Source organism: Pinus tabuliformis, chromosome 2_1 (assembly GCF_031772625.1).
Source record: "Pinus tabuliformis cultivar Carrire ecotype Pingquan chromosome 2_1, CPIR1, whole genome shotgun sequence".
NCBI classification, from domain to species: Eukaryota; Viridiplantae; Streptophyta; class Pinopsida; order Pinales; family Pinaceae; genus Pinus; species Pinus tabuliformis.
Genome location: NC_142299.1, coordinates 861,904,116 through 862,048,294, shown reverse-complemented (window position 1 = coordinate 862,048,294; position 144,179 = coordinate 861,904,116).

Genomic DNA, 144,179 nt, shown 5'->3' with positions numbered 1-144,179 from the left:
GACCTGGATAGTAACATTCCAAACCTAGTAGGGATATCTGCTACCACTACATCCATTACCAAACTTTTGGCTGGAATGTTGGCTAGTGACACCACCATATAGTTAATGCTCCCCAGACACTTGACTTTATGTGAATCAAAAGAATACAAGTCTCTGTAAGGTTTAGTAACTTGTAGGTTTAGCTGTTTCATCACTGATAATGGCATAAGGTTATGTGACGCTCCTAAATCAAACATACAATTGTGCAAGAGTAAATCATGAAACAATAAGGAGTTGTTGAAGAATCTACCTCCTCCACATGTGAACCAAAAACCACTACTGGTTTATCTTCTTGCAAATTCACAATGTCATTTATATTCACATTCTGAGATGGATTGATAAACTCTGTAATTTCTCTTTGATAAGATGGTGCTTTGACTAAATCTGTGAGGGGCACTTGAATTCTAATTTTTTCTAATTCTTTAGTAAAACTGAACACATGGCCCTGTTTAGTGTTCTTTTCATCTTCATCTTCACTTCTCTTCATGACTGAAATCTCTTGTGGAATGGAAACAAGTTTTTCTAAAGGAATTTTTTCACTTTTGTCTTGGGAAGACTCACCTTGAAGCTTTTGAGTCTTGCTACTTGTATTCTGTTGTTGCTTTTCTTTATTCAATTGTTTTGCAGGATGTGGTTCTTGTTCTTGTGAGTCACCTTTTGTCAGGGAGCTGGAACTTGCTGCTCACCTTCATCTTCTTGACTTCTAAATATTTTCCTTGATCTCAATTCATATTTCTTATGTAGTTCTACCTGCATAAAATCAGAAAACCACTTCCAACATTCATCAATTTCATTATCATCTTAGATGACATCTGTTTCACTATATTCTCCTCCCTCAACACCTAGTTCATCTTCATCTACTACATACAATGTGAAAATATGGTCATCATGATCCTTGGAATGCTTTGGTACTCCATCAGGACCTGCCTCTATATACAGTGGTGCTTGAATCTGATCTTGATCTTTTATCTTCCTCTGTAAAATTTGCAAAGGTTGTCTTCTATATTGAGGATTAAAATTTCTATTTTGATGTACTTGTCTCTGAGAATTCTTACTCTCTAATTCCAATTTAATAAATTTATTAGACAAATTTCTAATTACATTATTCATATCCTCTAATGTTTGTCTTTGAGAGGATTCTATCTTTGCCTTTCCCTTGTCTTGAATAGGTTGTGTCTCTGGTGCTTTGCCTGTAGCCACCAGTTTTCCTTCTATCTCTAATGCATCTGTTCAGATCTGATCAAGGGTTGGGGATCTCCCCTCCCTCAATGTGAATCCAAATTTTGACTCAAAAGCCCCTGCAAAAGTTATTTTTGCACCAGCAGGAGGGGGCTTTATCTCCATTGGAAGACTATTGTACAATTTATTGAACCTTATGATGAATTCAACAACACCTTCATCAGATTTATTCTTGATAGCATTAAACTCTGTGAGTGAATACCCATGGTCTCTATTTTCTCCCCATATTTGGGTGAACAGGCGCTCCATCTCTTCCCATGTTGTAATAGAGTTATTAGGAAGCCCTTTAAACCATTTTCTTGCTTCTCCATCCAAGGATTGGACAAAAATTCTCAGAACAACATCCAGGTGTTCAACATTTAGGTTCTTTGTGAAATTACAAGATACTAATATATGATTCTTTGCTGTTTGTTCATCCTCCCTTATGAAACGAGGAAGAATCTTCAAGTATTCTTGTGGCATTTGATTCAACTATTGTGGCAATTGAATAGGTGCATACCTATTCATAAAAAATGCAGGTGCTGCCATATTTGCTCCTGAATTTACTGACCCTTGATTACCAACAAATGTGGAACCTCTGAGGAGTAAATGGAGTGTGCAAAGGTGGTAATGTAGTTATAGGTTCAGGCTGAATAACTATAGCAGATACTGAAAAAGAAACATACTCTAAAGACGGTTCCTAATAGTTGGGTTCTTGGAATGAATTGGATGTAGAAGGTGACTCTTGGTCAATAAAATATGAATGTGAAATATGTGATGAACTGCTGCCTAGTGTAGACATTGTAGGACTTGGTGTAAGTGGAGTTTTAGGCCTTCCAACCCTCTTGGAAACTATCCTTTCAAGATCTGAAAGGGATTTAACTTTCCGCTAAGAGGTATCTAACCTTGTATGGGGTCTCTTGGGAGCCAGAGTTATTTATTTTGTTCAAAAAAACCAAATATTTCCTCCTCACTGAACAACCAGAGGAAAATATTGAAAACCCAGGGAAAAGTGTTCTTGTCTTCTCTCCCCGGCAATGGCGCCAATTAATGTTGTACCTTAAGAAACCAATTTCTTGGTTGTGTAGAAATTGTGCTTAAGACATTAATGTTTATAATTATTGTCACTTTTTTGTCACTTAATTGTATGTTGTATTCTCAAATGAAGGACCTGAGAGACTTGGTTTATAACCCTCAATACTTAGGTGACATGAAAATATTAGAATGCCATTTGATTGTTGAATATAAATGATGAATGAAGAAAGCTTGAAGAAGTCAGAGACAATATGTTGTTTTACAAAGAATATACTATCTGTGACACTTGGAGAAGTTAAAGATAATATGTTGTCTTACACAGGAACTACTATCTGTAACTTAGAAGAATTGCAAAGGTGGGAACTTCATAGGATTCATAGACAATATGCTATTTTACATAGAATCTACCATCTATGACACCTGGAGAAGTTAAAGATAATATGTTGTCTTACACAGAAACTACTATCTGTAACTTAGGGGAATTGCAGAGGTGGAAAAATCAAGTATAGGAGCGCTCTTTTAAGGGATTTTAACTTCATTTACATAAGAAAATAAAGACTTGCAGCTTCGTTACCATACTTAAAGGAAGAAAACATTTGATGACACATAACATAGAAGTCACAAAATCATACCCAACAATGTATGGAATACTTCTAATTCTTTCATTAATCAAGAGTTATATGAGGAATTTAGTGGCCTAGTATCCAGGTTCTCCAAAGTTCGAACCCCTTTTTTTCTATAATCTATGCCTCTTTATACATCATAGGATAGTTAATAACCACCCAAAATTATCAAACTACCTAACTATCCTCTAACTACTTTGAAGTAAAGATCATTACAAATATTACATTTGAGGGTAAAAACACCTCATTCATTTTAAGGAAGCAAGATAATAAGAAGTAATAGAAATCAGAGAATGATGGGAGATTGTTGCTCACTGTTAGAATCTATAGCTTGAGCTCGTGGTTCTGATGATGTATCTTTGTGTTCCTCTATCATCCATTAATGGGGCATGGTGAGTGACTTGGGAAATTAACAAATGAAAGCGGTGGAAGATGTGGAATGAGAAACGTGGGGCGAAAAGCTTTGGGAGCTCACCATGGGGGTAAAGAATGTACAGGAGCTTCAACGAGGTTGAATCCCCACAGTAATTTCTAGCCACACATTGCATTCAACCACGCTAATGTCACGGTCAACTGTGGGAGTTGAGCTTTAAATTATCTTCGTGCTCATTGCTTCCCCATAGCACACCTCAACGTACTTATCAAGCTATCGCTTGATCGCACCTCTTGAACCTGCATGACGTTTAGACAATGGATCAATTATTATGGAACTCAAAAGAATTAACACTCTGTTTCATACACCTGTCGCGTCCGCCTTTTCAATGCCCCTTTGACTCCCATATGGATCCAATAGGAAATAAAAACTGTCATTTTATGATTTAGTGGGTCTAATTTTAAAGATAGAACTCGATTACTTTCTAACCCGATATCTTTCGGCGTCATACAAACCCGATAAGAAATAAAAACTGCTAGTTAATGATTTATCGGGTCCGATTTTAGAGACAAAACTCGATTGCTTTCCAACCCGATATTTGGCCCAGACTTCAGCGAATTGAACTGTATTTGATACACCATCGTGTCTGATCTCCGAAATAAACCCCATTCTAGTTCACTACGCGATTGCCATCAGATCTATGGCCTGTTGATCGGACGACCCAGATCTTCTCGCGGGTTTATCACTTTCAAAAGCCATTAATAATATAAAATCAACCATTTCTTTCATATTTTTTATTTTTCTTTCCTTTTGTGATAAAACTGAAAATAAAAATGAGATAACAACCATTAAAGCCACATATTAACAAGTAAAAAATAAAGAGAACTTAGCTTACATTACACATAGGCAAAGCTGACCAAGTTCGGGACTTCCACGTACCACCCGACCATAGACATGGCTAAACCAAATCTTTCTTTCAGCCAGTCACCCCTATGCCATATTCCAAGAATTATTGTGTGATCTCATGGATAAACCAATCCAAAAACAACTAAGGGAATATATAGGTTAAACCACCTCCACCCTCACCAAACCGTGATCTCACCAAAACCGGCACCGAGATCACAAAACAAAACCAAGCTTGGAATGCCTCCAAACTCCATCACTATCCTTGAGGAATTTTCTGTCTCCTTGTCTCTCAAGCTTTACCACAATCCATGTCAGATTACTAGTCCCTAAACCATGACACCAGTCTCTCATCCTTTACCACAATCCACACCGGATAACTAGGCCCTAAATTGAGACTCCACCCTCAAGCTTTACCCTATATCCCGCCAAAACTGGTCAAGGGATTCCTAGGCCTTTGGGAATTTTCTAGAGACCATCTCCGCCCCGAATTCCAAAACCATCTGGAAATTCCAAAGCTTAAAACTGAGAAAACAATCCCATTAAACTAGGGCTATTCAGAAAAGGAAAGGCTTGGCTGAAAACCATTGTCATAACCCAGAAAAACCATGCCATTGATAGCAAAAGAACCACACACCAACATGCAAAGCCATGCATGTCAAAACAAGCTAGGAAATCACACATGCAATATGTTACTTGCAAGTATTCTTACTGACGCTGTTTGATCCTGCTCTTCCTTGCTTGATTTTTTCTTTCCTTCCTTTCTTTTGCTAGATTTTCCCTTCCTTGTTCGAAAGCTAAAATTCTCCAAGAAAACTCTTAAGTGTCCAAACTGAATTGATAGTACCAACTGATCCTCATAAGCCTTCTTATCAATTAGGCCTCCATTTTCTTCATTTTCCATTATTTTCCTTCATTTTCCTCCTCACATGCAACCTGTGACCTTTCACCTTCCTTTTCTCCTATTTTCCTTTATTTTCAAAAATAAATGTGCCAAAAATGCATTTTTTCCTTTTTAATGCCTTTGCCAATTTCCTTATCCATAAACACATCGAGTGATGCCCACTAGGATATCTTTTCCCAACATTCAACTTGGAATAAGTGCCCCTTAACCATGGTCTTAGTTTTCCTTTATTAACTTTTATTACATGAGCTTTTAACCAAGGGATGTTCCATTAAGTTAAAAAAAATAGAGACAAAGGGAAAATAAGTAAATAAAATAAAATAAAATGAATTAATTTTGAGTGTCGTTTTAAAATTTTAATGTAAATATTTTGTTTTTCTTCTGCTTTTACTCAAGATGCAACTATTGTTACCTAATTCGCAGCAATCAACTACTAATGTTGTTACTTAAGCTATATTGGTGTTCCCTAATTCACGGTGTTGTTCCCTAAGTCACAATGTCATTACCTAAATCACACTGTTGATACCTAATCTGTAGTTGACAACCACTGTTATTTAAACCAAGATTTTTCGTTGTTCCCTAAGTCACAGTTTTGTTACCTGAGATACAACCATTGTTACTCAAATCATGATTGATGTTACTTTGGATAGATTTTTCTCATTTCTCATCATTTTGCTTCTATAAAATTTGATATCTAGAATTATTTTAATCTTTTCTCTTTGATGTAAATAATTAACTACCTTTGACATCTTTTGGTCCTCTTTAATATAATGATTGTGATATCAGTTATCTTTGTTTGTTTATAAGCTAAATTGTGTTATAAGGGGATACTTTTTGAAAAAGATGATTTCATATTGCCAATTCTCAGCTTCCCTAATTTGTTAAGTTCCTAGTTTTGTAAAATTGATATTGATTGTCTTAGCCTAAAAAGCATTATGACATTATTCGAAGAATTATTTTCAACCTCAATTTTAATAAAGAAACATGTCTATGAATAGTTTCTTTAAGGTTCTTGGTTTTCGATGGGAAAGACTATCCAAGCTGAAACTAGTTATTGGAAAACTTTTTATGCCATCCCTGATTCTTAATGAGTTGATGGGCCACCCCATCTATTAAATAATATTTTATGATTACCAATAATCATAGCAAAAAAATAATAATAACAAATAGTAATTGGAGGATAGAAGGTCTCATCATGAGCCGACCTACCATGATCACAGGACCTAGTGAAGTGACATTACCACTTCTAGTCAGCAAGCCATGGTAATGACCTTTAGTCTTAAGGCCAAAGGACAAGAGGTCTCATCATGAGCCAAATTTTTCACTTTATTAGTTCTCATGAATGACATTGTTACTAGATGGTTACAACACCAGAATAATGGCCTTCTGTAGACATTTAAGAAAATTTAAGAAACCTTGTAGCTATGAATTTCTTTCTAATTGATGGGACACTCACATTTCAATGGGTTCAAAATGAAACCCTGTCGAGGCAATGGATTCCTATTAGGAATAGGGCTATGCCTATGGTATTGAAGTGAATTTAAAACTATGATCTACTTAAATACCTTGCTTTCGGAAAGCAAAGTACTAATAAATTTTCCTGTTGAATATTTAACATTTGCTAAAATTTATAATTTATGAGGAAATATTTACTCAGCTCTTCACCAATGATGGATATGCTTGATGACTATTAATAAATTTTAATATCTATTTTACATCGTAGGAACAAGATTTTTTTGTTTATTTTATATTTGGAATTTTGAAATCATTGTATGTCATTAAATCTGTTATTCCCTTATTCTTCAAATTTTGAACTAATTTTTTTAACAAAGATAGTTGATTTACCTTATCAATTTCTATTTAGGGGTCCTCATTTGAAAAATTATTTCCCCATCACACCCATCAACTCATTAATACATCACATTTTAATGATGTTTCCTCACATCACTTTATTAATTATTATTTTATAATTATTGATGGACATCATTTCCTTGTTTTGTGTGACAACATCATCATGATGAATTACCATAACTTGTAATTATTAGAAATATTACCCGATTGACATCTCGCCCAATAAATAATATAACTTGATGCTGAGGATAATCTTAGTTTCATTAGGGGGCATGGAGCTGTAATAAATGGGTAATCGTCCATTATGTTGTTGCATGTCGAATTATCATTACATGATGTTATTTTGGTACTAATTTCTTTGCCGATCTATATGCTGTAAATTTGATTGTGAATGACGGGTGAATGGTAAGCCTAATTTTATTTTGCAGATTTTACACTTACTCGTTCCTGGATATTTTACGAGGGTGAAACAATGGGAGGACAATCTGTTCAACATGAACCTATCCATTTACACATTATAGATGAAGCATCCAACATATTAAAGCATGTTGGATGGATGGATTATTTTGAAATAAATGAAGGGAATGATAAGGAGATTATGTTAGAATTCATGTAAAGTTTAATTAAATGGATGACCACAATAAAAAAATTACAGATTCAGGTTGATGAGAGAGCCATAGTTGAAGTTACGAGATTCAGAGTAGAGGGAGGGAAATCGTATGAAATGCATACCTATTTACAAAATTCAACCTTCTTATTATTAAATGTTGGTTAAGAATTAGCTAGGAAAGGAAAGGGGTATAATCCCAACTTATTCTCAGAACTGTGGAAGGAATTGGAAGGAGTAATCCAGAAATATATCACATGTGATGGTAGATATGGCATGGTTTGTGGATGCCACCTCAAATTGATGACATACTTAAGGAAAAATGTATCCTTGAATATCCCCTTCTTTTTGAAATATTTTTTACATGAGAATGCATCCAAAATGAAAAAAATCCAAGGAAATTGCCTCAATAGTAAGTCATCATGGGTTAATTAAATTGTTAGTAATAAGAAGTATAAACCAAGTCCAAAAAACTTGGGAAAGTCTGGTAGGAGAGCCCATGCATGAAGAAGAACCTCCACTAGAGAATGTTCAAGAGATTCTTGAAGTTAGTATTGAAAACCTTGAGGCAACCATATCTAATAGTGGAAATTTCAAAACTACGATGAGAAATGAACATTTAGAACATGGGATTAAAGAGAAACATCATGAAGGAAACATCGAGATATCTAAAAATGATGCCTCATTATCTGAAAATGCTTCACAAGAACCTTCACAACCCAAAGCTTCAGCCTCTCAAAATCCTACCAGGACAAAAAAATGAATTACATCTTTCTTGACTTCTTTACCTAAAAAGAGGAGAAGATTGACTAAGTTGAGTAGGTTGCAACAAAGAAAAATTCAATCCTCTTTTGTTCCCCCTGAAGAACTAGTTAATCTCATAAATGAAATTGATTTAACTCAGGAAACCCCTGAGGAAAGGAAACCACAAAAATTTGAAGAATATCCAAATTCTTTGGAAGAAAACTTGAGTCAAGAGATTCATAATAGTGAAGACCCACCAATACTTAATGGAATGAATTTGGACCAAGAACAACCAAATGTAGAGGTGACACAAACAATGGAAGTAGTGCAAAAATTACTAGAATCTATGGATAGAGGAGAAGGGGTGACTATTGGGTTCCAAGAACACACCAATGAATTAATCCAAGAGCTTCCAATTGACCCTCCAACTACTGAAGTTCAAATCTTCTTTGTTGACTCTCTAGCCACCACTATGTTAGAACCATCCCCTGAATCTCTAGCTATCACTTTGATAGAACCATCCTTTGGTTCTGCAACCACTATAGTGCAAGAGTGTTATGTTGATTTCGTAGCTACAATTAAAGAACCCTCATCTCCAGATGAGATAACCACACAATTTTTTGATTATGTTCTGGTTGTTACAACACATGAGTCACAACATGGCCCTTTTGTTGTTGTATTTTTAGAACCTATTACTAATTTAATAGTGGAGAAAACTTGTGATTTTCCTATTCACCCTTTAACAATTTATTCCTTGGCTACTCATGCTCAAGAGACTATTGTTGAATGTCCTGAAATTCAAGTTTCTACTCCTTTTCCAACTATTTTGCCTCGAAAAGATAAAGATGCTATAGTCAAGAAAAGTAGGAAAACTAGTAGACTCTTTGCAAGAATTATTTCTCTAAGAATGGAAAATTTTGTGTTGAAACGAAAGGTGAATAAATTACAGAATTAGTGGCAATAGGTAAACAGTCTCAAAAGAAGGCATGCAAGAAATCCTAGACTTATTAGAAAAGAAATGTTGCTAAATTTTAGACTGTTGAAACTCATACTGGAAAAAACAATTTTAGTGGAAATACAAGCACAAACAGATTTTGTGCACCCATATACACCACTGATTATAGAAGTTGAGATAAAGGTGTTGAAAGAAATCATAGTTGAATACAAACACGAGATAATACCTATGGAGGAACATCAAAAGTTCTTTAAATGATTTCGGGCATGAACACATACAGAGATAGAACCAATAGGGGGTTTGGATGATGCTAGAAAGGAAATCCAAAATTTAAAAGAGAAGATTCATAAATTAGCAAAGGAGAAGGAACATATTTATTCAAAGATCCCATATATCATGGCTTGTAGAGCCCCATCTTGTTGCTAGGCCTTGTTCTTGAAAGAAAAGTACTTGATGCTTAATTCTAAGGCTATATATCATGGTCATTCTTATGAGTTCACTGGTATTTTGGATTTTATAGATATTTTTCACAAACAAGACGAACCTACACAGTTTCTTTTATGTGAAATTTACATGCATAATTTTCTACTCTTAAAATAGAGGAATGAGAATATTGTTCCTTTTGTTGGGGACGTGCAGTTTCAAAAATTTATTTCATTTGCCTTAAACCAAATAAAGGGGAAAAATATTGTAATGCTTATGAAATAAATGAGCGAAACTATGATTTGTGGATAAGGGGAGAGCTAGAAAATGCTTTTGTCACATACCTTAGGCATAATATATTTGCACAGAAGACCCATGTTGTTGAAATACTTAGAAACATTCATGTGGGGATGTTGACTTCATGGCTTGACTATCTTGAAGACATATGAAGATCAGTAGTGAACGGAGGCAATTTAAAATGGACAAGATCATCAAAAGAAGTTAAGAACAGAGAGACATTTGGGTTGCATAATTCCCTGTAAGCCCTCTCCAGGGCCCATGCCTATGTCTTAATCAAGGTGGAAGCATGTATCAATTGGATGGGGTGCAGGTATCAATGCCCCATAATTTGGTTCCCACAATCTTATTATCAGGATGACTATGAACTCTCATAGAGGGGTTTGCATGAAGCTATATGAGAGATCAGAGACATGTATGGATTCAAGTACAGGCGAGAGGAGACATGCGAATCCTACTCTCTAACTATGTTTCATGTTAATTACCTATTTGTTTGAAAAAATATTTTTTTGCATGAGGACATGCAACAGGTAAGAAGGGGGGCAATGTTGAGCCTTGTAATGGCCATGTATTTTCATTAGGGTCTTGAGCTTTGATGTTAATTTCTTTCCTTTTTCCTTATATTTATGTTTCATCACTTAGTGAAGTTTAAGATTTAAATGGATTAATATTGTTTCCATAATATCATCTTAAATAAAGCTATTTTATCTGTAAAATGCATCACTAATGTGTTCGTTGGAGGATTTATTATAAACGAGGGTTATAGAAGCATATCAAAGTGTGATGGAAGTTGATGTTATTCGAAGAAGCGTACATGGCAGATTCAAGTGAGGGCAATTTTAAATTAAGAAGTTAGCTTATGAAAACAATCTCTATTTCTTCACCAAAATATATTGGATCAATTTTAATTAGAAAAGATTGATATGATAATCTTTGATTCTCAGATCGATCCTTATTCCATGTATTTTCCTTATATTTTATATTATAAAAAATGTGAGAATTCGATCCTGCATAGCTAAGAAGAAAAGATGAGAGAATTATTGTAAGTTTGAGAACATAACAATGACTAAGATTGAATTGCAATTATTCAACAATTTAATGTGAAGGCTTTCATTTATGTTTATTTCACTTTACCAATCGTTTTGTTGATTTGGGATTTTCTTAGATAGTCTAGTTCCTGGGGTTCAGGCCTGCTTCTTGGATGAGGCACTGCCCTCTTTGTATCATTAGTTTTGTAGATTTTCTTACCATTTTCTCTTAATTAAATCGAGTGGTATGGTTCTTTAAGCTTTGCTTGTGTTAGAATATTAAAGAGAGTTTGGTTATGCTTGTTATTTCCTACGAGAACGATGTTTATTTAAAGTTGTTTCTTTAGTTACTTTTTGTTGTTTCCTTAGTTACTACTTGTTGTTTCTTTAGTTATGACTGTTATTTCAAATTATTATTTTTTTCCGAAAACATAACTAATTTCGATACACACAAGTTTAGTTCTTGAATGATTTGAGTAGTCTTACTTTTACATTGAATTAATGAAATTTCTTTTCAAATTAGATCCTAGCTTCATGTAAGGTTTGATTATAGTTCTTTTAAGTGCATAATTAATTTGATAGGAATATTATTTAATTCATATGTTGATTTTTTTATCATTATATTAGTGGATAAATCATTTTAAGACTAGTACTAGTTCATAATAGTCTCTTGCATGAATTTTGTCGATTACCTTGAGATAAAAGGACGAGTCCTCAGGTTGTTATTAATGTTGATACTTGATTTTCATTTTAAAATAATTTAGGAATCCAACAGTAAGCTATTAGAAACAAGAACTATATGAGGCTTCAAAGAGAAAATCCAATGAAGCCATGCCCATGAATATTGGGACTCACAAAAATCCAAATATTTATATATTGGAGCCCAATGTTTGAATGAAGAAAAATGAAATTCATGGATTTATTACATGAATTGAAATATGTATTTGCATGTTCATACGATGATCTGCATGGATTCAACCCAAATGTGATCCAACATGTAATCCCTATCAAAGAAGTTACATGACCTACATGACCTATAAATCTTGCACTTCAAGCAACAACATGAAAGGATGTAGATAAGTTGCTTATTGTCCACAATATCTTTCCTATCAAATATTAAGAATGTGTATATAGCCTTGTTCCACTACAGAAGAAAAAAGGTGACATAAGACTCTTTATAGATTTACATTCGTTAAATAAAGCAAATGCTAAGATAAATTTTCACTTCCCAACATGGAATTAATTTTGCAGCAAGTGGCAGGATCTTAAATGATGTCACTTCTCGATAATTTTTTGGGATACAATTAGATACAAATGAAGAGAGTTGAAAAATATAAAACAACATTTAGTACTTAATCGGGAACCTTTTCTTATGAACACATGCCTTTTTTCTTTGTAAATGTAGGTGCTACATTTCAAAGAGTGCAAATAGTTTTTGACAATATCACTAGTAAAATTATTCAAATTTATTTACATAATTTAACCATATATTTTTAAAAATGGCATGATCATTTTGGTCATCTTGACCAAGTGTTTATTTTTTTTTTTAAATATAGTATATCTCTTAATCCTATGAAATAAAACTTTAGAGTCAATATAGGAAAATACCTAAACACATCGTATCCAATTATGATATTAGTATTAATCTATAATGTCTAATCGCCATTTAGAATCTCCCAACCTCTACATCATAAAAGGATATTCAATCAATCATAGGTAAGATAATTTTGGTTTGGAGATTCATACTAGATTTTTTTATAATCGTTAAACCCATTCATAATTTGTTAAAGCAAAAATAGACATTTTTTCAGGGAATGACATCACTCAAAATATTTTTTAGATATTAATAATTCAATAAATTGAGCACTTGTCCTAGAAATACTGTAATTTTCTAAAGATTTTACTATTTACACAAATGCCACTACAAAATCCATATCCATTATCCTTCTTCAAAAACATGATAAAAAAATTGAACATCCTGTAGCTTACACGAGACAAAATTTTTCATATAATGAATAATACTCTTTAATTGAAAATATTACTTTTGCTCTTGTAAAATCTATAGAAAAATTTAAATATTTCATACTCAGCGAGCACAAGGAGGTAAATGTCGCTTTACTTACAGTCAAGCTTTTGGTTTCAAAATTAAATTTTCAAGAAAACTAACCCATTTTATTATTAAAATCTGAGAACATGATTTCATGATTATTACTTTGAATACTATCAAGGGGAAAGATCTAGCATTGCACCTATCTCAACATCTTGAGCCAAAGTTTTCTTCTAATAACGATGACACTACCTTATCTACTTTGTTCTTTATTGATTATGAAAATATTTTTTATCAGGACACACATGGTATTGAAACATAATTTGATATTTACAATTTGAAATGTCCCCATCATCTTGAGCACCATGAGAAAAGGAGAATTTTCATGGAAGCCTCCGAATATTCGATACTTAATACTAGTCTTTTTTGAAGATCGACTAACAAATTGTTACGAAGATGCGTCAATGACATAGTAGCCCAAAGTACCTTAAAGGGGATCCATTGACATAAAGATTTGGATATACATATTAGGTAGCACTTCACTTCCAAATCCACTTTATAAAAGTATTTGAGAGCTAGTACAAATATGTAATATCATGTGATGAATCCCCGAAATCATCTAGGTGTGAAGAATTCTCTGTTATTCCATTACAACTTGTAATCCCATATTTTCATTTTTATAAATGGGGATTGAACTTTATTGGCCCAATTAATCCCCCTTCTTCAATAGGTCATATTATCATATTAAACACAACTCAATACTTTACTAAGTGGACTAAAGCCATCCTGTAGGAGGATAAATATGGTTCATTAATTTATTCTTTGGAATCTAACAAACTTTCAAGATTTTTCCCATCAATAAAATTAATTTATGATATTGGACCATGATTTATATTACGTAAGTTGACCCAACTCTATAATAAATACAAAGTAAATATTTTTACTTTGTAAACATATTATCCTAAGGAAATGGACATGTTGAATGCACAAACACAAACATGATTAAGATCCTAAAAAATATTATCAATGGTAAACCTAGCAAGTGGCACAATTTGTTGAGTTTCTCCATATAGGTATATTGTAAAACTACAAAATCTAGCACAAGTTTTACTCTATTCCAATTAGTTTACAGTCAAATGTTCCTATTCTAATAAAACTAGAACTTGCTTATTTAAGACTGACATTTTAGATAGAAGAATTAAACTCCTCTAGTGTAGCACAAAGAGTTCATGTTTTATTAGCTCTGGAGGAACATAAAAAAAATTCTCAAAAAAAAATTAAATGCAAACAACAAACTATTAAGAATTATTCTCATAAAAAATTAAAAAACAAATATTTTTTATGTTACTCAAAAGGTATTATTATGGGAATTATCTCACACAAATAAAGGCAAATATTCAAAATTTCAAAAGTTGTGGTTAGGGCCATACATAGTTGCATCTATTGTTAGCAATAATTCTTATTTGTTAAAGGATAATGAAAGTATATTATTTTCCTATACCACAAATAGTTTTCAATTCAATCATTATGATGGGCCTCTAAATTAGGTACAAATTAAGTCTCATCTAACCTTTCGTAGGAAGGTTTGGAGATAATTGCATATTATGTAGCTAATATTATTTATATTTGTAGAATATTATGCAAATTATGAAGATTTGGAGGAGGATATAATATAGGGATTTGCTCCTACTACAAGAGGACCAATATTGGATAATAAATGAACAAAATATCATGAAAGTATTGACAAATTCTGGAGCTCCAATGATTGAAAAAAAATCTAGGAATGTGTTCCCTGTCATTTAATACAAATTCCTGGTGTTGGGAACTAGATCCACTATTTTAGGGGTTTTGGAGGGGAAAAATTCCTTCTTTCAAGGATAGTGCTTGCCCATAAATTTGTATAAGTTCCAATTCTAATTTTCCTCTAGAGGCATGTATTTCTTAGTCTTCTTGTGGAGAAAACATGTTCTTTAGTAGCTCCACTTTCATTTTTAGCACGGATATACTTGGATTGATTCACATAATAAATTTTGGTGCCATTTTTAGCTTATAAAGCTGGGTTTAATTCATAAGGCTCTTATTTTCCTTGGGCTTGGCCATCCTAGGAGCCTCAAAGCCCTCTTGTATAACTTCTTTATGTCCTTTGAATGTCTTTTTCACTTGCATCTCTTATTTTCTACATTTACTATTCATAGTTCTTTTGTTGTAGGTTTCGTTATTTAAATTATTTAAGTGAGTTTTTTTTCATGTTATTTATAGATTCACAAGAATTATTCATCATTAAAACAACTTTGAAAATTCATATTCATCATTGAACTACTTGGATTGGTTTACTAGTTCACAAATCTAGAATTTATGGAAGTCCTGTGTAGCAAAATAGTAGTAATTTTCTGCTATTTTTTAGAACATATTAATGATTTTCAATTGAGTTTATTACAATTATATTGGGTCATAAAAAAATTCAAGTTAACAAAAAAAATTACCCCATATAGTTTTCACTTAATTAGGTTAGACATTTGGTGGGTTAACTAGCTCACTAGTTCTTGAATTTCCAGTCTTTAGAGTAGTAATTTTCTTCTATTTTTGAGCACGTGTTAAAAGGGGTATTTTTGAGTGATTCCACTTATAATGGAGTCCTAATACATCATACATAATAATAATAAAAATTCATCCCATTTTCATTTGATTTACTTGGGCATTTGACAAGTTATCTCCTCTTGTAGCAAAACATGGCCTCGTGTAGCACCTTCTGTAGCACTTCGTTAGCACATGTAAACTTGACCATATTTGCTCAAAAATCTTGGTTTTTGTCACTTAGGCTTGAATAATTACCCCTAGGATCTGAATCCATGATTGAGGAAGACCAAAGGCTATTCTAGGCCCACATTTCCTTCACTGCAAGTACAAATCTGCAATCAAAATTAGAAGGCGGATTTCCACATTTGAATAACAATGAATGTTTTCTTATGAAATGTGCATGGATTTTATTACTAAAGCTAATTTTCCTTGAACAAAGTAATAAAAAGGGTGATTCAACAATGCAAAGTATATTAAACTTGATTCTTGAATTCATCCTTCCTTAAGATTTCAGTTACAAGCATTATTGTTGGAAAAATCAAATTTATTTTTTCAAAACAACATTCCACATTCTCCAATTAGAGTATTAATTTACATTATACAAGTAAACTAATGATTCCATTTTTTCAATTAGGTTAGTATTTGATTTCATGATATTTCACTTCATTGCATCAGATCAACGAAAGGATACATTCCATGTTGCACCTACAATGTGGACACCTCTTAAGCTTGTACGAACCTCGGGTTAATAATTTAAGTTGGTAGCCTTTGGAGTTGTAGCATTCTTGTTGCAATAATGGGGCTCATCACTTTTTGGTGCCATTTCCAAGGAGGTGTGAAAGCATGCATTATTTTCTTCCCTAGTTGATTCATTTATTTTACTTTCTGCAAAAAAACACAAAAATTGAATTAGGTATCTTTCATTTCAAAAACAAAAACTTGCATTGCATTAGTATTTTCATTCAAAAAGCATAAAAACAAAAAAATCTTCAATACCACACCCCCCCACTTGATCACATGTTGCAATAAGAGCCACTTCACTATCCAATTTTGCAGGTAGAAGAAGAGGAGGTGACAGAGAAGGTAGAATAAATGGAGGGAGATGATGAAAATGAAGAAGATCCTCTTGGATTTCCCATTCAAGATATTGATATTAATGTTCATATGAATAACATCCCTCCATATTTCCTTCCCAACTTCCACGGTATGAGGTCAGAGGGTCCAAAAACCTTTCTATTTGAATTTGAAATCCGTTGTAGATCTTATGGTTACTTACTAAACACTCAAATGTTGAGATTGTTTCTAGAAACCTTAAATGATGGAGCTCTTAAATGGTTCATGAGTTTAGGGACTATTTCAATAATATCATGGAATGATATGAAAAATATATTTCTAAAAAAATATAAAGATCATGATATTAAAGAAGAAATATTTAGAATGAATAAAAAAGAAGATGAAAGCCTTAAAGATCTAGTAGAGAGGTTCATGTGTAATGTGAAGAGGGAAAAAATTACATCATTTAGGATCTGACACACTAAAAAACCTCTTAATTAGAACAACTAGAGATTAGTGGATTGATCTCATTTATCTCATGATTAGAGGTGATGTATACCAATTTAAAGAAATTTGTGAAACATGTGAGTGTATATCAAGAGGAAGGGAAAGAGTAAGTAAATCAACGTCAAGATTGGTAAGTCAAGTTGAACTTGGAAATTTGATTGATAAATTTAAAACAGAAATTCTTAAAAATCTAAGTGAACAAGTAGAAATGTTAAGAATGCAAGATGAGAAAAAATAATATGTTGATATTTTTGTTTTCCACGCAAAATCACATGCTAATAAATATTTCCCATTATTACCAAGGTTGAAGGAAGCTTACCAAGAGGACAATGGAGCAAGTAAACCACAAAAGAAGTTATGTTATGTAGCTCCTAGAAGACCATGGCCACCTAGTCAACCTAATATGATGCAAGAACCTAATTCACAATTTCAAGCTTATCATCATCCATATCAAAGTAATTGGAACACACGTTTCCTTGGAAACCTTGGCCACATCAACCCCAAAAAAAATCTTAGCAACAAGGTTGGAAATGAACTTATGGGAGCAATCCACAGTATCCTCAATATACTCCATACCCAACTCCATGTTATCCCTACCATCCACCTCCACCACAACCACAACCTACACCACATCCATCTCAAAGATCCATTCCCACTCAACTACCTGTACCACCATTTCCAAACCCACACAAAAAAGTAGCTCAACCTGCTTATAATGATGAGGTAAAAAACTTCCAAACATCTCCTCTTGATCTAAATGGTATTCATCTTAGCTCGGGAGCAATATTTCAAAAAGGATATTCTCTTGACATCATTGAAGGACAACATTCAGGAAAGTAAGATTCAAATGAGAAGACCAAAGAATGATGGGATGCACTTGATGAAGATCAAACATAAAAATTAGAGATTGAGAAATTTCCCTGCTGTTTACCATGACATCCTCCATGTGTTCAAGAGAAAAACCAACAAAAAGAGGAATATTTGAATGTCATGGTAGAAGAAGACATGAAGAATGATCCAGATGAGCAAGTGAACCAAGGGCATCAAAACTATATTGAAGTTTGGTTCTAGAAAATCAACAAGATGGAGCATCACTCTCTTCTTGAATAATTTTTGATATCATCAAATTCAAAGCATTTGGTCTCTAATATTCAGGTACATGTCAAAGCATATGTTTTGAGCCTACACATGAGTTTATCTATCATCTTGTTATGCACATGGCTCCATTGGAAGTATTCCTACACTTGAAAGATATTTTGTTTTTTCAAGTAGAGTAGGATAGAAAAAAGAAATAAAAAAATAAGAGGAAAAGAATAAAATCTCAAGTGAATACCTCTTTTGAGGAACCTGAGATTGGCTCATTGATTTAAAATCTCCATGAGGTGGTTAATTGATTGGAAAAAAAAGACAAGAAAAGATCCTAGGTGAAAGCCTCCTTTGAGGCACCTAGGTAGACCTACTAGTTGAAAACCTCATTGAGGCAGTGAGTAGGCCTAAGAAAAAAGATAAAATTATTGAAAAATGTAAAGAAAAAAATTGTTTTCTTTATGTATCTCTCTTTGATGAATGCAGGGGCTCTCCAACCTCTGCAAACAACAAAAACAAGTTAGCTACCAAAAGAAAAGTTGATCGAAAACCTAGTCAAAGAAAGTCAAACATGGGATTTATCCTCCTTTTCATAGATGCTCTAACAGGACCAAGGCCATGTCAATCCATCACCCTCTTCCATTTCCAACATCCACCCCTCATTTCCAAGCCTTTCTCATTCATTTTCCTGCTATCCTAAAATGCTACAGGAGGGTTTTGTTTTGCAACAAGAGGCCAAAATACACAAAAAATAAAATTGTTTTTACCATATCTCGAAAATCACGCATCGACTGGCCGAGTTATTTCAAAGGGAGATGCATATGGATGATAGTAACATGCTCAAGTAATTTAAGCAAATTCCAACGCACATTTTTCAAGAAATCGGCCTCCATCACCTACAACCATTTTGAATTTTTCTCAAGATTCGTGGATCCATTGGCCAATATTTTGTATGGGAATGTGCATAAGGATGATCGAAAGAAGATTAAAAAAAAAAAATTTAAGTCAATCCAGTCTATCATGTGATAGATATCGATAAAAAAATTCTAGTACAGGAGATTGTCCTGAATTGCTATAAGAGCAACCATAATTGCTACAGGAGGGTCCAAAATTGCTACAGTAGTTTGATCGATATAGAGAGGGGTTAGATCCTATGTTTTCGTTGGGGGAATGAAGAAATAAGTCTACTACACCTCCATCATCCATCTTCCACACCATTTAGTCACTTCTCCATCCAAAAACTCATCTTTGTCCATGAAAAAGCCCCATTTTCACCCCTTCTTTCATTACTTTAACCACAACCAAGGTTTTTGATCCTTGTCCATAGATTGATCATGAATTATCATTTTCTTTGGAAGCATTATTTAAAGGATATTGTTTTTATAGAAGGGTTTTTGTGACTTCTACAGGAAGAAATGCATTCATGTAGAAGCCTGCAATTACCTTACAAGACCATAATTGAGAGCACTAGAATGAAGAACCAATCATCATGAAGACATTGGATAGTCATTTCCTTAATTTTTGGGTAGCTACAGGACCTATTTAGATTGCTACAATATCATTTTTCATCTCCAACAACAACACTTGATCCACCATAAAAAAAAAAAAAAAAACAAAACAAAACAAAAAAACAAAAAAAAAAAAAAAAAAAAAAAACAAAACAAAACAAAAAAAAACAAAACAAAACAAAACAAAACAAAAAACAAAACAAAACAAAACAAAACAAAAAACAAAAAAACAAACAAAAAAACAAACAAAAACAAACAAAAAAACAAAAAACAAAAAAAACAAAAAAACAAAAAAAAAACACCATGTTGACAAGCCTCTATCAGTCAAGTACATGTCCAAAAATATTTACAGAACAGAGCCAGTGCACAGAGCAATGAGCATGGGAATATAACATCATAAGGAGGCATCAAATTAACCATTATTCCATAATAAACATACAATGGAAATGATCTCTCAAAAGTTGTTGAAGAACAATCTCACTCATATCCAGATCTACCATGCAAACATCAAACGATCAACACATCAGAAAGAAACCTCTGACAATAGGAATTAATGATGAATTAGGCCACCATGCAACACCTAAAACATAATCTTTGGCTCAAGTATGAAATTCTCTAAAACTTTCCTATGAACTTATTTTAGCTTGAAAAACATTGCAAGTGTATGAAGGAAAAGGTTTTTCTTTTTATAGCCAAAATGAGTAGAAGAGAAAAATAATGGCTAGAAGAAAGACTTGAGCAAGATTAAGTGCTTTCACTACCACGAGTTCAAGCACTATGCAAAAAAATGTCCGCACAAAAATTCTACGAAGAATCCTTTAGGAGGAGTAGTAGGTGAAGCACTAGCTTCACCATTCGAATTAGACTTCACCCTAATAGCATGCTTGGCCAACACTATTATGGGGAGAGTGTTGTACCTTGATTTCAGTGCCTCATTCCATATAATGGGGTGCAAGGAGTTTTTCATTATCCTAGAGGATAAGGATCTCCAAATGCATATCGAAATAGGGGATGATGGGAGGTACAGTGCTACGTGAATTGGTACTATCACATTTGAGAGGGAGAAAACCTCTCCTCTTCACCTCAAAGATGTTATGTTTGCACCTAGGCTAAGAAAAGAACATGATCTCTATAGTATTTTTGGAGGATCGTGGCTTGATGAATTTTTTAGTAAAGGGAAAGCCTTTTTGAGACACATAGCTACTGGGCAAGTGAAGCAGATTGGGGTTCGAGTGAAGAACCTATACAAACTAGAGGTTGGAGATTGTGTCACATTGAGTAGCAAGGCTGATAAAGTGTTGAGTATAGATGTTGGTGAACTCTGGCACAGGATATTGAGTCATCTACACCATGGTTCCTTAAATATCATGCAGCAAATTACAATCGGTGTCCCTAAAGGCTCCCTTGACTAGCAGGATGTCTACAAGGGCTGCACATTATGGAAATATGCTAAATCCAGTTTCCATGCTCATGAGAGCAGAGAAAATGAAATTTTGGAGTGAGTCCAGTCTAATGTTTGTGGACCCTTTTCTACATCTTCCACAGAAAGACAAGTAATATGTTATTTTTATTGATAATTTCTCTAGAAAGTGTTGGATGTTATTCATGCAGAAGAAGGATGAATTTTTCTCCAAGTTTGTTGAATTCAAGGCACTGGTGGAGAAGGAGACTGGGAATAAGGTGAAGGCTCTTAGGAGTCAAAATGGAGGTGAATTTTTTCACAAGACTTCAAATATTTATGTGTGAAAGAAGGCATTCAAAGAGAGATGACAGCACCCCATAACCCATAGAAGAACGGGGTTGCTGAGAGGAAGAACAAGAGCATAGTGGGAGAAGCAAGGGCCATGTTTCATGATTAGGGGCTACCACTGTATATATGGGTAGAAGCATGCAATTCCATAGTCTACTTGCAGAACAAGAGTCCTCATAGGATTCTTGGCATGATCACCCTAGAGGAATATTTATCTGGGAGAAAGCTTGATGTGTCTCATTTTAGAATTTTTAGAGCTTCAGTTTATTCCCATGTTTCCAAGGATTCTAGGAAGAAAATTGAGCCTACAATAGAGTTAGGAGTTTTTGTAGGATACACTAAAACTCCATATAATTACCAGTGTATCTTCATTCACTGAGGATGACAGTTGTGAGGAGAGATGTCAAGTTTGATGAGGATAAGGCTATGAGATGTTCTCTGGAATGAGAGCTACGAATCCCACTAGAGTAGGAGCCTATAGTTCCAAAGGAGGAGGCTCAGGATGAGCTTCAGGAAGTTGTGGAACACGAACATGTAGAGGAGAATACATGAGGTAGAGTCGAGGTACCCACTCAACCAAAATCTTCTAAAGAGGGAAGAAAGAGAACCAGAGAAGTTGATAGATTTTTTGCAATATGCACGAGAGAATGTGGGAGCCCCATAGATCACAACATAGGTAGAGGAGGCCACCTGATAGGTACACTGGGTACATGGCTCTCATGATAGAGCACATTGAGACAAAGACTTCTTCATTTAAAGATGTAGTTTCTCAAACTATTTGAGTTGATCCCATGGTAGAAGAATACAAACCATCATGAAGAACATTGTATGGGAGGTGGTACCGACGCCATAAGGAAAATCAATTGTTGGTTTGATATGGATCTACAAATTGAAGCATGCAGCTGACGGGATAATCGAGAATCACAAGACCAGATTTGTTGCCAAAGGATTCTCTCAGGTAGAGGGAGTGGACTATGAGGAAACTTTTGCACTAGTTGCAAGGTATTCCTCAATCTTATCCATTCTAGCATTAGATGTGTATATGGGGTGAAAAATCCACTAGATGGATGTGAATAACACCTTTCTCAATGATGTTGTTGAGGAGAAAATTTACATAGAGTATCCAGAAGGATTTGAGACATATGATCAAGAGTCGCATGTGTGTAGACTCAAGAGAGAATTGTATGGTCTCAAACACGTGCCCCAAACATGGTACACTTAGATCGACAATTATCTCAAAGGATTGGGCTTCACCAAAAGTGAAGCAGATGTAGACCTATATCACATTGTGGTAGATGGTAAGTTTCTTATTCTTGTTTTGTATGCCGATGATTTAATATTGATAAGTGATGAGCAGATGATCCACTCTTGTAATGAGGATCTTGCAAGGGAATTTGAGATGAAATACATAGGCCTCATGCATTACTTCCTCGGGTTGGAATTATGGTAAAGTGATGGGGAATTGTTTGTGTCTCAAGGTAATTATGCTACCAAGATCTTTCATAGATTTCAAATGGAGAATTGTAAGCTCATGGACACACCTCTAGCTACAAACTAGAGGAAGGAGTATTCTTCCTTGGGTGAGGAAGTTGATGCTACCATTTACAAGCAACTTGTGGGTTCACTAATGTATCTTGTGAAAAAATGACCTGACATGTTCTATACAGTCAACCAACTTAGCCAAGTTATGGTGAGGCCTACCAAATTATATTGGAAGGTAGTAAAGCATGTGTTATGGTACCTCATAGGCACTACCAAGTATGGATTATGGTACAAATGGACAGAGGGAGTGAATTTGCAAGGATTCATCGATGTATATTGGGTAGGGAGTTCATTCAGTAGGAAAATTAATTTAGGTGCTATATTCAATGTTGGGTCCACAACTATTTCCTGGTATAGTAGGAAGCAAAGGTTTGTGGCACTCAGCTCAGTAGAGGATGAATACATGGTTGCAAGTCAAGAAGTATGTGAAGCAATCTCGATGAGGAAAATAATTATGGGACTATTCAATCAGGAGATGGATCTAATAGTGATATATTGTGATAATCATAGTTTCATTAAGCTCTATGAGAATCTAGTATTTCATGATAGGTCCAGGCACATTTATATCTAGTATCATCATTTTCGGGATTGTGTGAAGAGGAGAATTATGTTGCTACAATACATTCCAACTAAGGCACAAGATGCTAATATCTTGAAAAAGTAATTGTAAATAGGTAAATTCGAATTCCATAGGTGCAGGATAGCGCTAGTGGAAAATCCATTTCATTCTAAGAGGGGGTGTTGAAAAAACATAGCAAAAAAGGCTCAATTTGAATTTAGCCTTATTCAAATTGAGTAAATTGAATTTCCACATCAGCAAGACAACTTAAAGGCAGTTAACTAGTGTGACATGGCTTGTGTCACTCATTTTACTCAGTAAATTTGAGTTAGAGGACTTGGATTTCAGTTAATCATGTGTGATTGCTAAATTTTAGTAATCGAGTTAAGTTATTTTCAGTTGTATTTAGTTGACTAACCTCTAACTAATGGTTGGAGTTAGTTGAAGATCAGTTGTGTAGTGGGACAACAGTCTAACTCAGAGATAAGTTAGTTAATTGTTCAATCAACCCAAAATAGCTAGTTCATGTAGATAATTTGAGTTCCTCAGCTGAAGTGGAGATGACAAGGCAATGTAACAAGTAGTTGTAAACTAGCTTGAGTGTACAGGTGTTGCATGCAATAAGATGATCAATCCTTAGGAATTTTTAAATAAATTGGAGGAAAATTCCTAAATAATAGGGGCTAATTTCCTCAAGAATTATGCAAGGAAATAAGAACTTTGGTGAGCTAATATTTGGCTAAGTGTTGGCCAGAGATGGTCATTAAGCAGGAGAACAATTATTCTTTTGTAGGTTGAGCTCAGAGTTGGAGCTAGAAATTGCAATAGTTTCTCAACTCAACCGATTAATGCAAAGAGGCTTGAGGGTTTTTTTCTAGGTGGGTTTCCCTAGAAATCATTGTGTATTTGTGGTTTTGATTATTGCATGTGTATGTATGTTATTCTAAATTGTGAATTTCATTCTGCAGATCAATAGAGTATAATTGTGTCTCGTGATTTTTAGTTAGAATTCTTGAACATTTGCAATTTCTATCAAATTTCAACAAAATATTATTACAAGCCCTATATAGTGGTTTGGGAAGACCCTCCATAGCACTAGCTACACAAAGAAAATAAATTTCTAGGAAGGCATCTAATTTCTCCTTTTTGAGCATATTTTTCTTCATATTTTTTCACTTTATTGACTCTTAGCCTCATGTCCTTTGAATATGGTTGGTTTATGTTAGGCCTCAGAGCTTTATTGCATGTGATTTTTGCACAAAAAGTTTAATATAAAGGCTTATAACTTACAACAACAACAAAAAACCCATCTATGAAAGAGTAAGACTCCTCTCCATTGACATTTTCCAAAAATTCCTCTGTAAAGGGTGTGGGGAATGGGTCATGTACATAGACATCATTCAATTTCCTCAAATCTACTTAGGTTCAATCTCACATATTGTAGGTTTTCACCCTATACAGAAATTACTTGCAAACGAATTCTTAAAAATAGAAAATAAACAATGGAAAGAGCATAAAATATAAAACAAATATACACAAATATTTTCCTCTAGATCCCAAAACTGGGACTACCAGATTGATTTTTCATCATTATTCATTTCAATGTTATAATACATATAGAACCCAATCCATTAATCCTTGATTAAAACATAACTGTAGTTCCCTTGACTAGATCTACAAGATACCATGGGCACAAAACCATCATGCCCAAAACCATGTGCAAAACCCATGCACAAAACCATAGGTAGGTCTGCCAACCTAATATAGGGTCCAAAAATAAAAATCTCGGGGTGCTACCCCAGACCCCGTAGAGGGGGGCTACTACCCCCTTAATCTCCTCGACAGGGGGGGCTGCCATCCCCGCTGCGCCCGACTAAGTGAAGGGGGAACTTGTCGCCCCCCTCTAACCCCTCATCTTCGTGCATGGGCCTAGTCATGGAAAGAATATAACACACACCCAATACCTATCTTATTTATTTGTACAACCATTAGACTAACCCACTTCGACTCTTTGACGGGCTCTATTATACCATCTTTCAACATCTTATTGATCTATTCCCTGCGATTTTGTTTATATATCGAGTTCAGGTGGTAGGGTCTCTGCTGCACTAGCTTAGAATCTCCCTTAACTCACTAATTATGCTTGTCATCTCTGAAAAAGTGTTAGGGGATAAATACTAGTATTCACACAGTGAGTCCAAGATCTTTTTTAAATTTAACTCAACCCAATTGTCTCCAATTATTGTGACCTTGAGAATGTTCTTTGTTCTAATATTCACTTTGTGTATTTTGATTGGTTTAGTGTAGTTTGGAAAATGAATTCCAACTATGGCCCAATTACTTTGCATTCCCCTTTGGAATCTAGAATATGTCGATCTCTAGGATCTTCATCCTCATCGGTCTCTTATGCCGCAACGTAACAATATGTCAGCTTCCTTGTAGTATGACAATGCCAGTGAAATGTGTAGATTGATGCCTCCTTCGGTGTAGTACCTGGTCCCAATGAAAATACTTTTTCCTTTACAATACTCAATGCCTCATTTATTAATGGATCATTAAAATAAAAGTGAAAAATAAATAGAAATTTCTTTGTCATTGCTACCCAATCTATGATACCTCGTGTCAAAATTCTAGCTTCTTATACTAGTTTTGGGGCATAATGTCTAAGATATGTAAAACTTGGTGTACCCACGCCCTCTCTTAAATATCCTCCTCTCTCCATTCTACATTGGACTTATCCAAGTGAGTGGTGGGATATTCCTTACCAATGTGCCTTTCTTCGTAATCCCCAGCATCCAATCCAAACTGAATCTGCAATAGGTTCCTGCACTACTACCAAGTTCTATTTTCCCATTATATGTTTACCACTAGCTTACTAGAGTATCTTTGAGAGAACTATATAGTGTTGGAAGCCTAATGTGATTTGGCACATGTATTTCAAATTATTTAACAAAATTAAAAACATGTGTGAGTCCAACAAACTAGGGAGGTTCCCAAAATTCTAAGCCAATCCACCACACTGAACTAGTTATATGGGCATATCTCCTTATTGAAACCTCATGAAGGCATCGTTGCCAATTCACCAACACCTCATCTAAGTTTAATGAATAAGAACTAATACTAGGAAAACTCACTGTGTTATACAACCAGCTCATAGACTAGAGAAAATATAGATTAACGACTTGAAAAATAGCCTCTTCGAGGGGGAAAACTCATTTACTTCACATAAATGAACAACTCTTGGAAGATAAAAATGACAAGACCTCATTTCTATATATAGGAGTCTAAGGGGTTACAATATAATTAGAGCATACATAACAATAATAATGTAAGGGCACAACAATAACAATAGTAGGCTTCTATGGGGCATAATAATAACAATATGGGGACTACATGGGCATAAAAATAGCAATAATGGGGCTACATTAACAATAAAAATAAGAGGCTACACTAGTATTATTGTTTCTGGGAAAACTAGTGTCCATTCAGAGCTGCTAGTCCCACTAAGACGGGTAGCTATCTTAGAAACAAATGATACAAAGTAACTTGTGTTTTCCTTTATGAGAGATAGATGAGAGAGAAGCAGAGAGTACCAACCTTAGTCTTTCGCTTGGCTCCTTGATTGTTTCCTCTCTCCTTTGATAGAGCTTCACCACTCCTTTCTCACTTGTCCCGCTTCAAAGAACACCTATAGAGTCAAAGCAGCAAAATACCACCAAAGCATAGAAATCTATAACTATAAACAATGTAGAATCAGATGTACATTAACCATACAAAGGCATACACAAATACAAGATTCAAAAATATACAAGTATATGGAGGAAAACTCAAATAGATTTATTGATAGAAGTAGTAGAAGAGAGGATTACAACCCAACTATCTGATCCAACATCATCCTCCCAGCATGAAAGCCCTCTTCACCTCATGAAAAGCTAGATCACCCAACAAGACAATGTCTCAAAGAGAAACCAACAGAACTTCCTTACAAATTACAAAATTCCAGCCTCTGGATCTCTAGGATGAGGGATCCATATATAGATGTTTGCAGGGGAGTGAGTCAACTTCTGGGAATTTGATTAGTGTCATTTCACTGATAGTTCTTGGTTCCACTTGGAGATTTCATGATATCTTACTCATCCTTGGGCGAATTCAGAGAGGCAAGTGTCATATGAGTAGTTTCTAGAAGATTCTCTGGGTTTCCACCTAGCAAACTGCCTCTTCCATTTGTCTGCTCTTGCTCATCACACCCTACAGAAGGGATTTTTAGTATGCATTGCACCCTTTGTGTGTATCAAGTGAGATGCATCGTACCCTTAGCATGGAGCAATCTGTATGGTCCAGTTTTGACCAAATCTGAGCAGTTTTTTAGGGAGAACTTCTGGGAAATGATATAATCAGTTGACCTTGATCCTTTAGGGTATGAAACAATACTTTTACTAGTTTGAGATCCCTTGGTTTATTGACATATGTGATTGGGGTTGCAGTGCCCAAATATGTCTATAACAGTTGCCCCCTAAAGCATGAGGTCGTAAATCTTCTGATATCGGGTGAAATGCTTTACCATGAGGATCCGAGGTTTCTCGAACTAGAAGGTGACCTGTATTAAGATACAATACAATACATTATCTTCATAATATTTTCATGATATAGCTAAGGCAGGCATTCCCATGCTCAGCTTTATAAATTCATTTTCATGTACATAGGACAGACAATCATCTGTGTGGTAGACTAATGATTCTGGTAGAGCCATCATCCTTTAGCTTGGATGATTATCTGTGTAGCTATGATGTACATTTGATGTCTTTATTTTCCTGAATATATCGCAACCTGGATGGATGAAACTAGATCTAGGGTCTTCAAACTCGTTCAATCTTTGCCCGAAGTACAGGTCGATCCATGCAAAAATATGTTCTGGTGTCTATCATAAGCTTGGCCTAAATCCCTGAACTTAGCTGCAAACTGTGGGTGAAAACCAAGCTCAGTCTCATCCCTGGACCATTGCACTGTCTCTCATTGGCAGTCTGGATGCATCGCACCTCTCGTGTGTTGCAAATGAGATGCATCCCTGTTTCCCTTAAGGACAGGTGCGATGATTGAATGACACTGTTTCTGCCTCCAAATTTTGGTTTTTTTCTTCATTGTTTTTAGCTCTATTCAGTAGTTTTTCTATCTATGATCAGTATATCACTATTGAAACCTTCTTCCTTCACATTATTCAGCCTCCATTGATAAGGAATTGTGATTTTTTTTTTTTTTTTTTATGTATTTTTCATCATTTACAATCCTCCTTTGCAAACAGAAGCTTAATCGAACTGTCGTCTTTTGATTCGAAAGTGTCACAACTATCATCTTCAATCAAGAAAAAGAGTGTCATAAAGTCTTCCTCTTTTAGATAGTCGATTACACTTTTGCCATTGTATTTGATTTGAATTATCAATTCTTTGAAGTGTCAAAAATAGTTTTCATTTCGAAAGAGAAAGTGTCGTCTTAATCTTCCTTTCATTTTTGAAAAGAAATTGTTAGTACTGTCGCTTTGAAAGAAAATAGTACTTAGTTTTCTTTTTGTCATTCTCACATTAAAGGAACTGAAAAACAAATACATGCATGTGCATTTGCATTTATACTACATGCGGAATTTGATTTAGGAAAAGTGCATTTAGTGTGTGCTCTCTGCTCTATGTTGAAAGAATCATATTTTCCTTTCCTTAGTAGCTAGGATTTTCATTGCTAAAAGAAAATAAACGACTGTTTATCATTTTAGATTGCATATTTAGGAATTGTATATCTACATCACGCGGCGAACCTTAAAGGCAAACTTCTTAAGAAAGATCAACTGTAAAATAAACCTCAATGAACATAAAAATGCTTTAGAACCTAACGCACAACATCTAGAAGTCTAGGCTAGAGACGTATTCCGAGTCGTAAAGCCTGGTAACTATCGTTTTCATCGTAGGTTGGGTGATTCCTCCTCTTTGATACGACAAGTGCCAGTACGGACTTGTGCTCCCATGTACTGTCAAGTATATATTGGGAGACCACAATAGGCTGATATCCTTTATCCTTAGGAAGCTGTGTCTGCGGCCCTATCGATCGCAATGCACTGAACATAGCATTCATGAAGATTGACTGCCATACGTAAAGTCCTTGGTAATTTCTCTATAATTTACCACTGAGGTGTATATTGCAGTTTTGTGATTGGTTTGGTAATCCCTCTGTCTAGATTTCCAGAGTAGTCACTTTCATTCCTTTTCAGACTCCTTAAAATAAAAGGTCCATCTGAGCACTTGTCACTTCAGGCTCATTAAAAATCGAAGGCGACTAGAGTCATATTTAGCTTTTTCTCAACTCTTTAAAATTGAAAAAGCAAGTTGTGTCAAAGCGTCATAAAATTCATTTAATTCAGAATAACATTACTATTCCCTCGTTGGTCTTAGGTTGAGAAATGGAGTCCACCAATCAAGGATTTCCTCTTGGGGGGAATCCTAGTGCTTTCTCCTCTTGGGGAGATGTTGATGCTCCACACATGGCTACATTGTCCCTTCCAGGACTCACAATTGGCTTGCTAGTATCGCTATTCTCAACCTCTGTTGTTCAAAACACTGTAAATCCTCAGCAATCAAATCAGCAACCAGATTATACTGAAGTTTCTCCCCCACCTTCCACTTCATTTGTTTCTCCCTCTCCTTCTTTTTCTTCGCTTGGTGAAACTAGTAACACTAAAAACCAAGTAACCAAGAAGAAGAAGAAAGGGAAGGAGAATAAGAAGAAGAAGCCAACGGTAAAAGGGGGCAACCATGTGTCATCTGGTGAAAATCCACACATTGCACCATCCAAACCCAAATCTCCATGTGTCATTTGCAAAGGAGACCACTATCATCGAGATTTCCCCTGCATCCCGTAGATCTTGAGAGACTAGTCTCGCCGCTTGCTGTTAAAATTGGCAACCAGGGCAAAACTTCATGTGGGTCATCTTATTCATGGCTAATAATATTTTTATTAGATTCCTCTCGTCGAGAGGTGTAGGATTGATATAAAGATCATCCAATTCCGATAAGTATTCATGGAGATATGAATTTATTTTGATTATGGAATTATTATCAAGCAGACCTACAACTCATGTAGGCTCAGAAGCCCAACAGTCGCACTATTCACCCACCAACGTTGTGTATAAATATAAGAGGACTTTTCATCATTTGGACTCACTCATCTCATCACATCTCTCTCTCTCTACTGCGCAGATATGAGTCTCTTCTCTACTGCGCTGAAATGGGTCTCTCTCTCTCACCTAGTTTGAAGCCGGAAACTGCTGAAACTGAAGCTGCAACTGCAGAAGTAAAGATTGACTTGCGTGGCCTAGAAGATATCCTCTTTGGAACTATGCTGTAGGTTCATCTGAACCTCCTTTGAAATCTGCAACTTTTGGTGGTGGAATGAAGTCAATCCGACGAACGGTTTGCAAGATATCGACTGCCCTAGTTTGAAGCCGGAAACTACTGAAACTGAAGCTGCAACTGCAGAAGTAAAGATTGACTTGCATGGCCTAGAATATCTCCTCATCTAAACTGCACTGTAGGTTCATCTGAACCTCCTCTAGAAGCCGAAACTTTTGGTGGTTGAATGAAGTCAATCCGACTGTCGGTTTGTGAGATATGGTCTGCCCTAGATTGATAATGAAGCTGCTAATGTTGATGCTACTGATCTAGGGTTTTCTACTGCTGATATGAATCAGATTTATTGTACTATTTCTCTCTGCTAAACTATTGAAGATAAAAGAAGATTTGATCAAAGGGTTTCCCCACACATTGTGGGGTTTGTCCCTGGCTAACCGCCACATCTTGTGTCTCTTGTCTTGGCTTGTTTTCTGTCGATCGTTTAATGTTCTATCTGCACTTTACTTTATGTACATGTGATTGCTAATCGGTGGAATATAATAAGAAAAAGAAGTAAACTGTTATAAGCATAGAACATACCATAACTTAACATGGTATCGGAGCTGAGGTGAAGACAAAGCCCAAGCAAGAGCAAGAGCAATCACCGAAGAGAAGATTGGCGAGGCTATCCTAAAAGAACTATGGGGTTCACAACACTCTGCCAAAGGCAAGCTTCGTGAAAATGCTGACTATCACGGATGGAAAATGTCCATCGATCTAACCCTAGATGATCAAGGAGTGTTGGACCATGTAAGAGGCAATATTGTTGAGCCTCCATCAAATGCATCCGCTGCTGCCTGGAACAAATGGAAAAATGGAGAAGTCAAAACAAAGAAGATCATCCGGGACTCTATCGACAAGCACTTGGTGGCCTACATCTTTGAACTGGACACCTTCAAGGAAATCTACAATAGATTGGTGAGTTTATTTTAAAGTTAAGATGCAAATCAATTTTTGTTTCTTAGAAATAAGCTGAGGGAAATCAAGAAGGGTAAAGATGAGAGTATGCAAGCATACCGAAGTCATGAACGATCTCCTATCTATTGGGGAGGCTATTACTAATAGTGAAATGGCACTCACGACTTTTGGAGGATTACCATCCGAATGGTACGTGTTCAGAACTACTCTTTTGAACAATAATGTAATTCCTGGTTTCGAGGAATTAATGGATAGATGCATTCAAGAAGAAACAAAGGTAGAAGAGCAAGAAATGGCCTTGCCTAAAGATCCTCCTGCTGCCTTTTCTTCTCATGCTAAGAAAAGAAATAATTCCGAGACTAAATCAAAAGGAAAGGCTGGACCTAAGGGTGGAAGAAAAGGACGTTGTTACATCTGCGATAAAGCAGGTCACTATGCAAGGGAGTGCCCTGATAGAAAGGACTCACACCGGGACGATGATCAAAATCCCTCTGATGGCAATCAAAGGAATGACAAATTCAATAGCAAAGGTAAAAGGAGAGCTGGGAATCAAGGAAGAGGACAAGCATTCAAGAAGGCTAGAAATTCTAGGATGTACTAAATGCACCTGACCTCCAAAAGAACCTGGTGTCCATCTCAGCAATGGAAGACAAAGGCTACAAGGTAACCTTCAGCGATGGCAAGGTACGTATATGGAAAAATAATGTTCAAGATGCCTTTACTCTTGGGTTTCGTGTTGATTCATTATATCAGGTCGATGGAAGTCTGCTAGGTGTCAAGTCTTATGACACATCTCTTTAGTCTAAACTTTGGCATCGGAGGTTTGCCCACCTTCATTACAAAGCTCTACTCTATGTAAGACAGATGGTAACAGGGATGCCCGAATTCCAAGTAGAGAAAGAAGGTGTATGTCTGGATGTGCTGAAGGAAAGCTCAAAAGGGGACCATTCCCCTCAAGTCAAAGCAAGACCTCCAATATATTACAGTTGGTTCACTCAGGCATATCTGAGGCTGGCATTAAGAGGGAGACTACTACACCACATACTGTCATACTCCTAAGTAGAATGGTGTGGCGGAAAGGAAGAACCCTACGATTGTGGACGTTGTCTCTATGGGTAGATGATGTAACAATGCCTGATGTGGAGGAACCCATGGATCCTATTTATCCACCTGAGCCTCCCTCTTCTAGGAAGAGGCCTTCATGGCTTAGGGGGATACTTGATGATGCTGAAGGACAGGCTGCACCCCGAGGAACCTTCCGTGAAAATAAGAAACCTAACAGGTATCAGGAATACCTGACCATCATGAGCACGATTATACAAAATGAGCCTTCATCATTCTTAGATGCCATCAAGCATCAAATATGGAAGGATGCTATGACCTAAGAACATGAGTTTATTATGAAAAAAGATGTCTGGGAAGTAGTTCCCAGACCCCCGGACGAGAAAGTTGTCACTTCTAAATGGATTTACAAGATAAAGCATGCAGCAGATGGAAGTACGGAAAAGTATAAGGCTCGTTTTGTTGCTCGTGGTTTCTCCCAGAAGGAAGGTATAGACTATGATGAGATATTTGCACCTGTTGCCAGATATACGACCATCCGCTCGATCATAACCCTTGCCGCTTCACAAGGATGGAACCTACATCAGATGGATGTCAAGACCGCATTCTTGCACGGTTCGATCAAAGAAGAGGTCTATGTGGAGCAACCCGAAGGATTTGAGATTTATGATTGAAAATCTCATGTATGCAGGTTGAAGAAGGCTCTCTATGGGCTGAAGCAAGCATCCCGAGCATGGTATGAGAGGATCGATAACTACTTGATGAAGCTGGGATTCACTAGGAGTGAAGCCGATCCTAACCTTTACTTTAAGGTTGAAGATGACAAGCCTCTCATACTGGTGTTGTATGTGGATGACCTCTTTCTAACAGGTGCAAAGCCTCTCATTCAAAATGTAAGAGGGAGTTGGCTTCTGAATTTCAAATGAAGGACCAAGGACTTGAAGTGTGGCAGAAGCCAAGGGAAATTTTCCTATCTCAAGGAAAATATGTGGTGAAGATTTTGGAAAGATTTGGTACGGTGGACTGCAAGCCTATGACTACCTCGAGGATCTTAACTTTCAGAAGTTATATGGTAGTGATGTCGGACCAGATTTGGGAAATGCCTCTGAGTCTCAAAACTCATTCGCATTGATGTTCTTGGTGAACCTCCGTCCAAACATATGTTTTGCAGTTAGCATTATGAGCTCATATTTGGTTGAGCCTCACTAGATTGGTATCAAGTGTCTTCTGAGATGTCTTCAGGACACAATCTCTCATGGATTGAGATACACTGCCGGAAATATGAAACTGCCTGATTATTTGAATGCTGAATAGGCAGGTAGTGTGGAGGATCACTGGAGCACTTTTTAGTGCTTCTTCTCTTTGGATTTTGCTTCGATATAATGGATGAGCAGGAAGCAGAAGTCGATTGCCATAAGCACCGCCGAGACCGGATACATATCTACGAGTATGATCTCGTATGAAGCTACCTGGTTGGGGAAGCTCTTCAGTGAGATGTTTGAACACATACCACTATGATTCTCTGTAACAACCAGAGGTGGGATTGATTATTGAGGAATCCCGTATTCGTCGATTGCTCTAGCAGATAGACATCATCTGGGACATGGTAAGACGATGAGCAAGGAGGCTCCATTGCATTAAAATGATGTACAGGTCGATACACGTTGTCAAAGCCCCGAGGAAAGATCTAATCTGTGATTTTCCCAAACGACTTGGAGTCATCAAGAAACCCTTGTACAAGGGTCCTGAATATTGCATACATTGAGCTCTGGGAGCTCTGAGGGCTTGCGGTTCTGACTGGAGAAACATACAACCACAGGGTGACTCACCCTCCCCTGGTGGTGCACACTGGAACAAGATGATACGCTCTCTTGTGGGACAAGATGATTCGCTCTCTTGTGGAACAGGATGATTCGCTCTCCTGTGTAGCAGGATGATTAGTTCTCCTGTGAGGCCTGGATTAATGTGTTCTCCATGGCGACTGTAGCAGGATTGATGTGTTCTCCTGTGAGGCCTGGATTGATGTGTTCTCCATGGCAGCCTGGATTGATGTGTTCTCCATGGCAATTGTAGCAGGATTGATGTGTTCTCCTGTGAGGCCTGGATTGATGTGTTCTCCATGGCAATTTTAGCAGGATTGATGTGTTCTCCTGTGAGGACAGGATTGATTAGTTCTCCTGTCGAGGCATCCTACCCATGCAGTGTGGGACTCATGGGAAGTACCTCTCATCTGATCAATGAGCAGGGAAATGAAATTAGGGACCATAGTAGTACCGATGGACGCATCGTTGTAACTACTGTACTCCCTACGCTAGGATGACCTCCATTGATCTGGGATCAATGATACTGCTCTGGGACCAGTGGTAGGAGTTGTACCATACTATGACGCTGACTTTGGGTTGGTTGAGACTGGTCTGGGATCAGTGGTACATACTCTGAGACTGACTTTGAGTCAGTGGAGGATGATATTGGTCTAGGACCATTGGAGTTGTACTCACTATGACGCTAAATTTGGGTTGGTTGAGACTGGTCTGGGACCAGTGGTACATACTCTGAGACTGACTTTGAGTTAGTATGATACATCCTTGATCATTTCTTCTTCTTCATAATTCGGACAAAAGCAGAGTAGAACAGAACAATGCAAGAGTAGAGCAGAACAAAACAAAACAGTACAGATCAGTGTAGGGAAGAACAAGACAAAGCAGAATAGGCAAAATAGAGCAGAGCAGGGCAAGGGTCAGGCTGTACAAGGCAGTGCATTTGATGGATGAATAGTAACGACCGATAGATAGATTGCAGATGAGGTTCTCCATGGTTGAGAGGGAGTGTTAAAATTGGCAACCAGGGCAAAACTTCATGTGGGTCATCTTATTCATGGCTAATAATATTTTTATTAGATTCCTCTCATTGAGAGGTGTAGGATTGATATAAAGATCATCCAATTCTGATAAGTATTCATGGAGATATGAATTTATTTTGATTATGGAATTATTATCAAGCCGGCCTACAACTCATGTAGGCTCAGAAGCCCAACAGTCGCATCTATTCACCCACCAACGTTGTGTATAAATATAAGAGGACTTTTCCTCATTTGGACTCACTCATCTCATCACATCTCTCTCTCTCTACTGCGCAGATATGAGTCTCTTCTCTACTGCGCTGAAATGGGTCTCTCTCTCTCACCTAGTTTGAAGCCAGAAACTGCTGAAACTGAAGCTGCAACTGCAGAAGTAAAGATTGACTTGCGTGGCCTAGAAGATCTCCTCTTTGGAACTATGCTGTAGGTTCATCTGAACCTCCTTTGAAAGCCGCAACTTTTGGTGGTGAAATGAAGTCAATCCGACGAACGGTTTGCAAGATATCGACTGCCCTAGTTTGAAGCCAGAAACTGCTGAAACTGAAGCTGCAACTGCAGAAGTAAAGATTGACTTGCGTGGCCTAGAAGATCTCCTCATCTGAACTGCACTGTAGGTTCATCTGAACCTCCTCTGGAAGCCGAAAATTTTGGTGGTGGAATGAAGTCAATCCGACTGTCGGTTTGTGAGATATGGTCTGCCCTAGTTTGATAATGAAGCTGCTAATGCTGATGCTACTGATCTAGGGTTTGCTACTGCTGATATGAATCAGATTTATTGTACTATTTCTCTCTTCTGAATTATTGAAGATAAAAGAAGATTTGATCAAAGGGTTTCCCCACACATTGTGGGGTTTGTCCCTGGCTAGCCGCCACATCTTGTGTCTCTTTTCTTGGCTTGTTTTCTGTCGATCGTTTAATGTTCTATCTGCACTTTACTTTATGTACATGTGATTGCTAATCGGTGGAATATAATAAGAAAAAGAAGTAAACTGTTATAAGCATAGAACATACCATAACTTAACACTTGCACAATCCGGTGTCTTCAACCTCTGTCAATCATGTTGAGAGTACACCATCAACTAGTGAAAATGAAGTCAATGGGAAAAAGGAATATTTAAATTTCCTTGTAGGTTGTGTGATGGTGATCATGCCCTCCATCGTTTTCCTTTCCTAGACGAAGCTAAAAGAGTCCTAGATAATTGTCTTGCTTCACCGCAGCGACTTCCTCCTGGATACAAGAAACTCTTGCCAAGTCCATCGCTAGTTGAAAATCCGACTGACACACCTCTATTGTTGGGCGAAGCATCTATCATTGAAGATAAACCCTTTGAGTCCACACCGGACCAAAGTCAACAGGTCGAGATGGTAGTCGACCTAGTCTGGTCTTCAGAAGGTCCATCGTCAAATGATACAGTCTCTAAAGAGAATGAGAACGACACTGTTCAAATTCTTTTTGTTAACATAGAGTCAGATGAACATGGGGGCAATCTACCTGTTCCTTTACCATAGGAAGGAATTTCATCAGATATTCATCCAGCCGTCTATTCGGTCCCTCCTCCAAGAAATCTAGTCATTTCCTTCGATTGGAATCTACTAGCAAGACCCCACCTTCCATCTAATGTACCATTCCAGATCATAGTACAAGCTTACAGAATGATCATGGCTAGTACTATCATAGATGAAGGGGCTTCCGTGAGTATCCTTTCCTCAACTGCTTGGAAAGCATTTGGTTCGCCATTGCTTCTACCTAAGATTCGAAATTTGTCAGGCTTCAATAAAGGAACCAGTCGACTGTTAGGAATCCTTCCAAATTTTCCTATAACTTTGAGAAGGAAAACCGTTCATCTAAACATGATGGTAGTCCAAGGGCCTCTAGATTACAATCTACTCCTTGGGCATGACTAAATTTATAGCATAGGAGCTATTGTTTCTTCACTCTTTCGGGTGATGTGTTTCCCATATGAAGGCAGAATGGTCCAACTCATTGACCAACTTTCATTCCCCAGTTCAAACATGGCTACTAGTCAAATGCCATCCCTAACTGGTCTTTTTGCACAAGGAATGTCTCATCCATCTCCAGTCCGTCCACCTAATGATCACGAGTGATTCGGTGAATATGGCTAAACCCAGGGGGCATGCGCCCTAGTCTACTTCAGCAGGAAAACCCCATATATAAGGTAGGTTTCCGCGTAGGATATATGACTAGTTTGACACACCCTCCCGTTTAGGAAAATGGGATTAGACTGGAAAAGGATTCCCCCATCAAAGGTTATGTGATTGGAAGCTCCCACCATTCACCTTTGTTTATTTCGATGGATAGAGCCAAGGAAGTGTTTTGTATGCTATGCGGATGGAACAATCTTGCTAATGCGAGAACTTCCATATGGTAACCTGGAAACTCTACTTCTCTTTAAGGGGCATGCAAACCCTTTTTATGTAAGTGAAACACGACCAGTATAACTCTAACCCCGTAGTTTTTACTAACTTCAACTGCTTAAGTTAGGTGATTGGTCTGGTCAACCATTCACCTTTGCAAGGGCCGACAGCACCAGCAAAGTAAAGGATATGTTTTCCACCGAGAAACTATCCTACCTAACCTTAGTAGTTCTTTAACCCCCAAGATAGTAGTTGGTCGTTCCTAGCTTGCATACAAAAGGCTCCGGAGAAAAGTTGCTCATGGGGCAAGCTCCCTAAAAAATGAACCTACTGATGAGAGACACCCTTAATATATGACTAGCACGATCAGGTTTATGCAAAGTTCAAGCTCGTGAAAAAACAAACCTAGCAATGAGCATATGTTCCACCAGAGTTCAAACTCATTAAAAAATGAACTCACCTTTGGTAAGTAACCTTTGTGATCGCATCGCTATCAGCTTTTGAGCCTTGGTCATGTTCTTACCATCACCTACACTTTCTAGCCAATCATACGCCTCCACTTGATTGTTTACCCTTTTGAGGAACAGCTGCGACGAGTGATTCTATTAGCCACCTTCTTTACACTACTGTGATTGAAAAGTTCCAAACTTACCTGGAACTAGTTGCTATCTGAAAACATCACTCGTTCCTCAAAAACAAGTCTCCTTTAAGCTCTTTTTAGACTCATAAAATATGAAAATATTGCCAAGCAATTGGCCTCTCTAGCTCATTAAAGTGATTGGAAGTGCCATCCCTCCTCTATATTTAATATTTTTGGACCCGAGGGATCATTACACAAAAATATCGAGCGCTTGCTTTTTTCGGCTCGCTAAAGTGATTGAAAAAGTCATCCCTTTTGTATTATTTTATACTTTTTTGGACTTAAGGGATTATACTATGAAAAATGAATACTGGAGTTTCCTTTCCGTCTCTTTTCAAACTCTCTAAAACTAAAAAGGACCGAGTTATTTTTGTCATTAAACTCATTAAAACAATAGCGACAAATTTGTCTGTACGGATAAGAGTGAGTTTCACTGTCGCAGGCTCGCTAAAACATAGCGACAGGTTTGCCTAAAGGGAAAATTATAGAACAAGCATATGTTATCCTCCTCAAGCTTGACAAAAATAATGAGGTACTGGTCAGCAATGACTGGGGAAAAAGGGAAGAAAACTTGAAGAGCTTCATTGCTAGCAGGTCGCTCTTGAACATGACACTTTCACTCCATCACCATGATTGAGTCGGGTTGGGTTATTATGTTCACCAGTCATATCACCATTGGTCCTCCATACCATCCATTTTGGGGGTTAACGCTACCAATCCATTTTAGTGTTACTGATATGTTCAACAGAAGTCGCTCAGAGAATTCACCAACCCAACTAATGCCTCATCTGCTGTAATACCTTCACGCTCCATTCTTTCATGACCGCCACCCTGAACCTTGTGTCATCATATCGTTTTCACCTCCAAAAAATCACTTTCTTCGTTCTGTATCGTAGATGTGGGATTCATCAAGGCCCTCCTACAATGGGTCACTTCTTATTGACATCAGCTCATTATCCAAGAAGTTTACTTAGGAACAACCCTTTCAGTACTTTGAAGCTTGCATGCCTCAATGGCAAGTTTCTCACTTCCAGCGACAGGTTTACATCAATGGCCTTCGACCGAAAGATTTTGCATGGTGTTCGACATCAACTCATGTATTCACACCATGCGAATTGTACTGCAGTACCTTGAGGGTCATTATCATTATCGATGATTCCTCTCGCGCCTGTTAACATCTTACATCATTGGCTAGTAATCAGGCAATGTCTTTCCATGTTCGACACCAGAACATCTTTTCACATGGATCGACTTGTACTTCAGGCGAAGATTGAACGATTTTGAATACCCCGATTCTAGTTTCATCCATCCGGGTTGTGATATATTCAAGAAAATAAATACATCAAATGTACATCATAGCTACACAGATAATCATCCAAGCTAAAGGATGATGGCTCTACCAGAATCATCAGTCCGCCACACAGACGATTGTTTGTCCCATGTTCATGATAATGAATTTATAAAGCTGAGCATGGGAATGCCCGCCTCAGCTAGATCATGAAAATATTATGAAGATAATGTATTGTATTGTATTGTATCTTATTACAGGTTACCTTCTAGTTCGAAAAACCTCGGATCCTCATGGTAAAGCATTTCACCCAACATCAGAAGATTTACAACCTCATGCTTTAGGGGGCAACTATTATAGACATATTTGGGCACTGCAACCCCAATCACATATGTCAATAAACCAAGGGCTCTCAAACCCCTAAAAGTGTTTTTTCATACCCTAAAGGATCAAGGTCAACTGATTACATCATTTCCCAGAAGTTCTCCCTGAAAAACTGCTCAGAATTGGTCAAAACTGGACCATACAGATTGCTCCATGCTAAGGGTGCGATGCATCTCACCTGCTACACACAAAGGGTGCAATGCATACTGAAAATCCCTTCTGTAGGGTGCGATGAGCGAGAACAGGTAAATGACAGAGGCAGTTTGTTAGGTGGAAACCCAAAGAATCTTCTAGAAACTACTCATATGACACTTGCCTCTCTGAATTCGCCCAGGGATGAGTAAGAGATCATGAAATCTCCAAGTGGAACCAAGAACTATTAGTGAAATGACACTAATCAAAATCCCAGAAGCTGACTCACTCCCTTGCAAACATCTATATATGGATCCCTCATCCTAGAGATCCAGACGTTGGAATTTTGTAATTTGTAAGGAAGTGTTGTTGGTTTCTCTTTGAGACATTGTATTGTTGGGTGATCTAGCTTTTCATGAGGTGAAGAGGGCTTTCATGCTGGGAGGATGATACTGGATCAGACAGCTGGGTTGTAATCCTCTCTTCTACTACTTCTATCAATAAAGCTATTTGAGTTTTCCTCCATATACTTGTATATTTCTGAATCTTGTTTTTGTGTATGCATTTGTATGGTTAATGTACATCTGATTCTACATTGTTTATGGTTATATATCTTTGTGCTTTGATGGTATTTTGCTACTTTGACTCTACAGATGTTCTTTGAAGCAGGACAAGTGAGAAAGGAGTGGCGAAGCTCTATCAAAGGAGAGAGGAAACAAGCAAGGAGCCCAGTGAAAGACTAAGGTTGGTACTCTCTGCTTCTCTCTCATCTATCTATCATAAAGGAAAGCACAAGTTACTTTGTATTATTTGTTTCTAAGATATCTACCTGTCTTAGTGGGACTAGCAGCTCTGAATGGACACTAGTTTTCCCGGAAACAAAATGGCGACTCCGCTGGGAAGTGAGTCAGCTTCTGGGATTTTGATTAGTGTCATTTCACTGATAGTTCTTGGTTCCACTTGGAGATTTCATGATCTCTTACTCATCCGTGGGTGAATTCAGAGAGGCAAGTGTCATATGAGCAGTTTCTAGAAGATTCTCTGGGTTTCCACCTAGCAAACTGCATCTGCCATTTGTCTGCTCTCACTCATCGCACCCTATAGAAGGGATTTTCAGTATGAATTGCACCCTTTGTGTGTAGCAAGTGAGATGCATCACACCCTTAGCATGGAGTAGTCTGTATGGTCCAGTTTTGACTAGTTCTGAGCAGTTTTTCAGGGGGAACTTCTGGGAAATGATGTAATCAGTTGACCTTGATCCTTTAGGGTATGGAAAAACACTTTTAGGGGTTTGAGAGCCCTTGGTTTATTGACATATGTGATTGGGGTTGCAATGCCCAAATATGTTTATAACAATTATAGGGACCTAACATGCCCCTCTCCTTAAAAAAAGTGTTTTCCTCAATGCTTGAGTAGTTCTGGAAGCTTCTGTATAAAATTCTCATCCTCCCATGTGGAATCTTTAGTGGGAAACTTCTTCCACTTGATAATATACTCTGAAATTGATCAATTTTGTAGTTGCTAGATTCTTTTTTCGGTGCTGCTTCAGGTTCCAATATGATTTTTCCTTCCTCATCAAGTTCTAGAAATATTGTCTGAATTGTGAGGTTGTCACCTATAACCTTCTTTAAGCATGAAACATGGAAAACTAGGTGCACTCAGGAAGATGAAAGAAGCTCCAATTTGTATGCCATAATACCATCTTTTGCAACATCTTGTAAGGACCATAATACTTTTTTGATAATTTAGTATCCTTCTTAGCTTGCTTGAGGGACATTTTTTTGTTTGGTTGTAGCCATAAAAATACCCAGTTGCCTACATCAAAACTTGTTGATTTGCCTATTGTTTCATTTGATTATGTGCCAAAGTGAGGTTATCCTTTAAGAGTTGGAGAACTTGTTGTTGATGCAAGATGTGATCTTCCACTGCTTGAACCTCATAATTTTCTCTTAAAGTTTACTTGATGGACGATGGATGATATACATAAAGTTCCATAAATGGGGCCATTTTTGCTGCAGTGTGGAAGGAAGTGTTATACCAGCATTAAGCCAGAGGTAACCACTTGACCCATCATGTTTGTTTATCATATACAAAGCAACGAAGATATCCTTCCAAACATTTGTTCACTATCTCAGTTTTCCCATCGGATTGAGGATGATAAGATAAGCTATGAGATAATTAAGTACCTAGATAAGAAAATAATTTTGTCCAAAATATTCCAGTGAAAATGGGATTTTTGTTGCTTACAATAATCTTTGTGTTTCCATGTATCTTTTGAATTGTCTCCATAAATGCAGTAGCAAATGTATTAGATTTATATGGATGATATAATGCATCAAAGTGATCATACTTGGTAAATCTATAAACTACCACCATGATGACACTCTTTACTTCGGACTTGGGTAAATCTATGATACAATCCATTGAAACCTCCTCCCAACGTTGACTTGGAATGGCTAAAGGTTGTAACAGACCTGGGGTCTTAATTGTCTCAAATTTGTTTTTTTGGCAAACCAAACATTCTGCTACAAAATTTTGAATATCATCTTTAAGTCCATCCCAAAAAAATTCCTTCTTGACCCTATAGTAATTTTTTAAAAATCCTAAGTGCCCTCCTAAGGGATAAGTGTGCAATTCCAAAAGAATCTTTTGTTTGAGTTGGAAATTCTTATAAAAATATAAGTGATCTTTGTACCATAATGGATCATTTTTCTAGCTAAATGTATCAGATGTACTGGGATATTTCTACAACTTTTGAATTAGCATCCACACTTCTTCGTCATTCTTCAATTCATCCCTTGCTTCTATTATCCAATCTGGTTGGATAATAGAAATGGCACAAAGCAATGCTTCCACATCCTCATCTTTTCTTGAGAGTGCCTTTGCAACAACATTTTGCTTCCCTTTTTTGTAGATGATTTCAAATTCATAATCCAATATCTTTGTGACCATCTTTTTTGCTCTTCTGAAGATAACATTTGTTCCAAAACGTATTTAAGACTATCATGATTTGTTTTGACCTTGAAGTGTCTTCCCATTAGGTAAGGTCACCATTTCTTTAGTGCATGTAGTATTGCCAACATTTCCTTCTCATAAATAGGTTTGTGTAAATACTTTCCTTTGATTGGATGACTTACAAAAACAATGGTTCTTCCTTCTTGCATTCAAACAACACAAATTCCATTTAGTGAGGCATGACATTCCACAATAATGGTTTTTGTGAATTTTGGGGTAGCTAAGACCGGTGGTTAGCACATTTCCTCTTTAAGATGTTCAAAGGCCTTAGTTGCTTTTGGATTCCAAGAAAATGCATATTTCTTCAATAATGGTGTTAGAGGTGCTACTATTCTCCCATAATTGTTAACAAACTTGTGATAATACCCTATCAACCTTTGAAATCCTCGAAGTTGCTTTATGGTTGTGGGTAGTTTTCGTTCCTTAACGGCTTTAATTTTGTTAGGGTATACCTTAACACCCTCATGCAATACAATATGACCCATATACTCCACCTCCTATACTCCAAAGAAACATTTGGAGTTTTTTGCATATAATTTTTCTCCTCCAATAGTTTGAGCACCCTATCAACATGTTGAACATGATCCTTCCAAGAAGTCTTGCTGTAGATTAGTATATCATAAAAAATACTAACAAAATTTTTCTAAGGAATGGTTTGAAAATGGAATTCATCAAACCTTGAAATGTAGAAGGTGAATTGGTAAGGCCAAAAGGCATGACCAAAAATTCATAATTACCCTCATGAGTTCTAAATGTTGTTTTTGGAATGTCTTCAGTCTTCATTCTAATCTGATGATATCCTGAATGAAGATCCAACTTGGTGAAATAAATTTCTCCATGTAATTCATCAATGACAAGATGGGAAATTTATATTTAATAGTTATATTTTTGAGCTCCCTATAATCTAGACACATGCACCATGGTCCATCCTTCTTTTGCACCAATATTATTGGAGCATAGTAAGAACTTTGACTAGGTTGAATTATACCAGCCTCTATAATTTTTGCAACCATACATTCAATTTCACTCTTTTGGACATAGGGATATATGTAAGGCCTGATGTTTGGAGTAACACTTCCTGGAATCAAATGAATAGCATGATCATGATCACGAATAGGTGGGATGCCTTTGGGAGTCTCAAATACCTTGGAATTATTGTCCAAGACTTTTTGGAGATATGGAGAAATAGATGATTTCAATGTTTGAACCTGTAGTGAGCATAATTGTGAAATTATGCCCCATTGTTATTTCTTTAGAAGCTTTGTCATGCCATTAGAGATGATTATATTTCCTAGTTTCCTCCGATACCCCTTAGTTCAACTTCCTTTCCTTACCAATTTTTTTTCAAGAAAACTTTTTGAAAATTTAAAGCTATCGTATCCAAAGATTGTAACCATTGGACTCCTAGTACAACATTAGAACCACCCGTTGGAATGGAAAGGATTGGACTATTCAATACATATTCCCCCATGGTTAGCTTGATATTATGGAACTTTCCATAGAAATTTATATTTCCTCTATTTGCAACCATCACTTGGCACTCTGGTGCTAGATATAGGAAGAAATTAAACTCCTTGGCTATATTACAATGAATAAAATTATGGGTACTACCTGAATCAATCAACACTATTACCTTTTTCTTCTTGATATGTCCGTCTATCTTGAGAGTTTAAGGAGTACTAATTCTTGCCAATCCATTACAGGGTATGGTCATATTCATTTCTTCTTTCTCTAGGGTTGGTTACTGGTGTATATCCTCTTCTTTTGACGTTTCTTGTTCCTTTTCTTCCTCCTCTTCACAATCTATGTAAAATAATTTCTTCTCAACACACTTATCACCTTTAGTGTAATTTCTATCACAATTGTAACAAATCCCTTTTGCTCTTTTTTCTTCCAATTGTTGTGGTGTCAACCTTGTAGGTTGTGGAAGGCTAGGAGCAACAACACTTCCATATTTATAGTTGTGAGTGGTAGAATTCCCGGTTGCCATGATTTTGTTTACAACTTTTCTTGCCACCCTGAATGCCTTCTCCAATGAATTAGGTTCCCAAAGGGGAACCTCATGTTGGATGTTATACTTTAAATTTCCTATGAATACATCAATCCTATTCTCCTTTGGAATATCATTTACCCCTATATTCATTTTTTGGAAGTCCTCAATGTGCTCCGCCATTGAACCCTTTTGTAAAGAAGGCATTTCTCTTTATATCCACATAATGTGCTATCACTTTCTCCATAAAAATTGACCAAGTGATAAGTGGTTTACAACAATAAATCCATAAATTCCATACAAACTTATTGGGTTCTAAATATAAAGTTTCAATGTGTACCTTTTGTGTGTGTTGCACATTATGGAGATCAAAATATTTCTCCATTTGTAGTATTCGTGTTACCAGATACTTTACATCAAACTTCCTCATATCGATATTCAAAATATGGTGGGTCTTCAATCCAACATTATAGTCTATGAAATCATGATTAACATTTCTTTTGTTCCCATCATGAGCTTCATCTAATATCTTTTCGCCATTAGGAATCATTTCTTGTAGCAACTTTGTCAAACCTTCCATGTCTGCTTTTAAACCATGCTTCAAAATTTCCATGTCTTGTTTTAATCCATCCTTCAAACCTTCCATGTATGATTTTAAACCATTATTCAAACCATCCATATTAGCTTCCATTTCATTTTTAGTTAATCTTTGCAAGAGCGAAATTTGTTGCACTTGGTCTCATAATTTTGATATCTCATGTTGCATTTCTTCCTCTTCTTCATGCGTCATAGTAGATATTTCTGGTTTCTTACTAGGTGTTTCCATTTTCTTGCTTCGAGTCATTTTAGAATCAAAAAATGGTATTTATGCTTCACTATGCCCCTTGAATCACTTCAAGCTATTTTTTCAAACAAAACTTATGTAAATTAAAAAAAAAAAATACACACCTTTTTCTAGCTTTATAGGAGCTCAATATTGGATCTATTGTATCTCTAAAATTTTGTATCTCCAAGGTCCCATGGTAGCCCTCTGAGTATTCTTTCCAATCCCACAAGTCATATCAAGATTGTATTCTTCAAGAAAGGGTTATTCCTGATCTCCCACGGTGTCCTGATTATAGATTGGTTCAATAGAGATAACTTGTACAAAGTACCAAGTGTCATTGTTTCGACCTCTGGCCTTCAAAATGATACAAAAGAAACTAGAGTGCATGCAATTTCAGAAAATTTTTATGAAATTCAAATCTGATTCTCAGAGAGAAAGTTATGATGATTTTCCATAGGTCAACTGTTTGAGATTGAATTTTGGACCCTGCAAAAACCATAACTTCCAAAAATCATATCTTTGAAATTACAGTGAAACAAGCTTTGAAATTTGTACACAAAGTTCACCATGATTTCTGCATTGCATAGTCAAAATTTCAGCTTCTTAAGCTTTGTAGAAAATAAGTTATAGTGAAAATACAAAGATGGCCTATTTGAAGCAACAAAACCCTAAAATCCAAATCTTTGATACCAAATGTTAGGCAAGAGATCATAGAATAGAGAAAAGATAGATCAATAAATTGAGAAATAGCCTCTTCAAGGGGGGAACCTCCTTTACTTAACATAAATGAACAATTCTTGGATGATACAAATGGAAAGACCTCCTTTCTATATATAAGTGTCTAAGGGGTCACAATATAATTAAAGCCTACATAACAATAATAATGTAAGGGCACAACAATAATAATGGGGGGATTATATGGGGCACAATAATAAAAATATGGGGACAACATGAGCACAAAAATAACAATAGGGGGATTATATGGGGCACAATAATAAAAATATGGGGACAACATGAGCATAAAAATAACAATAAGGGGGTTACACTAATAATAATAATAAGGGTCTACACTAGTATTATAGGGACCTCACACAGTGTGTCATCTACTATCGAATTGACGTAGTCATCATGCTAGATTGTTATGTTATAAATGTTGTTGAGGTCTATTATTTTGAGGTCTTCTCTCACAAGCTCAATTTATATTTCCCATTCCTAAGGATCTAGGGGTGAAACTACCCAAAAATATCCAGACTCAAACACCATATTTTGTTTCTTGAGATACATAATGGCCTAATTATCAAAAGCCAACTTGATACCAAGCACACTCATCCTTCATCAAATCTGAAGAAAAAAAAATAAGAAAGTTTTAAATGGGGCTTCACTATAGAGGATTTACTTAAGGCGAAGGCTTTTCATAGATAGGTGGAGGTTAATCACAAATAGGTTCCCCATGCAGTAACCTTGTTGAGCTTGATGCACCATATTCATTAGCTAAGAACTATCTTCTTTCTTCCTTATTTGTTTGTCTCTCCCTGATAGGGTCGAACCTTGGAGGAGATTTTGTGGCCTTCAAAATGCATTAGTAAGGCTTATTTGGTGGTTTCATAGCATCCATGCTACTTTTGGCCCCCCCTCTCATCACCACGCACACCTGAGGGAAGTCTTGTTGAGCCTCAAATATGGCCATCCACATATTCAACTCTTGTTTCTCTTTCCACTTTGCCAATAGTTGCAAGAAATCTTGCATAACATGATCTAGCTTCTTTTAGCACGTACAAGTAGTGCAGGGGTTTTGATAATCCCTGACTAGATGTCCTAGTTTCCCATACTTGTAGTAGATAATCAGCCCTCTACCACACCAAAAGATTCCTCATCCTTTTGCATGTGGGCCATGTCCTCCCCCAGATGGTCCTTATCCTTGGGCTAGCACATGATAGTCTCTGGCTTGACACTGCTACACACCCCGTCACCTCCTTTTGTCTCCTACACATGGTAAGCATCAAAGGTCTTCTTGCATATCAAATCTAGTGCATAGCATGAATGAATATCACGTCTGAACAAACTTGCAAAAATTAGGAAATGGGGTTTGTGTCAAACTTTGGTATTTTTGCATCATGTGAAGTTGGTAGGAAAGTGCCCCTATACTCAATAAATATCACACCATAATCCTCTTCCTTGGGCTAAGGGATTTGTTTCCCTTGTATAAACATAGTGTGTCATTATTGGGCATTCATTTTAGTGGTGACCTTCTCTTATACATATGGTACATGACACCTCATCATGTTTTTATTTTCCCTTCACCAGTCATGTAACTGCCATGTTAAAGAAGCTAGATGTGACTACACTTGGACCATGCTTATGCTACTTTTTCCACCTATAGGTGTAGCTTCCAATTGCATGGATATCTATAATTCCTTTGTCTGGGATATTACCTTCTATTATTTCAATGAAATTTTGATATGTGGCAGCAACCATGTTATGAACCATTCTAGGTTTTGTGTATTAGGAATATGAAATGTTAGTCTATCTATTAATACTTTAAACCACCGGTCATAATCCCAAAATGACTCATCAATGTTCTTCTTGATTTCCTTTATCTTTGTTTACACTGTGATTCAAACTTCAACTTCTAAAATTCTTTCAATAGTTCCTACTTGATATCTGCCAACATCCCGAGCTACCCTAGGGGCATTGTAGCCTTATACTTCATGTACCATGCCAACACGTGGTTATGAAAGGTCATTTCTAATTCATAAATATTTTCCCCTAGTCTAGAATCTGATTAACTATCATTATTACCTCACAGGAAAACCAATATTGTTTTGGATCCTTTGTCACAGTTCCATCAAACACTAGCAACCTTAGTGTAGAATAAAAACCAACCATTGTCTATTATTTAGTGTCTTCTTATTTAGAACTCAAATCCTCTATTGTGGGTGGAGTGACTTATGTTTCTTCTTCGAACTATAATCCTTGTTCTCCTCTTCCAGTTTCTCCTTCTTCTTCCCTACTGTCACTCTCACTTTACAACTACCTATGGTGTCTTGACTCTAATGACTAAGAAAATCCAACAAAATTGAAGAATTTACCTCAGATTGTGAAGGTGTGCATAGGGCCATAGGTTCAATTTAGGGGATGGCCACAACTTGTACAACAAGATGTAGTATATATTTTGCACTAAGTTGATACTCTTCCTCCTATGGCTCCTCTCCTTTGATACTTGGACTATGTACTTCCCCACTATCTCTTATTTCGTGGCAAATTTTTCCTTTGTCTTGGGTGGAGGGACCTCTTCATGGAACAATACTCCACTCTTGGTGTAGGCACTACTTTGCACCACTCTCTACTCTCTTTACTCAATCTTCCCATTGACCTCAATCTTCTCTACTTGGCACACTTCAATTTTGCTTGACATACATATTTCTGGGTATTATGTCATAGATAGGGTCTGTCACCATTTTTTACACTATTTGTACTATGTACATACCTCAACCCATTACATAGGATTCCAACCACGTTGCTTACCTCACACGCTTACAATGATGACATGTGGGTCTCCACCACTTATGGAATGACTACACTAATGACACTCCTAAGCCTCTTGGGAGATATCCACCCCCTTTGAAAATCCTCTTTTGTTGGAAAATTGGTTGCATCTCTCCTCACTTGTCTCTTTATCAAAATCCTTCCTTATCATTAAGGGAGTTTCGAGGTATAAAATGGGCCTCCTGAGGAAATTATAAAATAATAGTGAAAATAATAAAATAAGATTATATTACATCATCAATTTTTAGGGGGAAAAAGAAAAAACTATTTTTTCAACTCGTATTTTCAACTTATCGCTCTATGGGTTTACTCAAGTTTTGAACGGCAACATTGGATGTAAAATTTGATTCCTCATCCAAGGAGTACCCATGTTGCATACTTTCAATGGACCCTGCTACATGACACATGAAAAATACAAGAAAAATGTGATTGCAATCATGTTTTTTCATGTATTTCTCATTTTTCGAGTAGCAGGGTCCATCAAAAATATGCAACATGGGTACTCCTTGGATGAGGAATTAAATTTTTCATCCAACGAGTACTCCGGCTCAAAATTTGAGTAAAACCTTAGGGAGATAAGTTGAAAATAATAGTTGAGAAAGTAATTTTGTTATTTTATTATTTTTTAACCTTTTTACTTTTTTACTCCAAAAATGGTGAATCATCCCCCATGGTTGACATCATCATCTTGAATCCTATTGGTTCTTATAAAGTTTATTTTGGTTTTACATTTTTCTTAGGAGGCCCATTTTAGACCTCAAAATTCCTGTAATTCTTTCCTCTGAACCTTAAGCTCTTCTACTATGCATGACTCTCTTTCTTTGCCATTCTTTGAATCCCTTGCCCCTTCTCTACCTTAGGCCATCCTATGATCAACCTCTTAGTTCCTTGTGTCATGTTATCACTCAAATTTTTCCCTTAGAAGTTATCAAAGAAGGAATAGTCTCAAGTAACCACAAACCTAATCTTTTAGACTCGGGTTCTAGCCAACCTAAGTCCAGAGAGGGCTCTCTCTTTATAATTTAACTTTGTTTTCAATAAGATTGTAGGCTAGTTCTTAGCGTTCATGATTGTTTTGTTTTGATTGGGTGGTGTAATTAAGAAAAAAGATGGGAAGAGAAAGTATTCAAGCCATTGGGCTACAGAGTCAATCAAGAGTGGCTGAACTGGATCTGATCAATCACTAAGGTAAGAGTTCACAAGGCATGCTAGCACAACAAAAGCAAATCTGTAGGTTTATATGGGTGAGGTAGTCCTAACCAGGGCAAAGGGCAATGAAGGATCCTTAACCGGGATTAAGATGAAGAAAGGAAGGATGATCAGTAGCAAAGGTCAATGAAGAATCCTTTACTATGGACCAAAGGGGGGGGTGGGGGGTGGGGATAAACTATGGAAGTAAGGGAGCAATTAAGAATTCCCAGACAAAGACAATTTAGTAGAAAACATATTGAAAGAAAAAAGTTAAAACAGAAAGCATTTAAGCTAATTCTGATGATATCATTCCTTGTTTACTTTTAGATTTCGTAAGAGACACATATGAATATTTATAACATGAAGAGAAAACAATATTTAAACATGAAGAGATAATACTTATTTGTTCCAACTGTGCACAAGAATCCAGTGAAATGTCCTCATCTTTATTTCATATCCAACAAAACCAGTCCAGTCTTGAGTACAATAGCTCCTTGGCTCAAAATAAAATGTCTACAGAAATGTATTTTAATCCACACTAATTACTTCAATTTGTGAAGTATTTATACAAAAAATGATACAAAATATCTCATAACAATATGAGAATTATTCTAGGAAATCAAAAATATCTTCAACACGAAGATAGAGACAGATGGAGAACTGTCTTCTTACTGTCCCTTTTATTGTGACTGTGCTGGCTATTGTAATTCAGATTTGGCTCTTTCAGTTGCTTTGTAGTTGTGTGCTAGAATCACTTTCTATCTTCTACCTACTGATACTCTTTACCTGTTCTGCTTTGACTCTATCTTACCTGTTCTACCTGGCAGCCATGTTTTACCATGTAGATTTACTGCAGTAACTTTATAGTAAATTTGTAAGTTTTGTCCACCATTCACTGTCAGGTAACTTCATCCTTATCATCTTTCTATATATTTTGTCAGCTTTTGTATACTTAGAAAAATTTGGCCTGCTGGTAAACAAGTGCTTTACCTCATGCTCTATGTAAAACAAATTTTCAAGACCATCATATAGTACCTTCCTAGTGGGCAAAGATTTCACCCCTGAAGTACTAGCTTGGTTTCTAGCTAGCTTGTTTATTCTTTCAATATAATCCTCTTGAGTCATCAGCTTGTCATTTATTACCATAGGATTGGGAAGTCCTTTTTCTCTTAAGATGCCATACTTTGTCATAAAACTATCAATGTCTGCTTGGATGCTTTGACACCTTTTCTCCAGATTTAGCATTAGGTTCCTTTTGGTGAGAACCTTCTTTATTTCAATGATGGTTGCTGTTCTATCATCAATTTCTAGTTCATCAAGTTGGTACCTATTTCTGTTGTTCAAAAATGTGATCAATAGTTGGCTATTTCAGTGATATCTCCCAATTCTTCTCTTGTCTTGTGGACTGCTTCTGTAGCCACTTTTACTAGTTCAGTCTGTTCAAAAATAACTTGAATAGAAGGCCAAACATCATTGATGGAATTAATGATGTTGGCCCAAAGAATTTCTTTCATGTCTCCCAGTGGCTCTTGCAATGTCAAGTCCTTTTCAAGGACTTTTATTCTTTCTACCATCCTTTGGTTCTTTTGAACTTCTTCCTTTTGTTGTATCTGGGAAAGTTTACAGTCAGTCTCTAGATTTGACACTTTTTCTCTAAGTTTCTTAAGTTCAGTGGCCTGGATGCTCATTTCCTCCATGGCCTTTACCAATTCAGCTATTTGTTTTATGGAATTCCCTGCGCTTGTTGATGCCCCTGTGCTTGCTGATGTACTTGTTACTGGCAAAGTTGTAGCTGGTGGAAGTGTGGGTGCTAAGGCAGCAACCAATGTGGAGGGTACTGCTATAGAGACTGTAGGGATTACAGTCTGAGGAGTGGTGGCCAACTCACTCTGCTTAGACTATATCAAGTTATCCAGCTCCTTTTCTGTCTCTTTTAATTGTTCATTCAGCTTGAGGACTAAGTCCATAAGCTCTTCCTCCTTCTGTGTTTCCAACACTTCAACTGTCTGAGGATGATGTAGAGGAGGAATTTTAAGTTGCTTCTTCAGTGCAGCTATGTCATCATTTTTCTTCTTGATAAGCTTTTCTACAGCTTTCACATCCTTGGGATCATGTCCCAGTTCTATGACCAAGTCCTCTAAGGACTTTATTCTGGTGTCCTTGGCCTGTGAAGAGGCCTTCTCCAACTGGAATTGTGCTGATATATTATTCAGAGAATTCTGGAGTTGGTGGGCTACAATTGCTTTGTTGGTCAGAGTGGAGTAAACCATTTCACCAGTTTGCTTGTGTAGTTCTATTTGGTCAATAAGATGGATATCCTTTGCCAATACTTCAAAGTCTGTTTTCAGATAATCTACCATTGATCTAGGTTGCTATGTAGTTGGCTTCAAGAAGCTCATATGCATCTTACCTTCATTTATGTCAAAGGCTGAAATTAGCCTTGTTTGATTTGTTGGAGCCATCTTCAAGTAGTGTGCATAACTTTGGGCCTTTAACCTTTCATTTCTTGCCTTGATTTCTTTGTATTTCTCTTTGATATCTTGGCTCTATCCAGTAAGTTCCCTGAAGGAGGATACTTCCATGCTCTGTTGCCTTTCTAGCATTTGAGCCTATGAGATGGAAGGTTCTTGTGTACCTCCTCAAGGAGTGGCATGCATGCTTTCTATTCTTTTTGCACCTGTAGTTCCTTCTGTCTCCTCAGGATACTCCTGTTCTGAAAATGGATTCAACCTTTGCCTTTTAGCATAGGTTTGGACAATAGGTCTACTAGAAGGAGTGGCCTCTTCTCTATCTCTTTTAAGATTCCTTTCCTCATTTAGAGGAGTTTGCAAAATAGGAGGATTTATCATGATTTGTTCTGGTTGAGAAAGTTCTTCTAAAATATCAAGTTGTTCTGATTCCTCTGGCTGCTCTGATGGCCCTAGTTGCTTTGATGGCCCACTGTATTCCTGTGATTTCCTTTGAGATTGAGACTCTCTTGGCACCTGTACAAATGAATCCTCATCAAGTCTTCAATCTAAATCAATCAATACATTATTAACAACAGTTTATATGCTATCCTGGTCTACCAAAGTGTTTTCCACCCATTCAAGTTGATTAGCATATTGTTCAATTTCATGGATTCTATGGTGGATGTAATGAGATAATTTATTCTTGTATCTCCTATTGCAAATGAAGTCTAAAGGGTCATAATTCCAGATAAAACTTTGTTTCAGTCTCAACCTTTGGAGTATTTCCTCTGCTTCCTTTCCTGCTTCTCTACTATTACATATAAATGGGCCAAGCTGATCCTTTATCCTAAGTTGAGCTTTCTTCTTGGCTTTCACAAAATGCACCTCATCTGAATTGATCATTTACCTGTAGTACTCTAGAGCAAACAATCTCATAGGGAGGTATCTGGGCAGTTTCTAGGGAGCCAACTCACATCCATATATTCTGATTTCAGTATGGTTTTGGTACAAGTACCAATCCTCCACTCTATATTGTTTTGATAACTGAAGGACCCTCCTGATGTCTGCACTAATTCTGGGGGGAGGGCTTCCTAGTAGCATAGTTGTCACTGGGTACACAAAGAGATCTATGAAATCAGTATAAGAATATTGAGAGTCATATTGATGGATTAATGAAATCTAGAAGACCGCTGATCTGGGGTTGCCTCTAGTATCAAGCTTTTGGAGGGTGATTGGAAATCTATCAGCTTGATAATACAAGAACAAATGATATAGAACTGAAGAATATTTAAACACTCTTTCATTATCCAACCTCATGAATTGATCATGCATTTTATTAGCAATGAACTTAGCATAGTCAAACATGATGGCTAGTGGTTTCCCAGGAGAGTAGATGGACATAAAGGCTATAATGATTTCATCAAAAAATTCACTTGTAGTATGACCTAACAAACTGGATATCATGTCTATGATGTCTTGGCCAAGGTCAGAGAATATAGTCCATAGGTAAGGGGGAGAGTCCTTTGGGGTGTATTGTTCTTCTCTGATGAAGGCCTAGTATAACCGAGCAAGTTTGATTGAGGTGAGTGTAGGGTATTTGTTCAGCAAATCTCCAATAGAAAGAGGGGTTAGGCTTTGGTTTGGTTGTAATTGTAGCATTTCGTTAATGGACTCAACAGTGATGGTAAATAATACAGACTGGTCAGGGGTCCTTACTACCCTTTGGATGGGATCATAGTTCATATGGCAGTAATGGATAATCTCTAGGAAGATATGAACTCTGGGGAACTGGTACTTGGGTAAACCTGATTCCCAAAGTCCAATGTAGTCTGCATGGTTTAGGTACTGGTCTCTGTACCTGTAGAATAGTTTCAAAGGGGATTCTTGGATAGAAGTATCTTTAATCTGGAAATATTTGTCTACTAGTGGGAGATGGTCTAAATCCCTATGAGGAGTAGAAATGGGCATGACATTCAATGCAATTGGGGCATCCATCCTTGGTTCTTGTGGATTCAAGGATGGGGGCAAAGGGTTTTCAGTGAATTTTGGGAAAAACTGGTCTAATTCAGGTATTTTGGAGTCACTAGGCAATTTTCTTACTAAATTACTTAGGAATTGGAAGCAATTTAGTCCAGGTTGTGGAACAAAACAAGGTTTTTTAATGAATTGGGATAAATACCTAGTTTCGGCTTTTGGACTGAGTAATGGCAACTATGCACTATTTGCAGGAAGCGCACAGGTCTGCAAGGTGGTCTAGAGTTCAGCAACTTTGGTAAATTGGCAGTTGGACGTAGGTTGATGGTTGCATGTACTCTAGTGCTTGCATGGAGGTCAGAGTGCTCTTTTTCACAATTAAAAAAAAACAATGCGTTTTTTAGTTTTATTCGTAAAGTCAATGATTTTGGCAAGTACACTGGGAAAAGGACACTTGGCATTAAGTGGGAAACGTGACAGTTCGTCATTTAGCAGGAGGCAGTAAGTGGGATCATATCGCATTGCTTTTGGGATAAAGTGGCTTTGGGGGAAGTTCTCCCAATTCCACTCATCAAGTGCCACGTAGCGGTGGGGTGAATAGTGAAACCACCCACATCCGGCGGGTAAAGGTCGGCCTTCGGAGGCCGCCTGATATGAGTGTCGACCGTTGGATTTGAAGGGGTCAGATCGCATGGTGACTGGGGAGATGATTGATCTGAGGTTTAACGGAGGGGCCCGACGGGGTTTTAATGCATAGAGGGATTAATTAATTGCAGATTAGGAAGGTTTAATGATGTCGAGAGTGATTTGATTGGTGGGGAAAGATTATTAATTAATCACTGATTGATTAATTAATCTCTTTTATTTCGGTGGTGGGTCATGGTTATTAATTAGTCATTGATTGACTTAATTAATCCCATTAATCAATTTATTAACAAGCTTATGTTTCAAACTTTGGGGCAAGATATTAACATATGGGTTTTTAATAAAACATACGGGAAAGGGGTATTTTTTGGGATTTAATAAATAATGTTAGAAGTCAATATGAAATGAAAGTGGAAAACAAAGTGCGCTAAGTATAATGTATGTTGAATTTATTTTCTTTTCACATTAAACATTATGAATTAGGCCAAATGTGCATTTGTGCGTTTTTATGAAAAAGGATTTTGCTTGGGGGGATTACTTTTCCTAGGCAAATAGTGATTTTACCTTAGAAAAAGGGATTTTTTTAGGGAAAAATGAATGAATTGAGGGGGGGTGAATGTTGGTGAGGGGGATTTTAGTACTTAGACCCTATAAATTATTGGACTGAGGGTCCGGTCCCTCTAGAAGTCAGAGAAACGCTCTGAGGCCCTTTAACTTAAGGTTTTAGGTACTCTTGACTTTGTTCATGGGAAATTAGTAAAATCAAAGGTAAAATGAATGGGGAAATTAATCACTTGACTTTGTGTAAATGTCCAATTATCATCCATACTTTAGCAACTTGTTGATGAAAGTAAATGATATGATCTTAACTAATCATTCATCACAATTATGCAACCATTCAACTACTTACCCATCTACTCATCCTACCATTTTTCTACTCTTTATTAGGGTGCACTTAAGCTGGCAAACCCTTATCAAAACATTTTTCTTTTCTTTTACAATAAAAATCTATCTAAGTCTATCCTTATTACATCCAAGGGCTCAGATTAAACTATTGAACTCCTTTTATTTACTCTACCTATCTACTTATCTGCCAAGATTAAATAGTTTGGTTAGATTTTATTTCTCTATCTATAACATGAAATTCAAAACATGGAATAACCAATATTAAACTGTTTGATTACCATGGATTGTGGCATGAATAACAAGATGCACGCAATCATGATTATGCAGGAAAGTAAATAGTAGTGGCATTTGGGCTTGCACACTTTCATAGTCTTTTTCTTTTTCCTTGGGGTTCATTTTTTATCTTTTTAACCTTTTTTACTCTTTTTGTCCTTTGATTTTTCTTTAGGACATACCCTCTTTACATTTTTTAATTTTTTGATTTTTCGAATATGGAAAACATTTGAAGAAATCAAAGGTATGTACATATTACATATTTGACCTCAACCATTCAAAAATTATGACACCTATTGGTATAGGAACATAACATGTCACACAAATATTTATTCACTCATTGTGTAACCACACCACCCCACATTTACCTAAATTCACAAGCTTGCCAAGATAAACATGAGACACGTGTCACTATGATATGACCTGACCTCCAAGTCCTAGTTGTGGAAGTGGGGACAAAAATCCAACAAAAAAATTGACATCTCTTATAGACCACAAACCACTCAAGAGGGTGCGAACCACCCCAAGTGGTCAATCCCTAAGCTAGAGCTCTATTTCACTAGGGAAAATCCTCAACTGCATGCGCCACACATAATCAGTGTGGTTATGAGGTCCCAACCACACACATAGTCCTACTTCCATGTGATTATGACCCAAAAACTCTAGTTCTATGACAACAGTTCTGAAATCTAAGCCACTTTTTCAGGCTAGCCTCCATACCACTACCCAGAACTTCCTATAACTTTGTAGAAACATAAACAATATGCTAACAATGCTAATCATACAGAACTTGAACAAGAACTTGACCTAACCATTCCTAATCCATGATAGACATTTCATCAAACATATGATAAACATATAAGATACATGCTATGAATGCATATTTGATCATAAAATTTTTAATTTTATCTAAGAATCACCAACAAGTCTCCAAGCCCTCTCTATATAGTTTAAATGCCACTTTTTATACCATGCATTCATCAATCATAAAATAACTTATCAAAACATGTCAAGAGCCATATGTAGAATCTATCATATGACCAACATATAACCAACATATAACATAATGGAAACCATGGAAAATCATCCATAAAATTACCATCATAATCAATACAAATTCTCACATATCACAATAGGAAAATATCTCATATTATCATGTGAAAATTTCAACCAAGTTAGGGACTTCCACATACCACCCGACCATAGATTGGGCTAAACCAAATCTCTCTTTCAGCAAATGACAATTGTGCTATATTCCAAGCATAAATGTGGGATCATAAGGGTTAAACCAAAACAAAATCAATGAGGGATTCAAGAGGCAAAACCACCTCAACCCTCAACCACAGTGATTTCACTTCCATGAGGAAGTAATAATTAACATCAAGTAGATCAGTCTCTACCCAAGTTGTTTAATGCTTCAGCAACTAGTAACTCAACTCACAACCTTCTAGGGTTCCATATCGTTTGTTCCAACTAAGAGCTCTAGGGATGATCCAAGTGGATATTGGTGGCTACCCACCAATTCCACTTGGACCCCCACCATTGTTTATTTCATTTTTTCAGTTTCCTTAATTATAGCATAGTTTACTATTTTTAGCAATTTTTCAAGTCCTAAACTTCCAGAGCGGTGGAGCCGCTTTGAGGCCCTAAACGACATTTTTTTGGCAATCTACTGACAATGGTTTTCTACCTAAAATCATCTTTTCCATCATAGTCCTCGAAGAGATATTTCCAATGGGTTATCATGAGCATCAAACAGATATAATATGACCAAGTCATGACCCCGGGAAGTTAGCTATCCAACTCACCCCAACGAGGCCCATAAACTCTTGGTGTTACATCTCCTCGGGTTAGGGTTTTTGTTGTTTAGGGTTTTATCTTATTGTTCAATAATAAAAAATCCCTTGAGCCTCATTTTAATGCAGTTCAGAGGCATGTAGCCACCACATCCCTTCTCATAGATAAGCTACCATCCCCCAAGCTAGTCTTATTTCCATTATGTTTGTAACCATATTTTAGTATTTGATATTAATGAAATGAAGTGTTATTTCTACTGCATATTTGTATTTATGGTTATATTTGTAATTTGTTGTGTTCCTATTTAAATTGAGATCAGTGGTATTAGAGTGGTTTGCTCTTTCTCTGTTTTTATTTGCATGTCTACAACAAGGTCGGGATATAAGGAGCTAGGGCTTGAACTGGTTGAACCTTTGCAAGACCAACCTCGCAAATCCCGACAGCCTCCCATGGCAGATGAAAAGAAAGATGAGGGGGCAGGAGATCCTATCAAAAGCTTCCTCGAGGAAGCCCTTGAGTGACAAAGGAACACGATGATGGACAACTTTGCCCAAATCCTTTAGCAGCTACCCAGGGGCGACGCATCTACTTTTGGCAGCTACTTTGGAAGTGCCACACCCTTTAAGGTACAAGTTAACTTTGAAATTCCCATATTTGAGGGTCAGATAGATGCAAACGTTGTAGATAAATAGTTAAATATGCTAGAAGGATATTTTTCTGTTCATGATTTTTCCAGTCGAAAAAAGATCACCTTTGCACTTCTCAAAGCAGCCCCCCCACGTCAAGTACTGGTGGGAAACCTACTATGAGTAGAAGGATGAAAGTAAAAACTCACTGTTTTTAGCCATACTCACTTGGAACTCATTTCAGGATGCCATCAAGGAGCAGTACTACCCTGTTAGGAACTATGAGGATAAATACATAAAGTGGACAATGTTGCGACAGGGAAGGGACCAAGATGTGCTGGAGTTTACCAATGTTTTTCATACCCTTTGCACGAAGTTGGGTATCAAGGATTATGAGAAGCATTTGGTTCTCAAGTACCTTAGATGCCTACACAGTTACATCCAGGACGAGATGGAATTCATGGACATCTCCTTGCTCGACACGACATACCGATATGCGGTTAGGATCGAGCAAAAGTTTAAACAAAAGAATCGAGACTTTGGATCTATGAATTCAAAGCAAGGGAAATGTGCCCCCAAATTGTAGAACAAAGGACAAAGCCAGGGCAGGGCGGCCTAGGACAACCCACCAAAGCCTCACGTGAAGAAAAGCTTTACAAAGCTAAAGAAGGACACAGGAAAGTGGTATGAGTTCCATAAGAGCTCTACTCACAACACAAGTGAGTGTCAGGCCAAGCAGTCACTGGTGGTCAAGCTAAAGGTTTCGGAATTAGATGCATGTTACGACTTTGAGTTAGAACCTAAAAGGGGGAATGACAAAGGGAAGAAGATTATCGATGCAAAGCCCAATGCCACTGTTTCCACCACGAAGATCCAGAAGGAAGAACCCGAATATCCGAAGGAGGAGGAGTGCCTCTTCCACTCCCAGATGTGGGTAAAGGGTTCCCCAATACAATTCATTGTCGACAGCAGGAGCCAAAAGAACCTCATTTTGGCAGAGGTCATGAAGTGGCTAGGCTTACTTAACACAGCACAACCACAACCATACACCATTGGGTGGCTTCACCAAGGACGGGATCTTCACGTGAGCCAACAGTGTCGCCTTCCATACAACATCAAGCCCTTCATGGATGAGGTATTATGTTACGTTTCTCCCCTTGATGTTTGCGATGTATTATTAGGCCAACCATATGATAAGCCCCATAAATGGGTAATTATATGGGCTCATTTGGCCTCCTAACTTAGCCTAATCCACCATTCTCATTATTTTATTGCATGTTTTTTATTATATTTATGCTAATAGAGTGAGTTGGGTTGGTCATTATGCCATGGAGTCTAATGTGTGTTTAATGCAGATTTTTGGTCAATTTTGGAGATAAATTCAAAGATTTAATGGACATTTGGCAGCAAATATTCGAAGAAGACAAGGGAGAGGATTTATAGGAGGGTTTCCCCCTCATTTATGACTCCCTACTTCAAATTATCCTTCAGGAAGCTCGGAGCACAAGCAGCCACATCAATTCACCAAAGAGGCAGCCAAGAAAGTGGAGGATAACTTCTATTTATCGCAAGTTTTGGGAGCCAAGCCTCCCTGATTTTAAGGAAGTTGTTGGGAGCTTTAGTTGTATAAGTAGAGAGGCCTAGGGCGTCATTAGGTTGTTAGATGTTAGTCAAAATTTTTCACTTTTGTTGCAGCCTTGCTCTGCTCCACTTCGAGCTTACTTTTGTAGAAAGTTTCATATAATCTTACTATTATTTTGATAATGAAGATGAGATTGTTTCTGAGCTAGCACTGAGTTACCTCAGAGGGCTGAAGCTCTTATGTTAGGGCCCAATCTAAGTAGCCAAGAACCTCTTTTTTTGTATTTGTATGTTGTGTTTCAGTTTATGAATTCACTGCTGTTAGATAGATTTCTTTCTTGGTTAAGGATAGGTTACTTTTGGTGATTTAAAAGGTTGTTTCCATTTCAGTTTGCTGTAGCAGGTTGAATAGTGATAGAATAAGATACAAAAATGCCATCAACAGAGCCTTGGCCTCCTTTCTCCCATTTGGGACCATGAACTGGGGCCAAGACCCTCTTGCTTCCACAAAAAAACACACAGATTTGTCTTTTCCATAGGATTTCTAGTGTTGAAGTTTGTTAGAAGGTTAATGCTTTTGCTGTAGATCTATTTCACCATGTTCATTTATATATTTACAATAAATTCCCTTCCATTTTTTCTTTCCATATAGCATTGTTCATCATTTACTCTCCTAGATCAGAATTTAGACTAGCTTGATGAACAGTTCTTTTTTTTTGGTATAGCTAGTTTCTTTGCTTGCTTAGTCTCAATGTTTGATTTTCAGTTCTCTTGCAGTACATCTCTAATAACAATAAATCAACCAATCTACCATCACCATCTCTCTTTGATCCATATTCCATAGGTCATCCAAAGCCCCTCACAAATCTGCCTTAATTTTCTGCACTTTTCTCATGAACTTTCCTCTCTTTCCTTGAACAAGTCCACCATCTTTCTCTTCCCTAATCCTCCTTGATGAACCTTAGACACCTTAACACATCCTCCTAACCATCAGCTACCTTTTCCACCCATTTTCCCACCTTCAAAACCTCTAAAACAGCCATCAGCATCCTCCTATAGACCTCCTGTGGACCTCCTATAGATCCCCTGCAGCCTCTTGTAGATTTTTCTGTAGGTGTCTTTTTGAAGTCCGATTGCAGGGAAAACCTCCAGAAGGCCACCTGGGACCTCCTAGGACCCCTCCACACCTTCCTACACCTTTGCAAACTCCAAATTCACCCTCCATCACTACCTAATCGCTGCCACATTCACAAACAAATAAATTACATGCATGACAATTTCACCTAAAAACACATAAAAATCCTAAAAGATTTTTTTTTCTCATTTCCTTCTAGAAATAACTTGAGTAGATGTCATTCGCTTCCTAGATTAAGTAATAGCATTCATTTCATGGCTTTTTATCTCTCTTTCTGCAAAAGTAGGATTATTTGGTTAATTAGGGTTTGCTAGGTTACTTTGCATTTCAGTCTTCTTTCTCTTTCTGCAAGTAGAGTAGCCTCTGTAGAGTAAGCTTTCCTTTCTTCCATCAAATATAAATATTCTTCTAGAATTCATAGAAGTTGGCTTGAGCTCCTAGTGATCTTGCACCAGCTGACCAAGTGATAGCCTACAGTAAGAACTAATACTTGTGCATACAACACCATCGCTTCCAAGTTTGTTATGAACTACCGAGTTGATAAAAGTAAAGTAGGAAGCCTAGGAAATGCCCCATTATTGCTGCAATACTGGTGCTCACCACTTTTTGGCACCGTTACCGAGGAAGCGTTAGAGTATTTTGTGATTACTACTTTCTTCTATTTCTTCTTGCAACATTCTGCTAAGTAGTTTATTTCAACAAAAGTAGAATAGTTGTTTCTTTCAGTTTCTGCATTTCCCTTCTTTCATTTTCAATTCTGCAAATTTCATTTCAGCAAAAGTAGAGTAGTTGTTTCTTTCAGCAAATTCATTTTAGCAAAAGTAGATTAGTCATTTCCTTGCTTTCAGCTCTGCATTTCATTTGCTTTCCTTCTCAATTCTGTAATTTCCATTTCGACAAAAGTAGATTAGCTATTTCCTTACTTTTAGTTCTGCATTTCATTTGCTTTCCTCTTCAGTTCTACAATTTCACTTAAGCAAGTTCAATTCAGTTAGTTTCAATTTGTTTTGTTCAATCAATTTCAGTTTTGCATGTAATATCAGTGTGGGGAAAAATAAAAAAAAACCAACCAAAAATATTTCCTTTCATGCCTCGTAGGAATAGAGATAATTCAGGAAAATGTTTGCCCAACACCCCCACTGCTTCACATAGCCAACCTTCTCTCTTCTTCGGTGGCTGCAATCAAGAAAAAACCTTAGGTAACAACCAGACATATTTGAAGAACCTATAGGGGAATAAGAAGAAGAAAACATTCCTCTGGAGCCAATGGTTGAAAACAGAAATGTTGGGAGCAATACCTTTTCTTCCAATTCATCCATTAAAGGTGAAATTGGAAGCATGCTGGAAGACCTCAAGAGTGAGATGTTGCAGATTCTTGCCATGAAAATGGATGCCTTACATATCAAAAGGAAACAAGAGGAAGCAGAGAGGGCTTTGGCCATTTTTTGCCCTAGATGCACCAGGAGGCATCCTAGGAATGAATTCCCATTGAACTCTATAGAGGTTTGTTCAATCTATGAAGAAAATCATTCTACAGACAAGTGCCCATCCTTGCCCGGACTTAAAGCTGTATACCAAGGGGCCAAAGGAGCCACTGAACAGATCTATTACATAGACCAAAGGAGGCCGCATGGACCTAGACCATATCAGCAGGGGATGCAAGGGACATCTCAGGCATACTACAACCCCAACCAAGTCACATCCATACCTTCTTGGGGCCTCCCTACTCATCCTTCTTGGTCCACACCTCCTCCTTGGTCCTTCACATCTCCATGTCATGCCCAACCAGCCACCCATTCATTTCAACCTTATTCTCAGCTGCAACCTCAGTGGAATGCATCTCATCAAGGATGGAGGCCCCAATACAACTCTCCTCCCACTCTTTTGCCTCCACCACCTGCTCAACCACAACCATTGCCTCCTACTCCACCAAGGCAACCTCAAATGCCTACTCAACTGAACCTAAACCCGAACAATAGACAATCCCAGCAAGTATATAGTGGGAAACCATCATGCCCAACTTATGTTGTGGAGATTCAGGAGATTAACCTACGATCTAGGAAGGTTCTCCCAGATAGCCAGCCTCCCCCCTCAGGAGTTTGAGGAAGATAAAGAGGAAAGTGAACCAAAAGCAATTCCACCCTTTCCTGAGAGACTATTCGGGGCGACACAGCCCACCCTAGAAGAGACTGAACTTCTGGGAGAATTGAAATAATTATGTGTAAAGATACCACTTCTCCAAGCCATAAAGGATGTGCCTATATACAATAAGATGATCAAAGAGAAGTGCTTCATGCATCCAGGCAGGCGCAAAACAGATGCCCCAACCATCAATGTCATAGGAAAATTGTCCAACCTGATGTTGGGGCAGGTAATCTGTCTGAAATATCTAGACCCTGGAAGCCCAGTAGTTGATGTCTACATAAATGGCACCATGATCCCACATACCTTGATTGATCTGGGAGTTTCCATTAATGTGATGACAAAGGACACCATGCTCAAGCTCAAACTCTAAGGCTCCTTGAGAAAGACCACGACAATACTGCAGCTAGCAGACTGCTCCACTGTGATGCCTGAAGGGATTGTGGAGGATGTGATGGTCTCCATTGATTCTTGGGAGTACCCTACTGATTTCCTAGTTCTCCAGCCGAAGGCAAAGCTCAATGGGTATCCTCTCATCCTGGGAAGACCCTGGTTGGCCACTGCTGATGCTTACATCAGTTGTCGGGCTGGGAACATGACCATCAAGAACGGGCATATCTCCAAGCAGCTAATCCTATAGCCTCTTGCCCAACCCCTGCTAGAACATGATCTACCTCTCTAGTTGGAGGAGGAGGATGAGAATGAAGTCTATATTGCACCACTGTGTGCAGTAGAAACTATGAAAGAAACACCAGTATTTTTCTATTAAAAGATTTAGTGAAAGAAACCCAAGACAATCCCTTAACTAATCTGTGTGTAACCGACCCAACCTTTCTCCATGTTAAGAATATAGATTTTGGCCCAGAAAGAACCTTGAAAATGAACTCATCCCTATCCACTTCCCAGGAGGAACTGTGCAGCTTATTAAGAAAACATTTAGATGCCTTCGCTTGGAATTATAAGGAGATGAAGGGAGTGCACCCTTCAGTTTGTACTCATCACATATACATTAAGGAGGATTGCAAACTACTCAGGGAGCCTCAAAGGAGGATGAATCCAACCCTTAAAGACATTGATAAGGAAGAATTGCAGAAATTACTGGATGCAGGATTCATCTACGCCATCTCTGATAGTGAATGGGTCTCTCCTTTGGTACTAGTGCCAAAGAAAAATGGTAAGTGGAGAATCTATGTCGATTAGTGGGAACTATACAAACCCACTAAAAAGGACTGTTTTCCTTTGCCCTTCATAGATCAAGTGTTAGATGGTCTAGCAGGGAAAAAGTTTTTCTTCTTCCTCAATGGGTTTAGCGGGTACAACTAGTTTCAAATCAGCCCGGAAGACCAAGATAAGACCAATTTCACTTGCCTTTGGGGTACCTTTGCATACCGGGTCCTTCCTTTTGGTTTGTGCAACGCTCCAGCCACTTTCTAGAGAGCAGTATTGAGTATATTTTCTGAACTGGTTCATGATGTAGTGGAAATATATATGGATGATTTTACTCCTTATGGTTCTAACTTTCAGGAAGCTTTATCTAACCTAGTAAAATTTTTGGACAAGTGCATTGAAATGAACCTGTCCCTCAGTCCAGAAAAATGTGAATTTTTGATGACTGAAGGGACCGTGCTAGGTCATGCAATCTCTCAACAAGGATTGCAGGTGGACCCCAACAAAATTGTGATCATCCAAAGGTTCCCACCTCCTCAAAAGGTGAGAGATGTCCAAAGTTTCCTAGGCTTAGCGGGATATTATAGAAGATTCATTAAAGATTTCAGTAAGTTAGCCTCTCTGTTGTTTGGTCTTTTGGGAAAAGATGTCGAGTTCATATGGACTGAAAACTATCAAGAAGCCCTAGATACCTTGAAAAGCAAACTTGTGACTACCGCAATTTTGAGAGGCCCAAATTGGGCCCTACTTTTCCACATTCACACAGATGCCTTGAAAAAAGAAATAGGAGCAGCCTTGGGAAAAATTGATGAAAAGTTACCTTATGCCATATACTTTATAAGTAAAAACTTGTCGAAGGCAGAGTTAAACTACACAGTAACTGAGAAGGAACTCCTAGCTGTAGTGCATTCCTTAAATAAATTCATACATTAGATCACAGGCTATCAAACCCTTGTACACACTAATCATGCTACAATTAGGTGTTTAATGAATAAACCAGATGTAAATGCTCGCATTATTAGATGGTTTCTTTTACTGCAGCAGTTTGATTTAACCATTATTGATAAGCTTGGTAAATAAAATGTTGTTGCTGACTTTTTGTCTAGAGTAAATTTGCCTACAGGTGAGGAAGGAATGGTGGATGATCAAATGCCAGATGAGCACCTATTTAATATCTCAGTACTCTCTCCATGGTTTGTGGATATAGCAAATTACTTGGTTTCAGCACAATTCCGACCACACATGTCCTCAAAAGAGAAGAGCAAGATCGTGAGGAAAAGCACCCCTTTCACTTGGATTAGGGGCAATCTCTTCAAACTTGGCCCAGATCATATCTTGAGAAGATGTGTCGGGGTGGAGGAAGTTTTTGACATTCTTCTGAACTGCCATGACGGGCCTTATGGAGGCCATTTTGCAACGAAGAGGACTGCCTTCAAAATCTTGCAAGCAAGCTACTATTGGCCCACTCTTCATCAAGATGTGAAGAGATATACCAGCCAATGTGATTGGTGCCAAAGGATGGGGAAACCTACTCCAAAGGATGAGATGCCCATGCAACCTTGAGTGACCTTTGAGCCATTTGAGAAGTGGGGCATGGACTTTGTGGGTCCTATCAACCCTCCTTCAAAACAAAAGCAATACATCATTGTGTGCATTGATTATCTGACAAAATGGGTAGAGACAAAAGCAATCAAGGAAATAATAGAGGAAAAAGTAGCTGAGTTTTTAAGAGAGAACATATTCTATAAGTTCGGGTATCCAAGAGAACTGGTTACAGATCAAGGTAGTTAGTTCACTTCCAATTTGATTGAAGACCTACTCACACATCAAAAAATAAAGCACGGGACTTCCACCCCTTACCATCCATAAGCCAATGGGCAAGTGGAAGTCACTAACAGAGCTTTGGAAGGAATTCTGACCAAGGTAGTGAGCATCAGCAGAAAACATTGGGTGGATAGACTATTTGAGGCCACCTGGGCCTACAACACAACATGGAAGACCACCACAGGGTTCACACCCTATGAACTGGTCTATGGGAATAAGGATTTGCCGTCAATAGAATTTGAATACAATACACTAAGGATGGTAGCTCAGCTGGACCTAGACCTCAGCCATGCATAGAGGGAAAGGCTACTCCAGCTTAATGGATTAGATGAACAAAGATTGCAGGCCCTTTTCCACACAGAGGTAGTCCATCTTCAAAGGAAATATGGCATGATAAAAATATCAAGGAGAAGCAATTCCAAGAGGGAGATTAGGCACTGATCTATGACTCAAGGTATAAAGACTTCAAAGGTAAGCTAAGGACAAGATGGCTGAGACCCTACACTGTGGAAAAATGCAATGACAATGGTTCAGTTCTGATCAAAACCATTGATGAGGAAGCCATCGCCATGCTTATCAATGGACATAGGTTGAAAGTTTACAAGAATCCCCTCTCCAAGTGAGAGTTCATTGAAGATTTGAATAAGACAGTGTTGGTAGTGGAGCAAGTGTCAGCCTCCACTCCACTCACTCACTAAAGAAGCAGAAAAGAGAAATATAATAAGGGCTCAAGTGAAAACCTCCATGAGGCACTTGAGTCCCATCATTGGGTTGAAAACCTCTTTTGAGGTGGCCCAGTGATGACAAAAACAAAAAAAGAGAGAGAATAAGAACCCTAGGTGAAAAACTCCCTTGGAGGCGCCCAGGTTAGGCAATTCAGGGGAAAACCTCCTTGAGGCGCCCTAGTTGTCTTTCAAAAAAAAAAATAGAGAAAAGAAGAAAGAGGAAATTGACTTTTAAAATGCATTGCAGGTTATAGGTGGACCATAGGAAGCAAAAGAAGATGCCACAAAGCCTATTTCACCTCCTCCATACTCTTCTCAATCATTTTTGACCTTTCTTCCACCTCACTATGTGTTTTTTCGAACACTGTGTATCCTACAGGAGGCCTTGTGTGTTCTACAGGAGGCTCCTCTAGAAATCACAAACAACTCGAAATGGATTTTAAAAATAGTTGAGGAGCTAGGAAGTTTCATGAAGAGCATGTAGGCCCTCCTACAGCTATCCACCCTCCTGGCCATCCATCCCACACCTACACCACCTCATTATCATGGATTTATTTCCTTCCTGCTAAGAAAAAACACAGAAAGCAGTTTAGAAAAAACAAAGAAATAAAAAGAACAACACCTCCAAAGCTCACTTGCAGCTTACCAAATACCTCTCCATCTCCATCATCATCTTGGGTAGCATCCTCATAGCTCCCAGCACAAGATTCAACTAAAAATTTCAAAGGGAGAAGCAGCTACATGAGCTCTTGTAGGATTTCCTGTAGCAGTTGATCCCCTTAAAATCAAGCCACAGTAGCAAAATAGGTGCAGCCATAGGATTGAAGAGGATGTCTAAAGCAAATCTACCCAGAGGGTACCTGCACAAGGAAAACAAGCCACACATCAGGGAGTAGGAAGCATACAACAAGGGAGATACAGGCATGCAGAAACTGAAATACGAGCATGCAGCAGCAAAGGAACCAAGATGCACCACAACACGAAAATTCGACTTGCAAGTAAGTGTCTAACCCTCTCCTCTGTTGCATCTGTGTAATTCAAAAATATGCATAAGTGAATGAGATGGTTGGGTTTGAACGAGAAAAGGTGGCTAGTTAACTGGCCACCCTCATCTAGTTGACTGCGCTCATCCGGAGATGCCACCACACGTGTGCCTAGTCAACTCACAAAAAATCCAAAGGACAGGTAGTGGAGGGTATACAAACTCCGATGCAATGATGGGAAGTGATTGCGGGAAGGAGTCATGAGGAGTCATGATGACAAGGCAGTGGGGACCAATGGTCCAAATATGGCAACGTACCTCCTTGCCAGCTCACCCCATCACCGGAAATATGTTAAAGAAGACATAAGTACTCCTCCTCGAAACGCCTTCACCGCATTTTCTTCCATTTCATCCTCGTCCACTTAGCTGCAACAAGCTTTATACCACCTCCATAGCCTCAAAACCATCATTCTCTATCATTTTTAGTCATCCTTCTGCTATCGACGTTCTACAGGAGCAGTAATAGGTTCTACAGGAGCACCTACAGCCAGTTCTATAGGAGGGGCAGTAAGCAGTTTTTAAGAAGAAAACATGGGATTTTTGCTCAATTTATGGCTTAAGGAGGTAGGTTATGTGCATACCCACATTGATTATTAATATGTGCAAAGAATGATACATTTTTAAGGAGGAATTGAGCTTGTAGGAGCAGAGGAATTCCATAAAAAAATTCTCCCTGTTTTCTTAAAAAAAAAAACACAGTTTTTCTCTGTTTTCCTGTTTCCTTAAAATTCTTATCTCCATCTCCATTTTGGGTATTCAAAGGGGGTATAAGCAAAATGAAAGTGGAATTCATGAGGAAGGAGCACACAAATTCAGCTAGGATCCATGAGCATCCTGAAGTAGTAGCCATTTTTACCAGAGCAAATTGGATGCCATTCTTTGAAAAATTCTGAGGTTTTGATGAAGAAGTGGCTCAAGAGTTTGCCCTTTCTTTAGTCCCTCACTCAAGGGCCCATGCCATTGTTACTTTGAGGGGTATCTCCATGGAAATCACCCTAGAATTTATTATTAGGGTTACCAGCCTTCCCCTTGGATTACCTGGGAACAAATATGAAAAGCTAATTGGACAATCTGCTAAGAAAAACTTCTTCCAACCAAATGAACATCCTGTATAAGAAAAAAATGGCATTAGAAGAACAGGCATACCTTACCCTTGGGATGAGGTCAGTTACCAAATTATCAAGTATATTTCCTGTGAAGGAAGGTATAACATAGTTTATGGCTACCATTTTGGGCTCCTCCATGAGCTGAGATATGGTATGGACACTCCAACACACCAGAAATTCAGCATTCCCTATTTTCTCCTACAGTCCCTTATAGACTCCAGCATTAAGTTGAAGGCAGGAGGTCCATATCAGTTGGCTCACCATGGGTTAATTAAACTATTAGTGGAAGAAGGCCTCCATACCTTCACAATCCCCATAGCATGGGAAATCTTCAGAAACATGATAGAAGAATATGATATAAATGTCCTCACATATGATCACTGTCCTTCCGATAGTGAGGGGGAAGAGCAACAAGGGGAAGAATTGGAGGAAACTGAGGAACAAATAAAGAAGGAGGAAATGAAACCAACAGAGGCAGAAAAGACAAAAGGAGAGGAAAAAGGGGCAGAAAAGACAGAAGTGTCTCCTAAGACCCTAGAAAGGGAGGCAGCAACTGCTCTTGCTGCCCTCAGCACCCCAGTTAAACCCAAACAAAAGAGGAAGAGGCGAACATCAATGTACTTCAGGGCTCAGAAAAGCACAAGGATAAAAATAGGAAAACCACAGCCATCTTCAACAGTGCCTATTGTAATTGAAGATTCACCCACTGTCAAAGGGGAAGAATCTCCCTCTAAAACCCCCATCACATATGAAAGAGGAAGTCCCAGATCTTCCACCTAGAAGGAAAGAGTGCAACTACAAGACTCAAAAACAGCTCTACAAGAGGCACAGATTGTTCTACAGGAGACCCTAACTAAGCTACAGGAGACCGAAAAACTTGAGAAAAGGGTAGAAGAACAGCCAAAGGGGAAGGAGGAAACAACAGAGACTCAAGAACCTAACCCCTAGCCTAGTTTGGGCTCTTACTACAATCTTCTTAAGGGGGAAAAGTCATTCCACAGAAATTTGCAGTCCCACTTTTTTTTGAGTTGGAAATAGAAATAATAAGGAGCCATAGATGGATGCAAATTGCCAAATCCAAGGGGGTAGAGGATATTGGCCACATGGAGAACAAGCTTAGAGAAATGGGTAGGGAGTTAAGTGTTGTAAGACATAGAGAGGCAATCACAAGAACTCACTTGGAAGCAAAAAACGAGTTGCTAAGAAGACAACTGCAAGAAAAGGAGACATAATTGGCATGCATGGCCAACTGGTCTATAGAGGCACTACAGTGCAGAACACCAGAAAAATCATATGGAGTATACCTCAAAGACCAATGGATGCAATTTCAGATCAATACTTTGGCATAGAGAGGCACCATGCCTTTCCAAGATTATAAACAGTTTACGGACCTATGTGACCAAAGTTTAGTAGAATACAAGGCAAAGATTGTAGAGTTCTATTTGCATAACATGGCCCTCACCGATATGAACCTATGGCACCCCAATGCTAGGCTAAGGGACTTTCAACTAATGGCCATGGCATCATGGATGAATCATGAGGAGAAAATGGCAACAGAAATAAAAAATTTGATGGAAAAAGAGCAAAATGAACTCTTAATGATCAGAGTTGAACCATCAGACCCCATGGCTCTCATCAGCACACACCAGCTACTTACAAATAATCCTCAAAGTGCCCCCAAGTATATCAATGATCAAGCTCAGGCCATTGCACATTTTGAGGACATGGAAAGATTACTTAGGGAAGACTGTATTCATGCTTATATGAGGAGGTGGAACACTCTCCCACACAGTCTGCAAATCAGGGAGTATCACTCCCCAACAAGGATGAAAGGAGCATTAAGGAGAGTGCCACTGTACAAGCACTCTATACAGAGTTTGAAGGCCAATTAGATTGGCCTCAAATTGAGTCCCCCACTGCTGCTAGGCCTACTGGAAGGTAAAAAAGAGGAAGAAGAACAATAACAGTGTGAAGAGGTGGACAGAAAGGTAGGATTCCATGAAAAAGAAGAGGACCTCACATTAGAAGCATGGGATGTCAGGGAGGCCATCAGGGCCATCAAAGATGAGGAGATGGACTAGTTTCTTAGAGGATGAGTAACACATTCAGTAGGGCGGTGATGATGAGCCCCATAAATGGGTAATTATATGGGCTCATTTTGCCTCCTAACTTAGCCTAATCCATCATTCTCATTAGTTTATTGCATGTTTTTTATTATATTTATGCTAATAGAGTGAGTTGGGTTGGTCATTATGCCATGGAGTCTAGTGTGTGTTTAATGCAGATTTTTGGTCAATTTTGGAGATAAAATCAAAGATTTAATGGACATTTGGCAGCAAATATTCGAAGAAGACAAGGGAGAGGATTTATAGGAGGGTGTCCCCCTCATTTATGTCTCCCTACTTCAAATTCTCCTTCAGGAAGCTCGGAGCACAAGTAGCCACATCAATGCACCAAAGAGGCTGTGGAGTACTGAAGAAGGTATGTTTTTATTGTTTATTTTGTCATCTTTTCTTTCAAACTCATAACCTCTTTGCATCATGAACTAGGTAGATAATAAGAAATTATGACAAAATCTATGGGATTTATATGCAACGCAAAACAACTAATAATTGCAATTTTCTTATGCAGAAAAAGGAGAAAATGAAAGATTGCCGTCCCAAAGGAAAATATAGGACAAAGTTAACTACTGTCCCTTTGGTAGGAAACCACATGAAAACAAGACGATCCAAATTGGAGCGTATCAGCCCAGAAGGGGAAAAGGAGATATCAAATTGGTGCAAGAGAACAAATGGATAACTGGGAATTAACAGTCTGGTGAATCCCTCAGGATCGCTATCTTAACTATGTTTACATCATTGATATCTCCGCTCGGATGTTATAAGAAGGGGCAGCACTGCTAGCCCGAGGGGACGACCTATTGTTATTTTTTATGTAATTCTCCTTTGTATTTGAAACTTTGATCATCGACTCTCGTTGAGAAGTGATCCACTGTAACTCTGCTTTGATGTTTTAATATAAATCTGGTTGTCGTTCCATCTTTGATTCTGGAGTAATCTCAAGCGGTGTGTCCCTGGAGGCTAAGGGCCCGGCCCTGGTGGAACACTTGCTCCTATACCATTATCTCTAATTCATGTGTGGTTTTCATTATTAGCTCTGTTTGGTAATCTGATGTGTTTTTCTATTTTACATCACAGATCTGTTATATTTTGTTTATGCTCAACTGAGTAATGTTGTTCTCTGTGACAAGAATGTTGTGTTGTTCATTTTGACTTGTAACACATTGTTGTTCCTTTAACCATTGATATAACATTGTTGTCCCTTAAAAAATGCTATTGCTATTCAATTACAGAGTAACTGTGCTGTAATATTCATAAGTTGGTATTACTGTATTCATCTATGGTTTACACTTAATCACGATTGTTTTTCAACTGACGTTGCTATTCCATTATGAATTACAATTGTTGCTCTTTATAACTAAGATTGATACCTATTGTATCGAAGTCAGATTACTGTTTCTCTTAATATTAAGCGTATCACGTGTGTTATTTATCTTGGTTCATTGTACAATGATATTTGACTCTAGTTGCTGTTCTATACTCCATGTCTGATTAGTTGTCGTTCTATTTCCATTTTCTGTCCCATTTATCTTTAGAGTGAAGATTTTTATTTGATTCCTATAGGATACAATTGCTGCATTTATTTCCGTAGACTAAGGTTTCGCTATTCAATCTTGTTTAGAAGACTAGTTTTTGTTCCATTTCCTGTTATTTGTATTATCATTTCTTTGCTGTGTAGAATGATCTGAGACTGTAGTGAGTATTGACATCTGTTGTCTAGCTCCCAGATTGATGATCTTTTCCTTGGTTATCTTTAATTACATCAGTTTACATAGGGATGAGTTACTGTTACTGTACTCTTGACTGATAAATTGCTATAGTTTTCTGAATGCATGATTTGAGTCTTAAGGAGCTTTTCCATAAGTAGATCTTGTTTTAAGCATCCATTTACTCTTGTATTTAGAGCACTATACTACTAGCATTACTCTGACAAATGACCACCTCAAACTGAGTACACTCTTTGAGATAACAAATCATTCCTGGATTGATAAGTTAATGTAGGGTAAATAGAGGTGAAAAAGACCTTTTTTACTGCTTGACATTTTGGCGTTGTTGCCAAAAGGAACAACACTTGCATTTTTCTGTTGTTCCTTTTTCCTGAAGGAACAAAACTGTCGTTTTTGTTGTTCCTTTTCTGAAGGAACGACACTTATGTGCACTCTTGTTTTTCTGCTGTTCCTTTTCTGAAGGAACAACACTTTCGTTTTGCTGTTCCTTTTCCGAAGGAACAACACTTTTGTTTTTCTGCTATTCCTTTTCTAAAGGAACAATACTTTCGTTTTGCTGTTCTTTTTCCGAAGGAACATCACTTTTGTTTCTCTACTGTTCCTTTTTCCAAAGGAACAACACTTTTTCTTTGGTTGTTCCTTTTCCACTTTCATTTTGCTGTTCCTTTTCCAAAGGAACAACACTTTTGTTTTTTGTTTTTCCTTTTCCCAAAGGAACAACACTCTCGCTCTTTGTTGTTCCTTTTCCCGAAGGAACAACACTCTCACTTTTTGCTATTCCCTTTCCCGAAGGAACAACACTCTCGCTTTTTGTTGTTCCTTTTCCAAAGGAACAACACTTTTGGTTTCTGCTGTTCCTTTTTCCCGAAGGAAGAGCACCGGTGTTTTTCTGCTGTTCCTTTGGAAAAGGAACGGCACTTGCATTTTTCTGCTATTCCTTTTCTAAACGAACATCACTTGCTTTTTTTTGCTATTCCTCTTTGAAACGACAACATTTTCGTATTCCTTTTACTTATGCTTGTTCTCCTTGCTGTTCCAATCAAAAGACAACTACTATTCCTTTCAATATACAATAGTTTCAACTCTTTTTTGTGATTTGGAGCACAGCTATACACTTATGCAATGGATACAAAACTAGAGCACACTGAAATCAGTAAATTACATAAAATCGCTATTTTTACAGGAAATTTCTTTGCATTAATAGGAGGAAAGAGGAAAGGAAACAATTATTCATTGCTTTGCTGTCATTATTCTACTAATACTGGTATAATTGGTTATCTTTATCATGGTGATTCTTTTTAAATTCTCATAATCTTCTTTGATCATTATTAAGGAATAAGAACAAAGGGTATATTTTTCTATTGAGATGTTAAGAATTATTCCACCATTCCTACTCTTAAGGAGTGTTGAACCACCCTTTGTGTATAAATAGGAAAGTACCTTATAAAAGAAAAAAAAAAAAAAAAAAGAGAAAATGTTTATATGATTTGCTAATATGGGTTGTCAAATGAAGGATAGGGAGTCTCATCAAGAACCAACCTACCATGATCATAAGGAAGAAATGTTAGGATATTCCGACACATAGGATATAGTTAAGTTCAACTTGGTCTAGTATAGAGTTAGGTTAGAGTTAGGTAAAGTGTGTTTCTTTACCGTTGTACATTTTGTAACTTACAATCCGATGGTCACGATATGTAGTGATCCGACGGTTCACTCTCACCTCGGTATTACCGACACTTGATCCGTGGCTTGACACCCGATTGGTCCATGAGTTCTATTTAAAGCGCATGGAGGGTCATTGTTCGGGTAATCCGTGCATGAGAGAAGCTTATGTAAATTTTCATTCTTTGATTAATAAATTGCCTGTAGTACCCACGTTGGGACAGGCCGTGGACTGTTTCCCTCCTTGCACTTTGAGGGTTTTAACCACGTCAAAAATACTGGTGTATTGATTTGAGATCTGGTTGTGAGCGGTGTCCTTTTGGCATTCTTTCTGAGGAACTTACCCTGTAAATTCCTACATGGTATCAGAGCTATTTGAGGGCCGCGTCCGTTGGTGATCCAAATCTGAAGCGGTAGAATTGCATGCGGCTGTCGTTTCCTAGATCTGCTGTTTCTGACTGCTTTCGGGCCGAGAGGACTGCTCTGTTGCGTTCGGAGCATCTGTTCCAGTGAGGAACCCCTTTCGTTTCACGCGAAAAGGTTTCCGGTAGCCCTAGCTGCGTCATTTTTCAGATCGGGAGGTATACAGTGTTTTTTTTGCAGTTTACTGTTATTTTCTCTCTGCTTATTTCGGTCTCAGTTTATTTAGCCTTTTTCTAAACCGGATCTATACCTTTCATTTCTGCGTATGCTCTTTGCCCTGCGAATCTGTGCGATCTGGGCAAATCAGAAACAGAAAAGAAGGATTTTTCTCATGCGTATGCTCTTTTCCCTGCACCTTAGTGTGATCTCGGAAAATCAGAAACATTGAGAAAAATATTTAGTTTTTCGGCTAAAGCTAACTTTGAGATTTTTTTTTTAAATTTCTAGTTTTTTGGCTAAAGCTAACTTCGAGCTGTAAGGTTCATTTTTCTTTGCATATTCGTGTTGGGTTTTGTGTTTTGTGTTTTGTAGGGAAAAAGAGCTTTCTCAAGGCAAGCACGCAAACCAAGGCCCCCCCCCCTCTCTCTCTCTCTCTCTCTCTCTCTCTCTCAAATTTTTTGTATAGATCAATTGGTTCAAAGCTATTTTAAGAGAGTAGAGGTCTTGGGTTCAAGTCTCCATTTTGTGGGGGCGGATTTTTTCATTCCCGCACATTCGCGCACTTTGCCGGCAACGTCAACAATTTTTTTTCAAAAAGCCATAACTTCTTCATCCGGAAGCCTTTTTCAGAGCCGTTTTTTTTAAAACCGTCTATTTTTTCAAGATATATCCATTGGAACACTTACTTTCAGCATCTTCAGCTTCAGTCTTTTTAAAAAAAATGGAAAGTCCATGCCAAGTCATTCTTGACAGCACTAACTACTTCCAATGGGTAGCCTACATGGGAGATTTACTTAGAAGTAAAGGTCTCTACAGAATAGCCACAGACCAAGAGAAGAAACCAAAAGATGAAGACAAGGCGGCAAAATGGGAAAATAGACAAGATCAAGCACGTGGTTTGATAGGGATGTCTGTTTCTCCTGATCTTAGATTCCACATTGCAGAACTTGAGACTCCTCATGAAGCATTAGAAAAACTTGCTAAAGTTTTTGGAATTAAAAATGAAATTAGAGCTCATCAACTTGAAAATGAGTTGCTTACTTTGGATCCTAATAATTTTTCTTGCATTGAAGATTTCTTGTCCAAATTCAAGACCCTTAGATATCTCTTGGAAGGTGTTAAAGTTAAGAAAGAAGATGGTAACCTTATTTATTCCATCCTTACTAAGTTGGGACCAGCCTACTTTGTATTTGTTTCCACTTTCCATTCTACAAGGGAAACTTTCATTTGTCAAGGACAAGAATACAAGGCCCCTTCCTTTGACTCCGTTTGTGATTCCTTAATAAGAGAACAAGAAAAACCCTTACACCTTGGTCTTCTCAATCTTGGAAACTCTTCCACGAAAGCGTTAGCCACCCAGCAGCAAAATGATAAGACCAATAAAAACAAATGGAAGAAGTCTGATAGACATTGTAACTTTTGTAATCGAGATGGCCACTTAGAATCTAAATGCTTTAAGAAGATGGAAGCCTTGGAAGCCGCAATGAAGAAACATAACATCCATGTGGAGCCTACTTCAACTTCAACTTCCGGAATGGAACTTTCTGCATGTCATTATCAATCATCTCAGTCTGGTTATGCATTAAATGTATCTTCTTCTTCTTCTCATTCTCATGAGTGGCTCATTGATTCTGGAGCCTCTTGTCACATGGCCAAAAATCAAGCCATGTTTTCTTCTTTAAATGATTGTAACACCAAAAATATATATATTGGTGATGATAGATCTCTTAATGTTGTAGGGACTGGAACTGTTCATCTAGACAATGGTCAGTTTAATGATGTATTATGTGTTCCAACCTTATCCTGCAACCTTCTATCTGTCTATCAGATAACTCATTCAGGTGAAGGTAAAATTGTTGAATTTTCACCTCATGATGTTGTAATCAAGGATCTAAAAGATCCTAAACAGATTCTAGCTACTGGTCTTGCTGATGATTCCAAAAGGTTGTATAAGTTTCACAACTTTGGGTCATCAAATCTTCCCTCAGTATTTGTTGCTCATAATGATGAAGTGAGCAAACTTTGGCATGAGCGATTTGGTCACTTAAACTATCGCTCCCTTCAGCATCTATGTAAAGAAAATATGGTGACAGGTCTTCCTATGGTATCTTGCAGAGATGGTGTTTGTTCCGGATGTGTACTCGGAAAACATCATCGGGACAGTTTTGACAAACGTGCCTCTTGGCACGCCTCAGCCCCTTTACAGCTTGTGCACAGTGATTTATGTGGTCCTCTTCCTGTTGCTTCATTCTCTGGCTGCAAGTACTTCTTAACTTTCATTGATGATTTCTCCAGACGCACTTGGGTATACTTCTTAAAACTCAAGAGCGAAGTATTTAACACTTTTTTGGCCTTCAAAGCCTTTGTTGAAAAAAAATCTGGACATCAAATTCTTAAGCTAAGAACTGATAATGGTGGAGAATATGTTAAAAACACATTCATCAACTTTTGCACCGAAAATGGAATTCAAATGCAACATACTGTTCCATACACTCCACAACAAAATGGTGTAGCTGAAAGGAAAAATCGCACCTTAAAGGAAATGGCTAATTGTATGCTGCAATCTAAAGGACTCAGTCTTAGTTTTTGGGCCGAAGCAATTAATTGTGCAAATTATATAATCAATCGCACTCCTACTAAGGTTCTAGAGAATATCACTCCAGAAGAAGCTTGGAGTTCCATTAAACCAGATGTAAGTCACTTTCGTGTGTTTGGAAGTGAAGCATGGGCCCATATTCCAGATGAAAAGCATAAAGCTTTAGAACCTAAGAGTGAGAAATGTACTTTTGTTGGATATTCTGAAGATGTAAAAGGTTATAGACTTATTCCATTTAAGTCCAAAAATGTTATCATTAGAAGAGATGTAAAATTTGATGAAACTAAATCGGCCTGCGAGCCTAGTCCGGCGGATGTGCCACCTCTTCCTATCTCTTCTACTTTTGAAAACATTTCTTCTTCAGATGATGAAAGCGAGGATGATAATCCTCCCCCACCTTCTCAGGATCCTCAACTTCCAAGATGGGTCCGTGCTACTCGGGATGCAGCAGGTGATCTTGCCGGTGATCCTACAGATCAGCGACGTACACGTTCTCAGTTTGAAAGAGCCTCTTCTTTACTGGCTCAAGCTCCAGTAAATCATGATCCTGACACTTTTGCAGAAGCTTTAGGCCATCCACATTGGGAAGCAGCTATGAATGAAGAATATCATTCATTGATGACAAATGATACATGGGATCTTGTTCCTCTACCAAAGGGACGCAAACTTGTTAGATGTAAATGGGTTTACAGAACCAAGTATGGACCAGATGGGAAAGTTGATAAACATAAAGCTCGTCTCGTTGCTAAGGGCTTCTCACAGGTTGAAGGCATTGACTACACTGAAACCTTCTCCCCTGTTGCCAAAATGAACTCTATCCGCCTTGTTCTTTCCCTTGCTGCTGTTACACTAAAAAATGTCACCATGACTATTTACAGTTAGTATGGCTCAATCAACAGTCATGCTACCCTCTTAGGCAAGTCTTATGCCTCTGCTATCCATCTCAAACTCAAAAAAGAGAGAAAGTCTTGTAAAAAATGTGTTTATCTCTGGGGACGCAGGTTCTCTCAAGCCTTACCTGCGGGGACGCTCACAATGTTCACAAAGACTGCGTCCTTGGACGCTCTGTATGTTAAGGGACAGGTGCGTCCTTCTGTAAAAGGCAAAATGCGCAAGTTTCATCTTAAAAAAGTTACTTGTGGTTACTTCTAGAATTTTCTAGAGGTCGGTTTGATGAAATGGATGCGCCTCCAGTTGGTTCATGTATCCCAATTAAGGAGGAACTTATCCCATCAATAAGGGAGCTATCCCACCCAAAGAGGGGGATTATCCCATTGATGGTGGACCTGAATAACCTCATTACAACACTATAAATAAAGGCATTGAGCCAGAGGGAGGAGAGGTTGAAGCTATACATTTTCTTTGGGTAAATGCTGCAGGAATTAGGACTCCCATTTAGAACCTTGTGAGGAGAGATTGTCTTTGCTTGATTCTACTTGGAAGTGGGTGAGCTTTGTCAAAGTAGAGGAAAACCCTTGATGGACCCTGGGAGGAACTTGCACAACACCAAGGCCAGGTTGTAAGAGTTTCTTTGTTTCGTTATTAATACAAACTGGTTTATTTTTCTCAATAGCTTGTGTTAATGAGTTATTTCATGTGTTCCTTGGTCTGCATGTTGAATATATGTTTTATTATATGAAATGCAAGTGCTTGGTAATTGTTTGATTGTTTGTGGTTGCAGGAATTGATGTGAAGGAGGAGCTCATCCGGATCGGCAAGGACGGACTACAACAACAGCGTTTTGGAATAAGGTAAGCCTAAACACTTGTAGTTTTCATGTTTTAAAAGGTATATTTAGAGAAAGATCACTCCATTTTGTCTTGTTTGTCGCTAGAGAGTTTAGACTCCTAGGGAGGTCAGTTGTGTCCGCACAAACGACTTTTTCCGCCACGACAAATTGGCGACTCCACTGGGGAATCCATTAATGAGAAAGTCTTTTCCTTTGTGTGAACTTTGCTCTGAGAAAATCATTTTTATTTTCTGGTTTTTGACTGTGAGAATTAGTATTTGGGTGGCTTAGCTTTAGATTTAGTTAGATTTGGTTTTTCTTAACTTTTCCAGAAGGACGCACCCTCTGAGTACTGCACAGTGCGTCTTTGGACGCGCTGTTGCCGTTTGCACAGAGCGGGCCCGCGCCTGTTCTAACGGGTTGCCTGCGTCTTCCTGTAAAATTTAGGAAAATTCCATTTTTTGCTTTAATTGCTTTTAGATTTTGATTTTTCTTAGTGTTTTCTGCCCAGATCCTTTAGTACCCTGTCAAAAATTTTCACCTAAACTTGTTTTGTGAGCTTTGAGTGTTTTAGTGGATTTCAACGAAGTTTAGGCCTAGGGTTTGATTTTTGGATAGGTCCTGTAGTGACTTTGACGGTAGAAAGTTGTCCAGCCTTAGATCTCTCTGGTTTGTCAGCCTTCTTAGAAGTCGGGCCTGTCGTAAAGTCTCCTTGTGTGAGCAGCTTACCATTTAAGTTGTTTTGGGTCAAATTTCGAATTACTTGTTTATAAAGTGTTGATTTCCATTTTACAAAAGAACAAAAAGATTAGAGTTTTGTTTTGGCTAGTTTTTGGTTCTGCAATAAGCTAGTCCTTGATTTGATTGTGATCAAGTAAAACACCTTAGAATAATCATTGTTGGTTTTGGGCTCGTTAAGATTGCTTAGAGTAAATTTACCTTTTAGTTTTCTTATGAGTAAATTTTCGTAGATTTTAATAGTTGTTAAGATTGATTTTTGTTACCTTAGATTTATTTGCTTTATTAAAAGAAAAATACAAAAACATCTTCTTTAAAAGTCTTGTTTCAAGTAGCTTTTTGTTTTTGAAAGAGAAAAAGAGTTTTTTCGTGCAAGTAAAGAGCGGTCATGTTTTTATGCTTGGAAAAGACAAACGAATTGTTTCTTTGATTGTCTTCAATTAAGAAGTTGCTTTTATAAAGATTGCATTCTCTCAACTTTTTAGTTAAGCAATTCATCGAAAAAGTAAAGTAGTGGGTAAATCATCCTAGGTGCATTTTGTAGTGGTTTCGAGTCGAGTCAACACACCACTGGTTTCACTTCCATCACCTTTTGACTTAAGAAACAACCTTAAAAGTAACTTAAATTAAAATCAATCTAGTAATTTTTAATTTTCTAGGGCTCTGAAACACCAACATAGCTTAGGCTAGGGTCTTGGAGTAGGTGAGTACTTAACTCTCCAAGACTACAAAACCAAACAGATAGTTTATCTTGAGTAGATTAAATCCAATTGTTTCAGTTGCACTCTGGGAAAGCTCCTCTTAAAGGAGAAGCACGAGCTCGTGTCCGAACCAGTGAGGGGATCATTCCCCCCTCGTTGGGAACGACGCCAGACAGTACGTATTACAAACGGTAAACCTCGGATTAACCATTGTCGAGGAGCCAGGGGTCACTTATCGGTAAACCTTGGATTATCGTCAAGGAGCCGGTAAGGGGATTGAGCTTGTTACTCTGCCCTTGCGTGCTGTCAGAGTTTAGACTGTTCCCCCAGGTGTAATTGTTGTGATTGGTAACTTTAGTGACCATAATCTTTAGGGTTCTACCGAGGTGACGGTGGAGGGAAGGTCCCACTGTACCTGGAGCAGACGTCGGTTATACTCACTTGGATTTTCCGGGGGGTTCACTTCACTTCGAGACGGTTAAAGTGGAGGAACTTGTGCCGGTCTATTCATTAAGCAGGTTGCCGGGGTAACTGTTCCACCCGCCATTTCTGTACTGAATCCTGCGAGGTTGGGCCTAATCACCAACTAGCGCTTTTGGTCCGGAAGACTACTGTTTGTGTTTGGTTTGACGCTCTAGATTATTTAGGCGTGTGCTTCAAATTTGTTTGCTTCTTTAGAAGACTTTAGGTGGTTTGATTTGAAATTTTTACTTTGTTTTCGTGTGTTGTAGTTAAAAATCTTTAATTGTGGTGGAATTACCGAGACAGTCCCGTAGACTTCGGGGCAAGTCTCCTGAGATTGTTACCGGAATAGATTTGTTAAGAAAACTCCGTAAATCGCGGGGTGAATCTCCTGAAGACATTCCGGGTCAGTACGAAGGGTTAAAGGTCCTTGTAACTCCTCCTAGTGACAGTAGAGTAGGTTCACCTGAAACAGGAGAATCTTCCTTGGTAGTCCATCCAGATTACCAAAGTTTAGAAACAGGTTACAATCCCGAAACTGTTACAGTTTCCGAGCTTGCTGGTAGTTTTTCATCTGCCAGTGAAACAAGCGAAGAACCTGAAATTTCCGAACCTGTTACTCCAACTTCTAGTGTCCCTGATTCACCGAGAATAGAAAGAATTATCACCGAAAATCTACCTTCTGGTTTGATTGCTATAGAAGAACTTGCTCCAGAAGAAGATATAGGTGTCTCTCACCTTGAAGGTCAACTTACTATTGATCTAAGGGAGCGTGAATCCATCTTTTACAGTCCGCCTAGAAGTACTTCTTGGTACCTTGCGTTAACCAATTTTTTAGACAACTCAGTAGGTTTTTCTACACCTCGTACTCCTTTTCCACCTGGAGGTATTTATACTCCTGTAAATATGTCTGGTCAGTCGTCCGTGTTTACTCAAAGTCCTGAATCTTTTTTACACGGCGGTCCTTCTGTTCCCACTGGGTATCAGTCACTTTCTGGTACCTTTGCGGGGGCATCTCCTCAACCCGTTGATCATGGGTTATTTGCTGGAAACAGTGGTAATATACCATTGGGTGTAGGAGACATTTACATGATGTCAGGTTCAGTTCCCGTTTCCCAACCTCAAGGTGGCCAATTACCGCCTGGGGGGCAACCGCAGTTAACGCCTGGGGGGCAACCTCAAGGTACACAAATCGTGTCTGGGGGGCAACCTCAAAGTCAGTATGTACCTATGGTGCAATACGTGCCTCAAGGTCAACCTCAGCCTCAATATGTACCCCAAGGTCAACCTCAGTATCAATATCAACCTCAAGGATGGCAACCCCAAGGATGGCAACCTCAAGGGTATCAACCCCAAGGTTATCAACCTCAAGGGTACCAACCTCAAGGTCAAGGTCAACCCCAGTATCAGTATTTACCTCAAGGTTATCAACCTCAAGGTCAATACTCAAGTCAAGGTTATCAACCGCCTCAAGGTCAGTCATATGTTCCAAGTATGGGAACTGCACCTTACAATTATCAATCCTACCCTCAATCCGGTTATGGATCTCAGTATCCTCAACCTGTTACGGGTCAATACCCTGGAATGTTAGTGTGGGATCCATCACAGGGTCAACAGGTGTTGCAGCCAAGTGTACAGATGGTTCCTCAAGCTGGACAACCCGTAGTTTCTAGTCCAACCCAGCAACCGCAACCTGTCCAGCCAAATGTTCAAACTTCTGTAGCTTCGGTAGTTACTCAGCCGTCAATTGCACCTAGTACTCCATCTCAAACGGCTGTTGCAACTACCGCTACATCTACCATACTTACTTCTGGAGTATCGACGGCTCCAGTTTCTACTGTCCCTGTTACCACACCTCAGACATCTTTACCGTTGTCTGGATCTACGATTCAAACCACGGTCCAGATGCCTGTAGGTCAGCCTGGTATAAGTACGGTTGTCACTACTCAACCTCAATTTGTTCAACCTCCGTACCAGGGACAGTACCAACATGGGCAAGCTGTCCAACAACCGGTTTACCAGTATCAACCGTATCCTGGGTACACTTATCAACAACCTCAACAACCCCAGTACGGTCCGGTTAATCCTGGTTTTCCAGGAGGATATAATATCCCAAATGCGACTCCTGTTCCTAGTTATCCTGGATATCCTCCTCCTGGGGCTGGTATTGTGACCCAGAGTTTTAGAGATCCTAACCGGCAGTTACCGTTTATTGCAACTTTGGATTTACCCGACTTGACGCGCCTAACGAACGATCCAATTCAATATCTTCAGTTCTGGCCGCCAATGCCAAATAAGTTGCCCAGCGACATACCCAAGTTTGAAGGTAAGTCTGGAGAGGATCCGTCCAATCATGTGATGACTTACCACCTCTGGTGTGCTTCGAATTCTATCTCAGATGATTCCATCCGCTTACGTCTTTTCCAGCGTACACTCATTGGTCTCGCGGCCAAGTGGTACATTGAGTTACCACGGGCCTCTTTTTACAACTTTAGCCAGTTAGCTACCTCGTTCTTAACTCACTTTCAGTTGCCGGTCAGATACGATAACGGCACGGAGTTATTAACTTCACTAAAACAATCGACGTCCACGTATATTTCTGATCACATTCATGAGTGGAGACATCGAAGGAGATTAGTGAAAGTTTTTATCCCGGACCAAATCTTAGCTGAATGGTTTGTTAAATCATTATTACCGAAGATTACTGAAGATGTAGCTAAGGCCGGAGTAGTTACTGAGGAGCAAGTCATTGCTCAAGCGCAATACCTTGACTTAGTTTACACTCAGTCAGGTACGTTACACGAGAAGATTCCGGATCTTCCAAAGTCGAATCAAATCGCTGCTGCTCCTTTGGGATCTCATGCCGCTGATGGTATGATTGGTATCGTGACTACGAAGAGCAAGAAGAAGTCTTCCAAGGCTTCAACTACTCCAATTATCACTTTGCCTGATTCTCCGACAGGAGAGTCTTCTCCTGAACTCACCGCCGACATTCACGCTGTAGAGTCATCTACGGCCAAATCAAAAAACGGTGGAAAGAAGAAAGGAAAGAAGAAGGCTAAAGCAGACAAGGCTCCAAAGGAGAAAACTGAAAAGTCGGAAACCAATGACGAAAAACGCAAACCTCGATATCCTTGTCTTATTTGTGAAGAGGATCATTTTACGAGAGATTGCCCTCATCGGGCCGAGGTTGTGAAAATAGTCAAAGGTTCTCCCACTCCTGCTGTGTTAAAGAATCCATTTCCGGAGCAGGAGAATAAGATGATAGGTTCTTCTTCGAATGCCAGTGAAGAACCCATTTTGATGATGTCTCATGTGAGGATTGCGACTCGATCGCAAGATTATGGTAGTAAGGCTCCTGTTGATGGTAAGGAAGCAGAATCTTCTCACTCTAACCCATCAACCTCAGCTCCTGGTTCCGATCCACTACAGATCGAAAAACCTAACCCAGACTTAGTGATTAAGCCGCCCGCCAAGGGTGTACTTCGAAGGTCTGCTTTCAATCCACATGCGAGAGCAGCCCAGAATTACAACATTGTTGAGGACTTAGTTGTTTCACCTTCAGCAATGTCGGCACTCAAAGTGCTGCAATCATGCCCAGCACAACGGAAATTGCTTTTGTCGGCTATCGGAGCTGTCGATGTTCAGGACCCGAACCTAATGATCTTTGATCTAGAAAATAGTACGCCACGTCTCCCCCATCAAATGGCTTTCCAAATTCTAGTGATAGTAAAAAACAGGCCTATTCATCGGACTGTGATTGATGAGGGAGCTTCTACGTGTATTATGTCGATTCAATGTTGGAGATCGCTTGGTTCTCCTTCGTTGAACCAATCCCCCACCATCCTTAAGGCCTTTGATGGCCGTGGGTTCCGTCCGTTTGGTATTCTACAAGAATTGCCTATAGGGGTTGAAGGTAAAACCGTTAGTCTGGATGTGGAAGTGGTTGATGCCCCTCTAGACTACAACCTTCTTTTGGGTCGAAGTTGGTCATATGCTATGACAGCGGTCGTTTCATCGGTCTTCAGAGTAATTAAGTTTCCATATAACGGTAAGATCGTGACTATTGATCAGCTGACATACTTTTCATCCGACCCAGCCTCTTCAGAGAGTATCCAGCATGTCGGTAAGACGACAATCCCTTATAGGGACGTTGGTGTAGGTTTAGTTAAGGATTCTGGTTTACTGGGAACTTTTCCTCTCCCTCCACTCAGCGCAGATACTTCGTTTGCAACAATTCATATGATTACATCAGAAAATATTATTTATGATGATCCTTGGTTCGTCCCATCTGACTCTGAGATAGACTCACTCGGTAATGCTATGCCTTTGAGTCCGTATGAAATTGTTTATGAAGCTCTCATGTCTTTTACCGACTTTCATTCAACCGAAGTCAACCAAATGAATGTGGTCAGTGAAGAGTCACTTTTCACCTCACCCTTAGAACAGATAACGTTTCCCGAAGTCGTGTCATCTGACGAACAACTTCGCGAAATCCTAAGTGTAGACGATCTACCATGGGGGATCTCCATCACAGATCTTCGTTTTTACCTAAGGATGATGCATTTGAAAATGATTTTTCATCTATCTTTACCGCTGAATATGTCAAAGACGCTCAGGATCCAACGAAACATTCTGATTCAGAGTTGAATTTAGGGAATATTTCTCGTACTATTCCCATTGATATTTCAGTGAAGCCCGGAATCGAGGAAAACATTCATATAGGTGCCGCATGTACTGAAGAAGAAATCCAAACTTACAAGGCCCTATTCCAAGAATTTCGCGACGTGTTTGCCTGGTCTTACGAGGAAATGCCGGGAATTGATCCTGCCATTGTTGTTCATGAAATAAAGACCTACCCGAATGCTAAACCCGTCCGGCAACGGTTGCGTCAAATTCACCCTCGAAAAGCGGCTGCGATTAAAGCAGAAGTCGAAAAGCTGTTGAAAGCAGGTTTCATTTATCCGATCCCGTTAACGGATTGGGTATCGAATATTGTTCCGGTCAATAAGAAACAAGGAACAATAAGAATCTGTATCGACTATAGGGATATAAATCGAGCTTGTCCAAAAGACAACTATCCTACGCCTTATATCGATCAAATTATTGATGATTGTGCCGGAAGTGAAATGTTTTCCTTCATGGATGGTTTCTCGGGCTATAATCAAATCAATATTCTACCTGCCGACCAACCAAAAACGGCATTCATTTGTCCATGGGGGACATTTGCTTATTGCAAATTACCTTTTGGGCTTAAGAATGCCGGGGCTACTTTTCAACGGGCGATGTCTTATGCATTTAATGACATCAAGCACATTGTGCAACCCTATCTCGATGATTTGCCTGCTCATTCTTTACATCGAGCTGATCACCTTGTCCACCTACGAGCAATATTTATGAGGTGTAGGCATTATCGAATTCGGTTGAATCCCCACAAGTGTGTTTTCTGTATAGAAACAGGTCGATTGCTGGGATTTGTTGTTTCAAAAGCCGGCATTCGCGTCGATCCCTCGAAAGTCGAGGCTATCATCAAATTGCCTCCTCCTTCGAGTTTGCGCCAACTCCAAAGTTTGCAAGGGAAAGCGAACTTTTTACGCCGATTCATCCCAAACTACGCCGAGGTCACTAAAGGTTTTACACGGTTGTTGAAACAGAACACACAATTCTTTTGGGACGAGATTGCCCAACAATCTTTTGATGCACTTAAACACGCGTTGACCCATGCACCGTTATTGCATCCTCCCAACTACAACCAGGACTACTTCTTATACCTCGCAGCTTCGCATTCCACCATAGGAATGGTGTTAGTTCAAGAAGATGAATTCGGAGCGGAGCATGTGATATATTATCTTAGTAGGACCTTGAATCCCACTGAGCTAAAATATTCGCATGTGGAGAAATTGGCCCTGGCAGCCGTTCAAGCTGTCCAGCGTTTCCGTCACTACATTCTTCTCCGCAAAACTACAGTTATTTCGGATTGCAACCCTATGATTTATATTTTGACAAAACAATTGCTAGGGGGCAAGTACTCTAAATGGATCGTTATCCTGCAAGAGTTCGACTTGGAGTTCGAGAAGTCCAAGTCTAAGAAATCCTTAGTTTTCGCGGAATTGATGTGTGATTTCCCGAGTGCTGACACAGAGACTGTGGCAGAAGAGTCCATTGCGGACGAATCTTTGTTTCTTATCAGTACTGTAGATCCGTGGTACGGGGATATAATCATCTATCTCCAAACCCAAACCTTTCGGCCTGAAGCTTCCAAAGCGGAACGTCGAAAAATTCGGTTTCAATCCCAGCCATACAAAATTATTGGAGATACACTTTATCGCCGGGGGGCAGACTTAGTTTTTCGACATTGTTTAACTCACGAAGAGGCTGAGAGGGTTTTGAATGATTGTCACTCTGGAGCATGTGGCGGTCATATGTCTGGGTATGCCACAGCTCAGAAGGTGTTGCGCGCTGGCTATTTCTGGCCATCTATGTTTAAGGATTGTATCATTGCAGTCAGGAAGTGCCACAACTGTCAAGTGTTTGATCGCAAGATGCGCGCTCCACCTGCTCCTCTCCACCCTATAATTTCCGTTGGTCCATTCGCCAAATGGGGTATCGACTTTATTACTTGTAACCCTCACTCGACCGGGGGGCATGCGTATATCATCCTTGCGGTTGATTATTTTACTAAGTGGGCCGAGGCGATGCCTACATTCGACGCAAGCGGCAAAACAGCTGCAGTTTTCGTATTCAATCATATCATAACTAGGTTTGGTGTCCCACAAGCAATCATTACTGACCATGGGAGCCATTTTCGAAACGTCATGATGACTGAGCTTACAAGCCAGCTTGGTTTGCGCCACGATAGCTCTACTCCTTATTATCCGCAAGCCAACGGTTTGGTTGAGTCTATCAACAAAGTTCTAGTTATCATGATCCGACGAACCATTGGTGTTCATCGGTCGAATTGGCACAACATGTTATTTTCAGCGCTATGGGCATACCGAACCTCAGTGAAAAATTCAACAGGGTTCACTCCTTTCCAGCTAGTTTATGGCTTGGAAGCTGTGTTACCCATTGAATGTGAAATCCCATCACTTCAAATGGCTGTCGAATTACTTCCAGCTACTTCCGAAGAGGAGAAACGTTTATTGTACTTGGCTAAATTAGATGAGACTCGACGTGACGCTACATTGGCAATCGAGACTCACGCAAAACGAATGAAAGCTCAGTATGATAGAAATGTAACCCCTCGAAGTTTTTCGGAAGGAGACCTAGTACTATTATATGATCAAGCTAACGATAAGCTAGGTGCCGAAAAATTCGTTCCCATGTGGCATGGGCCCTACATTGTAAAGCGAAAGCTAGCAAAAGGGGCTTATGAGCTAGTTGACTTTGATGGGGACTCTTTGGGTAAACCCAGAAATGGACTTTACCTAAAGAGGTATTATGCTTAAATGATGGGTATGGAGAAATTTTTAGATAGGTTAGATTTTCTTTCTAGCTAGCAAGTGTGTTAGTTTAGTCAGTGTGCTTAGCTTAGAGAGTGTGGTTTTTCGTCGTTATTCTGGCTTATCTTGGTTTTACTCTTGATATTGCAGATGTCGACGCCTCTCCAAACATACATTGGATTTGCTGATGGTGCTTGTCGTAGTACACGGAATATCTCTTCCGCAGCTTGGGTTATCTATTCGCCCTCTGACGAGTTAGTTTCTCTGCATGGGGTAAGCCTCGGTCAAACAACGAACAACATTGCAGAATACAGTGCAGTGATCGAATTATTATCCGAATCTATTTCATTTGGAATTCGACGTTTGATAGTGAGGTTAGATTCTGAACTTGTTGTATTACAGCTTAATAGAGTTTATGCCATTAGAAATCCTGTGTTATTAAGGTTGTTTTTGAGAGTGCGTCTCTTGGAACGTGAATTTGATTACATTGAATATCAACATATTCCAAGGTCTTTGAATACATTAGCAGATGCAATTGCTTCTCGAATGTTGGACAGACATTTACAATAATCATGCAAGTAAATTTAAAAAAACATTTCATCACATATGTTAAACAGGATAAGCCGGTAATAGTGATATATATAGATAGAAGTGTGTCAAAAAATATATACATCGTCTTCGATCATAGGTTGAAAACACCTTATGATCGGCAAAATGATAGTACAAAAAGTCAAAATGTCACATGTGACTACAAAAGTGACTAGTCAATCACTGGTGGTGCTCTCTGTATGACACCACTGCGCGGGCTACCTTACGCAAAAATCTCCTAAACGGTCCAGGGACCGCGACTACGAAGCGTTGAAGCCTGATAGGAATGTCGTCCATAGTAGTCTCAGGTATATCTGCCGTAAGACGCTCTAGATCATGCTCCAACTCAGCTAGTACTTCTGCAGTCGCGTCCTGTGGGGCCGGTACCGGTGCAGCTGGATGTAGTCTATCAAAAGGCCGGAGGTTGGCTGGACGCTGTGGACCAACATCTGCATTTTGAAAATTTTACTGTTAGTTTTGAGATGATATATATGAAAAATAAAAAAAATACATGTTTAGAAAACTTGTGAAAATAAAAGTACCTCTGTCATCCCATTGTTCTCCCGGTGGAAGAACCATGTCCGGATCACCTCTAAAATCCACTCCGGCATACGGAAAGTCCTGTATCGAAAAAACCTGGTCCTCTAACCAGTGAAAGTAACTATCTGAGAATCGAACCACTGTCGCGCCCTCGTCAGGATGCCGAGCCATCACCGTAACCCATCGTATCAGCTTTGGCTCCCGAGGACCCAAGATATCAACAGTGAGTTGCTGAGGGATCAGCATTGGAACTCTCTCCAAGGCAAAGCTCACGACTAGAGGCCCATATCCAAAAGTCTTTAGTCGTCCGTTCTTTGCCTTGGTCAGTTGGCTCTTCATATGAGCCGACACAGCTTCACACCAGTTGAAAATGGTGCCTTGGTAACAGTCAATTGCCATCCGCATTTGGGATCTGGAAGCAATGTGTAAAGCGGCCGCGCCGCAAATTCTGGTAACCGTGAATGCTATGACTTTGAGTTCACGCAGAGTGATGTGTTTTATCTCTATGCCTTTCGAATGGCGAGCCCCAGGTGTGCACCACTCGTCGTGGAGACTATCAAGGGATTGGCCACCCGGCCTAGTCCCCGCAAGACTGAGTTGCTCGCCTCTGTTCGGCAAGCCAGTGAGAAAGTATACATCCGAGGGCTCTATCTCGAGCTGGTGCCCTCCTATGTAAAAGCATTGTTCTTGAACGTTCCATCGCTCAACCAGCCATTCCAAGAATCTTACCTGGCCCCTCATGCCCGGTATGGTCCAATATTTGTATAATCCGCATGCTCTTAGGGCATCCAGGGAAGGTTGATGATTTATTGCAGCTTCATCATCCTCTACATGCTCTCTTTCTCTCCAATCTAACATGGTTAATGCCCTGCACATCAGAAATAGTCATTAGAAATTGATTTGGGAATTTTTAGATAGTTATTTGAGGGGGTTGGGGTTTTGAAATGCGCGTTTCACGGAAGACGCACCCCGACTTTACAGCACAGGGCGCCCGGACGTAGATGCCCTGAAGGCGGGCTGCGTCTTCCGACCGTTTTCCTGTATAGGAAAAAGTCGGGGGACGCGGGTCACCCGAAGGGCACCCACGTCCGCCGAGAGGCGCATTCCAAAACCAAAACCCCCCCCAAAAAATGAAACTAAGACCTTAAAATTAATTCTAAACGGATAGAAATGCAGAGTAGGATGTGTAAAATACCTGGATAAGACGACGTTCGATTCCAACGGTCGGATTTTCCGCAGCAACCACGGGAAATTTCTTGTCAAAAGCTCCTTTTTCAACCTCAACAGTCAAACGGTAAAAATGACATGGTAAAAAGTCTTTTTATAGGTTTTTTGGATGAATTAGTTCATTTTTTACCATGAAAAGATATTTTTCGATGTATTTTTGCCTATTTTAAACAGGTATGAGTAATGTGTTGCTTTTGTGCAGGACAAAGGGATTTCGAGGGAAATTGTCATTTTTCACAAACAAAAATATCAGAGTCATCTTTTAAGCCCTTTTCTGACTCCTAAAACATGAAAAGATCGCCGAGCGTTTCTTTTACACTCGTTAAAACGGAATTAAAAGATGGTCCCCTTTTAGCTCTTTTCTGACCGCAAAATCAGGAAAAGATTGCCGGGTTTTTGTCGTTTCAAACTCGATAAGGAAATAAAACGACGTGTCCTTGATCGCTTTTTACTTTTCAGGTCAACGACACTATTATGAAAGTACTCCTTGGTCGCAAGATCAAGCGGTTCCCCCAGGTATTATTTTATACTTTTTCGGGCTTGAGGGACACAAATATACGAAAAAGTTCAACGTGGAGTCTCCTTTTGTTTTTTCAGACTCTCTAAAATTGAAAAACGCCGAGTTTCTCCTATACTGGGCTCGTTAAAATTTTACAGTAGAGGACCTGTTCAATTACAAACAGGAACGAACCACTCCTTCCTAGGGTTCGAATTTAAACTAGGTTGGACTCGTCCGAAGGATGAGCTTATAATCAAGCATATGTTATCCTCCTCAAGCTTGTTAAAAATAAAGAGGTACTTGCCAGAAATGGTGGGGGAAAAGAGAGAAGAATGAACCTGTTTGTTACCTTTTGTCTCAAAAGAAACTTTATTACCACTCTTGAACACGACACTTTTTCATTCACCTGGGTTGGGAAATCTTTTACCTCACAGTTGATCAAACCACTTTGAAAGTCTTTAACCGGGTTCCGGGGATTAACTTTGAGTTATTCGTCACCAAGCCATCTGTCGTGTCGTTATGTGTTCAAGAGGTCTGCAAGCAAAACTTTCATCTGCAAAATACTTGTCATCCATTTGACCATCCCTGAGTCAGTCCTTACAGCAACATTTCTTCAACTTGAACAATGATTTCGTGTTACAGGCTTGCCTACAACGGGTCGCTTTCTATCGACATCGAAACATTATCTAGAAAGATGACTTAGGAATCGATAGTACCTTGAAGTCTGCATGCATCAATGGCAGGTTTCTCGCCTTTGACGTCAGTTTACATCATTGACTTTCGATCAAAGGATTCCGTGAAGTGTTCGACATCAAAACATCTATTCACATTTCACGGGTTGTGCTTGGTACTTTGAGAACCATTGACATTACTGGTGGTCTCTCTCACGCTTGTTAACAGTTTACATCATCGACTGGTAATCAAGTGGTTTCTAACATGTTCGACATCAAATCATTTAATCACATGGCTAGAATCGTACCAATTCGGGAAGTAGAAGTGAAGACCCTGGATCTAGTTTCTACCATCCAGGCTGCGAGGAGTTTTGTATTCATTATCTATGTAGACTAATCATAAACAGATGGCTGCGTCCATACTGTGTCTACAAAAGTCTATAAAAATGATGTACTGCAAGATCATTCCTGTATCAGAGTAGTTAGTCCTTTAGTTAAAGTTTTGAATCTGAGTATGGGAATGCCTACCTCAGTGATGATATAATCTTATACATGTATTTTGTGTTGAAAATTGCAGGTTCCAACCAGGTCGTCCACAAGACAATCCTTGAAATGATAAAGCGCTTCACCCTTCCTAGAATTACAAAACCCTAATCTATTCCAGGCTTCGCACTTTAGGGGGCAATCTGTTACACTAAAAAATGTCACCATGACTATTTACAGTTAGTATGGCTCAATCAACAGTCATGCTACCCTCTTAGGCAAGTCTTATGCCTCTGCTATCCATATCAAACTCAAAAAAGAGAGAAAGTCTTGTAAAAAATGTGTTTATCTCTGGGGACGCAGGTTCTCTCAAGCCTTACCTGCGGGGACGCTCACAATGTTCACAAAGACTGCGTCCTTGGACGCTCTGTATGTTAAGGGACAAGTGCGTCCTTCTGTAAAAGGCAAAATGCGCAAGTTTCATCTTAAAAAAGTTACTTGTGGTTACTTCTAGAACTTTCTAGAGGTCGGTTTGATGAAATGGATGCGCCTCCAGTTGGTTCATGTATCCCTATTAAGGAGGAACTTATCCCATCAATAAGGGAGCTATCCCACCCAAAGAGGGGGATTATCCCATTGATGGTGGACCTGAATAACCTCCTTACAGCACTATAAATAAAGGCATTGAGCCAGAGGGAGGAGAGGTTGAAGCTATACATTTTCTTTGGGTAAATGCTGCAGGAATTAGGACTCCCATTTAGAACCTTGTGAGGAGAGATTGTCTTTGCTTGATTCTACTTGGAAGTGGGTGAGCTTTGTCAAAGTAGAGGAAAACCCTTGATGGACCCTGGGAGGAACTTGCACAACACCAAGGCCAGGTTGTAAGAGTTTCTTTGTTTCGTTATTAATACAAACTGGTTTATTTTTCTCAATAGCTTGTGTTAATGAGTTATTTCATGTGTTCCTTGGTCTGCATGTTGAATATATGTTTTATTATATGAAATGCAAGTGCTTGGTAATTGTTTGATTGTTTGTGGTTGCAGGAATTGATGTGAAGGAGGAGCTCATCCGGATCGGCAAGGACGGACTACAACAACAACGTTTTGGAATAAGGTAAGCCTAAACACTTGTAGTTTTCATGTTTTAAAAGGTATATTTAGAGAAAGATCACTCCATTTTGTCTTGTTTGTCGCTAGAGAGTTTAGACTCCTAGGGAGGTCAGTTGTGTCCGCACAAACGACTTTTTCCGCCACGACAACTGCCTCTTTAAAATGGGAAGTCCATCAGATGGATGTTAAATCTGCCTTCTTGCATGGGGACTTGCAGGAAGAAATCTATATGGAACAACCCATTAGCTTCATACAAACAGACTCCAGCCTTGTTTGTCGACTTAAGAAATCCCTTTATGGCCTCAAGCAAGCTCCTCGGGCTTGGTATGCCAAAATGGATAGCTTTCTTTTAGAATCTGGCTTTTCTAGCTGTCATTCTGACAATACTGTCTACACCAAGAAAGTGGGCAACTCTCTTATCATCCTTGTTCTTTATGTTGATGATCTTATTCTTACTGGTAGTGATCCCAACCTTATAAACCATGTGAAGTCCAGCCTTAAAAAGAAATTTGAAATGACAGACTTAGGACACTTACACTATTTTCTTGGTCTTCAAGTCTTGCAATCCCAAGAGGGTATTTTCCTTTCCCAGTCCAAGTATGCTTGTGATATTCTTCGTCATTTTCACATGGAAGACTGTAAGCCAGCCCCTTCTCCCTTTCAGTCTGGAGTCAAACTTTCAGTCTCTTGTACTTCTCCTGAAGTTGATGCTACCTTATACCGTCAACTTGTCGGAAAACTCTTGTACTTAACCCATACTCGTCCTGATCTTTCCTTTGCTGTTGGCCTTGTTGCTCGTTTTATGCAAAACCCCCGTGAAAGTCATTGGAAAGCAGCTAAAAGAATACTTCGTTATGTTCGAGGTACAATACAGTTTGGGATTCATTACAGTGCCAAAGCAGCTCCTCTGTTAGTTGGTTTCACTGATTCTGATTGGGCTGGTGACCATGATGATCGGAAGTCTACTGCTAGTTATGTCTTCACTCTTGGTTCAGGACCTATTACATGGGCTTGTAAGAAACAGGCTGCCATTTCTCTTTCGTCAGTAGAAGCAGAGTATTGTGGTGCCGTGGAAGCTAGTAAGGAAGCCTTGCGGCTTCGTCAGATCCTATCAGAGTTTGGCTTTGAGCAGAAGCATCCAACCACACTTTGGTGTGATAATCAAAGTGCCATTCAGCTATGCAAATATCCAGTCCAGCATCAGCGCAGCAAACACATTGAACTACACATGCACTTCATCAGAAAGCTCATTCATGACCATGTTCTTGAAGTGCAATATTGTCCAACAGATGATCAGGTTGCAGACATCTTCACAAAGGCTCTCACAGAGGCGAAGTTCACTAAACTTCGATATATGCTTGGAGTTCAGGAAGTTGTCACTAAGGGGGGATAGGCTCTAGTGCCTCCTTCCTTCTCCTATTGTGTCATATTTGTAAATCCTTCAATCCTATCCCAAGTTGTTCTTAAGGGGGGATGTTAGGATATTCCGACACATAGGATATAGTTAAGTTCAACTTGGTCTAGTATAGAGTTAGGTTAGAGTTAGGTAAAGTGTGTTTCTTTACCGTTGTACATTTTGTAACTTACAATCCGACGGTCACGATATGTAGTGATCTGACGGTTCACTCTCACCTCGGTATTACCGACACTTGATCCGTGGCTTGACACCCGATTGGTCCATGAGTTCTATTTAAAGCGCATGGAGGGTCATTGTTCGGGTAATCCGTGCATGAGAGAAGCTTATGTAAATTTTCATTCTTTGATTAATAAATTGCCTGTAGTACCCACGTTGGGACAGGCCGTGGACTGTTTCCCTCCTTGCACTTTGAGGGTTTTAACCACGTCAAAAATACTGGTGTATTGATTTGAGATCTGGTTGTGAGCGGTGTCCTTTTGGCATTCTTTCTGAGGAACTTACCCTGTAAATTCCTACAAGAAAGTGAAGTGGCATTCCCACTATGGCCACCACACCAGGGATATGATCCAAGAGGCACATCAGAAAAAGTAAAGAGTCCTTGGAACAGAAGGTCTCATCACGAGCCGACCTACCCACCTTTCACTCCTTCCTGGTGAATGGCATTATGGTCTAATTGGTTACCAAGCCAGCATAATGACCTCCATTTTGACATTGCATAGCACTTCCTAAGCATACACAAAGGATCATGGTTCCGTGGGTGAAACAAACAACTCTGTTAAGGTTATGGACACCTGTGGGCAACAGAGCTCTGTTAATGGTATTGAAGTCACATTCCTTATACACCAATAGCAATCATCAAGACCCTTCTTTGTCTTATACCTTTGTAATAGGTCAAATGAGATTATGTATATCACTTCCCTGAACCTTTCAACACATGAAAATCTATTATAACCAATCATGACGAAAAAGTTGATAATGACCGCATCAGACTTTTTGTGCATGTCAGCTGTCCTATCCTCCCAGCCTCGCATCATATCACGACATTCTCTTATTTGTTAAGCGATCCTATTATACACCTCGATTTCGGAAACCTGCTCCTTTTGTAAACATGGAATTTCGGTATACGTTGTTCCTTTATGACTCTATACCATGGCAGTTCAGCACGCTGCTCCCTCATTCGACGGCCGAGGACGGCCTATCACATCGCAGGGGGGAAGCAGGTGACCTCGTAATTTGCTGGTATACATGTCAGACCATTATTCCGAGAATTTTCACTTGGGAATAGCAAGTCTTAATGGCATATCATTTTTCAATTTGCATGGTTTGTTGTTCCTAAGCTATTTCAATATTATGCTCTGCAGCTAGTAAGTGACTCAGGATTTAAACGAGGCTTGCTGTCTCATTATTTTCTCTATATTTCCAATAGTTTGAATAACATGTTTTTCCATTGTTGTCTCTGCATTTTTACAGTGTGCTAAAATATGGGAGGAAGATCAATTCAGAGAGAACCACAGGTATTGACAATTTTTGATGCTGCGCGAGAAATCTTGACAAGGGTAGGATGGCTAGTTTATCTCAATCGTTTACAGGAATCCAACGAGACAGTAGCAATAGAATTCTTGCAAAACTTGCAAGAATATCACTCTGTGGTGAGAGGGAGACACATAGCAGTCACCGATGACATAATTGTAAAGGTCTTGGGACTACTAGCCACTGGACCTGTGTGGACTCTAAAGAAGGAGAGACTACGAAAAATCATAAAAATTTTCCAAGATGAAGGCCAGAATCTGATAGTAAGAGGAAAGGGAGTTCTACCAGCAGCATTAGAAGATCCATGAGCAGAATTGGTGAAGATCATTCAGAGCTACATCACCTGTGAAGGCCAGAAAGACGTGGTAAGACCACGACACTTTAAACTTTTAGCCGTATTAAAACATAAATGCTCTGTGAATTTGCCTGCATTTTTAAATTCTTTACTACATGATGTTGCCTGAAGCATGAAAAAATCACGACACATAGAATCGGTAGTAAGTCACCATGGGCTGATATGACTTATAGTTAATCATAGTCTTGCTCAGCAACAGAGCAGTTGGGAAGAACTAATTGCCACGATAGATGGGGGACTGACTCTGCTAGCCCCAAAACGAAAACATGCTACCAGTACATTGAATAGACCATTGAAACAGAGGAAATCAGATAAATTGGCATGGATCAGAGGGAGGCTGGAAAATTCCCAAGGGAATACTAGCCAACCAGTGGAGATAGATGATTCAGGGGATGAGAAACCCCCGCAACTGGAAGGAGAGGAGAATGAGAAAGAGATGTAGGAAAATGGGGAAGGAGAAGCAGAGGAAGAGACTGAGCAATCTGGGTAGGTGGAGGAAGAGACAGAGCAACACGAAGAGAGCCCATTGCAAAATCCATTGCAAGAGGATGAATTGGCCCAAATTCTGGCCAATATGGGCGAATATGCTCAGCCTCTCAGCCCGCTAGACCTCCATATCAAAGAAGAACCAAATGAGCATTCTGCTCAGGACAAAAATGCATCTGAAGAATTGTGCGACGAAGAAGAAGAAGAGAATCATTCCGTTCATGATGAAGGTATATCTGGAGAGAAAAGTGATGAAGATACAGAGGAGGAACAATCTGTTCCCAGCCAGACTACATCGGAAGAATTTTATGGAGAAGAAGGGGTGGAAAAAGAAGTCACCCAGGAAATAACAGAACCATTCAAGGTTTTTGCTCCTGAGCAACCCGATCAGAATAATGAAGAAGCACCCCAAGAAGAGAACCAGGGAATTGGCCAAGGCGACAGTCCAGGCCCAAGTAAACAGACAACTGTTCTTTCTAAGAAAATAGAAGAAATTAAGAGATTATGAAAAGAACATCAAAGACGGCTGAATGTGATAGCATGACTTCGACAAAAAATTAGGGTTTTGAAAATAGGAAAGAGAGAAAAAAGGACCTCGGGGTTAAGATATGCAACAACTTCGGCAAAACCCCCTAAGAAAAAGATTCGGAGGACTCAAGTCCAGCCTGCCGTTCAAAACCCTGTTGAAGTACAGTCTGCCGTTCAAAACCCTGTTGAAGTGCAGTCTACCGTTCAAAACCAAAAGGAACAACACTCAGCTGTTGCCCATGTTGAAGTGAAAACAGATGATATATCGGCCTATGACAAAGAAGTTTAGACAGAGGCATAACCCTCTGAAGGAATGCAAACCATAAACATGAAATGATTCAATAAGAAGATTCAAGTAGACCTTCCGCTTACCACTACCATGTGAGACAGTGATCTGAGGACAGTAACCCTACGAGAGGGTTTGATGCAAGCTCAACAAGCAGTAGAAAAACTTATAGAACAAACAGTTTCTCGAGAAAAATATGAAGAATTACAACAACAGCTAAGGAATGCCAATCTATCTGAAAGCCAGGCTTTTAAAGGATGGCGAAAGGAAGAAGAAAGAGTCGCAAAGGTAACTCATAGGTTAGATGTAGTTATCAGACAGATGGATACCTTATGCTCTTTGTACACTAGCATCCTAGCATGTAGAGCCCCTGCTAAGAATTATACTTGTAATTGAAAATTAAGGCTGTCAAAGCAGGAGCCCCTATACAAATTAATACTATTAATGATTTCATAAATTTTTGTAAGCACTATGGAGTAAAGGTTCAAAGATTATTGTGTGAATTCTATTTGCATAACCTCGTGTTAGATCAAGAGACAAAGCAGAACCCAGGCCCTTTCGTTGGGGATATCCAACTGCAGGCATTTATTTCGTTTGGAGTTAATCAAATAAAATAGCTTAAGGCCTATAATGCCTTCCAAAGACAAGAAAACGGATTAGACTTATGGGTAAGCGCTGAGCCTAGAGATCCATTATAGTTGTGGAATAAACATAGGAACCTCATGAGGACTCCGAGCATGATTGAAGCATTAGGACCCATTCATACAACAATCAATCGACAAGGGATAGAATATTTTTTTACCATTAAGGACCTTGCCATTGCACCTGCTAAGTTTCGATATCAGACCTCTAATCCGAATATCCAACTCAGGGAACCATTTAATTATGAAAACTTTAAGTTAGCCGTTGATCGCTTGAGCCTCCATGGTGAACTTATTTTGAGGGAAGGGCCATCTTGGTTAGGCTATAGGTTCCGCAGTCCGATTATTTGGCACCCTTCACCTAGATACCAAGCCTTGTATGAGATGCCTGAGGGTCAGAAAGGACATCCTTTTGAACACCTAGCTAGGCATCATGGCTGTAGACCACCACATGAGATCCCGTCTCCATCCTACTCTCTTATTGCCTTACATGTCAACTACAAATTTTTCATGAGGGCATGAAAAAGGGTATGTAGGGGTGTGTATGGAGTACTAAAGAAGGTATGTTTTTATTGTTTATTTTGTCATCTTTTCTTTAAAACTCATAACTTCTTTGCATCATGAACTAGGTAGATAATAAGAAATTATGACAAAATCTATGGGATTTATATGCAACAAAAAACAACTCATAATTGCCATTTTCTTATGCAGAAAAAGGAGAAAACGAAATATTTCCATCCCAAAGGAAAAGACAGGACAAAGTTAACTATTGTCCCTTTGGCAGGAAACCGCATGCAAACAAGACGATCCAAATTGGAGTGTATCAGCCCGGAGGGGGAAAAGGAGATATCAAATCGGCGCAAGAGAACAAATGGATAACTAGGAATTAACAGACTGGTGAATCCCTCAGGATCCTTTGATCCCGATGGATGCTATCTTAACTATTTTTGCATCATTGATATCTCCGCTCGGCTGTTATAAGAAGGGGTAGCACTGCTAGCCTGGGGGGACGACCTGTTATTATTTTTTATGTAATTCTCCTTTGTATTTGAAACTTTTATCGTCGACTCTCATTGAGAAGTGATCCACTGTAACTCTGCTTTGATGTTTTAATATAAATTTGGTTGCTATTCCATCTTTGATTCTGGAGTAATCTCAAGCAGTGTGTCCCTGGAGGCTAAGGGCCCAGCGCTGCTGGAACACTTGTCTCTAATTCGTGTGTGGTTTTCATTATTAGCTCTGTTCAGTAATTTGATGTGTTTTTCTATTTTACATCACGAATCTGTTATATTTTGTTTATGCTCAACTGAGTAATGTTGTTCTTTGTGACAGGAATGTTGTGTTGTTCATTCTAACTTGTAACGCATTGATGTTCCTTTAACCATTGATATAACATTGTTTTCCCTTACAAAATGCTATTGTTGTTTAATTATAGAGTAACCGTGTTGTAATATTCATAATTTGGTATTATTGTATTCATCTATGGTTTACACTTAATCGCGATTGTTGTTCAACTGACGTTGCTATTCCATTATGAATTACAATTGTTGCTCTTTATAACTGAGATAGATACCTATTGTATCAAAGTCAGATTACTTATTCTCTTAGTATTAAATGTGATGCGTGTGTTATTTATCTTGGTTCATTGTACATTGATATTTGACTCTAGTTGTTGTTCTATACTCCATGTCTGATTAGTTGCCGTTCTATTTCTGTTTGTTGTCTGATTTATCTTTAGAGTGAAAATTATTATCTGATTCCTATAGGATACAATTGTTTCATTTATTTCCGTAGACTAAGGTTTTTCTGTTCAATATTGTTTAGAAGACTAGTTGCTGTTCCATTTCTTAGTTGTTGTTCCATTTCTTGTTATTTGTATTATCATTGCTTTGGTGTGCAAAATGATCTGAGACTGTAGTAAGTATTGACATCTATTGTCTAGCTCCTAGATTGATGATATTTTCCTTGGTTATCTTTAATTACATCAGTTTACAGAGGGATGAGTTACTGTTACTGTACCCTTGACTGATAAATTGCTATAGTTTTCTGAATGCATGATTTGAGTCTTAAGGAGCTTTTCTGTAAGTAGATCTTGTTTTAAGCATCCGTTTACTCTTGTATTTAGAGCACTATACTACTAGCATTACTCTGAAAAATGACCACCTCAAACTGAGTACACTCTTTGAGATAACAAATCATTCCTGGATTGATAAGTTAATGTAGGGTAAATAGAGGTGAAAAAGACCCTTTTTACTGCTCGACATAGGCAGCCGAGCAAATGGAGGATAACTTCTATTTATCTCAATTTTTGGGAGCCGAGCCTCCCAGAGTTTAAGGAAGCTATTGGGAGCTTCAGTTGTATAAGTAGAGAGGCCTAGGGCCTCATTAGGTTGTGGATGTTAGTCAAATTTTTGCACTTTTGTTGCAGCCTTGCTCTGCTGCACTTCGATCTTACTTTTGTAGACAATTTCATGTAATCTTATTGTTATTTTGATAATGAAGATGAGATTGTTTCTGAGCTAGCACTGAGTTACCTCAGAGGGCTGAAGCTCTTGGGTTAGAGCCCAATCCAAGAAGCCAAGAACCTCTTGTTTAGTATTTATATGTTTTGTTTTAGTTTATGAATTCATTGCTGTTAGATAGATTTCTTTCTTAGTTAAGGATAGGTTACTTTTGATGATTTAAAAGGTTGTTTCCATTTCAGTTTGTTGTAGCAGGTTGAACAGTGATAGAAGAAGATACAAAAATGCCATAAACAAATCCTTGGCCTCCTTTCTCCCCTTTGGGACCATGAACTGAGGCCAATACCCTCTTGCTGCCATAAAAAAAAACACACAGATTTGTCTTTTCCATAGGATTTCTAGTGTTGCAGTTTGTTAGAACGTTAATGCTTTTGTTGTAGATCTATTTCACCATGTTAATTTCTATCTTTACAATAAATTACCTTCCATGTTTTCTTTCCATATAGCATTGTTCAGCATTTACTCTCCTAGATTAGAATTTAGACTAGCTTGATGAACACCTCTGTTTTTTTGGTATAACTAGTTTCTTTGCTTGCTTAGTCTCAGTGTTTGATTTTTGGTTCTCTTGTAGTACATCTATACTCATAATAAATCAACCAATTAGCCATCACCATCTCTCTTTGATCCATGTTCCATAGGTCATCCAAAGCCCCTCACAAATATGCCCTAATTTTTTGCACTTTTCTCATGAACTTTCCTCTCTTTCCTTGAGCAAGTCCACCATATTTCTCTTCCCTAATCCTCCTTCATGAATCTTAGACACCTTAACACATCCTCCTAGCCATCAGCTACCCTTTCCACCCATTTTCCCACCTTCAAAACCTCTAAAACAGCCCTCGACATCCTCTTGTAGACCTCCTATAGACCTCTTGTAGATCCCCTGCAGCCTCCTGTAGATTTTCCTGTAGGTGTCTTTTTGAAGTCCGATTGTAGGGAAAGCCTCCAGAAGGCCACCTGGGACCTCCTAGGACCCCTCCACACCTTCCTACACCTCTGCAAACTCCAAATTCACCCTCCATCACCACCTAATCGCTGCCACATTCACAAACAAATAAATTACATGCATGACAATTTCACCTAAAAACACATAAAAATCCAAAAAGATGTTTTTTTCTCATTTCCTTCTAGAAATAGCTTGAGTAGATGTCATTCTCTTCCTAGATTAAGTAATAACATTCATTTCATGGTTTTTCATCCCTCTTTCTGCAAAAGTAGGATTAGTTGGTTAATTAGGGTTTGATAGGTTTACTTTGCATTTCAGTCTTCTTTCTCTTTCTGCAAATAGAGTAGCCTCTGTAGAGTAATCTTTCCTTTCTTCCATCACATATAAATTTTCTTCTAGAATTCATAGAAGTTGGCTTGAGCTCCTAGTGATCTTGTGCCAGCTGACCAAGTGACAGCCTGCAGTAAGAACTAGTACTTGTGCATACAACATTGTTGCTTACAAGTTTGTTACGAACTACCGGGTTGATAAAAGTAAAGTAGGAAGCCTAGGAGTTGCCACATTATTGCTGCAATACTAGTGCTCACCACCATACTTATGGAAGTGACATGTTATATATGAGTCAAGGCCTCATGTTGTTATTGTTACTTTGGGAAATAAGTTGTATAGGATACCAAAGGTAGCACCGCCTACCGTCATCTCTTTGGTTGCTGCAAAACCATGTAGTAAGCTCGTTTTTGAAACCTGGAAATTTGTTTTCCTAATGATACGCACTCAGTGAAAGAAGAAGACAATGGTGATGACCTCCAGACAGGTCCCCTACACACGACCATTATGTCCCATTGATGTGGCCATACCATTTGCAGCTACTCAGGAAGATTCAGCTCATGTCCAGTCGGAAGCCAATAAGGAAAACATCTTCATTGAGCACATCCAACATATCCACCAGCAGGTCCATGACATTTTGGAGAAATCAAATGCCAAGTACAAGCAGTGACATGATCAACATTGGGTGCCACACAAGTTTTGGGTGGGTGACAAAGTCTAGTTGCATTTGCAGAAGGAATGCCTTACCAGAGCCTATCGTAAACTCAGACCACTCCGATATGGTTCCTTACACCATTACCAAGGTTGTGAGAAACAATGCATTTGAGCTTAGCATTCCCCCATTCATTGGCCTACACCCAGTGTTCAATGTGGACTGCCTTCGACCATACTTCCCACCATTGTTGGATACAAAAAACATTGCAGAACAACACACACCTACATAGTTAAATCCAGATTGCATGGAGCAAGCCACAACTGATCTTATCATGGACACATAGAATAAGAACACTCACTAGCAAAAGATCCAATTGTAACGAGTTGTCAAAGTAGGGCAACTCCTTCACCAGGGACCAAGTTCAGCAGAAGTTTCCTCATCTCATGGAGGAACACAACACAATGGGGATGATTGCTTCTTAAGGGGGGAGGAATGATCCAGGTGGATATTGGTGGCCACCCACCAATTCCACTTGGACCCCCACCATTGTTTCTTTCATTTTTTCAGTTTCCTTAATTGTAGTACTATTTACTATTTTTAGCAGTTTTTCGGGTCTGAAACTTCTGGAGCCATTTTGAGGCCCTAAACGACATTTTTTTGGCAATCTACCACAAATGATTTTCTACTTAAAATTGTCTTTTCCGTCGTAGTCCTTGGAGAGATCTTTCCAACGGGTTATCATTGCGCATCAAACAGAAATAATATGACCAAGTCACAACCCCGGGAAGTTGGCTGTCCAACTCACCCCAACGAGGCCCATAAACTCTTGGTGTTACATCTCCTTGGGTTAGGGTTTTGGTTGTTTAGGGTTTGCTCTTATTTTTAAATAATAAAAAAGCCCTTGAGCCTCATTGTAATGTAGTTCAGAGGCATGTAGCCGCCACATTTTTTCTTAGAGATAAGGTACCATCGCCCGAGCTAGTCTTATTTCCATTCCATTTGTAAGAATATTTCAGTATTTGATATTAATGAAATGAAGTGTTATTTCTGCTACATCTTTGTATTTATTATTATATATGTAATTTTTTGCGTTCCTATTTAAATCTGGATCATTGGTATTAGAGCGGTCTTCTCTTTCTCTGTTTTTCTTTGCATGTCCCCAACGAGGTCGGGATATAAGGAGTTAGGGCTTGAACTAGTCGAACCTTTGCAAGACCAACCTCGCAAATCCTGATGGCCTCCCATGGAAGATGAAAATAAAGACGAGGGGGAAGGAGATCCTATCAAAATATTTCTCTAGGAAGCCCTCGAGTGACAAAGGAACACGATGATGGACAACTTTGCCCAGATCCTTCAATGACTACCCAGGGGCGATGCATATACTTCTAGCAGCTACACTGGAAGTGCCACACCCTTTAAGGTACAAGTTAACTTTGACATTGCCATATTTGAGGGTCAGATAGATGCAGACACTTTAGATAAATGGTTAAATCTGCTAAAAAGATATTTTTCCGTTCATGATTTTTCTAGTCGGGAAAAGATCACCTTTGCACTTCTCAAAGCATCCCCCCATGTCAAGGACTGGTGGGAACCCTACTGTGAGCAAAAAGATGAAAGTAAGAACTCACTCTTTTTAGCCGCACCCACTTGGAACTCGTTCCAAGATGCCATTAAGGAGAAGTACTACCCTATTAGGAGCTATGAGGATAAATACATAAAGTGGACATCGCCGCGATATGGAAGGGACTAAGATGTGCCAAAGTTTACCAATGTTTTTCATACCCTTCGCACGAAGTTGGGTATCAAGAATTCTAAGAAGCATTTGGTTATCAAGTACCTCGGCTGCCTGCATAGGTACATCCAGGACAAGATGGAATTCCTAGACATATCCTCACTTGGCATGGCATACCGATATGTAGTCAAGATCAAGTTTAAACAGAAGAAGCGAGACTTTGGATCTCTGAATCCGAAGCAAGAGAAAGGTACCCCCAAACCGCAGAACAAAGGACAAAGCCAACGCAGGGTAGCCCAAGATAGCCCGCCAAAGCTATAAGCAAAGAACAATGCCATGAAGCTGAAGAAGGACACGGGAAAGTGGTGTGAGTTCCATAAGAGCTCCACTCACAACACAAGTGAGTTTCGAGCTAAGTAGTCACTGTTGGCCAAGCTAAAGGCTTTGGAATTAGATGCATGTTATGAATCTGAGTTAGAACCTGACAATGGGAATGACAAAGGGAAGAATATTATCGATGTGGAGCCCAACAGCACCATTTCCACCATGAATATCCAGAAGGAGGAACCCGAAGATACAGAGGAGGAGGAGGGCCTCTTCCACTCCCAGATGTGGGTAAAGGGTTCCCTGCTACAGTTCATTATCGATAGAGAGAGCCAAAAGAACCTCATTTTGGTAGAGGTCATGAAGTGGTTGGGCTTATCAACCACAGCACATCCACAACCGTACATCATCAGGTGGCTTCACCAATGATGGGATCTTTGGGTGAGCCAACAATGTCACCTTCCATACAACATCAAGCCCTTCACGGATGAGGTATTATGTGATGTTGCTCCTCTTGATGATTGTGATGCATTATTAGGCCAACCATACTTATGGAAGCTACATGTTATGTATGATTCAAGGCCTTGTGTTGTTATTGTTACTTTGGGAAAATAATTTGTACAGGATACCAGAGGTAGCACCACCTACTGCCATCTCTTTGGTTACTGCAAACCGATGCAGTAAGCTCATTTCCAAAATCGGGAAATTTGTTTTCCTGATGATATGCCCTCAGGGAAAGAAGAAGACGGTGGCCATGACCTCTAGATAGGGCCCCTCTGCATGGCAACAATAGATGGACAAGGTCATGGAGGAGGATGAGGACATCTTCACCCCCCCCCCCCCCCCCCCCCCCCCACCCCCCCACAGAGGGTTGCCTCTACAGTGTGAGGCCAATCACTCCATCGATCTAACCCAAGGTGCACTGCTGCCCAATGGACCAATCTATCGGTGCTCCATTCTAGAGAACAACAAAATCAAGAGACAGATTCAGGAGCTGTTGCAGAAAGGTCACATCCATCTAAGTTCATCGCCCTGTGGGAGCCTGATCATGTTGGTACAAAAGAAGGATGGGACTTGGAGATAATGTATTGATTACTGGGCGCTAAAAAAGATCACTATTTGGAATAGGTACCCAATCCCATGGATTGATGACCTTCTGGACCAACTCAAGGGGCAAAAATATTTCAGGAAGATCGACTTGAAGTCTGGTTATCACCAAGTACCAATCGAACCCTCCGATGTGTGGAAGACTACCTTCAAATCCAAGGAGGGCCTTTTGGAATGGTTGGTTATGCATTTTGGGTTGACGAATGCTCCTGTAACCTTCATGAGGATGATGGACGACATATTGTGGCCATTCACTAACTCATTTGTAGTGGTATACTTGGATGACATCCCAATCTTCAGCCATAGTTAGGAAGAGCACCTCCACCACATCTTACAAGTTCTCAAAACACTGTGGCAACACAAGATGTGTGCTAATTTGGAGAAATGCACTTTTGGCATGACCTAGGTTTAGTATCTGGGATACATTATTGATGAACGAGGGGTGCATGTGGATCCAGCCAAGATCCAAGTAATTTAGGATTGGCTAGCCCCAACCACTCTAACAGAGCTCTGTAGCTTTCTGGGTCTTGTTAATTTCTACCATAGGTTCGTGTTGGAATTCTCTCATATCACTTGGCCGTTGAGTCAAGTCACCAAGGGAGGAGCGAAAGTAAAAAATATTTGGTCTGAATCTAAACAAAAGGCATTCACAAAGTTGAAACATCACCTCTGCTCTGCACCAGTGCTCACTTTACCATAATTGCAAAAACCATTTTACATCGAGATAGATGCCTCTAACTATGCTATTGGGGCAGTGGCATATCACAGTGAGACACTTTCAGACACAGTCTGAAAGTATCCCACTTATGACAAAGAGATGTATTCCATTGTGCAGTCTTTTCAACAATGGAAGCATTAAATTTTGGGGAAGGAAATGGTCATCCACACAGACCACCGACCCCTATAGTTCCTACAGACGCAAGGGAAGTTGCAGAATGACCTCCATCAAAAGTGGTCCACAAACCTGTAGCAGTTCCATTTGAATATCAAGTATAAGAAGGGTAGCACCAATAATTTTGCAGACTGCCTCAGCTGACCACCGATCATGGCATTAACCACTGTGCTCAACTCTTATGGGCACGAGACTTCTGATTGGCCACTTCTCTACAAAAGTGACCCAAAGTTAGGCCACACATACCAAATTCTCTTGGAGGGTCAACAAGTTCCATATTTTCACCTCCAGGATGCTCTGTTATGCCACCTGGGACACCTTTGTGTTCCTTCAAGCGAGCGAGCTAAGATGATTTGGGAAGTGCACTACATTCAGGCTGCTAGGCATTTTGGGGTTGAGAAAATAGTGTTTGTACTGCAGAAGTATTTCTACTAGCTGAATCTTTGACAGGATGTCGGGAACTACATCGGATCCTACAGTGCCTACGTCATTTCCAAACTGACCATCAAGAAGCAAGGCCTCTATACTCCGCTGCCTACCCCTAGTCGACCTTGGTAATCCATCTCCATGGATTACATGGCGGGCCTTCCTTCTACTAAGCATGGCAATGACCGTGTTTTTGTGGTCGTCGATAGATTCTCGAAGATGGCCATTATGGCGGCCTGCAAGAAGAATATCACAATAGAAGCCACTACTAAACTCTTCTTTGAATGAGTGTGGGTACACTTTGGGATCCCACAGTCTATCATCTCAGATCTAGACAGCAGGTTCCTCAGTACATTTTAGTGCAATCTCTGGTCGATGCTAGACACCAAGCTCACTAAGTCTACAACTTTCCATCCCCAAACTGGTGGCCAGATAGAGGTCATCAACAGGATGATGTTACACATTCTACACATGTACAACTCAAACCATCCACGCAGATGGGATGAGAGCCTTCCCTATGTCCAGCACAGCTATAATCGGGCTCTCCATAGCTCGACTGGCCACAACACTTTTTAGGTGGGCTTGGGATTCCACCACTATGTCCCAATGATGTGGCCATACCATTTGCAGCTACTGAGGAAGATTCGGCTCATGTCCAATCAGAAGCCAATAAGAAAAACAAATTCATTGAGCACATCCAACATATCTGCCAGTAGGTCCATGACATTCTAGAGAAATCAAATGCCAAGTACAAGTAGCGACATGATCAACATCGGGTGCCACACAAGGTTCGGATGGGCGACAAATTCTGGTTACATTTGCAGAAGGAATGCCTTACTAGAGCCTATCGTAAACTTAGACCACTCTAATATGGTCCTTAGACCATTACCAAAGCTGTGGGCGTGTTGGGTAGCAGATCCCCCCACAACATGGTTTTGGGGCTTAAAGCCCAGGTTTTTGTCAATGTAATGTAAAGACTCTGTGAAATGCGGGTGCAGAGCATGAGAGTCTAGGATGAGTCATAGGGTTGTCCACCCTAAAATAATGTAATTTAATGTAAAGTTGTGTCGGCCTACCCATGGTCCACGGAACATGGGATTATATAAATAGAGTGAGGCTCTAAGTGTAAAGACAACTTTGAGTTTTTGGAAAGTAATAGATAGATGTGAAGGCATGGTTAGAGGATAGAAGTGGATCTAAAGGTATTGGGTCATAGTAGTAGGTAAAGGCTCTGCAGCTGAGTGCGCGGACCCTTGCAACTGAGTGCATAGGGCAGAGTTGGGTCTGTATTGAACTGAACTTGGAAAGGATCATTAATAAAGCTAAGTTGATTCGGCATATTATGCATCTATTTTGTAGATATATATTTTGATGTCCGGCGTTAATGGTATTAGTTTATCTATATGCGCACACATGTATGTATGTTTATGTATGAAAACTTCTAAGTAATTAACGAACAGAACCTAACTAAGGAAGACTTGGGTAATTAATACTGGTCGCACTGACGCTAGACTTGCGCGAATTCAGTCCCACAGGACGCAAGGAGCCTGCTGGTGTGCGTAATCTAGTAAGCGCAAAGGTTGAATCGTGTACCTATCACCCATATCATACATCCCCAAGGTGTGGAAACCTGGTTCTAGAACCCTCCCATACTACTTTGAGTGAGACCTTAGTCCACGCTCTGCGGACTATTGCCGAAAGGGCCAGTAGTACTGGGATTTGCTTGGCTAAACTCACTGCTGAACCTGGCTCAGGCCCCACGTAGCTAACAAATGGTTCCATTGCTAAGACCGGGATCTGCCTAAGGGATGTCTGATGTTGTGCCACTGGAACCCAACAAAGAAGGAAATTGAAGAGTGGTTGGACAAGAAGATTCACAAGTTCACAACACATGAAAATAGAACTCCACAGGTATTTGAGAAAAGGTGGTTGGATCGTTACATGTATATGGAAATCCACGAAATTTTCTTTGCATCCTTTCCCTCTAAACTATATGAGTGGATTGCGAGATTAGCCGACAGCCAGGGAAGGTGTAAACTTGACCAACCAATAATGTGGACTATGAAATTAGTGCGCAGACTAGAGGCATCAAAAGACAAGATTGCGTGAGCTGTGGATCATTGGCTCAACCGGATAATAGGGGGATTTATCATTGATTTTGTGATGGACACGACCGTAAGCTACAACGAGGTAGAATGACGTTTTCTCAAGGGACTACGAGGTAAGTATATTAAATCTTTGAATACATAGATTAAGATGTTGTTATGTGAAAAACGGGTTATGCGAATACATTAATGTTTGGGACGATGCGGAGCGGAAAGATCTACAAAGGTAGCGGGGAATTAGAAAATAGCCTATTGATTTCACCTTCGTGAGAAAGTGAGGAAGAGCTCACTCGGGTCTCTCCGAGAAGTGTGGTCAGCTTGATAAGGTAGCGCATTCCGCAGTTACCGCTTCCACCCATGCCACCACCCGCTTCACCTCCCTCACTTCCATCTCCACTCACTCCACCTCCACCAACCCCACAGTTCAGCATGGCGAGCACGATCAAGCTACCCATATTCAGAGGAGTAGGGAATGAGGATCTGAACCAGTTCTGGTTCGTCGTAAGAGCAGTGTGGGAAGCGCAAGGGGTCACAGACGACAACATTAAGAAGGCTACCTTGGTGAGTGTACTACAGGATCGCACGTTGACATGGTATATCAAGCACTCTAATGACCACCCAAATGCAGAGATAGCAGAGATCCAGAATGCATTGAACAGATAATTTCGTCGACCGAGGTCAGAGACACAGTCAATCATCGGTTTTAAAGAGATTGCGATGCTTCCAGGAGAGACCCCCTATGTTTGGATCAGCGGCTGAAGAGTACGATCTGCGAGACTAATATGACACTCACGGATGCACAACATCACGCATGGTTTGTGGCATCCCTGACACCGCACTTGAGGACGGCGCTGTCACAACAGAAACTTTCCACCTAGGCCGAAGCATTGGAAATGGCGATGAGGTTGCATGAGACCCCGATACAAGATCCTAGGTTGGGAGTTCAACAAATCCACGTGCAACTACAGAATCTCTGCCTGGAAATGCAGAGCTTGAAGTAGGAAAGGGCACCACAGCTAGAGGCGCACGAGGAAGTATGGTGCGTAAAATGCAAAGGCCAGGGCCATGACAAGGATCGTTGTCCAGTATTCGCGAACTACTTGGCAAGAGGGGGGCCAATGCTGTTGAGATCGGAGGAACAGGTAGGGCTAAGTGCAACACCCACGTTATGGTGCGTGATATGTCAGATAGGAGGAAAGCACATGATGGATAATTGTCATTTGTTGTAGAAGTATACACCGACTCCTTAGTAGTTGTTTTGTAATTTCTGCAAGTCGGTAGGCCATGACAAGTGCACTTGTCACAGCTATGAGTTAATGATGGATCAGACCCCAGCCTATAGAATGTAGACAAGAATGCGAGCCCTCGACCCAGTTGCGGGGATGGTGCATGCTAGATTTCAGGGACAAGGAGGAATGGGACCAGGAAGGGGCCACATATAGTTAATTTGTTACAATTGCAGAGGACCTGGGAACTATGCCCGCGACTATACCAACTCGACGAGGATATCATGTTTGTACTGTGCTCAGTTTGATCATGAAATGATAGGTTTTCCTATGTTGATCACACAGATGCGTGAAAAAGGGGTACTCTAGCCTCCTCCGACTCAGAATATTCAAATGATGAGGTCTAAACAACACGAAGAAGACCCAAATGTGAACATGGTGCTCAAAAGCGATGCAACCACAGGGGAGGACAAGGGGGAGCAGCCTGAGGAAGATACATGGGTTCGCAAGGCTCCTACAAAGGAACCTAAGTTTGAATTAGAATGTGCAAAGGAGACATTCATGGAAGCTAAGAAGAGCTTCGCAGTGGCCTCCACTTCAAGTAGTAATGATCAACCAGAGCCAAGGGTGGATCCTTCTATCCTTACTACCTTTCTGGAGACATGCATGAAACTACTACCCAACAACAAGGAAGTTAAGGGACTTCAGGAGCTGATCACCAGGTGCACAAGGTCAGGGGAAAAGCACGTAGTCCAGAAACTGGGAAAGCATGCATTGTGCACCAAGAGGGAAATGAGATTAACAACATAGATTGGTGAGCATGAAATGGATCAGGTCATCCTAGATCTGGGATCAGACGCGAATGTATTACTAAAGCAAACATGGGAATGCATGGGTAGGCCCGCGTTGCAGTGGTCCCCTATCCAATTACGAATGGCGAACCAACAAAATATTTTGCATATGGGGAGGTTGCAAGGGGTAACAGTTGATATCGAAGGCGCAAGCACATAGATAGACTTTGAAGTAATAGAGATTGTCAATGATAGCAATCCCTATCCCACGTTGCTAGGAATAGACTGGGCCACTGATATGAATGGAGTCATCAACCTGAAGAAGCAGAAGATGATATTCGAGAAAAAGTCCCTACGCATAGTAGTCCCGCTAGACCCAGCCGAAGGGGTGCGCTACACTGAACCTGTGCGCGACGATGAGTTGGATTGTATTTACAAGATAACTACGCGAGATCAGGATTGGGTGAATCCAACTGCAGATAGAAGGATCTCGTCAGAGCGTGCAAGCTCCTACACTTCGGATTCAAACGAGGAAATAGAACGATGGAAAAATTGGTTGCACAAAGTGATAACGCTGGATTGCAACATGATGATTAGATCACTGCATTGTGTGACAACAGAGGCAAGGGAAATGCCATCATATGATGGAGTGACAACGGTGGATGAATTCCTAAACAAATTGGAAAGTGCAATACTAGAATAGAAACGGGTTGATGCGCTGAAATGGGCACTACGGGAAACACTCGTACGATGGTGGAGTACATGTCAAGGAAAGTTTGAGGACTGGTGGAGATGTAGAAGGATGATGTGCCTACAGTTTAGAAGACCCCAGCTTCAACCAAGAGTTGGGCAGCCAGGATGGAGTATCTTGTGCGCCCATCTGTGTTGATGGGTATAGACGTGTGCTGTGCAGTCCACACAAACACACCCCAAACTAAGAATCGAAAATCGGAATAGGATGCAGCAATAGGAAAAGCGATGCACCCCATAGAGGTTCCACGTAGAAGCATTCAAGAAGGTATGCAGAATCCTGAATAGGGTTTACCAGGTGGGATGAACTGATTGGGACCTACACATACCAGCGGTCCGATGGGCCTATAGGGCCATGCACAAAAACCTGAGCATGGAAATGATTCCGAAGACGATGAGCAGAGTTGAGGCCATAGTTTTGGAAAGGAATCCTCATGCAATAACTCCCATAATTGGGACAGCACGCGAGGACCAAAATGAAGGGATTATGCAGCCGCGCGAGGATGAACATATGCAGATTCAAGAAGCCATTCAGCAAGGGAACCTTGAGCTTCATGAACTCAAAGAAGATCAAGTACGACTGAAGCAGAAAAGCATGTTAATGGACGCAGAAATCAAAAAACTGGAAACCGAAATCGTGCAAGCATGTCGCATTGATAGAAGGACAGGACAAGATATGGGCAACCATACCACTGCATTAGAAGATTGTCACCGAGAATTTCTGGCTCTGCCACCATGGCTGGGACTGCACCTTATCAGACAAAGTAACCAGGGGAGCACACTTCATAACGAAGAATGCGAGGCACTGACTGGTGTGAGGGTAGCTGAGGAGGGCCCGAAAACCTAGTTGGAAGGTGAATTGAAGCCTGGAACCAGTGCTTTGACCACTTGACTATCCGTAGGAAGCACACTCTCAGTGCTCCAAGTAGTTGAAAGAGAGCGCGAGACTATAAAAGAGTCTATATGGGAGCTATGCAACAAGGAGGTTGCACGCAAGATCAGTATGACACACGGGTCGTGTCAGTGCATGGGGGGCTACGCTGCCATGCGGGTAAGCTAGTAAGTGACCGTTGGTGTCACTGTTCATGACAAGATATCCAATTTAAGGCAACGAGGAGTGGGTGGTGGGCAATTAAGACACGAAGTCAGAACTAGATTTGGGACTATCTACCGCCAATCTCGCATTAATGAGCCGAATAAGGGGGGAACGATTGAATTTGAATTCAAAAGGGCCTATAAATCACAGGTGGCTCTCCACTGAACAACCCTTGGCATTCTGAGAATTAAGTTGCGCTATCAATTGGGTATGGACTTGACAAATTTGGAAGCTTTGAGAGCAAGTTCAGTGTTTAAGACATTGCCGAAGGAGACACATGATTTCCTAAACAAAATGATGTCAACAACCGAGGGAGTCACGGAGAACCCTACGCCACTGATGGGGGATGCACTGGAAATTCTGAAATCGCCCTGGACACCAAGGCCCAAAAAGGATCCATAGGCAGCAGGACCGATCCATATGTCTCTACGAAATTCGTGGTTCAATAAACTGTCTATGGAAGACAAGGGCAAGACTGTTAATCTTGAGACAGATGATGAGGAGGAAGATCTCCAAGTGTTCGTAGAAGAAATCGAGGTAGATGAAGAAATGGAGGAAGACATTCAACTAGTGCGCGCTAAATACAAGTTGGAAAAGAAACAGAGAGGCTACCTAATCGATAGCATTCAAGAAAAAGGGATGTGCATCGAAACCCAGTTGCTTGTTGGGAAGGTGATGAGAAAATGTCACGGCAGCAAGGTACCAACAACGGTCATCACACTAGCCAAACAATGCGTAGAGGGGGTACAATTCAACTGGGCACAGTTCCTCTGCGAGGAGTTTCTGATGAACTGCAAGGAGGCCCAGGAGCAGGGTAAGACCTTCCACTATGCATGGTTTCTCTTATCTATCTTGTTGGTTGTAGGGGAATTGCCTGAGGATAGTCAGTTTTCTCCTCTTGACCAGGACTTGCCAGAAGCAGAAAAATACGCATCGCTCTGGGCGAAAAAGGATGCCATGTGAATCCGCAAGACCAAGATCTTCTGGATACTCATGGAAGAAAGCATCCGGATATGGATCAACAAAAGGCCGTGCCTATCCCCCATGGTGTACAACAGTCTGCAGATCTTTTCAGACTTTAAGGCAGATATGCACAATGTATATATCAAGGCGCGGAAGGATCAGGAGCAGAACTGGACCAAACTCCCTTTCATCACAATTGATGACACTTTTTTTGCAGTGCTCGACTCATGGCCACCCAAATGGCACACCCTAGATCTGGCAGTGTGCAATGAGACAACGATACAAATACAGAAGGATGTCGCCAAGATGCTAGCACAACAGAAGCAGAACAAGTAGTTCGTCGAGGAGGTAAGGGCTTCCCGCGAGGCAGTGAAGGCCACCGCAGAGCATACCAAGGCCGCCGAAAAAGCAACAGTAGTTGGGGCCACCACGATGCAGGAGGAAAGAGGCCTGGACCTGACCACAGGACAAGGGACAGATGACACAGCGGAAGGCATGAACCCAAACACAACATCTACACAACTAAAATGGATGCACGATACAGAATGAACAGGGCCACGGAAGAAGACCAAAGCTTCCAAGATGGATGGGGAACCCATTACACTGATAGAGAGTGACCTATATGACATCAGCGACACAGTTCGTGAGGTCACCAGGGAAGTGCTCCAAAAAGCAATGACGGAGCAGCAAAATGTGTTGGGGGCCCTTAAGGTGCAACTGCAGGGACTTCAAGTGCGGCCCCCATAAGAAGGAACGGTAATCACATATGGTGTCGCGGGTACATTAGCAACAAAGCATTTGTTGCGGGCCAAAATGGATAACACCATTGTGCTACTGGAAGGAGCACTAACAGCAAACAACATGGAGGATAGAGCTGCGGTAGGCCGGATCAAGGGACTTGGACTAAACTTGGCTGCCCTTCTACTGGAGATATTATACCAGCTACAGGACGGAGCAACAACAAAAATCCACACTAGGAAAGGACACGCAGTGCAAATGCTCAGTGAAAAATGAATCAACATCGAGTAGCTTAGCCTACAATGCGATGAAGTGTTGGAGAAGAATCAACAGATAGAGCAAATAGTAGAGGAAGCATGTCACCATGCCCCAGAGCTAGAAATTGCGACAGACCTACCAATAGGAGTGCGGATTCACAAATTGGCCAGTGGATTCTGTGAGGCAAAGGAGGAAGCAACGAGGATCCAGCTGGACCTCAACCTTCAGATTACTGAACTCCAATTAAAGGCACAGTCATCCACAGCCCTGGAAGTTTGGGAACAGCGCGCTAACACTATCCAAAAGGGGTTGGAGGAAATAGGAAAGGCAATGCAGACCTGTACAATGATGTTGGAAGAATCCTTCGTGGTCCTCACTTCCTTATAGGAGGACCCCACAATACAACGCTTAGAAACAGAGGCGCTGGAGCTTCAAACGAAATATGATAGTGTGCGTGGGATAGTGCAGACAGTGGTCCTGACCCAACTGCTCGTGAAGCTACAACAGGTGAAGGAATTGAAGGAACAAGTGGATGTTGTGCGCCAAAAAATAGCAGTACTTAAAGCACGCGTCCAACCCTTGATTAATGAGCCCTTCCTCATCACGGCTGACATTGAAGGAAAACTTGCATAGATGAAAGCGATGCATGCTTTAAGACAGGGATTTAACCCTGACAGTGAGCATTCAGCCAAGCAAGCAGAGTTGATCTAGCGGACGATGGAGAAGTGCACTACGGACCTTCGCGCAGCCCAGACACAGTTGGAAGAACTTCACGTAAATATCACCGCACCCGCACAGTGACTCGGGATGAGTCATGATGATTATGTTGGGGGCCAGTTGGGCAATGGATCACCCCACAGCATGGTTTTGGGGCTTAAAGCCTGGGTTTTGGTCAATGTAATGTAAAGACTTTGCGAAATGTAGGCGTGGAGCAAGAGAGTCTAGGATGAGTCATAGGATTGTCCACCCTAAAATAATGTAATTTAATGTAAAGTTGTGTCAGCCTATCCATGGTCCGCGGACCATGGGATTGTATAAATAGAGCGAGGCTCTAAGTGTAAAGACATCTCTAGTTTTTGGAAAGTAATAGATAGATGCAAAGGCATGGTTAGAGGATAGAAGCGGATATGAAGGTATTGGGTTGTAGTAGTAGGTAAAGGGTCTACAGCTAAGTGTGTAGAGGCCTAGTAGAGTCTACAGCTGAGTGCGCGGACCCCTGCAGCTAAGTGCACAGGGCGGAGTCGGGTCTGTATTGAATTGAACTTGGAAAGGATCATTAATAAAGCTAATTTGATTCGGCATATTGTGCATCTGTTTTGTAGATCTATATTTTGATGTCTGACGTTAATGGTGTCTGTTTATCTATATGCGTGCACTTGTATGTATGTTTATGTATGAAAAATTTCTAAGTAATTAACGAACAGAACTTAACTAAGGAAGACTTGGGTAATTAATACTGGTCACACTGCGGCTGGACCTGCACGAAGGCAATCCCACAGGATGCAAGGAGCCCGCTGGTGCGCATAATCTAGTAAGCACGAAGGTTGAATCGTGTACCTATCGCCCATATCAAACATCCTTAGGGTGCGGAAAACTCGTTCCAACACCCTCCCATACTACTTCGAGTGAGACCTGAGTTCGCGCTCCGTAGACTATTGCCGAAAGGGCCAGTAGTATCGAGATTTGCTTGGCTAAACTCACTATTGAACCTGGGTCAGTTCCCACGTAGCCAACAGGGTGACAATTCATTTGAGCTCAACATTCCCCCATTCCTTGGTCTGCACCCAGTGTTCAATGTGGACCGCCTTTGACCATAATTCCCACAATTGCTGGACACATCAGACATTGTATAACAACTCACACCTATAGAGTTAAATCTAGATTGCATGGAAAAAGCCACAACTGATCGGATCATGGACACGAAGATCAAGAACACTCGCAAGCAAAAGATCCAACTGTATCGAGTTGTCAAAGAAGGACAACTCCTTCACCAGGGCAAGTGGCTCACAAGGGACCAAGTTTAGGAGAAGTTTCCTCATCTCATGGAGGAACTCAATGCAGTGGGGACCATTGCTTTCTAAGGGGAGAGGAATGATCCAGGTGGATATTGGTGGCCACTAGCCAATTCCACTTGGACCCCCATGATTATTTCTTTCAGTTTTTCAGTTTCCTTAACTATAGCACAATCTACTATTTTTAGCAGTTTTTCGGGTCCTAAACTTCCGGAGCCGTTTTGAGGCCCTAAACAACGTTTTTTTGGCAATCTACCACCAACAATTTTATTCTCAAAATCGTCTTCTCATCGTAGTCATTGGAGAGATATTTACAACGGGTTATCACACGCATCAAATGGAGATAATATGACCAAGTCACGACCCCGTGAAGTTGGTTGTCCAACTCACCCCAACAGGGCTCATAAACTCTTGGCGTTATATCTCCTCGAGTTAGGGTTTTGGTTGTTTAGGGTTTGCACTTATTGTTCAATAATAAAAATGCCCTTGAGCCTCATTGTAACATAGTTTAGAGGCATGTAGTCAGCACATCTCTTCTCAGATATAAGCTACCATTGCCCGAGCTAGTCTTATTTCCATTATGTTTGTAAGCATATTTGATTATTTGATATTAATGAAATGAAGTGTTATTTTTACTGCATCTTTGTATTTATGGTTATATCTGTAATTTTTTGCATTCCTGTTTAAATCTAGATTATTGGTATTTGAATTTAAGCTTCTCTGATCCATAATTTGAGTTTATAGAAATATTTTTGAAAAAAATCACATCATAAAATCTTTGTCGACGCATTTCAAACCAACGAGTGTGGTTCATCGTCAGGACAAGTTGAAAAAATCAGACCATGGCTCCATGTTAAATAGGGATGGCAGATCTTCCAATGGTTAGGTTTGACTGGAAAAATGGCTATATAGGACTTAATTGGACCAAGGTCATAATTGATAAAGAAATGGTTAGATTGATCAAAATTATTAGTTATAATATTATTATCAAAAAACATTAATATTTTATAATTCCATTTAATAATTTTTCGGTTTAATTTTTTTTTTGAGTTAAAAGTTATAAATTAAAATTGTGGATATAATACTATCATTAAAATTAATAATACTAAATATTATTAAATTATTGTCATTATATAATAGTGGTAATATTTTTATCATTATAAATTTAAATAATAATGTTATAATGGGTAATATTAACCCATTTAGTTAGTTATAACAAAGGCAATTTGAATTATAATAACATTATTAAGGTATATCATTAATGTTTTATAGTATTCTTTAATACGAAATAATATTAATATTATATTAATCTTAAATATTATTAAAATATCATGATATTATAGTAGTAATAAACTTACTATTTAAATCGTAATCTTATAATATGTAATATTAATTCATATTAGTTAATTAAGCCAATGGTAATCTTAATAGTATTATCAATGTATAATACTAATATATTTATTAATCCGAGTCAATATTAATAGTATTACAATAATATTATCCTTAAAACATAACTAAACATTGTTAAATTATTATTATAATATTATAATAGTAATATTTTATTAATAATGGTTTTGGGTAACATTTTAATGTAATGTATTCAATAAGTTATCTAAAGAGAACCAAAACTTATTATTTAAAACAGGGGTGGGGGAGGGGAAATATTCATCAGTAGAGTTAGTTAAGACAAGGGTAATCTTAAAGAAAAGGAAAGGGGGAAAAAGAATTTAGTTCAAGTCATTAATAAAGGGGGGAGGCGTTGAAGAGGGGAGATATGACTGGGAAGAAAGGGTAGGGATCCAGCAACTACTGATCTTCCAGTCGTCGTCCCTATTGAGATTACTAGGCCTTTTTTCAATCTCAATATCTTCCCTAAATTTTGATGATGAAATTGTGTAACCTTACCAATCACTCGGGCTTCCTCAATGCAGACATGATGTTTAGTCTTCTCCTCATGTTCCGTCAGTGCAGAGGACTTGTTTCTCCCATGTTTTAGGTCAGTTGTGTGCTCATTAATCCTTTGATTTAATAGAGCATCCAGTCTCACCAATGTAGGGGGTTCCACAGGAACAATGAATCATATAGACACCCTTCATGTCCTTGGGGTTGATGGGATCTTTTACTGATCAGAGGGAATTTCAAATGGCTTTAATCAGTTTGAAGGTCGAGGGGACATTATGCTTCCTAAGAATCCTAGCAATATTATCAGTGGTCCCTTGGATAAAAAGCATATGGACCCCTGTGACTCGACTTTTAGGTTATTTTTTTACCACCGAGTTTTTGAAGGCTTTAAGGAAGGCTTTCTAACGGAGGTGTTTGCTATATCCATTTTCAACAAAGACATTAAGGAGATGGGATTGCAAAGGGAGACTACATCAAAACTCACAAGAATATCCTTAGGTTCAAGTTTTATGCCTTTGAGCTCCTCAACAAAGGACGTGGAGTCCTTGACGAAGGACTCCATAAGGCCGACCAAGGATTTAAGCTTTGAGGCAAGGTATTTAGCTAGAAGGTAGGTCGGACCACCAATGGTGTTTACAATGGGCCAAAGGGGAGCTCCTTCCTTATGTTTGTAGAGGGAGACTACATCAAAACTCACAACAATATCCTCAAGTTCAAGTTTTATGCCTTTGAGCTCCTCAACAAAGGACACGGAGTCCTTGACGAAGGAATCCATAAGGCCAACCAAGGAGTTAAGCTTTGAGGCAAATTATTTAAATAGAAGGTAGGTCAGACCACCAATGGTGTTTACAATGGGCCTAAGGGGAGCTCCTTCCTTATGAGGAGCAATAAAGGACGCGGAGTCCTTGAGGCATCCCTATAAAAGAGGCCATGGAGGTCATTAATCATCTCACGACTGACAACACTCAATTAGTTGAGATCTATCTCACTTCCACTTTTTTTAGTTTCGAAGGTTAATTCTTTGAGCAGACCTGTGGTGTCGCCATGGGCTCCCCCTTGTCCCGTGTCGTCGTTAATCTTTTTATGGAAGATTTTGAATCCAAAGCTTTAGCCTCTGCCCATCTCCTTCCCAAGCTTTGGAAGAGATTTGTAGATGACACTAATGTCATCTGGTCTCATGGCCAAGAGGAGTTGATTCTCTTCTTCAATCATCTCAACAGTCAATCCTCTGCCATTAAGTTCACCATGGAACAAGAGGTTGATGGCTACCTCCCTTTACTTGATATTCTTATTTCAAAGAATTCCAATGGTTCCCTCTCCCACCAGGTGTTTCAGAAGAAAATTCACATTAAGAAACATCTTCATGCCAGTTCCCATCATTTCCCAACTTAGAAGTTGGGCGTTCTTAACACCCTCGCTACTCGTGACCTGAGAATCTCTAATGAAAACAACTTCGATAGAGAGAAATCCCATCTCCTTAATGTATTTGTTGAAAATGGTTATAGCAGACACCTCGGTCAGAAAGCCTTCCTTAAAGCCTTCAAGAAATCGATGGTCAAAAAAGAACCTAAAAGTCGAGTCCCAGGGGTCCATATGCCTTTTATCCAAGTGACCACTAATAAAATTGCTAGGATTCTTAGGAAGCATAATGTCCCCTCAACCTTCAGACCCCTTAAAACCATTCGAAATTCCCTCCAATCAGTAAAAGATCCCATCAAACCTAAGGACATGAAAGGTGTCTATATGATTCCTTGTTTCTGCAGAACCCCCTACATTGGTGAGACTGGATGCTCTATTAATTAAAGGATTAATGAGCACACAGCTGACCTAAAACATGGGAGAACCAAGTCCTCTGCACTGGTGGAACATGCGGAGAAGACTAAACATCATGTCTGCATTGAGGAAGCCCGAGTGATTGCTAAGGTTGCACAATTTCATCATCAAAAATTTAGGGAAGCTATTGAGATTGAAAAAAGGCCTAGTAATCTCAATAGGGATGATGGTTGGAAGATCAATAGTTGTTGGATCCCTGCCCTTTCTTCCCAGTCATATCTCCCCTCTTCAATGCCTCCCCCCTCTATTAATGACTTGAACTAAAATCTTTTTCCCCCTTTCCTTTTCTTTAAGATTACCCTTGTCTTAACTAACTCTACTGATGAATATTTCCCCTCCCCCACCCCCTTTTAAATAATAAGTTTTGGTTCTCTTTAGATAACTTATTGAATAAGTTACATTAAAATGTTTCCCAAAACCATTATTAATAAAATATTACTATTATAATATTATAATAATAATTTAACAATGTTTAGTTATGTTTTAAGGATAATATTATTGTAATACTATTAATATTGACTCGGATTAATAAATATATTAGTATTATACATTGATAATCCTATTAAGATTACCATTGGCTTAACTAACTAAAATGCATTAATATTACATATTATAAGATTATGATTTAAATAGTAAGTTTATTACTACTATAATATCATGACATTTTAATAATATTTAAGATTAATATAATATTAATATTATTTCATATTAAAGAATACTATAAAACATTAATGATATACCTTAATAATATTATTATAATTCAAATTGCCTTTGTTATAACTAACTAAATGGGTTAATATTACCCATTATAAAATTATTATTTAAATTTATAATGATAAAAATATTACCACTATTATATAATGATAATAATTTAATAATATTTAGTATTATTAATTTTAATGATAGTATTATATCCACACTTTTAATTTATAACTTTTAACTCAAAAAAGTTTTTAAACCGAAAAATTATTAAATGGAATTATAAAATATTAATGTTTTTTTATAATAATATTATAACTAATAATTTTGACCAATCTAACCATTTCTTTATCAATTATGACCTTGGTCCAATTAAGTCCTATATAGCCGTTTTTCCAGTCAAACCTAACCGTTGGAAGATCTGCCATCCCTATTTAACATGGAGCCATGATCTGATTTTTTCAACTTGTCCTGACGATGAACCACACTCATTGGTTCAAAATGCGTCGACAATGATTTTATGATGTGATTTTTTCCGAAAATATTTCTATAAACTAGATTAGTGGTATAAGAGCAGTCTTCTCTTTCTCTATTTTTTCTTTAGATGTTCCCAACGAGGTCGGGATATAAGGAGTTAGGGCTTGAACTGATCGAACCTTTACATGACCAGTGTCACAAATCCCGACGGCCTCCCATGGTGGATGAAAAGAAAGATGAGGGGGCAGGAGATCTTATCAAAATCTTGCTCGAGGAAGCCCTTGAGCGACAAAGGAAAGCGATGATGGACAACTTTGCTCAAATCCTTTAGCGGCTACCCAGGGGTGACGCATCTACTTCTTGCAGCTACTCTAGAAGTGCCACACCCTTTAAGGTATAAGTTAGCTTTGAAATTCCCATATTTGACGGTCAGATAGATGTAGGAACTGTAGATAAATGGTTAAATGTGCTAGAAGGATATTTTTCCGTTCACGATTTTTCCAGCTAGGTAAAGATCACCTTTGCACTTCTCAAAGTAGTCGTCCACGTCAAGAACTGGTGGGAAACCTATTGTGAGCAGAAGGATGAATTACAAACTCACTATTTTCAGTCGCACCCACTTGGAAGTTGTTCTGGGATGCCATCAAGGAGTAGTACTACCGTGTCAGGAGCTATGAGGATAAATACATAAAGTGGACAACACTGCGATAAGGAAGGGACCAAGATGTGCCAGAGTTTAACAATGTTTTTCATACCCTTTGTACGAAGTTGGGTATCAAGGATTATTAGAAGCATTTGGTTCTCAAGTACCTCGGTTGCCTGCACAGGTACACCCAGGATGAGATGGAATTTCTAGACATCTCCTCACTTGACACGGCATACCAATATGCGGTCAATATCGAGAAAAAGTTTAAACAAAAGAATCGAGACTTTGGATCTGTGAATCTGAAGCAAGGGAAAGGTGCCCCCAAACCACAGAATGAAGGACAAATCCAAGGTGGGGTAGCCTAGGACAACTCACCAAAGTCACAAGCAAAGAACAATGCCGCAAAGACAAATAAGGACACAGGAAAGCGGTGTGAGTTCCATAAGAGCTCCACTCACAACACAAGTGAGTGTCGGGCCAAACAGTCACTGGTGGCCAAACTAAAGGCTTCGAAATCAAATGCATGTTACGACTTTGAGTTAGAACCTGACAAGGGGGATGACAAAGGGAAGCAGATTATCGACGCGAAGCCCAACATCACCATTGCCACCAAGAAGGTCTAGAAGGAGGAACCTGAAGATCCAGAGGAGGAGGAGTGCCTCTTCTACTCCCAGATGTGGGTAAAGTGTTCCCCACTACAGTTCATTGTTGAAATCGAGAGCCAAAAGAAACTCATTTCGGTAGAGGTCATGAACTGGCTGGGCTTACCGAACACAGCACATCCTCAATCATACACCATCGAGTGGCTTCACCAAGGATGGGATCTTCATGTGAGCCAGCTGTTAGGTTCCTATACTAATAGGTGCCATAATTTATGATTAACTTAGTTTGTCTTTGTAATATGTACATACCTTTGCTTTCTTCAAATGTTTTCCATATTCAAAAATTCAAAAAAAAAAAATGTAAAGAGGGTATGCCCTAAAAGAAAAATCAAGGGGCAAAAAGAATAAAAAAGGTCAAAAAAAAAAAAATGAACCCCAAAACAAAAATACCATGAAAGTGTGCAAGCCCAAATGCCACTACCATTTACTTTTATGCATAATAACGATTGTGTGCAACTTTTTATTTATGCCACAATCCATGGTAATCAAACAATTTAATCTTTATTATTCCATGTTTTGAATTTCATGTTGATAGATAGAGAATAAATATCTGACCAAAGAGTGTAATCTTGGCAGATAAGTAGATAGGTAGAGTGAATAAAAGGAGCTCAACTATTTAGTCTGAGCCCTTGGATGTAATAAGGATAAAGTTAGATAGATTTATATTGTAACAAAAAAGAAAAAGTTTTGATAAGGGTTTGCCAGCTTAAGTGCACCCTAATAAAGAGTAGAAAAAATGGTAGGATGAGTCGATGGGTAAGTAGTTGAGTGGTTGCAAAATTATGATGAATGGTTAGTTAAAAATCATAGAATATGCTTCATCATCAAGTTACTAAAGCATGGATGATAATTGAGTAGTTACAAAAATTCAAATGGTTAATTTCCCCATTCATTTCACCCTCAAATTACTAATTTACCACAAGTAAAGACAAAAGTACCTAAAACCTTAGGTTAAAGGGGCTCAGAGCATTTCTCTGACTTTTGGAGGGACTGGACCCTTGGCCCAATAACTTATAGGATCCAAGTACTGAAACCCCCTTACCAACATTCACCCCCTTCATAATCCATTCATTTCGTCTAAAAATCCCTTTTCCTAAGGTGAAATCACCATTTGCCTAGGGAAAATTATTAACCCTGCATAAAACCCCTTTTTTCCACAAAAAACCCACAAAAAGGAATTTAGACTAAGTTATAATGTGTAGGTACGAATTATGTAAATAAATGTTCAACACATTATACTTAGCGCAAAAACCCACTTTTCGCCTTTCATTTCATATTAACTTTAATATTCACTATATTTATTTAACTCCCTAAAATAAACCCCTTTCCCGTATATTTATTAAATGCCATATGATAATATCCCACCCAGGGTTTGAAATATAAACCTTACTTAGTAAATTAATTGAATAGATTAATTAGCCGATCAGCGACTAGTTAAGAGCCATAACCCTCCACCAAACAAAAAGGGGTTCATTAATCAAATAGTGATTAATTAATAGCCTGTTCCACCAATCAAATCACCCCCAATGTCATTAAGCCTCCCTAATCCACAGTTAATTAACCTTTCCACTCATTAAAACCCTATCGGGCCCCTCCATTAAACTTCCGATCAAATCACACCCCCGACCACAGTGCGATCTAACCCCTTCAGATCCGACAGCTGATGCTCATATCGGGCGGCTTTCGATGCCGAACGTTACCCGCCCGATGTGAGCAGTTTCACTGTTCACCCCACCACTACGTGGTGCCAGAAGAATGGCATCGGGCAGCCTCCCCTCAAAACCAACCATGACTCATAAGCAATGCGATGGCCCTTTCAATACTTCTTCCCCGCCATTTCGATAAATTGCCCATCCATTCATTTAATTGACTTTCACACCATATCTCAAAATTCTACCCGTTAAACCTTATAACGTGAAAACCTGTGTTTTCATGGTTTTCGCCCGTTTCACAGTGTTAACCCATGAAACCCTCCATTGTCACCGCGAACCTTTATGACTCGATTTCAACAAATTCCTCTACAAAGAAAGCCTTTGCATTCCTTCATTGCAAACCCCTATTTCCTTAATGATTGTTGATTTTGCAGGTAATCGGCCAAAGAACAAAACTTGGATAAACCAGTATGATACTAGTCACAGAACTGGTTTATTCCAAGAATCAATAGAAAACCTCATTCAAAACCTGTGATCAGAGGATGAACACAAATATGCAAGGAAACAAAGAAGAAGACAACTACACAGAGCATTGATAGTCAGAATAGAGCAACCAGACAAAGAATACATTTACAAGACAAGTGAACATAATATGCATGGACTTAACTTATATCCACTACCCAATGCTGATATACACAAAAATTAAAATAATTTACTAATGAAATACACAGTAAATAGTAAAAAATATACAGTGGGAATGGTGAAAATTCATCACAGTCAAAGTGTATCAGGGTTAAAGAGTATCATATTGAATACCAAGTCAAGTAAATTAGCTAGCATGAATATAAAAAGCAGGGAAGACAGTTACAAAGCATAGCATACAGATTCATGTCAAAGTGAAGACAGATGAAAAAATAGAATGGTAAAAGTAAAACAATAAAATTAAACTTGGATGCAGTAAGGGTTAAATAGAGATGAAAACACTTTCACCAACAACAATGAATTTTGTCCAAAGTAAAAGTGAAAAATAGTTAAAAGAAATTTAAGGTTAAAAGATGAAATCAGAGCAAAAATGGTACATTCTTTAGAAATTTCCTATTTAAGTCATAGTTTTACAGACACTATTGTGATCAATTAAAGATATAATGTGAGATAATGGAGGAGGTTTCTATTTCTAACAGGCCATTTTACAAAAACCTATCTCACTTTTTACACAGGTATTACCAAAAGGGATATAAGTGCATGTCTTCACAGCCTATTTTTCGGACTATGTAAAGTCCTGTTTTAGACATATTTTTTCAAAGACTATTGTGAACCACTAGAGCTGAATTTTGAGAAACTGAGAGAGGTTTATCTCAAAACCATTCTTATCTACAATAACCTCTTTCACTTTTTACAGATATAGATCGGATTGAGATATACAAGCATATCATTGGACCCTAAGTTTGCAGAATTTCTAGGGCAGAATACACAAAGGAAGAAGGCAGTTAGTGACTGGGATGCTTCATCATCAATTAAGAGTTGCTATAAAATTCGACTTTCTCTTCTTTGTAACCATAAATCCATAAAAATAGTGCCAAGTAGATTCATTGGTTTTGAATGTCCTTTATTTAAGCTCTATTAGTGTAAAACAGTTTGAGATATTTGTAAAATCAATCTTGATATTTTTTCAAGATATTTCAGTTTAGAATTTTTATAAATACTTCTTCATTTGAAGTATTTTTGGTGGATTAAAAATCATTTTTGTAGACTTTTGTTTGGAGCTAAAGAAGCTATTGTAATCAAGGCTGGATTGGTTTACTGGATTAAATAAAGCTAAGGACATTTAACTCGATTCATGTGCACCATGGGAAACAAATAAGTATCACTTCTCTGAGTTTGATTACTATTTTTATTTATGTTATGAAATATCATATGTGTTTCTCATAATTCTTAAAAGCAAACGAGTAATATCATCAAAATTAGCTTAAGTGCTCTCTCTTTTAACTGTTTTCTTATTTAATGTTTTCTACTAAATTGCTTAAGTTTGGGAATTCTTAGTTGCTCCCTTACTTCTGTAATTCATTCTCTCTATTGGCCCCTAGTACAGGATTCTTAATTTCCCTTGCTATTTTCCAAACCTCCCTTCTTCATCTTAATCCTCGTTAAGGATTTTTCATTTCCCTTGGCCCTAGTTAAGATTTTCATCCATTGAAACCTTCAGATTTGTCCTTGTTGTGCTAGCTTGCCTTGTGAACTCTTACCTCAGTGATTAATCAAATCCTAATAAACCTTTCATACTTGACTCCATAGCCCAATGGCCTAAATACTTGCTCTACCCATCTGTTTTCTTAATTCCACCACCCAATCAAAAGAAAACACCCCTTGAAATTTCATAACTAGCCTAATATCCCATCAAACAAAGCTAAATTATAAAGAGAGAGCCCTCTCTGGACTTAGGTTGGCTGGAACCCGAGTCTAAAAGATTGGTTTGTGGTTACCTCGGAAATTTCTTTCTTTAAACTTGAGAAATTTCTGAGTGATAACATAGTGGCAACCATACTAGGGAGAACTAACATTTTCTTCAGAATCGTTTTACAGGTTTAGATCTGATCTATGATTGTGGACAGTGATCAGACACACAAAGGTTAAAATCATCCCCCTGGCAACTCCAAATCAATTCCAAAATCAAGACTCCACTGGAGAAATGAACTTGAAAGAACTATGTGAAAAGATCAGGATTTTAACTTGGATTATTATCCAAGACATTATGTTCTTTCTCATTGATTAAGTTTTTCAATGTATATTGTATTTTAGAGAATATTTTAGATCAATTTTTTATTATTTTCCTTTAAAAGTTGTAGATATAAAGTCTCCTTACATGTTTGAACAAATTTCTTTTAATCTAATGAAGATCATATTCCAATCAAAGAATTTGAAACAATCAAGACTAATCATACAATCCCTGTACACATTCCTATACCTTATAAAGTTCCTGATAGATATAAGCCCCTCATGTTACCTGCTACACTCCATGCTTTCTCTAATGATTATCACAAGTATCTCTCTAGGTTTGATGGAGAGAATGATATCACTGCCCAAAAACATATTCAAGCTTTTGAGGATTATCTTAACTTATTTGAAGTAGATGAAGAGGATGTCAGTATTAGGCTTTTTGCCTTTTCTTTGCAAGACAAAGTCAAGAGTTGGTTCAAAACCCTGCATGAGGCAAGCATCACAAATCTATGGCAGTTTCTCAAATTCTTCCTTGATAAATGGATAATCAAAGTTAATCTATTTGTGATCATAGAACAATATAATCAGTTAAATAGACATCCAGATGAAACAATACAACAATTTTCAGGCAAATTTAATCAAATCTATTATTCAATGCCATCAAATATAAGACCTCCCCCTGATTCATCTCTTTTGCATTACCCAAGAGCATTTGATCCAGAGCTAGAATTTTAGCTAAGAGAAAGAAACCCCTTAACACTGGAACAGATGTAGAACATGGCAATAGATGTAGAATTTAATCTGCAAATTAGAAGAGAAAAGTTGAAAGCAAAAGCAAAGGTAAAACTTGACATTTTGGTAAGAATATAGAAGAGAGAATACAAAAGATCACTATGAAAGATGAAATTTTTGTTCAAAATCACCATGACACATTTGTTTCAAAAAAAGAAGAGGTTGATAGCCATGAACAAATTCATGTTAATTCCAACTACCATAAATCTGAAGATAGAGTTATAGAACCATATGTGGAGAGCCAATATGCTGATCTAATATGTACATTCGGTGACATTACTTATTATGATGATGTGCCTAAGCTTGATCACTATAATAATGATTATGTTCCTCAAAATCAAATTAACCTTGCAGAGGAATCAAAAGCTAATTTGAGGAATAAGGAAGTTTAGGTTCAGCAGCTTGAAAACAATGATCAGCGTGTTCATGCCAGCTATGAGAATGAGGAGGAAAGTGCAAAAAATTTTGAAATCAGTGAAGGAACTTTACCATTGTGTTTTGCATCGTTTCAGTTTATCAAAAATAACTTTCATGCAATCAGAAATCAAATGTCAACAAGTTTTGATATTAACCATCTAGAAGGCAATAAAATCCTTGTTCAAGACTTCTCATATCTAGATTTATAGCCCCAAAATGCCATTGAATGTTAGGTTGCAAAAGAAGACTGGGAAGCTGGAACATATGGTTAAATGATCAAAGATGATTCCCTACCATTTTGTTCTGAGTCAGTTCAGTTTTTGAACGGAAATTTGCATAATCTATCTGTAAAAAAGGATGAACAATTTTTAGAAAATCATGCAGTTTCATTGGAACCAATAGAAAACAGACAACAACAATCTCTTCAAGTCTTTCATGATCCAATAGTTGATGTGTTGGATGGAATTTGTAGTCAAAGTCCTTCTACATTAGCTAGCTATGACTTTGAAAAAGGTATTGATACAGACTTGGCTAGGCAACTAGTTTTCTTGCCATTTTCAGAGGAAACGTCATCACAAAGCTCATTTGAAAACATGCAGGGTGATAAATATGAAGGTATTATTTCAGTTTCATGGCATGCAGGCCATACACAACAGATGTACAGTTGTTTGAAGCAGTTCAAGAATAGTTTATATATTTTACAAGATCCTTTTGTATAGTTTCTAGATTCAATAAAGGAAATTAGGAATTCCCCTATCTTCTCAAAGGTTAACAAAGTTATATTTGATTTCAGGATCTCAATTTTAACCACCAACAAGCACAAGAAACAAAATTCACCCATGTATATGATGCTTGAGTGGTTGCATTGGTTGTTTCATTTTACCTAACCGGCAGTCAGAACGCTGGTTAGAGTAAGTAGGTAGAATTTCAGTTTGAATAAATTCAATTTTCAACAACAAGTTTATGTTATATCAGATTTCAGTTTGCAGAAAAGGGTGTATTTTCAATTCAAAAGTTTTAATCAAAAAGTTTATACAATAGAGCATACACATGTGTGGGATTGGTCGAATGGATCAAGCTACTAGTTGACGGTGTTCTCGACATTTCACAAGGAAATGCCATCCCCAAGTGAAGCCGCTATTAGGTTCCTATACTAATAGGTGTCATAATTTATGATTGACTTAGTTTATCTTTGTAATATGTACATACCTTTGCTTTCTGCAAATGTTTTCTATATTCAAAAATTCAAAAAAAAAATGTAAAGAGGGTATGCCCTAAAAGAAAAATCAAGGGGAAAAAGAATAAAAAAGGTCAGAAAAAAATGAAAAAATGAACCCCAAAAAGAAAAGACCATGAAAGTGTGCAAGCCCAAATGCCACTACCATTTACTTTTATGCATAATAATGATTGTGTGCAACATGTTATTTATGCCACAATCCATGGCAATCAAACAGTTTAATCTTGATTATTCCATGTTTTGAATTTCATGTTGATAGACAGAGAATAAATATCTGACCAAACAGTGTAATCTTGGCAGTTAAGTAGATAGGTAGAGTGAATAAAAGGAGCTCAATTGTTTAATCTGAGCCCTTGGATGTAATAAGGATAGATTTAGATAGATTTCTATTGTAACATAAAAGAAAAAGTTTTGATAAGGGTTTGCCAGCTTAAGTGCACCCTAATAAAGAGTAGAAAAATGGTAGGATGAGTAGATGGGTAAGTAGTTGAATGGTTGCAAAATTATGATGAATTGTTAGTTAAAAATCATATCATATGCTTCATCATCAAGTTACTAAAGCATGGATGATAATTGAGTAGTTACAAAAAGTCAAATGGTTAATTTCCCCATTCATTTCACCCTCAATTTACTAATTTCCCACAAGTAAAGACAAAAGTACCTAAAACCTTAAGTTAAAGGGGCTCAGAGCATTTCTCTGACTTCTGGAGGGACCAAACCCTCGGCCCAATAACTTATAGGATCCAAGTACTGAAACCCCCTTACCAACATTCACCCCCTTCATAATTCATTCATTTCATCTAAAAATCCCTTTTCCTAAGGTGAAATCACCATTTGCCTAGGGAAAATAATTAACCCTACATAAAACCCCTTTTTTCCACAAAAAACCCACAAAAAGGCATTTAACCTAAGGTATAATGTGTAGGTACGTATTGTGTAAATAAATTTTCAACACGTTATACTTAGCACAAAAACCCACTTTTCACTTTTCATTTCATATTAACTTTAATATTCACTATATTTATTTAACTCTCTAAAATAAACCCCTTTCCCATATATTTATTAAATCCCATATGATAACATCCCGCCCGAGGTTTGAAATATAAACCTTAGTAAATTAATTAAATGGATTAATTAGCCGATCAGCGACTAGTTAAGAGCCATAACCCTCCACCAAACAAAAAGGGGTTAATTAATCAAATATTGATTAATTAATAATGTGTTCCACCAATAAAATCACCCCTAACGTCATTAAGCCTCCCTAATCCACAGTTAATTAACCTTTCCACTCATTAAAACCCTATCGGGCCCCTCCATTAAACCTCCGATCAAATCACTCCCCCGACCACTGTGCGATCTGACCCCTTCAGATCCAACGGCTGATGCTCATATCGGGCAGCTTCCGATGCCGAACGTTACCTGCCCGATGTGACCGGTTTCAATGTTCACTCTGCCGCTACATGGTGCCCGAAGAATGGCATCAGGTGGCCTCCCCTCAAAACAGCCTACGACTCATAAGCGATGCGATGGCCCTTTCAAAACTTCTTCCCCACCATTTCGATAAACCACCCATCCATTCATTTAATTGACTTTCGTGCCATATTTTGAGATTCTGCCCATTAAACCTTATAACGTGAAAACCTATGTTTTCATGGTTTTCGCCTGTTTCACAATGTTAACCCATGAAACCCTCCATCGCCACCACGAACCTTTGTGATTCGATTTTGCCTCCAATTACGTCTAAGAATCCACTCTGGCCCCTTTCCAACAAATTCCTCTACAAAGAAATCCTTCACATGCCTTCACCACAAACCCCTATTTTCTTAACGATTGTTGCTTTTGCAGGTAGTCGGCCAAAGAACAAACCTTGGATAAACCACTCTGATACTAGTCATAGGACTAGTTTATTCCAAGAATCAACAGAAAACCTCATTCAGAACCTGTGCTCAGAGGATGAACACAAATATGTAAGGAAACAAAGAAGAATACAACTACATAGAGCATTGACAGTCAAAACAAACCAACCAGATAGAGAATACAGTTACAAGACAGGTGAACAAAATATGCATGGACTTAACTTATATCCACTACCTGATGCTGAAATACACAAAAATAAAAGAATTTACTGATGAAATACATAGTAAATAGTAAAATATATACAGTGGAAGGTAAAAACACAGTGGGAATGGTGACAAGTCATCACAGTCAAAGTGTATCAGGGTTAAAGAGTATCAGATTGAAGACCAAGTCAAGTAAATCGGCTAGCATGAAGATAAACATCAGGGAAGACAGTTACAAAGCATAGCATACATATTCATGTCAAAGTGAAGACAGATGAAAAACAGAACGGTAAAAGTAAACTTGGATGTAGTAAGGGTTAAATAGAGATGAAAACACTTTCACTAGCAACAATGAAGTTTATCCAAAGTAAAAGTGAAAAATAGTTAAAAGAAATTTAAGGTTAAAAGATGAAATCAGAGCAAAAATGGTACATTCTTCAGAAATTTCCTATTTAAGTCATAGTTTTACAGAAACTATTGTGATCAATGCAAGATATAATGTGAGATACTGGAGGAGGTTTTTGTTTCCAACAGGCCATTCTACAAAAACCTATCTCACTTTCTACACAGGTATTACCAAAATGGATATAAGTGTATATCTTCACAGCCTATTTTTTGGACTATGTAAAGTCTTGTTTTAGACATCTTTTTTCAGAGAATATTGTGAACAATTGGAGCTTCATTTTGAGAAACTGAGAGAGATTTATCTCAAAAACATTCTTATCTACAATAACCTCTTTAACATTTTACATATCTAGCTCATATTGAGATATACAAGCGTATCATTGGACCATAAGTTTGCAGAATTTCTGAGGCAGAATACACAAAGGAAGGAGGCAGTTAGTGACTGGGATGCCTCATCATCAATTAAGAGTTGCTATCAAATTCGACTTTCTCTTCTTTGTCACCATAAATCTATAAAAATAGTGCCAAGTATATTCATTAGTTTCTAATGTCCCTTATTTAAGTTCTATTAGTGTAAAATAGTTTAAGATATTTGTAAAACCAATCTTGATAATTTTTCAAGATATTTCAGTTTAGAATTTGTACAAATACTTCTTCATTTGAAGTATTTTTGGTGGATTAAAAAGCATTTATGTATTCTTTTGTTTGGAGCTAAAGGAGCTATTGTAATCAAGGTTGGATTGGTTTAATGGATTAAATAAAGCTGAGGACATTTAACTTGATTCATGTGCACCGTGGGAAACAAATAAGTATCACTTCTCTGAGTTTGATTACTATTTTTCTTTATGTTATGAAATATCATATGTGTTTCTCATAATTCTTAAAAGCAAACAAGGATTAATATCATCAGAATTAGCTTAAGTGCTCTCTATTTTAAAGGTTTGCTTATTTAATGTTTTCTACTAAATTTCTCAAGTTTGGGAATTCTTAGTTACTCCCTTACTTCTGTAATTCATTCTCTCTATTGGCCCCTTGTATAGGATTCTTAATTTCCTTTGCTATTTTCCAAACCTACCTTCTTCATCTTAATCCCCATTAAGGATTTTTCATTGCCCTTGGCCCTGGTTAAGATTTTCATCCATTGAAACCTTCAGATTTGTCCTTGCTATGCTAGCTCACCTTGTGAACTCATACCTCGGTGATTAATCAAATCCTAATAAACCTTTCATACTTGACTCCATAGCCCAATGGCCTAAATACTTGCTCTTCCCATCTGTCTTCTTAATTCCACCACCCAATCAAAACAAAACACCCCTTGAACTTTCATAACTAGCCTAATATCCCATCAAACAAAGCTAAATTATAAAGAGAGAGCCCTCTCTAGACTTAGGTTGGCTAGAACCCAAGTCTAAAAGATTGGTTTGTGGTTACCTCAGAAATTTCTTTCTTTAACCTTGAGAAAATACTGAGTGATAACACCACCAGTGCCACCTTCCATACAACATCAAGACCTTCACGAATGAGGTATTATGTGACATTTCTCCCCTTGATGTTTGTGATGTATTATTAGGCAAACCATACTTATGGAACTGACGCGATGTGTATGAGTCAAGGCCTTATGTTTTTATTGTTACTTTGAGAAATAAGTTGTACAGGATACCGGAGGTATCACCACCTACAACCATCTCTTTGGTTGCTGCAAAACAATGCAGTAAGCTCATTTCCAAAATCGGGAAAAAAAATTTCCTGATGATATTCCCTCAGGGAAAGAAGAAGACTATGGCCACGACCTCCAGACAGGTCTCCTCCACATGGAAACAACAAATGGAAAAGGTCATGGAGGAGTACGAGGACATCTTCACCTCCCCCACAGTAGTGTCTCTACACTGTCAGGTCAAGCACTCCATCAATATGACCCCAGGTGTGCCTCTACCCAATGGACCAATCTATCAAAGCTCCGTTCTAGAGAACGACAAAATCAAGAGGCAGATTCAGGAGCTGCTTCCAGAAGGTCACATCTGTCCGAGTTCATCACCCTGTGGGAGCCTGATCATGTTGGTACAGAAGAAGGATGGGACTTGGAGACTCTGTATTGACTACTGGGCATTGAAAAAGTATTGTCTTGTTGGGGCCTGACCCAGCTTCAGAGTTAATTAGCCAAACAAATCCCTGTACTACTAGCCCTTTCGGCAACAGTTCGTGGAGCACGGACTGAGGTCTCACCCGAAGTAGTATGGGGGTGTGCTGGAACCAGGTTTCTGCACCCTTGAGATGTTTGAGGGGTTGATTCAGTCCAACTGTTAGTCCCTTCGCGCCTTTCCCTGGCTTTCGTGCCCAAATATCTTCGCCTTCATGCAGCCCTAACTAGGGGTTGTGGGGTTTCCACATTTGGAGCAATGATCTATACTAATTCCCTAAGTCACACCTGAGATCTTACTAATCTTCTTACACCAATTAGTTATCTTCACATAAACGGACACCTTATGTTATATTTACTTATTTAGCACATTCATATGAGTTCGCGCAGTAAATAAATAGTAAACCTACAATTCATACCTAATAATACATAAAACAAGAAAAGATGCACAGAAATATAGTAAAACTTATCTTTATTAATACTTCCAATGGTTACAGACTCGACATGCCCTACACACTCAACTGCAGGGGTCTGTGCACTCAGTTGCCGACTATTAGGCCTCTACACACTCAGCTGCAAAGCCTTCTCCTACTCTACAACCCAAAGACACGACTTACACTTCGAATCAATGCTTCTATTCCTTCTATTCAATTCTCTTAGCTGCCTTCTACACTTAGAGTCTCTCTCTATTTATACAATCCCATGGTCTGCGGACCATGGCTAGATCTTTCAAACCAACATTACATTACAAAAATAAGGGCAGACAACCCTATGACTCTATTATGACTTTGTGCTCCACACCCACAAATCATGGAGTCTTTACAATGGACTTAGTCAAAACTTGGGCTTTAAGCCCCAAAACATGCCTTGGGGGGATTCCATGCCCAACAGGCCCCCAACACAAACATCGTGACTCGCCCTCGAGTCACTCTGTCGGTGCGGAGATATTTGTGCGGAGACCCTCCAACTCTGCTCGAATAGCTACAAGGTCGGCAGTGCATTGAGTGGCTGCCTGCTGAATCTCCTGTACAAATTGTTCCGAGACCGCGGTGTCAGAACTACTTTCCTAGATTTGTTCCTATGTCCCCTACATCTGTTGATAGTCCTGCACCTTCTTTTAGCTCCATGAGGTGCAACAAATGTGCTTTTGTCAACTAGTCAGATAGCCAGGCCACCCATGTAGGGCTTTAGCCGACTGCCATTCACTTTGCCTGGGAGAGGTTCTCCATTTAGCTTGACCAGATGCACCACACCTCTGTCTATGACTTCCTTAACAACATACGGGCCCAGCTAATGCATTTGGAACTTCCCTGGGAATTTATCAAACTTACTATCATATAGTAACACTAAATCGTTTACTTTGAAGGTGTGCAACTTAATATGTCGTTCATGCCAGGCCTTTTCTTGTTGCTTTTGTACCCACTGATGGAAGCCAGCTAGAAGTGATTCCTCTTCAAGTTCCTCCAATTGTGCGAGCCTTTCTTCTAGGGCTTTGCCATCCGTCATACCTGTGAGCACTGCTATGCACAAACTAGGCACAATATACTCCATCAGCATGACAACTTCTACTCCATAGACCAACTGGAAAGGTGTCTGTCCTGTCAGTTTCTTACATGTTGTTCTATAAGCCCATAGAACCACTAATACACATAGATCCCAATCAGTCCATTGTGCATTGTGTACCTTGTTCAGTGCTTCACATACTTCGTTAAAGGCTTCTACGTGGATAACCTTCTGCACATTCATTCCTTCCATACCTTGTTGCTCCAACCTGAGAGGTTGTTCGCGCAATTGCCTTGCCCGCACATGCTTACTGACCGTGTCACCTAACACGAAGGCTGTGTGCATCAACGCAGGTTTTATAACATATGTCTGTATCCATTTGGACAGGTGCACACGCGGATCATTCCATTTGACATACTTGTCTTTTAATCTCATCTAAGGCTTCCCAAACCACATGTGCATCATTCTCCTGCATTTGCGCCAATCCTCAAAGCTTCCTTGGTGCGTACCCCACCACCTCGTGGGTGTAGCACACAATACCCATTTCAAAGCCTCGAAAAATTGTTTTTCCGGCACCTCCCTTTTGAATCTATTTAGGAAGGCATCTACCTCAGTTAACCCATCATACGTAGGCAAATCCCTTACTTCTGTTGATACTCAACGCAATGATCTCGTCATCATGTTATAGTTCAGCATGGCTACCTCATGTAACAGTTTCTTCCATCGCTCTATCTCTTTGTCAGAATCTAATGTACAGGAGATTTCACGCTCCCATGAGATTCGTCCATCCATGGTGGGATTTACTTAGTCTTTCTCTCGCGCAATTATCTTGTAGATGCAATCCAAGTCGCTGTCGCTTTCATAGTGGCACACTAGCTCTATGTAGCGCAATCCTTCTACAGGGTCCAAACGTACGACTACGCATAGAGACTTTTTCTCAAAAATCATCTTGCGCTTCTTCACATTTATCACCCCATTCATGTTAGTGGCCCAATCTATCCCTAATAGTGCAGGGTATGGATTGTCGTCATCAATAATCTCTATCACTTCAAAATCTGCCAGCGTGCTTGCTCCTTCAATATCTACGGTGATTCCTTGCAATCTTCCCACAGGTAGGATCTTTTGCTGGTTCGCCATTCGTAGTTGGATAGGATACCATTGTAGTGTAGACCTTCCCATGCACTCCCATGTCGGCTTTGGCAGAATGTTTGCGTCCAATCAGAGGTCCAAAATCACTTGGTCCATCTCATATTCCCCAATCTGTGCAGTTAATCTCATCTCTCTTCTTGTCCTCGTCGCATGCTTTCTGATCTCCCAGATGACACGCGGTTCTCCTAGCGCGGTCCCAACGCATCTATTTATAAGTTCTTGCAGTCCCTTTACAACCTTGTTGTCACGCAGAAGCTTCATGAATGTTTCCAGGAATGTCGTGAGCATCGATGGGTCCATTTCCAGCTCTGGTCTGTTATTGCTTCCTGAAGTGGAGGCATCAGCGAAGCTCTTCCTAGCTTCCATGAAGGTTTCCTTAGCGTGCTCCAAATCAAACTCTAGTTCTTTCGTCAGAGCCTTGTGAATCCAAGTACTATCTTCAACCTACTTACCTTCATCATCCCCTATTGTAATTCCACTTCGGAGCACAATGTTCACATTAGGGTCTTCCCCGCGTGGCTCAGACCTCATCATTTGCAAGTTCTAAGTCGGGGGAGGTTGGAGCGCTCCCTTGTCACGCAACCTCGCTATCAGTGTGGGACACTCCTCCATCTCATGATCAAAAAATGTACAATATAGACATGACAAACACATTGGATTCATAAAATCACGGGCATAATGTTCTGGCCCTCCACAATTGTAACATATTAGTTGTCCACTACATCTTCTAGGTCCTCCTCCACCTCGGCCTCGTCCACACCCCTGAAATCTGATTCGCGCCATCCCTGCATTCTAGTCAAGGGGCCGCGTTTTGACCTGAACTATGTAGGTAGGAGTCCTATCCATCATCATCTCATAACTTCTACAAGTGTGCTCATCATGTCCCACTAACCTGCAGAAATTACAGAACAACTACTGTGAATTCTGCTTGTACTTCTGCAATAAATGGCAGTTATCCATAGCATGCTTTCCTCCTATTTAACAAATTGTGCACCATAATGCAGGCACCACACTGGATCTTGCTTGTGCCTCCAATCTTAACAGCATCTTTCCTCCTCCTGTGAGGTAATTCATGAACACTGGGCAGTGGTCCTTGTCATGACACTAACCCTTGCATTTAACACACCATACCTCGCCGCGCACCTCTAGGCGAGTTGTCCTGTCATGTTTCAAACTCTACATCTCAAGGCACAAGTTTTTCAACTACATGTGGATCTACTAAAATCCCAGGTTAGGATCCTGTATTGGGGTCTCATGCAGTCTCATTGCAATCTTCAAGGCCTCGGCCTGAGTTGTTAGCCTTTGTTGTGACAGCGTGTTCCTTAAATGCGGCTTTAACAATGCTACAAACCATTCAAGGTGTTGTCCATTCGTCAATGTCATGTTAGCTTCACGAAGTTTTCACTTCAATCTCTGATCCAACTCCTAAGGGGTCTCGCCTGGTAGCATTGTGATTTCCTTGAACACAATGATCAACTGCGCCTCTGACTTCGACCTACTAAATTCCCTGTTCAACGCAGTTTGGATATCTGCGATCCTCACATTCGGATTGTCATTAGTATTCTTAATGTACCAGGTTAGTGCATGATCCTGCAGAGCGCTAACCAACATTTCTTTCTTTATATTGTCATCCGTAATTCCCTGCACTTCCCATACAGCTTTTATCACGAACCAAAATTGGTCAAGATCTTCATTTTCTACTCCCTTGAACACTGGCAATTTTATCGTGCTTGCCATATTGACTCGTGGTGGTGGTGGATGTGGTAGGGGCGAAGATGGGGGTGAAGACAGTGACTGGATGTGGTGGTGGGTGGGGGTGATATGTGCAGAATCCTCTGCCTTATCAAATTTATCGCACTTCTTGGTGAGACCTTCGTGAGCTCTTCCTTGTCCCCTCAGGGAGGTGAAATCAAGGGGCTAGTTTCTAGTTCTACACTACCTTCATTTTCATAAATTCTCCCACTTCACGCAGCCCCAAACATCAATGTATTTGCATAACCCGCCTTTCACATAGTAGCATTTTAATCCAAGTTTTCAAAGACTTAACATACTTACCTCGTGGTCCTTTGAGGAAGCATATTTCTACCTCGCTATATTTAACTGAAGTATCTACCGGGAACTCAGTGATGAATCCTCCTATAATTTGATTGAGCCAGTGATCAACAGTGCGTGCATCTTATCCTTCGATGCTTCTAATATACGCACCAATTCTGGAGTCGACCCAATAGGTTTGTCGAGCTTGCAACTTCCTTGGTTATCTACTAGCTTCGTGATCCACTTGTATAGCTAAATAGGGAAATATGCAAAGAAAATTTCATGGATCTTTGTGTACAGGTAGCAATATAACCACTCTTGTTTTGATAGCCGCGGATTCCTATTCTCTTATGCCACGAACTCGTGAATCTTCCTATCCAACCAATCATCAATTTATTTCTTAGTTGGATTCCAGTGATACGACATCAAACATCTCTATGTAGATCCTGGTCCCGACAACGGAACCATTTCTTGGCTTGTTGGGGCCTCAACCAGGTTTGGAGTTAATTAGCCAAACAAATCCCTGTACTACTGGCCCTTTCAGCAACAGCCCGCGGAGCATGGACTAAGGTCTCACCCGAAGTAGTATGGGGGGGGGGGGGCTGTTGCTGGAACCAGGTTTCCGCACCCTTGAGATGTCTAAGGGGTTGATTCAGTCCAACTATTAGTCCCTTCACGCAGGTCACTTCGAACAGTTCCCTGGCCTTCATGCCCAAATATCTTCACCTTCGCGTAGCCCTAACCAAGGGTTGTTGGGTTTCTGCGCTACTATAGCAGCAATCTGTACTAATTCCCTAAGTCACACCCGATATCTTACTAATATTCTTACACCAGTTAGTTATCTTTACGTAAGCAGATGCCTTATGTTATATTTACTATTCAACATATTCATATGAGTTCATGCAATAAATAAATAGTAAACTTGCAATTCATAGACAATAATACATAAAACAAGAAAGGATGCACAGAAATATGGTAAAACTTCTCTTTATTAATACTTCTAATAGTTACAAACTCGATCTGCCCTACGCACTTAGCTGCGGGGGTCCACGCACTCAGCCGCATACTACTAGGTCTTTGCGCACTCAGCTGCAGAGCCTTCTCCTACTCTACAACCCAAAGACACGACTTACACTTCGACTCAATGCTTTTATTCCTTCTATTTGATTCTCTTAGATGCCTTCTACACTTAGAGCCTCACTCTATTTATACAATATTTCAAACTGACATTACATTACAAAAACAAGGGTGGACAACCCTATGACTCTATTATGACTTCACGCTCCACACCCACAAATTGCGGAGTCTTGACAATGGGCTTAGTCAAAACTTGGGCTTTAAGCACCAAAACATGCCTTGGGGGGATTCCATGCCCAACAACAAAATCATTGTCTAGAATAGGTACTCAATCCCACAGATCGTTGACCTTCTGGACTAACTAAAGGGGGGGAAATATTTCAACAAGATCGACTTGAAATTTGGCTATCACCAGGTACCAATCAAACCCTTCGATGTGTGGAAGACTGCCTTCAAAGCCAAGGAGGGCCTTTTCAAATGGTTGGTTATGCCTTTTGGGTTGATGAATGCTCCTTCAACCTTCATGAGGCTGATGGATGACATCTTGCAACAATTCACCAACTCGTTTCTAGCAGTATACTTGGATGACATCCTGATCTTCAGCGAAAGTTGGGAAGAGCACCTCCACCACATCTCACAGGTTCTCCAAACACTATGACAACACAAGTTGTGTGCCAATTTGGAGAAATTCATTTTTGGGAAGACCCAAGATGAGTATCTGGGATACATTATTGATGAATGCGGGGTGCATCTAGATCCAACCAAGATCCAAGTCATTAGGGATTGGCCATCCCCAACCACTCTAACAGAGCTCCGTAGCTTTCTGGGTCTTGCCAATTTCTGTGTCAGGTTCAAGTTGGGATTCTCTCATATCACTTGGCCCTTCAGTCAAGTCACCAAGGGAGGAGCAAAAGAAAAATTCTTTTGGTTTGAATCTCAAAAGAAGGAATTCGCAGAGTTGAAACATTACCTCTTCTTTACACCAGTGCTCACTTTACCAGACTTGCAACAACCATTTTAGATCGAGACAGGTTCCTATGACTATGCTATTAGGGCAGTCCTTACCCAACAGGGGCATCCAATGGCATATCACAGTGAGACACTTTCAGACAAATATGG